At 43.8% G+C, this 144179-nt stretch overlaps 1 protein-coding gene across 2 annotated transcripts; it reads right to left on the bottom strand.

Annotated features, from left to right (window-relative positions):
- Nucleotides 1-30666: 30666 nt before the first annotated feature.
- RIMS4 (regulating synaptic membrane exocytosis 4) lies at nt 30667-143468 on the bottom strand. Of its 2 annotated transcripts, none has more exons than XM_033915052.1 (7): nt 142979-143468; nt 80206-80347; nt 72793-72888; nt 57130-57257; nt 43442-43543; nt 35401-35540; nt 30667-32252 (listed from the first exon to the last, which is right to left on the bottom strand). In XM_033915052.1, exons 1-7 carry the CDS (start codon nt 143073-143075, stop codon nt 32034-32036), a joined length of 924 nt encoding a protein of 307 aa, XP_033770943.1. In that variant the 5' UTR covers nt 143076-143468; the 3' UTR covers nt 30667-32033. The 2 variants fall into 2 exon arrangements, with proteins under 2 accessions (XP_033770943.1, XP_033770944.1); XM_033915053.1 differs by having other exon boundaries at nt 57130-57242; nt 142979-143464.
- Between the last annotated feature and the right edge of the window lie 711 nt (nt 143469-144179).

Here is a 144179-nt window from a genome sequence, read left to right as displayed (position 1 = left end):
CGCGGCTTCGTAAAAGGAGCCCTAAAAGTGGGCTCGATGGAAATTGACGGGTTGGTTCAACTGTTCTTAGTTGTATATTTCGTTCTTGTATTCTGTATAAAGAATTTTTTTGTGAAAATTACAATAGAAATAATTTTAAAAAAAGAATATAATGGACGTGCGTGCACTAAATCGGACCCCATAATTAGGTACTATCCCTTTGAGCTACATGATTTAATTCACATACTCCTCCCCCTGCAGTCCATTGGAGAGATCAATCTGCCTGATTTTAAATATCAGCAGCAGTGGAGATCAACTGCTTTTACACCTAAGCAGCAACGAGACCAGCCACAACCACTGAGAGCACACAGACCCGATCCTACCAAGAGTGTGAACTCTTCCCCCCATGCAATCCGCTAAGAAGATCGACTGTCGGCTCCGGGCGGCTTTCCCACAGAGGAGAGAATCCTGCATTCACCGTGGGCCTCATCTGGGGCAGCCTCCTTGGAGCGGCTGGGGCACGGGCAGTGTGTCTGGGAGGGAATGCATGGATGGGAGAACATCGCAGGGAAGGAGACATAGGCATCCTGGGACTGTCGGCCAAGTCTCTTCCCTGAAGAAGCCCTTTCTGGAAACGTCAATCGCTCCTCCTAAACTTACTTGCTCCACTTCATCACTGACGCTGAAACCGTGGATTGAAGACAAAGTTTTATTTTATTTTTCTTTCCAGCTTATGATTTATCTTTAATCTTATCTATTGTTTTGCCTTTTGTCTTTGTTTTGTTCTATTTCTATCATTTAAATTTCTCCAGAATTCTACTGTTCAACGGCTCCCCCTTCTGCTTCTATTCCTTTCTCTCCTCTCTTCTACCTTCCAAAGTATTTAGATCAATGCTGTCTTGTTAAAATGTTTATTTTATTTTTATTTTTCCTCTAACTCTACTTTTCACTTCTCTATTACCCTCCAGGTACTTTAGTTAGATTGTGAGCCTTCGGGACAGTAAGGGGATTTTTCAAGTACCTTTCTTATTTCTAATCTTAATGTATATTTTCTGTAAACCGCTTAGAACCTAACGGATGTAGCGGTATATAAGAAATAAATTACATTACATTACATTACATTACATTATATGCTTTCGAATCAGGCAGCTATTTGGGATAAGGATTTTAAGCGGTTGTTCAAAGTTTCATTTTCTTATTTAAAAGTCAGGAGACACTGGAAAGCTTATTTTACTAAGCTGCGCTAACGGTTTTAGCACACGCTTAGCACACGCTGCATTGCTGCGCGCACTAGACGCTACCGCCAGCATTGAGCTGGCATTAGTTCTTGGCACGTAGCGTGGGGTTAGCGCATGCGGCAATGCAGCGTGCGCTAAAAAACACTAGCGTACCTTAGTAAAAAGAGGCCTAAGTTGTGGGGTAATTAACTTTCATCTTAATTTCCTATTTGCTATATTTTATGTTACTCGTTTGTAAACTGCATGGAACGGCAAGGTGATGCGGTCTAGGAATCAATTTTATGGTCGCTTTATATTATGTAATTTAGAAAGCGTTTTTTGCTGACGTAAATTAAACCACTTGGCTATACACCTTGGCGCTATCCAGCTAATGAGCTGAAAATCGACAGATAGGGAACTCATCTGCATACGAGTGTGGCTGCTGCCATCTGGATAGACGAGACCCGCAAATTTTGCTTGTTACATTTCAAAAAAGCGATTGCCCAGGTCCTCCCATCAGAACATTACCATAAACAAACAGTAAAAGCCGGTCCATTTAAAAATGTTGGGTTTTGCTTACAGTAACGGCAATTTCTCTTCCCACATGCATGTTGCTATGGCAACATCCCTGTAGCTCCACATCGACAGCAGAGAGGAAGACGAGAGAGGGAAGGGGGCACGGTGCATCCAGAAAGGTTTGGGAGATGTTAAGAGGATGAAAAATGCAGACATACATGGCTGAATAGAATTATGGTTCTCATCAGTTCTTTATGTTATTGTATAGAAACAGAAAATGAAGGCAGATCGGCCATATTGTTTTTATCTAGTCTGCTTAACCATGCCATCTACTATTCCCTCTTCTCCCTTAGAGATCCAACAAGCCTGTCCCAAGATTTCTTGAGTTCAGATACTCTTTATGTCACTACCAGGATGCCATTCCATGTATTCACTACCCTTTCTATAACAAAGTATTTCCTGAGGTCACTTCTCAATCTTACCTTCATCCTATGGCCCCACATTCCAGAGTTTCCTCTCAATTGAAAGAGACTCACCAAATTATGCCATGTAGGTATTTAAACATCTTCCTTCTCTCACATTTCCTCCAAAGTATACATATTAAAATCTTTAAGTCTATCTCCATATGCCTTATGACATCAACCACCAGCCATTTTAGTCCTCTGGAGCATCCTATTTATATCTTCTTGAAACTGCAGTCTCCAAAAAGCGCACAGTATTTTACATGAGGTCTCACCAGTCAATACCTCCTTTTTCCTACTGGCCATACCGCTCCCTATGTCCCCTGGCATCCTTCTAGCTTTAGCCATAGCCTTTACAACCTGTGTGGCCTTCCTAGGTAAGGGTCCAGGAAGTGATGTCAGAGGAAGAGCCAACACTGGTGCGAGCAGCAGGTTGGGGTTGCTGCTCACGTCAGGAATGTTAAAGAGATATGGAGAGGAAGGGAAGGGGCACATGGTAGTGGGGGGGTGGATGGAGAGGAGGACAAGTGCCGACACCCCCTCCCCAAGACAGAAGCCTGGGCAGACTGTCCCCTGCCCACCCCTTACTACGCCACTGATGCAATCTGTGCATGCCAAGACTGGCAGCATAAGAGAGTACCAAAACGGCTACATAAGGCACAACAGGATGTTAACAAAAACTCTTTTTGATGGTCAACTATAGATGAAAAGTGCTGTCTTTGAGCCTTCCACCACCAGCTCGTACTTACATTACATTAGGGACTTCTATTCCGCCTATACCTTGCAGTTCAAGGCGGATTACAAAAGAGCTAACTGGACATTTCCAGTGAAGTTACAACAGCTTTGGGTTTGGTTTTTTTTTTTTTTTTTGGTTACAAGGGAGGAGAGGTACCTGGATTAATTCTGGAAGAACTTGCAAATTGGATATTAAATTGACTTCTCGCGGGCCTCCCGCGTGCCCACCTCACGCCTCTTCAATCCATTCAAAATGATGCTGCGTCACTCATATTCCATGAGAGCCGCTTTTCTCACATTACCCCTCTCCTCAAGTCGCTTTATTGGCTCTCCGTCTGTCTCTGAATACAGTTTAAACTCCTCCTGCTGACTTACAAGTGCATTCGATCTGAAGCCCCCCCCCCATCTCTCTTTAGTTATCTCTCCCTATGCTCCTCCCCGAGATCTCCGTTCATTGGGCAAGCCCCTCTTATCTGTACCCTTCTCTTCCACTGCCAACTCCAGACTCTGTCCCTTCTTTCTTGCGGCACCATATGCCTGGAACAGGCTGCCTGAATCAATACGCCATGCTCCGTCCCTGGCAGCGTTCAAATCCAAGCTAAAGGCCAACTTCTTTGAATCTGTTTTCAACTCCTAACTCCCACTCACGGCTGTCAGATACCTAGACCCAGTATAATTTCCCCGACCCTGAAATGTCCTGTCTAAATTAGATTGTTAAGGTCTTCTGAGCAGGGACTATCTATTGTATGTTAAAATGTACAGTGCCTAAATATAGAAATACCTCTAATGGCTATACATGAAAACCGGAATTACTTCATAGGATATATATCAAAAAACATCCGGTTAATATGATCTTCACACACTCATAAATAGGTGTTCATAAAGGAAATACTTTGATACTCAATCCTCAGAGGGTTATTCTCCCGTTGGTTCCAGTGGACAAAGCCCACCGAACCCGATCTTCATAGGATCTCATAGGATCAAAATATAACGTATTTTTTTTATTTAATCTTTTTTTTAATTCAATAATTTTCATATAAATAGTGAATATAAAACTTTCACTTAGCTTGTGAATTTTATTTTAAAGAGGGGAGCGCCTCCACCAACATGTCCATGTTTCACACGCTTTCCTCAGGGTCGAGGCTCCCTTAATATATTGTGTTACTCCGTTTGTCGTGCTATCATGCTGATTTTGTCCACTGGAACCAACGGGAGAATAACCCTCTGAGGATCGAGTATCAAAGTATTTCCTTTATGAACACCTATTTATGAGTGTGTGAAGATCATATTAACCGGATGTTTTTTGATATATATCCTAAAATGTACAGTGCTGCATATGTCTTTCAGCGCTTTAGAAATAATAAATAGTAGTAGTAGTAATTTTTCCCAGCGGTAAGAGTTGGGTTTGTTTGTGCACTGTTCTCTGAAAATTGGGAAGGCATGGCAAACGATGTCAATGACATAGATTTGACTACCTTTAAGTACAATTTGCGGTCATCACTGCTCTGCTTGTTGCTCCCACGCCAAAGCCCTCTCAGCATTCAGTTGGCAATGGGTTTGGAGAAACGGCTTGTGGGATATGAAGAAATGTGTCGTTTTTTTATTTTATTTTAAATATATTTTATGGAGACAGGGACTGTGTCTGATTTCAAGAAAGCCTGGGATAGGCATGCGGGATCTCTTGGAGAGAGCAAGAGATAATGGCTGCTGCGGTTGGGCAGACTGGATGGGCCTTTATCTGCCATCATGTTTCTATGGTTTAATGTTATATTTTGATGTTCTGTGAACTGCCTTGAATAGCTTTAGAACAGAAGGGACAGTCTATAAGAATTTATAAATAAATAAAATAAATGTATAACAGAGCTGTCTGGCAGCAGTTAATTAATGCAGTCAAAAATGAGTGGGTAAGTCATCTTTTCATTCTTTCTGTTGTGTTTCTAAACCCAAGAAGCTGGTGCCATCTAGTGGACAAAATGTTAAAATACTGATCCAAAATGGTGTCTGTATTGTCTGTATATCAAAAGTAACCCAAAATAGGTCTTGGGAGCATCCTTGGTCCCTTTGCTTTTCAGGATATTTTATTTATTGGGATTTATCAACTGCCTTTTCACTCAAACCTGGAGTACTGTGTCCAGCACTGGTCACCGTACATGAAGAAGGACACAGTACTACTCGAAAGGGTCCAGAGAAGAGCAACTAAAATGGTTAAGGGGCTGGAGCAGTTGCCGTACAGCAAGAGATTAGAGAAACTGGGCCTCTTCTCCCTTGAAAAGAGGAGACTGAGAGGGGACATGATCGAAACATTCAAGATACTGAAGGGAATAGACTTAGTAGATAAAGATAGGTTGCTCACCCTCTCCAAGGTAGAGAGAACGAGAGGGCACTCTCTAAAACTGAAATGGGATAGATTCCGTACAAACGTAAGGAAGTTCTTCTTCACCCAGAGAGTGGTGGAAAACTGGAACGCTCTTCCGGAGGCTGTTATAGAGGAAAACACCCTCCAGGGATTCAATGTAAGGAAGTTCTTCTTCACCCAGAGAGTGGTATAAAACTGGAACGCTCTTCCGGAGGCTGTTATAGGGGAAAACACCCTTCAGGGATTCAAGACAAAGTTAGACAAGTTCCTGCTGAACTGGAACGTACGCAGGTGAGGCTGGACTCATTTAGAGCTCTGGTCTTTGACCTGGGGGGGGCCGCTGTGTGAGCGGACTGCTGGGCTCGATGGACCACTGGTCTGACCCAGCAGCGGCAATGCTTATGTTCTTATGAATACTAAGCAGGTACTCTTAAGAATTTTCCCAAACTGTCCTGGCAAGCTCACAATTTAGCTGTGGTTTCTGGGGCAATGAAGGGTTAAATGACTTGCCAAGAGTCACAGGGAACAGGCAGGGGACCCTGCTTTTGAGTTTTGAGCTGTTTTACGAGTCCTACATGCATAGGGTTGCCACATGGCTTCAGAAAAAGGAGGACGGATTGAGATATCTAGGTTTTACTTCCATTGCTTTCACATTTGTTCTCTTTTCAGGGGTAGGCGAATAACATGGACAAATGTGTCCCCCATCCCCATGGGATCTCAGTATCCCCGTCCCTGAGAGTTATGTTTCTATCTCATTCCTGTAAGCTCTGCCTCCAACACTTATGATTTTAAAGTGCTTGAGCAGATGAGGACGGAGCTTAGGCACTGGTGGAATGAGGCATTATGACATCACAGTCTGAGCTCTAGAATGTTGCTACTTATGAGATGAGGATGGAGCTTAGGCATTGGTGAAATGAGGCATTATGACATCACAATCTGAGCTCTAGAATGTTGCTACTTATGAGATGAGGATGGAGCTTAGGCATTGGTGAAATGAGGCATTATGACATCACAATCTGAGCTCTAGAATGTTGCTACTTATGATTTTAAAGCGTTTGAGGCTTGTGCAGATGAGGACGGAGCTTAGACATTGGTGGAATGAGGCATTATGACATCACAATCTGAGCTCTAGAATGTTGCTACTTATGAGATGAGGATGGAGCTTAGGCATTGGTGAAATGAGGCATTATGACATCACAATCTGAGCTCTAGAATGTTGCTACTTAAAATTTTCAAGTGTTTGAGGCTTGGGCAGATGAGGATGGAGCTTGCAGGAATGGGGCAGGGACAGGAAAAGAACTCACGGGGAGAGGATGGGAAAATGAGTTCCCATATGGAAAAATTTGTCCCCGTGTCATTCTCTATTCCGCACAGTTGAGGGTCTCTCAAGAACTGCCTACCTCTTCAAATGGCCAATACGACTTCCTCTCTTTTCTAAGGCTCAGAGCAGAGGCAACATCCATTTAGAACTCTTTTTTTCTTTAATAGGTACATCTCATAACTGTACTAATATTCAAAAGTGTATGGGACTGCTTAATATCATTTAAAGACTCAACTGTGATAAAAATTTAGCTAATCTCCCCCCACCCTACAATAGAAACAATATTTGAACAATGCTTAACCTCTTACGCAGTGATGTAGCGAAGGCAATTGGCCTAGGGTGAAGGCGCCCCTCCCTGCCCTCTTCTCCGACCCCTCCTGCCACACGTGCGCCCCCTTCCCTTTCTCTGCACCTTTTTAAATTTTCCAAGCAAGAGCAGCAGCACGAACCTGCTGCCCGCGTCGTGACGGCTATCCCTCCGACGCCACTTCCTGGGCAAGGAGCCCGGAAGTGGTGTCCGAGGGAGGAGGCACCAACGCGGGCAGCATGTTTGTAATGCTGCTCACCCAGGAAAAATTAAAGAGGTACAGAGGAAAGGGGGGGGGGGGCGTAGAGGACGGGTTCCTGTACCAATCCCTAATCTTAAGCACCTTGGATTATTGCAACATCATATATTTGGGTTCCTACAAGAAAACCATTAAACGTCTTAGACTTATTCAGAACACCACCGTCCGCCTCATCTATGGCCTCAAAAAGTCTGACCATGTTAGCCCCTTCTACAGAAAACTTCATTGGCTTCCAATTGAAGCAAGGGTCATCTTCAAATTCGCCTGCCTCTGCTTTAAAACCTTGACTGGATCATCCCCGATATACCTGTCACGTCACTTTGTGTTCCCAGGCTCTAACCGAACACGCAATGCCCACCTGTTTGCCTTCCCCTCGCCAAAGGGATGTATTTACAAAAGATTCCTGGACAAAACCCTCTCTTTCCAAGCTGGCAAATGGAATGATTGCCTTACCACCCTCATTTATCTTGTCCCATCCTACCTATCCTTCAGATAATCTCTCAAAGCTTACCTCTTTGATAAATTTCTCTAACCCCATCCTTCCTTCCTTTCCTCTCCTTCCTTCCTTCCCCGGATCTTACTATCCTCATCCTGCACTCCCTTGTAACTGTATATATTCCTTTCTCTCCTCTCTTCATCCTTCCAAAGTATTTTTAGATCAATGTAGTCTTGTTAGAATGTTTATTTCTTATTTTTCCTCTATCTCTATTTTTCACTTCTTTGTTATTCTTCAGGTACTTTAGTTAGATGTGAGCCTTCGGGACAGTAAGGGAATTTCTAAGTACCTATCTTACTTTTTAATTTTAATTGTTATTGTTACTGGTTACTTTACCCTGGTTAATCTGACTCTGCATCTTCGCTGTAAATGTACAGTCTCTTCTCCTGTAAACCGCTCTGAACTGTTTTGTGGTATTGCGATATACAAAAATAAAGTTATTATTATTATTACCCTTTACAAAGACCAAGCCCTGAGCAGAATGCCCCCCCCCCACCCCTTACTATGCCAGTGCTCTTAAGTAGCTCTTTAGTCTATTTCACTTAAAGTTTACCTGTGGAACACTGTGGGGTGGAGTGGGTAGAGCTACAGCCTCAGCACCCTGAGGTTGTGGGTTCAAATCCCATGCTGCTCCCTGTGACGCTGGGCAAGTCATTTAATCTTCCCGTTGCCCCAGGTACATTAGACAGAGCATGAGCCCACCAGGACAGACAGGGAAAAATGCTTGAGTACCTGAATATAAACCACTTAGACCATAAGTGGTATATAAATACTTTAACATATGGATCTGGAATGGCCAAGTTGTTGCCCCCTCATATCTCGACAGACCATCCCCAACCCCCCGAACTACAACACCCCTCATTGTGTCCCACTTACTCCCTTATATCCTCAGCAATAATATCTATGATAAATAAAACACAGACACTTTATTGATGGTAATAATCAAGCCGCAGCTTTGTTTATTGGGAAACCAAGAAGCAATGAACAATTGCTTCACCCCGAGCTACAAGACATTGTAATTACAAAATTCACAATTGTATTCCCCGGACCCTGCCATCTCAGCAAGAGCCTAGGGGGTGGCATGGATCTCCATGCCCCTATTCTGTGCCAGGCCTCAAGACATATTTGCTCACTTGAGCTCGCTTCCCCTTAACGCTCATCCCCCGATGAGCCTAGGGGGTTAGGCATGGATCCCCATGCCCCCCTTTTACAGGGTCACCTGACCCGCGGCATCACCACTCAACTGAGCTGACTGCCAAATACTCGCTCATCTTCTGATGAGCCAAAACCCGTCACAGACTGCTACCACAAACAACAGCCGGCCACACCGAAAAGAGGCCTAGACCCCTGCCCCATGACACAGTATGGCATTCGGCAATCCACGAGCACCACAGTAATGCTACCCCGCAGCAGAACAAACCACCATAGCATCCAGCCGGAACACGACTCCCACCATAACTCCACGCTGCAACACCAAGGCCATCCCGAGACCACCCACCAACGTCGCCATACAACCATCACCAACCCTCTACAAGCCAACCGGGGAGAAGCAGCTTTCAGAAACAGCAACCCAGCTACCCGCGGGCCCCCCTCCCCAGACCCACCAAAATACCTCCAGACCGAGCCAGCCAACAAGGAAGAAAACAAAATGGGGAGGGGAGAAGGGAGCTGCCACCCACAGCGCCAGTACCGCAACCACACAGCCCCGTTCCCCACTAGTGCTGACCCCCCACCCCCCAGAACCACCAATGTACTGCAAGACTAAGCCAGCCAACCGGACGAAGAGGGAGGGAAGGGAGCTGCTACCCGGGGTGCCATCACAGCAACCGCACAGCCCCCGCCCACCTCAGACAGGCCCCCCCACAGACCCACCAAAATACCACCAGATCAAAACCAGCCAACAGAAATGGGGGGGGGGAAGGGGCTGCAACCCATACACCCGCACAGCAACCCCAAAGTCTGCTCTGCCTCCCCCTGTTCCCCACCCCCATGAAACAGCCAAAGGCACCGCCGCAGCGCAGCCACCTGTTCTGCAACAGGCCAAGAATTGGAGGGGGGAGGCCGCCGACCGGTGTCGCCCTGTCAGCAACCACACAGCCGGCGAAACCCACCCTCGGGCTCCCCGGCACCGCCGGAACCCGCCCCTACAATCAGTAAATGGTCCCCAACCCCACCGTAAAAGCAAGGGTCCAGGCTAGAACCAGGAAGTGGCCCCCGACCCGCCATGCTAGCAAGGGTCCGAGGGTTGGCATGTCTCCACATGCCCCATTGTCCAAGGACTGCCATCCCACCAGGCGCAGCTGGCCACCAGCCCATCGCTCATCCCTGACGAGCCCAGCAGGCAGTATATCCAGGACCAACCGGCCCTGTCCACGACCACCGCCGCAGAACAACCACCAGCAAAGGTGGGGGGGGGGGGGGGGGGGCGGGCGCAGACCAGTGGAGCCCTAACAGCAGCCACACGGCTCGCTCCAGCCACCAGTGTGCATCCCACACAGCCGGGTCCCCGCCCGAGAAAACCAGCAGAACCACCCAGTCCTGCTCCAGCAGCCACTTTTTCCAGTCGTAGAACTGCTTCCAGCTCCGCGATCTGCTGGCAAAGGGCAAGCTGTTGACCAGTGGTGCCATAGAAGCAGACACCAAACCCCTTCCAGACCAAGAATGCAGTGGAAATGGCGCCCTCCGCAGCAACCAATCTGTCTCCCAGCTGCCTCCAACTCCGGGCCCAATGCCCCGACCACCTCCGACACTGAAGCACTCTGGGACAGTCCTCAGAACCCACCAGCAACTGCTGCTGCAGGCACCCATCCTGAAAAGAAAGAAAAGAAAACAGCAGCAACAAGCAAACAGGGACCCCTGTAGCAGCCCTCTACTGAAATCACCCCCAGGACCTACCCAGCATCACCGGCCATCGTCCGACCTCGGACAATACGAAGGACTCAAATGCGCCCCCAGGGAAACTGACCCGGAAGGCCTCCCAGGACCCCGCCTGGAACATCCCTCACCTGGGTGCCACAACAGCAAGGAGAGGGTCGCCCCGAGGGCCAGATGTACCATCCGCCACGCAACTGTGTTTCCCATTGAAGGCTCCTGAACACCCCCATCCCTACCCAGGGAGAACCGGGCACCCACTATGAGTACCGCTCCAAGAGCAAGCTGGGATAACACCCAGTCCCCGAGTGCCTACACCAGGGGAACCCTACGCAACCCGCACCACCCCTGGTAAAGTGGGCACATAGGAGAGGGGGAGCCCTCCAACACTATGCACCCCCAGCTGGGAACGCCTACCACCCGGTACACCACAGAAACCACACCCCATCGCCACCCCCCAAATACTAGACCCCACAAGCAGCTATGTAGGAAGCTAGGCATCCCTAAACCGAGACTGCAGGCAAGCAACCGGGAAAGCGGAAAGAGCTGAACAGCAAAGGGGGGCGGATGGGCCTGAGAAACCAACCACCATCAACACCCCAATCGCCCCAGACAAAGATGCAGTGCAGAGGGCCACAGGCCCTGGGGCCCCTCTACTCCCGCTCCCCCGGGCTAATGTGAACAACCCAAGCGAATGACCCCACCCCTGGGAAGCGAGTCATGCCGCACCAAGGGGCCATTCCCAGAAGTTCATGCAGCTAAAGATAGGTCACGTATTTGACGCTCTGAGGTATAGATAGGGCGTACGTGCAATCACGAGGTAGGGAACTAAAAGCAGTGATGAGGAACATCCCCCACTGGGGCCCAGGCCGCCACAGGAGCTGCACTGCCAAGGCCCTTTCCCCATGAGAGGCCACCCATAACTGCCGGCAAAGCACAGACCAGTGAGTACCGCCTAGCGCCAGAGTCGCCAGCGAAGCGCCCAAGGTAGCAGACCTGCCCCCCTCCCACTGGCAGCACAGCCCAATACAGAGTACGATGGCAACTCCTATACTCTCGCCAAGCACTCCGGGACCCACCGTGAAAGGGGGAAAGAAAAGAGGGGAAGGAGGGAAAGGCAGGCACCACACCATAGCAGCCCGCCCCCGCGTGAACCCCACATGCACTCAGGGCAACACCTGCAGCCAGGAGCAACTAGCACGCCCGACACGCAGCCACTCCCAACCCTGTCCAGGCAGTGGGGAAGAGAGCATTAAGTGTAGTGGAGCCTCACCAACATCGCCCCGAAGGGTCTCAAGGGGGGGTGTGAAGAAAACCCAAAGCCCCCTACCTAGAGGAACCATCTGGGCCTAGCCAGCTGACAGAACCGGTGGCAGAGACACACACGGCAGAGAATAGGAGGCAGGGCCAGCCGGCTCTCGCACTGCACATGCATACAGCATGGAGACCCAGTGTGAGGGGGCCTGCATAAGTGACCAGACTACCGCCGGCTCAGAGACCATATCCTCGCCACCCGAGCCTTACGTCCGACGCTCACCCCAGCTCCTAACACCCACGCGCCCGATACATGCTAGGCCCCCCCCTCCCACAAACAAATCAGCGCCAACAGCGCTGCTCCGCAGGCCCTGCCGACGCAGCCACATATGCTAAACTCGCCACACCCGAAGGCCTTCCCCCCCACCGCCGAGCAGCCGTGCGCCTCACCCACGTGGGCGAACACAATCAATGCTGCCAAAGCCCTACCCAAAGCCGGCTCCGCGCACCACCCGAAGCCCGAGCTATGTGGAAGAGCAGCCATCCAACCACCGCAGTCAGGAAGCCCATACGCGCCACCGCACACCCAGCCAAATCTCCAACGAACACCACCCAACAAGCCACGAGCCCCCAGGCGGGACCAACAACGTGGTACGGCAAGGTAATCAAACCCGACACAAAAATACCTTTGGTACACATCCATCCCAGATGGGACTCGAACCCACAAACCCAGACTGAGAAATCCAGCACCCTACCCATTAAGCCCCTGGAGTCACCTGAATGTTACCTCCGAGGGACCGGGATGCACACTGTCCCTCGGAGGGATGTCCAATAAACCCCTTGCCAACATTCCCAGCTTCCTTTGTCAGCCAATCCTTTCCCGGCCTCCCGGCGGGAATATACGCCCCTCCTTCCACCTCCCCAAGACCCTAACAAACCGTCTCAACATGGGCGACTACTTAGGCCATCGTTATAGTCGCCCATCGAGACAAGCTCTTGGGCTCTTTTTAAATAAATAAGCAAGCAATTAATCCACAAATGTTCCGATATACGAGTTGCTGTGCTCTAAAATTGTTATAGCTAGAATAGATGATACTCAGTTTAGAGCATGCTTTGGTGACATGAAAATTGTAATGCCGGGGGGGGGGGGGGAGGGGACGATGACACAGGAGATCTATTAATAAAGAGGCCCAAGTCTTGTGAACGAATTACTTGTCCCGAGACACTCAATGTGTTAGCTCTTTTCTCACATGCCACGCTGAAGACCACTGCAGGGCAGCAGCGACGTGGAAGCAATGTGGCTCTCGGAGGGATTTGCAGGCATCAACATCAACATTTCTAAATTCCGAACAGTGATGCGAGATGCTGACATGTCATCAGCTGGTTGCTAAGCAACTGAGAACTTTAACACCGTGTCACCTAGCAACTTGGTATGGACTTTTGGATAAGACCCAGGAGCAGCTGTAACAGTAGTTACGGCAGCGATAACCAGGGGCTGGATCTTTTTGTCTTTTTTTTTGGGGGGGGGGTTTGCATGGCAAAAATAAGAACCTGAGAACCCAAGAATTGTATTATAAACCAGAATCCCCTCAAAATACACTGCTACCAAACATTAGAAACGGAGCCTTGGAACACACTCAAGATCTCACTAAATAAATCAAAGCGTGGATATAACCCACAAATTATCCTGTGGCAAATCACTTGCAAGGATCACACAATTCACATCAGATGAGGAGGAAAAAGACTTGGAGCCTTGCCACTACCACCCCCCCCCCCCCCCCCAAGAGATAGGATAGTGTGTGTACAGGGTCAATGCGACATCATCAGGATTTAAAAAAAACCCTCCTGTCTTCATATATTAAAATGTGTATTTTTGAACCTTATGCAATGCAAAAAATGCAATTAAAGAGCTTTTGTTAATTTCGAGCACTTCTGTTGGCATTGAGACCTTTCATATACAGATATTAACATATATTATGTACACCAGGCTTTAACCCCGTTACATTAACAGGTGCTAGAATAGATGTGTCTGTCTTCCTTTCTGTCTGTCTCTCTCCCTGGCCCCCTGCCTGCCTTCTCTCTCTGTTGTGCCATGCCTGCCTGTCTCTCCATGGCCCCCCTTCTGTCTCTCCCCTCCCAAGCAAACCAAGATTGCTGCCTGCCTCCCAGCATACCCTTCCTCCCAAAGCAGCCCCTTTTCTCTTTCCCCCTCCACTTCCCTGTATGCCTTTCTGTCTCTCTCTCCCTGACCCCCTGCCTGCCTATCTCTCTCTGTTGCGCCATGCCTGCCTGTCTCTCCGTGGCCCCCTTCTGTCTCCCCCCGAGCAAACCAAGATTGCTGCCTGCCCCCAGCACACCCCTCCCCCCAAAGCAGCCCCCTTTCGCTCTCCCCGTCCACTGCCCTGTGCAGCAGTAGCAGCCAGACGTCCGCTTCATCCAGGCCACACGTGACGCAAATTGAACACGGCCACGGAAGCACACAGCATGGCGGCAGAGATCACGGCCTCCTAAGTGCGCATGCGCACTCAGGGTTTTATTATAGAGAATATATATGTATACAGAGAGGGTGGTTGATGCCTGGAATGTGCTCCTGAGGGAGGTGATGGAGAGGAAAACTAGTGACAAAGTTAAAAAAAGCATGGACTCTCTAATCCTATATAATAAAACGCTAGCCATGCATGCGCACTCAGACCTGCGTGATCTGTAATCCCTGATCCATAGGTCCGTGGCCAGAGTACGTATGCGGCGGCCAGATCGGGAAAGCACAGCACAGCCGGCGACTACCCCCTCCCGCCCTCACTCACTGCCAAAACCACCACCTCCTCCTTCTCGCCAGCTCACCTGCGTTTAAATGGAGAGAAAAGCGCCGCACCGCTGTTTTCCTTCTGATTTGGTTTCCTTGCTGACTCGGACTGCTGCTTCTTCACGTCATCACCAGTGTTGCTGTCACTATCACTGTCCTGCCCTTTTTTCCATCTGTTCTCCGGAACTGCCACACGTGCCATAAACTGCCACAGGCTCCACCACTGTACGCATTGCAGAAGCAGCATTGAGAGAAAAGCGCTGCACCGCGCTACCGCCGGCTTTGGCGTCTTCTATCCACTGCGGCCAACCCTAGCGGAAACAGGAAGTAATCAGAGAGGGCGGGCCGCAGTGGATTTGATTCCTAAGTTGGAGGGAGACTTACATTTTTTGAGAAAAGCCAGGTTTTCAGATGTTTGCGGAAAACTTGGAGAGAGCTCAAGTTCCGAAGAGGGGAGGTAAGGTTGTTCCAGAGCTCAGTGATTTTGAAGTGGAGGGAGGTCCCTAGCTTTCCTGTGTGGGAAATGCCTTTTAGCGAGGGGAAGGATAGTTTTAATTTGTGGGAGGATCTGGTGGTATTAGGGTTTGAGGAATTCCAAGAAAGAGGGATAAAGGGAGGGAGGATACCATATAGGATTTTGAAAGTTAAACAGGCGCATTTATAGTGGACCCTGGCGATTATCGGAAGCCAGTGGAGCTTGGCCAGGAGCGGGGAGACATGGTCAAATTTACTTTTAGCGAAGATGAGCTTGGCCGCGGCATTACATTACATTACATTACATTAGGGATTTCTATTCCGCCATTACCTTGCGGTTCAAGGCGGATTACAAAAGGTTAATTTAAAAAAGACAGAATTACAATGATTAGCTAGAGAGGTAAGTTGTAGATCTTAAGAGCATTTAGAGGTCGTGTTGTTATTGGAGTCTGTGGAGGTTTTTCTTAGTTAGGCTTAAGTAGATAGAGTTGCAATAGTCCAATCTGGAGAGGATGATGGATTGGACAAGGAGGGTAAAATGTTTTTGATGGAAGCAGGATCTAACTTTCCTCAGCATGTGAAGGCTGAAAAAGCATTTTTTTACCAAGGATTGGAGGTGGTCATTGAAGGACAATGTGGAATCAATGATGATGCCCAAGACCTTGCTCGAGAACTCAAGCTGCAGAGAGGAGCCAGAGGGTAGTGGGATGGAGGTGGGTAGGTGATCTAGTTTTGGACCGAGCCAAAGAAGTCTTGTTTTGGATTCATTCAATTTCATTTGCACAGTGTAGGCCCAGGATTGTAGGTTCATTATACAAGAGGATATGTTCTTAGACAGGTCGGTGAGATTCGAATCAGTCTCGAGGAGGACGAGGATGTCGTCTGCATAAGTGTAAATTGTTTCAAGGGGGGATAGGAGTTTTAGGGAGGACATATAGATGTTGAAAAGGATAGGGGATAGTGGAGAGCCTTGCGGGACTCCACAATTCGGTTTCCAGGGGGAGGATGAGGTGCCATTCATGTTAACAATGTAAGAACGAGAGCGGAGGAATTTAGAGAACCAACCTAGGACTGTGGAGTTGATACCTATCTCAGAGAGTTGGTAAACAAGAATATCATGGAGAACAACGTTGAAAGCAGCGGAAAGGTAAAATTGTAGGAGGACGGCGAACTTGTTTCGAGAGTGAAGTTGTTGAACCCTTGAAATCAGGGAAGACAGTAGGGATTCGGTGCTGAAGTTAAGACGAAAGCCATATTGATAGGGTAAAAGAATAGAGAATCTCTCTAAGTATGATGAGAGTTGGGAAGAAATGATGGATTCTAGCATCTTGGTTAGGAGAGGGATATTTGCAATTGGGCGATAGCTGGATGGTATGGAAGGGTCAAGGTCAGATTTTTTCAGAAATTTAAGAAAAAATTAAAAATAAAAAATTTAAATATATGAAGACAGGAGGTTTTTTTTTTTAATGCCGATGATGTCGCATTGATACTGTACACACATTATGCAATCTCTGGAGGGTAGTGGCGGAGCTCCGAGGCTTTTTCCTTCTGATCTGATGTGAATTGTTGAGCCGCGCAAGTGATTAGGAATATTTACCGTATTTTCACGCATTTAACGTGCGCGTTATACACGATTTTACAAACTGTGCGCGTTATACGTGTGAGCGCATTTTACAACCTTTTTTTTCAATCCGATCCGGCATCCCCCCTGCGAACCGGCATCCTCCCCCCCGCTCACGTCACCCCCCCTCCCCCACGATCCTACATCCCCCCCAGCACCGCAAAACATCTCTTACCCGATTGAGCACCGGCACCAGCACCAGCACCAATGCACAGGATGTGCCAGTGCCCGAAGATCCTCCCTCGTTGGGTTGGGCTGGGCTGGGCTGGGCGGTGCGGTACGAGAGAGATCCTCCTTCTTCCTGCGCCGGGCTGGACTAGGATTTGAGCATTTGCGCATGCTCAAAGCCTAGTCCAGCCCGGCGCAGGAAGAAGGAGGATCTCTCTCGCACCGCACCGCCCAGCCCAGCCCAACCCAACGAGGGAGGATCTTTGGGTACTGGCACTGGCACATCCTGTGCATTGGTGCTGGTGCCCAATCGGGTAAGAGATGTTTTGCGGTGCTGGGGGGGATGTAGGATCGCGGGGGAGGGGGGGAGACGCGAGCGGGAGGGGTATGGATGCCGGTTCGCAGGGGGAATGCCGGATTCGAATGAAAAAAAAAATGCTCTCTCAGGTACGCGAGCGGGGGGGAGGATGCCGGTTCGGAGTAGGCGGGAGGAGGTTTTAGCATGCGCAGTATACGCGTGTGCGCACTATATTAAATTTTTTTACATAAATTTGTGTTTCCCCTGCGCTATACCCGTGTGCGCATTTTACACGGGTGCGCGATATATGGGTGAAAATACAGTACTCATTTGCCAATAGAGTAATTTGCGGGTTATAGCTACACTTTTTATTTATTTAGTGAGATCTTAAAGTGTGTTACAAGGCACCATTTCTAATGTTTGGTAGCTGTGTTTTTTTTGCGGGGGGGGGGGGGGGGAAGAACCTACACAGACACTTTCTGTTCCCAAGATTCGGGCTATTCTCCTTTGTAACGATCCTATTTCCTGCCCAATTTCTTCATTCAAAACCATGTGCCAATTGAACATAATGCCCTGCAATTCCTGGGGCCTCTGAAACATTTGAGTCAGGACGTAAGATGTAGGTAGCCTGAATGACTTATTCAGCTTTTCCCAATATTGCTGACATGTAGTTGGCCCGCAGCCTTGCAACTAACCGCAGGGGCTGCACGGAACTGTTCTATTATAATCATAAATTTTCACTGGCATGCACTTAAAAGTTCATCATCCCCTGCAGCTCGGTCCATTTTTCTTTGTCTCCATTTACAGAAATAGGTTTTCGGTTGCAAATTATGCTTTGAAAACCACAGTAAAGCAGTAAAACTCCTTGCCCTTATATGCCTGGAGCACTGTTTGAAACAATAATTGTTCTCAACCTGCTGGTCAGAAACCTACAGCCATCACAGACAGCTTCCTACTCGATGTGGACTGCAAAGCACTTCTGAAATATACTTGAGTAGCTAAAAAAATGCTACGTCTCATCGAGGAAGAAGCTTAGAGCACCTGGAATTTAGAGTTGTTAAATGGTCTGGCTGAATTTACCCTTTTCCTTTGCAAGGTTATTAAAAGGGGAAGTAACAAGAGGTCAGCTGGACAGCACCGAAGGTGAATAGGATCAGAGGAAGCGGTGCCAACCTAAAGCGGAAGGTCCAATAGGGCAAATAGGCCTTTATGAGTTGAGCATCTCGTGTTTAAACGTATAAAGGGCCTGTTGGCAAATGCCTGTTATCAGAGAAATGACAGTCACTGAGGAAAAATAGTGAAACAGGAAGTAGCCTGAGCACCTGGGTTCAATTCCCACTGCATCTCCTTGTGACCCTGGGCAAGTCACTTAACTCTTCAGTGTCCCAGGTACAACCCTGACCCCCAATATTTAGCTGGTGGTTTTTTGTTTTAAATGCTTATCATCATCTAATTTTGCCCTCAATATTCAGCCCTGGGCCATGTCCAGGCACCAACACTGAAAATTGGAGGCTAAGTCTCGGCGGCCAGGATGCCTAGAGCTAATGCAGGCCCAGTCAATATTCAGCCAGTTATGCTGTCCTAAATTCACTCGCTTATCATATGCGGGACCAGCTGCACATCACTGGTGCCCATAGAAGCCCCGGCTCTTCCCCAGCACTTGCCCTCATCTGGCCCACTTTTTGGGGGGGCTGGTCAGAGCCGATATTCAGCATCACTGCCCGAGTTAATGCTGTTTAATATCAGTATTTGGCTGCCGATCGGCAATGTAAGCCGGCCAGGACTTCTCTGGCCCGCTTAAATTGCTCTGAATATCTGCCCCACAATAAGTAGCTTTGATTGCATTTCGGTATATGACATCAGCCAAAATCTTGGACAACGAAGTGAAAATTGCAAGAAGAGATGAACGTAATGATTTTATCCTTCCCCGATACAGGTGTTCGCAAAAATGCGACCACAACGGGGTCCTTTACACGAGCTGTTCTATATATAAAGCCTATTTTTTATTTTTTAAATCAATAAAGGCCACTAAAAGGGCCTGAGACTTTGATGAGACCAAAACATACCTGTCTCTTTCTACACAACATAGGCCAGATTTTATATGTGACGTCGGAAAAATCAGCACAGAAAAGAAGCGTGCTAGTCAATAAACCACACCTAAAGTTAGAAGCGGTTTACAGAATATGCATAGTGGCCGGCTCCATGACTAAAATCTAAGCGTGAACATTTACCTCAACAAAAACCCATATAAATACCCGCATTTAAAGTGTGTTCTGATTGGGCATACTCTATAACAGTGTGCGTAATTTACAGAAATGTACGGAGGAATCCTACAAAGTGGTACCTATAGATAGATGCTATTTAAATAGCATCTAAGATGTCAGCAAATTGATAGGTGCCTATGGCAGACCTAACTGCGGGGGGGGGGGTTTCCATATGGGTGGAGCATGAACATGGGCGTGTCTCTTGGTTGGAATGTTACCCCCCCCTCAATATTCACAGCAATTTAACAAACCTCGAGAGGCTCCTGGACATTTAAATTGCTTGTTCTAGCTCAGGGGTAGGCAATTCCGGTCCTCGAGAGCCACAGGCAGGCCAGGTTTTCAGGATATCCACAATAAATATGCATGAAATGGAGTTGCATCTCAAAGAGGCAGTGCATGCACATCCATCTCATACATAGCCATTGGTGTTCATCTGTTTAAAGATCCACTGAGATTTCTTGTTAGATCAAGCAGAACAGGAATTAGAATGAATGAATAAATAAATAGCAGGAAGACACAAAGATGAGATAAGCCTTCTAGTTGCTAAATACTGTTGCATTCTGTGCTACTTACCGGACATACGATCATGGCTGATGTACAACCGTTCACTGCTTTCCAAAGAATTTTTCCGAGAGTGGAAGATCAATAATAGCTATTGCAAACCTTGCAGGCAGTGGGGTAGGAAGGGGAGTGGGGGAGGCTGCCCATCCCGGGCGCCATGTTGGTAGAGATGCCAGCACCCCTTCTTCCTCTCACCCCTCCCCACGCATGCACCCTCTTCTCTTCCACCTTACCTCCAGTTGAAGTTGATGCTCGTGGCTGTCAACCATGTGCTCCTTGCAACCCTATTGGCTCTCCCACTGACATCACTTCCGGGTGCCATGCATAGGAGATGACATCAACGGGAGAGCCGAAGGGGTCACGAGGAGCACATATTTGACTGCCACGAGCAACAACTTCCACTAGAGGAATGGAGAAGGGAAGGAGCGCGGGAGGGGGTCTCGATAAGGGCAGGGGTGCCACCGCAATGAGAACCTCTCACCCTCACTACGCCACTGCTTGCAGAACAGGAATTATTTCCCACAGTAACAAAGAAGTGATTAAAACAAATGAGTGTGTTGTTTTTCAACTTCAAGGTAGGAAACGGCTTATTGCCCATCTCTACAGCGGATTACGATGTGAAACAAACAGTCACCGAAGTATAAATTGAAAACCGCAAGCACCGCATAGGAAAAAAAAAATCTTTATTTGAACTAGTATGAATATTATCTCAACATTGACACTGAATTGGTCATCAACCATCATACAGTTTCTGAATACAACCTACCGACAGTAAAACAGCATTGTACAACTCCTCTTTGAATACAAATTACAGCATTCAACTAAATGCGCCGAATACTGCAAATTATGTTACATTTCACCTACTGCAGTGTCAGTATGTACAGTACAACCTTATCTCAACGCTGCAAAGCCAAAGGACCACGCATCTCAGAACACTGACCAGCGGAAGTGTACTAAAACCTGAAAATGCCACTTCTGCACTTCCAAGATACACAAAAGAGGCAAAATAGTCTAAGGATTCAATGAGTGTAAAATGCTAGCCAATCCCTTCATTAGGAACATAAGAACATAAGAAATGCCTGCACCGGATCAGACCTGGGGTCCATCCAGTCCGGTGGTCCGCACACGCGGAGGTTCAGCCAGGCGTACCTGGGCGAATACCTTAATCATTTGTATCCCTCAATGTGTCCCGCAAGAAGATGTGCGTCCAATTTTACCTTAAATCCTAAAATGGTGGTTTCCTCCACCACATCCTCTGGGAGAGAGTTCCAGGCGTTCACCACCCGCTGTATGAAGCAGAACTTTCTGACATTTGTCATGGCCTTGACCCTTCTTAGCTTCAGTCCATGACCTCTTGTCCGAGTCACATTAGACAAAGTGAATAACGCTGTTTCTTGCTTTCCATCCTTTCCCCTTGTCAGTGAGTGAGCTTGCTCCATTTTGTCGATTCCTTTTAATATTTTAAAAGTCTCTATTAGATCCCCTCTGTCTTCTCTTCTCAAGGGTGAATAATCCCAGATTTCTGAGGCGTTCTTGGTAGCTCAAGTTCTCCATACCTTTTACTAGCTTCGTCGCTCGCCTCTGTACCCTCTCCAGCAATGTTATATCCTTCTTCAGGTACGGAGACCAGTGTTGGACACAGTATTCCAAGTGTGGTCTGACCATTGCTCTATAAAGCGGCATTATGACCTCTTTCGATCTACTCGTGATTCCCTTCTTTATCATGCCCAACATCCTGTTAGCCTTCTTCGCCGCCGCCACACACTGAGCCAACGGCTTCAGATTCCTGTCTATCAGTACCCCCAGGTCCTTTTCCTGTTCGCTCTTCCCCAATGTTATACTCATGCTCCTTGTTTTTCCTGCCCAGGTGCATCACTTTGCATTTTTCTACATTAAAACTCATCTGCCAATTTTCTGCCCATCTCTCAAGTTGGTTCAAATCTCTCTGGAGTTCCTCGTTGTCGTTTTGTGATCTGATTGCCCGGCAAAGCTTTGTGTCATCTGCAAACTTGGTGATGAGGCTGGTCGTTTCTTCATCCAGGTCATTTACGAAGATATTGAATAAGATAGGCCCAAGAACCGAGCCCTGAGGCACGCCGCCGCTAGTTACTTGCTTCCAGTCCGAGTACTCCCCATTTATGCCTACTCTTTGTTTTCTGTATTACAGCCAATTTCCTATCCATCTTAGTATATCCCCTTCTATTCCATGACTTTGTAGTTTTCTGAGAAGTCTCTCGTGTGGTACTTTGTCGAACGCTTTCTGGAAGTCCAAGTATATTATGTCCACCGGTTCTCCGCTATCGACATGTTTGTTCACCGTTTCAAAAAATTGAAGTAGGTTCATCAAGCATGACTTCCCTTTCCTGAATCCATGCTGGCTACCTCTCAACAGGTCATGGGTATCCAGATGCTGGACTATGCTATCTTTATTCAAAGTCTCGATCATTTTCCCAGGGACCGATGTGAGACTCACAGGTGTATAGTTTCCCGGTTCTCCTCTTGATCCTTTTTTGAAGATTGGGATGAGTTGGAGCCGGCTGGAGGAGGGCTGGAGGAGCCAGCTCCAACTCATCTCAACGTTCCTGATGAAGGGATTTTTCCTCCCGAAACCGGGCTTGGTTGAACTGGATAGTATGTCTGTTTCTTCCATTCTTCAGGCTCATTCAAGCTAAGTCAGCGGTGGCCTTTTTGTATCTTGGGGAGTAGGCTGGGGAGGATTCTTTGAGTGTTTTTTGCTATTTTTTCACTCGTTGTGACACTTTATGGTTTGTGTTTGATATTCACTTGCATTTGATTTTGCACACGTGGGGCTATCCATGATGGTGTGCAGGCGGAGGTGACTCACCTCTGTCTCTTGAGTGTAAGCGCTGGAGTTTGTTCTCCCGTCGCTGAATCTTCACACTGAGATTGCTCCTTACTTTAAACACATTTAAATTTAATTTAATTCGGTTCATCTCATTTGTTTTGGGTGATTGGCTAGCATTTTACACTCATTGAATCCTTAGACTATTTTGCCTCTTTTGTGTATCTTGTTAAGTATCTTTTGGCAACTTTTTTGAGGAGTTATCTTGTACTTCTGCACTTCCGCCATGCCTCTTTCTACGAGGAGTTGGTTGGGATATGGAGATTTTATTGTGTCATAACCAGCAAAGCAGGATTCGATCAAATAAGTCTCAAGCATTGTTGTGGTCCAATGCGTAGAGCAATCAGCATTGCAAGAAGGAATTAAGAGTAAGCTGGGATAAAACACAGACATCTAGCCGTAGCCATCCAGGACTGATGTCCAATACAAATTGAAGTATGGTTTTTATTTTCAAGAATACTGCTTTTGAATAGTTTCACAGCAGAAATACACTTAAAATCAATGATGTTTAAGTTTTGGAGAAACATGGGCAGATGGGAATTTTAAGAAAAGCAAGGCATAGATTTCCCCTTGGGCAAAGAATGGACGGCAACCCTTCATACATCAGACCCAGTGTTCTTGAAGGATTTATGACGATTTCTAAAATGAATCTGTAAAGAGTTTCCATTTCCTTCCTAACGTTTTAGAATAATATTTTGATTAGCACAGTATTAGGTCCTGGGGAATTATTCTGGCTATATAAAACCATAAAATTTTTTTTTTTTTTAGCCTGAAGCTCATCCTAGGGTTTAATGATAATGAACAGCAAACAACTTGACTCTTCCAACTCTAGGCAAGTCTGGGAATATTTTAGACTGTTCTGTGTTAGTTGATACTAACCTGCTATTTGCCTTTAACCACCCAATCAATTCAGTATTGAAAACATACTGTTTTCTATAGCCTTTGTTCATTTGCCGTGAAAGGAAATTTTTGACAGAAAAGACATTGTTCATCCAAGTGAAATATTTTAACTTTGCCTAAAGATGTCTCTAATACTCAGCATAATGTTCCTTCTGTCAATTATGACAGCCATTTTGAAAGCAGCAAAAAGGCAGTAATGTCAGCTCATTCCTATGACCTTATAGGAAATGGAGGACCAGCTGAAACTGCAAGTGGTGATGACCAATTATTAACAAAGGTACAGAATATGTAACATACTGAATGAGTCCTTGTGATTTTCAGTAGAGGTACGGTATACTGTAGCTGACCAATACACTACAGTAGAAAGACATTGAAACATTAAATATTTTAATTAATGCAAATAGAGACGGCAATGTTCCGGAAATTTACATGTACATATTTTGTTCAACTTAACTACAGGCTCATTTTGTTTTATACAAACTTCTATAATTTGTTTTTCATTTGTATCTAAAACACCCTATTTTTAGATTTATATTGACAGGCCTGTTCACAGAAATACATTTACAAGATTTTGTACAACGTTTGATATCATTTTAACAATGACAGGCCTCATTCAGTAAGGTTTTATTTCCTCTTTTGCACCTCTGGCAAAACACTTTACAAGGAAGTACCAGCATGAATTCTAGTACTCAACTGGCTTTGTGTTATCTGAACTCCCACTGGATCAATACCTTGATAAATGAATGCTCTTCCTAGACCCTGTTTTTTTAATCTTGACTACAGTCTAGAACAGAGCTTTTTCCTGAAAGAGTAAATCAAATTCATCTTCCTTTTTTTTTTGCTTTTTTAAACTAGTTACCATCACCAGGAAGGTCTTTAAAAAAAACCAGCCTGTACACAGAATTGGATGGATTATTGCTTTCCAGCCTATCAGGGCTTTCTGTAGTTTTTATAGAAGAACTGTACAGAGTTTCAAAGAACTGGTTGAGCCATCTCTATTCTGTGAATTCGATCACCTTTGGTTCAATAGGGCCTTTGACACTGGCTAAATTCTTATCACCCTAAGTACTTCCTACTCCTTATTGAAACAGCAGCTAAGTAGCTACTTTAATAGGAAATCTTCTGTCTGACTCGTGAAATAATGGTGTGTGAATTTTTTCCCCAAAAGTGGTCTATTTTAATGGCACATAGGAGTGTACATGGAAAAAAAGCTTTCATTTCTTTTCCTTGATGTTTTAAATTTTATTTTTGAAGTAGTTTTAATGCAATCTAAAATGATTGTGTGCTAACACAATTTAGTACATATTTAAACAAAAAAATATTTTATTGATTTTTTTTTCTTTCATTTCAGTTGGGAAATGACCCTTGATGAAACAGATAATATTGATTTAGTGTCAATTTTTTTTTTAAAAAAAGTACTTCTCTAACAACAATTAACACAACAAGCTATGAATAAGCTTCATATAGCCCGAGGACAATCCTGCAATGGCTATGTTGAAAAGCATATGCTCATTTTGTTAAAGCTCTCTTCTGTCTCACAATATTCATATTGTGAAAGAAAATGTAGGCCGATTTTCTTTAAAAAAAACCAAAAACCAACAAACCCCCCAAAACACACCCTTATTTTGTCTACATAGCATAGCAAGCCAAAGCCAATGATTTGTTAACAGACGCAAAACTAGGATGGGCAACTTGGCATTTCATTAACAAACCTCTGAAACTCATCATTAAGGGGCCCTTGTATTAACATGTACTAAGAAATGGTGCTTTTTAATACAGGACCTTCCTGCATCTCTAGCACATCCTTAAAATAGGGGGGGAGGGGGGGGGTTTCAGATCCCAAACTAATTTTTCTATTAATATATGAGATCTGCCAAATTATTAAAAAAGGGACCTATTATGAAGGTTCTAAGGGCTCCCAAATTAACTCTGTCTAAGCCAATTGTAGCATGTTACAATACTTCCACACCAATGCCCTGCCCATGACATACCACCTTCCCCCATAACCCCCCCACCAAACACATAATTACCACATTCTTACAGGCAAGTTATCATAAAACGCTTTAATGCATTTTGCAGTAAATCTCTTTTCTCACATGAAGCATGCATTAGAACTTAATGCAGTTTAATAAAATGACCTCTAAATCCTTAGAACCCAACATTATATATTGGCGGTAGGAGCTGTATAGGTGAATATATATAAGCATTCCAAAATTTTCCTGCAAACCCTCACCCATATGTCAACTCCTCTGGTGCTGTTCTATATCTATCTAATGTTTATTAGAGTTGGTTATTAGTTATGTTTCCATTGATTTACCCATGTATGCCATTTTGTTTTTTGTAGAGAATGACAGGGACACAAATTTTTCTCCGTCCTTGGTGAACTCATTTTCCCATTCCATCCCCACGAATTCTTTTCCTGCCCCTGCCCCATTCCTGCAAGCTCCGTCCTCATCTGCACAAGCCCCAAACCGTTGAAAATCATAAGCAGCAACATTCTAGAGCTCAGATTGTGATGTCATAATGCCTCATTCCACCAATGCCTAAGCTCCGTCCTCATCTGCACAAGCCTCAAACCCTTTAAAATCATAAGCAGCAACATTCTAGAGCTCAGATTGTGATGTCATAATGCCTCATTCCACCAATGCCTAAGCTCTGTCCTCATCTGCACAAGTCTCAAACACTTTAAAATCATAAGTAGCAACATTCTAGAGCTCAGATTGTGATGTCATAATGCCTCATTCCACCAATGCCTAAGCTTCGTCCTCAACTGCACAAGCCTCAAACGCTTTTAAATCATAAGTGTTCGAGGCTTGTGCGGTTAAGGGGTAGAATAGGTACAGTGACAGTGACAAAACTCACGGGGACGGGAAAATTGAGTTCCCGTGGGGACAGGGTCAAATTTGTCCCCGTGTCATTCTCTAGTTTTTAGTTTATTATTAACCAAAGCAGTAAAGAAATGGCAAAACAGGATACAGGAAATTTCCACTTTGACTTGTTACATGTTAAAATGTGCAATTGATCCGGCCTCTTGTCTAATAACACAGGCTAGCAAAAATACATTTTTTTCTTGGTGCCTTGGATTTTTTGACCTGTTCCTGAGGTTATTTGGGGCGCTGATTCAGAAAATTTGCACTGGATAGACCGCATCAGCTCTAAGTTTCTTAGATATGGTTGAATTTATTAATTTTTTTTTTAACCGCTATTTAAAAGATTTCTTCTGCAGAATCGGGAGGTCATAACAAGCTTTCTTTTTTGAATGGGAAAGTTATGTATTTAAATTACCCACATTTATTTTTTGTACAACTATTCGCCTACTTCCTTTCCTATAATGCACACTGACATAAAAATGTCAAGCTCAGATGACAAAATCGCCTTGATTCTGTTATATTACATAATTATGTGCATGAAATTTAGATGGAGAGGAACAGCGTTTGATTTAACCTTTGGTGGGAGACGTCCCTGAGTTTGCCGCGGATGAAGGATACGAAACGGGGCTCTGTAGGGCGATCAGTTGGCACTCCCGGACAACAGACCCTCTTATTAGATGGGTGTTGGCAGCTTCTGAGATAAGTCCTTGTAAATGATAGTTTAAGTTCATTGGACATATGTGATTTCCTGCTTTCACAAGGCTCATCAAGTAGTGATTTTTGCACTTTTCTGTGCTTTTTGAAATTCTGGAACGTTGCGATTTTGCACTTGACACTTTGGGCACTTTATTATGACTATTATCAATTTTTGCACTTCTGAATTCATATTTATTAGATTTATATATATATATATATATATATATACACACAAAAAAAAGCTTATTGAGCTAGAGGATGGCGTTATATGTTTGTGGGTAACCTTGCAGGCACTCTAGGGTGCTGTATGCTTGACTAACCCTGGTGAACATCTGACTTTTTATCAAAAAGTTCCCATGAGCTGATTGCCTCCCTCTGCTATTTATTAAATTTTCAGAACCCCTTGGTGTTTCTAACTAGTATTAATTAAGTAGTGCAAACTTGAAAGCCCTTAGGTTCAAGACAGTTCCAAGAATTGAGAGTAGGCCTCTTTCTTCCAGTTCCTTAGACTACATACATTTCTATTTCAAAGGTTTCTCAACCTGATTTGTTTAAAACAATCGCACATAGATTTAAATGCTAATAGGTTTTTCAATTTTGTCTTCTGGTTTGTGTTTTTGCGTACAAGTTAGCAGATGTAGTGAGAGTGTTTCCAACTGTAGTTTTACATCCAAAACACTGGATTGTAAAAGGTAAGTAACTTACCTGTATAATAGTTATGTTCATATAGGAGCTTCTTGTGTGTCGAATGACTGGAAAGTTTGTATCATAAACTTGTCCTTTTGGTATGAAATAAATAGATTTTCATGTTATACACTTTTCTTTTCTTTTCATTTTTAATGTCTCCTTCATTAAAATATCCTGATTTTTCAATGGGCGAGCAGAGTGTAGAGTGGTATATGGCACATGTTCTGTATCTCAAAAACTAGAGCCGATAGGAGAAAACTTGTGCCATTTTTGGAATCAGCAGGTCAAATAAACCTAGAAACAGGTTGAACATTTGAGGTACCAAAATGAGTATTGGCCAGTGTTGGATCGTATATAGGGAGACCATATGACTTCTGTGTGGCTGGTTGTGATAGTAAGAGTTGAAGTCGCTCACCCTCACTCTTTGAATGTGATGCTTAAGCAAAAAGAAAAGGGTATATTTTCAAAAGGCACAAGTGCCTTTTATGCACGTAAAACAGAGTATGGGGTATGGGGAGCATGTTCTTGATTTGGCTGCACAGAAGAGATGTGTTCTGGATGAGAGGAATTGCAAGCTCTGGAACCTATTTACTAAATCTGTAATGCATATCTCAAGTCAGCAAACAGACCTCTATGAATTTCCCCAAAAGGACTATGTTGTAGATGCTGTCAAAGCATCCGACTTGCATCATGCTTCTGAAATATATAAAGGTGTGCAGTTACCTTGAATTTGAAAACTAGCTACATTCGTGTGTGCACAAAGCTATATGCATACCTATTGAAAATACACTTGTATGTGCCCCATCATTCCTAAGTTAAAGGAAACCTAGAAGCAGGGTCTCTAGAATGCTTATCATGCATTAAATTACATTTAAACTAGAACTTTCAAAAATTCTGTAAATAACCCGAACATTAGGCATAGGAATCTACACCTGCCGTGCTGTATTCATATAAGCTTAGCCAAAATTTGCAACAAAAGACGGACATCTTTTGAATGCGAGATCTCTCTAGGGAACCAGAAAAAAATTAAGACATCTGTGCAAAAGTAGAGGAGGGCTTCACCCAGACACCACCTTATGGGTCTTTGCTTGCTTATGTATTTTGTACTTTTAAGTTAAAAAAAAACCAAAACTTTGGAAAAATTAAACAGGAATTCCACTTGATCCAAACAGACAGCCATTTTCCAATTCAGATTTTCACTTTGTTTTGTGACCCTACCATCACTATAATGCGCCTCTATTTTTCTACTTTAACTTTTTCTAAGTAGAATTAATAAAAGATCCAATACTAGAAACCACTAACCAACCTAATCTAATCCATATAGGTGTGGCACGATATATACTAAGAATAAAAGGTACTGAGAAAATTACAGTAAATGTGCTTTTTTAAAAAAATAAAAAAGGACTCAACTATATGCAGCCACATGCAATAAACTTTTCTCAGATAATATATATATATATAAATTGGATACTAAATTATAAAATATGTATACATTGAGGACAGAGGTAATTTTACAAGAAAACCGAGTGAAAACCTTTACTTTGCTTAAAATTTTGTGTTTGATATGAATGATGAACAGAGGTAAGGTGTTTCTTCTATCGTCATCGAAAGAATAGCCGCGTTTGTGAGGTATCCACTCTTAATGCTCTTTAGGTGACATCATTTAATACTAATACAAAGTAATTATGCTACGTCATCAATTTCTCTAAGAGTTTGATGTCTGGTTACCAACCAAAAAGATCACATCAGACGACCACATGCTAAGGCGTTTCTTCTATCATCATCGATACAACAGCCACTCCTAATGCTCTTTAGGTGACATCATTTAATTCTACACTTCCCCCTCCGTATTCCGTATCTACGGATTCGCTTATTTGCTATTTTAAACAAAAAAAATTACTTTCATTTTCCTCGCTCACGAAGGAAATGGCTCGAGAGACTATGGGAGCTCAAGGCAGCCATTTCCTGTGAGCGATCTGCATGGGGCAGGAAAGTGGGAAGATCGCTCCTGCCTGAAAACCCGCTAGACAACCAGGTAAGGCTTAAGGGGGGGCTCACAGGGCTAAAAATAGCCGGGGGATAAGGGAAGAACTGGCCCGAATATTATTCGCGGTTTTTCCATATTCGTGTGCCGGCTCTGCCCCTAACCCCTGCGAATACGGAGGGGGAAGTGTAATACAAAGCAATTATGCTGTCATCAATTTCTCTATGGTACAATCCCCAAATTTTTTTTAGAGTTTGATGTCCGGTTACCAACCATCAAGATCACTGCGCTCTGAAAACTCAGCACTGTTGAAAACAAAGGCCAATCTCAAGTATGTGGAAACGAATGTCATGACCTTTCATGTGTAGGAGTAAAACTGTGGAATGGCCTTGTTGGCCCAATTTGAAAACGTGGGGATAAGAGTTCATTCAGGAAACTGCTGAAAACGCAATTATTTGTTGATGCATTTCTTTGAGCATTTGACCTATTGTAAAGATTGAATCTTTCTGCTTTTGTTCTTATCTGTTCTGACCTGTTTCAATATTTTATGTATGTAATTTTATTGTAAACCATTTTGGAATAAAACGGTATAGAAATTTTTAAAACAAATAAATAAATACCAACATATAAAAACTCAGTAAAATCCTAATTCATAAAATATATAATACTCAGAGCGTGGAAAGAATTCAAGTATTTTCTACTGTATGTGACTAATCTAGACCAGTAGATTATTTATTCATTATATTAAATTAAGTTATGAGTAGAAATCTCCAGGTATAAATTCACATCATTTAAATTACCTACTTACAGAGTGGACTATTCCTCTATTATATAGCAAATTTGAATTATTCTTATATAAAGACATGATTTGGGGAGCTTCTTTAACAACCCAATTGTCTTTCAGTAGGTTTACTCATTGTTCTTTCTGAAATCTGAAGTAAAAAGACATTTTTTTGTTATTTTTTAAAAACTTTTTTTAACGTACAAAAAGGATACATGCTCCTATGTTCTTATTCTGACGCTAACTTGTCAGCTATGTCGCACATCGTTTCAATTTCATACCATCCTAAATTTAGAAAAAGCAATTCGTTTTAGCAGCTTCCCATCTCTCCCCACCCTAAGGAAAACAAACGCTTGTCTTATCAAAAGCCCTTTCAAGAGATTTCCCCTTATAATTTCCCGTGTTCTTTCATTAACAATCCAAATTAGACCCTATGTCGGGTCATCTGAATGAAGTATTTGAAAGAAAAGTGATTCTACTAAAAAGCACAGAAGTTGAACGATATGTGATGAAAACAGGCAGCAAGCATAGTCCTGTGGAGCTGCGGAAGGAGTGACCAGACCATGTGCTGAAAAACAATGGTTCATCTCGTGCATGTTTTTTGTCATCTGACTTTTTCATTCCAGTGCTTCCCCGATTAAGATAAAGTTAAGCAGTGAACTATGTATGCTACTCTGTTACAATTACCTATTCTAATCAAATATATTTATTTTCACATCAAAAATGCTTTAACACCAACATTGGCCAAGCAGTAAAGACACTTTCTGGTCATTTGGCACAGTTTAAAACACAGTAAGTAAATTTTTGCTGTCCCTAACTAAACACTCCTAACTCGAAAAGTTGCAGTTTATTTTTGGGGAAGAATTTGTTTTTAAGGAAACATGAAAATTACTGTGCGCTTTAAATATACTCTCTTAATTCATTTTCCTGATCAATAGAGTCAGAAATTTGCCTACAATTACCTCTTTAAACAGAAAATGTTTCCCTTTTTTAAGGGAAGGGCCTGGAGTTTGCAGGTGAAAGATGCTGCTTAGCTCTACATATGATACAGATGTGAAGAGAAATTAGAGGTAATACATATGGTTTCACAATTAGAACTTGTGTCTTAGGCCACCGCCAACGTCATACTTGGTTGGGAGGGGGAATGGCCTCCCCTTTTCTTCTGTCATCAGATCACCTCTGCTTCAGAATCCAAAGGAACTGATCAAACATGCAGTATGCTCGAGGTCAGAGATCCAGCAGACAAAACCTTGACAAGGTAGTATAAAAGCAGCAGTCATTCTCTTGCTCATTAAGATTTGTCGCAAGTAGGTCCAACTGTGCTCTCCAAGGAAAGCTGCGACGACTGGCGCAGAAGAGGGCCGGTGGATGGATCCACCATCGAGGATGTTGGGAACAGCTTGTACCAGCCAATCACCAAACTTGACAAATCCAGTTCTTCCAAAAGAATTCTGGCAACCCCCATGAAATGTTTACGCTCCATTCGTCCATAATTTCCCCAGACCATCACCTAAGACAAATATTTTTAATGTTATTCTTCATAATAAATAAGATAGGCATTAGGTGCACAATGAAAGCTAATATTTACAACATTCTGCCTGTGATAATGAAAATGGAAAAGTTCCCCCAGTGGTCAACAAAGGAGTAATTTTATGACTGTGCACATGGGTAAAAATGTGCAATACTTTTCTCTATGTAGTTTTGCCAGACTTTGACAAAGTACTAGAATATGCATTTTGATGGCAGGGCAAGAGCGACAAGGGATCACTCCTGGACTGACTAGACTCTAGACCACCAGGAACTATAAGGGAGGCCTGCGGGTGGGCCTAGGGGGGCAGAGTTCCTGTTTAGTAGAGGAGAGATAACACAGAGCACTGATGGACAGTATGGGTACAGCACAGAATTTCAGTTTTGATGACCAAAACTGAAACAAAACCAAATTCGAATTTCAGGCCAGTTTCAGCATCAAACCCAAAATTCGGTTGGCTTCTATATGTTTGTAAATGCAACTTTTGCCATAACCCTACACCCAAGAACACCTGCTGGAAAACGTGTTCCTATATTAAGGATAGCCAATTTCATAGAAACCCATTTCCTTGAGTAAAGACAATTTTGCCTGTGGCAATAGATTTGAAAATTACCTTCCTTATCTTTATAATTATGCCAGCAAGCTCAAGTTGGCAAAAGAGTGAACAGTCCAAATGACAATGGATGCTACACAGATTGAGTTAAATATATAACTCCTCTGGAATTCATTGCTGGAGAATATGGTGAAATCAGTTAGCTTAGCGGGGTTTAAAAAAAGGTTTGGATAATTTCCTAAAAGAGAAGTGCGTAGGCCATTATTGAGATGGCTTGTGGAAATCCAGTGCTTATTCCTAGGATAAGCAGAAAAAAAAAATCTGTTTTACTACTTGGGATCTAACTAGGTACTTGGGACCTGGGTTGGCCACTGTTGAAAACAGGATACTGGGCTTGATGGACCTTCGGTCTGTCCCAGTATGGCAATTTTTATGTTCTAACAACAAAGACCAATTAAAGCATGATCTTTAGAGATTGAGTCTACTACAAATATAAGAGGCTGATTATTGATTTAAAAAAATTATAGATTCCTAAGGAAATGAACTTCAAAGCAGAAGCTGAACTTGGAGTAGCAAGATGCTACAGGATAATTCTTTTAATGACCTGGAATTCATACTAAGCACCCACTTCCTGTTTCTCTTCTATCGGCACCACAGGCAACAGGAAGTAAATTCCCTAAGATGGCAGAGCTATGATCAACGGTAACCTATAAATGACTCAGATTTAATTATTCATTTTTCCAAACACATAGTCAAAGTGAGCTCAGGTCTCTTCCCCAGAGGTTTGCAATCCAAGTTGGTAATTAGGGCAAAGAAAGAAGTTTGAATCATGTATTCCCTGGGTTTTATCCTGAATCATTGGGCTACTCCATCTGACCAGCAGTCACAACTTTCTGTAATGAGATAGTTTAATTTGACTTTAAACTACCCAGTGTACAAAGTGAACATAAACCTTAGAACATCACTGGTCCTATGTCTGTTCTCTACTGAAATTATAGAATACGTAAGAACCACAGAAAATGACAGCAGATAATGCCCATATGGCCCATCAGGTCTGCTCACCTATGCAGTCCACTATCCCTTCCTCTCTCTTAGAGATTCTGTGTACCTGTCCCAAACTTTCTTGAACTCAGATACAGTCTTCAATTCCAACACCGCCTCCATGGGGAGACTGTTTATCAAGTTTATTTTGAAAATTTTTTATACCGCTCAATCAGGCTTCTGAGGGGTGTACAATAAAAAGTACAGTTTTCAACAGATAAAACTTGACAATTAAAAAAAAAAAAAATGACAAGGGAGTTTAGAAGGATGAAAAACTCGGACAAAAATGAAAGGAAACATGTGGAAAAAGGGAAAGAACTACAATAATTTGAGAAAAGAGAACAAATAAGGGAAGAACGATAGGGGTAGGGTAGGGGGTTTGCCTACAGCAGTCAGCAAGTGTTTGGTCCTTACAAGGGTGAATCCCCATCAGCTGAGCCATCAGGAATCCCCAAAAACAGCTCAGCTGATGGGGATTCCTCTGCTGCAATCAGACAAGGTAGTTTGTGGGTACGTCTATAAAACTTTTACTAAGTACATATACAAGTGTAATAAATCTGAAGGCTGTAATTGATATTTAGATAGGGTTACCATATATTACAAAGGAAAACCCCAGACACATAGCCTTGCCCCATTCTGCCTCCAGCCCCATCCCCGCCCAGTTCTGTCCCCAGCAAGCTTCCTCTTTTTTGCAATGAGCTCCTGTCACATCTGGAAGGCCTGGAACATGTGTGGTGTGTGTGACATTGTCCGCGCATGCTCAGAGGCCCTCCATATGCGGTGGGAGTTTGTCAGGGCTTTCCAAAACCAGGACAAATGCTGGATTTTGAAAAGCCCGTCCGGGTTTTCCTGGACGTCTGGTAACCTTATATTTAGAGGCTTGACAAATTCTAAGGCAAGGTTGTCAATGTTCAGCCCTCACAATTTGCAACAGGCTAGGTCTTCAGGAAATGCTTAATGAATATGCATGAGAACAACTTCTCACGCATATTCATTAGGGATATCTTGAAAACCTGGTGTGCTTGTAGCCTTTGAGGAGTGAACTTGGGCAAGCCTGCTCTACAAGTATTGAGAGGGAGGAGACAAAGGAAAGTGGGGAGGAGTTTGGGGGTGCTTAATGTTATGTCTGATGGAGAGGGGAACATTGCATTGTGACTATTTGTTTGAAGAGTTTACTGATGTTTGCAAACACGTTCGTATCTGTTATAATTACATTAGTGACTTTTATTCTGCCATTACCTTGCGGTTCAAGGCAGATTACATGAGAGGTTATCTGGACAATCTCAGAAGAGTTATATAGTTGAGTGAATTATTTTGGGAGATTGAAATGCTTCCTGTGGAGTTAGTTTGTCTTGATGGATTTCTTGAATAGCAGGGTTTTTATTTTTTTCTGAAAGGTTTTGTAGTCTGGTGTTGTGATCAGTAGATTGGATAGTTGGTGGTCAATTAAAAAAAACAAACAAAAACCCACCAGTAAATTTAAAAGAAAAAAAAAAGGGAAAGTCACCTCTCCCTCACCTCCCATGTTGCTCTTACCTGCAAAACTTTGCCTTGTGGGCTTTCCGTGAACACCAGCACTTGATTATAGAGGGGATCTAAGGATCTGCGGGCTATCTTCGTCTTCTTCTTTGCAATGCACACTCCATTTTCTAGCAAATAAAGCTTGATGTAGGCAGCTGTAAAGCAAAGACATAAGCATTTAGTGGAAGTTGTGCCTTTGCAAAATGTGATTGTCTTGCAGCCAAACTTCTTTAAGCATGAACCTCCACAGGGTTTAAGTGTTCGGGGATGTTACGCTACAAGTCAAAGTCAGAGGAACAAAAGAACTTACGTGTTTTGGGGACAGATTTCTTTCCTTAAAAAAAATAAATAAATAAATACATGCGGCCTTTGTACTAATTTTCAGAGTAAAACTGCGCATGCATGTTTTCAGTTTGAGACTTGCAAGAGAAAGTCCTCTTAGAGATTCACAAAATAATATAGACATGGGTTTGTTATTGTAATCCCTACCTTATCCTGCCCCTGGAAAATGCCTCCACTGAATGCAGATAACCACATACTTGTGTCACACATATGGTGGACAATTTTCAAATAACCTCTTCACTTAAGTAAATAGCCATTTGCATGGGTAGAGGGAGTGCCTTATTACGCAGTATGCCTCTCTCAGGTCAGTGAGAAATATGGATTATAAAACCCTTGATTAGTTCTTAAGATAGTTTTACCTAAAAGCAACCAAAGATCACTTAGATCGATGAACTGAATTAATAACGTAAGTTATTTTCCCCTTAATGAGCTTTAAATGGCAACCAATGATAATTTTAGTTACTGCAGGATACATAACAATAAGATGCTAAGCAAGCAAAACACTTATTATATGAATTCAATAACGCAGCTTGCGATGAACATCTTTTATTAGCAGGAGATAAAGCATGACTGTCCAGGCTTTTGTTCCCTTTGTCCTGCATCCCTTTATTTCCAATTAGCTATCTTTTCCCGGCCCTCACCATAGTCATCCAGCCCCCATCCCCCTGCCAGTCAGTTTTCCCCAGGCATCCAGTCTGTCCCCTGCAACTAACGACTCTCACATCTCACCCAAAACTGCTGATGATTCCTGGAAATGAACAGCCATTCATTTATTTATTCAATTTTTCTACACCATTCTCCCAGGTGAGCTCAGAACACCTGTTACATGAACTTATTGAGGTACTCAAGCATTTTTCCCTCTCTGTCCTGAGGCAATGGGGGGATTAAGTGACTTGTCCAGGGTCACAAGGAGCAGTGTGGGTTTGAACCCACAACCTCAGGGTGACAAGGCTGTAGCTTTAACCACTGTGCTACACTCTCCCCATTCTCTTCTTGGTTGGGCTGAGAACTTTCAGCAGCCCCTCGCATTGTGATGTCATAATGCCTCATTCCACCAATGCCTAAGAGCCAACCTCATCGGTGATGTCACAATGGCTTGGTTTCCCTATACTTGTGCCCATTTATTAGATGCATTTGTCTCATTGAAATGAAAAATGTCAAGAAAAGTGTGGAATAACTGGTAAGTTTCATGGCTCCACATCATATTTATTCAATTTTCTATACTGTTCCCCCCGGGGAGCTCAGATTAGTTTACATGAATTTATTCAGGTACTCAACCATTTTCCCCTATCTTTCTTGGAAGGCTCAGAATCTATCTAATATACCTGGGGTAATGGGGGGAATAAGTGACTTGTCTAGGGTCACAAGGAGCAATGTGGTTTGAACTCACCACCTTAGGGTGCTGAGGCTGGAGCTTTAACCACTGCAAAACAAACCACAGTGGATATATGCAGTAGTGTTGCAAAGTGTTGGTATGTAATTTATTCAATAGCCATAAAAAATCTATGCGATGGCTCGACACGCACGTTTTTCAGCCAATATGGCCTGCCTCAGGAGTGTCCACCAACTTCGGGAGGTGTAGGCTGGAGGGAGAACCCCGATCGGTTGCCTGCAGAGGCTGACTATGCTCGGCAGCATGCAGGGGCTCCGGGAGAGAATTCTCTGCAAGGCCGGGTGCAGATGGGGGGAGTAGTTGGGCCATGGCATCCTGGAGGCTTCTTACCGCTGTAGTCTGCGTCTCCCCCACTACTGCCTTCTGATGAGGATGGTTGCTGGGAGGAAGATTCTCGGGCCTCACTTCTCTTGACGAAGTCTCTTAGTGCCCTCTTCCTTAGCTTGCGTGCTCGCATAGACATGCGCGCACATAGCAAGCAACACTGGTTCTTGTGCACCGGACCCAAGCAGTGGACACACAGTTCATGAGGATCCAGTGTACTCATCCTCTTCCTGTATCCTGGACATTTCTTCGATGTATCTGGCATCTTCAAAGTGGTAAGTAGAAAGCTTGTAAAGGTCGAAAAAAGTGGAGAGCTGTAGAAATCCAACCAATGGGAATGGGCGGAGACTAAAGACTGGGGATTAGGGGGAGGCAGGGGGTAATGGGTAGTGCTCGGACATGCCCAGTGGGGCCCGGGCACTGTAAGTGCTCAGAGAGGAAAAAAAAAAAAAATCTCTCTGAGCTATTGGAGAGCTTATCAGCAAATTGGGAGCTGTTGGGACAACACCCATATGTGGCTGACTCATCCTGCTTGTCCTAGGAGAAACTCTACTACTTGAGTGGTGTAGCCTATAATGAATGAAACACCTCATCGAAGTGTTATGGATTCTAATGTAATGACCAGGAAGTGACTTCAGAAGGAGAGCAGAGGCCAACACAAGCAACAGGGTGGAGGTGTAACTCGCTGCCTGTCAAGATGTCAAGAGGTGGGTAGGCAGATGTGCCACTGGTGGTGCCACTGCCCACACGGTGCCCCCCCTTATTATGGCACTGTACTCGGAGAATAGTTAAGCTCTGGAACATGGTGCCAGAGGATGTGGTATCAGCAGTTAATGTAGCTGGTTTTAAAAAAGGTTTTTAACAAGTTCCTGGAGGAAATGCCTATAGTCTGCTATTACAACAGACACGGGGGAAGCCACTGCTTGCTCTAGGATTGGTAGCATGGAATGTTGCTACTATTTGGGATTCTGGAATCTTGCTATTCTTTGGGATTCCAGAATCCTGATATTCTTTGGGATTCTGTATAAAATGTTGCTACTATTTGGGTTTCTGACAGGTACTTATGACCTGGATTGGCCACTGTGGAAACAGGATACAGGGCTAGATGGACCATTATTCTGACCCAATAATTTCATCGTATTTAATTACATCTTGTTCCTATAAGCTCTTGGATCTCTCCTAGACTGTGGATTAGAGATAAGTTAAAATATTAAGGATTCTTTGAGTCGGGATTTAACGTTTTTTTTTCTATTTTTCAATCAATTTCTGTAAAGTAGATTCCTATAATTTAGGTTTAAAAATCGCAAAAAATAAAAATAAAAAGAGAGAGAGAATCTCCAAGCCACCAGTGAGCCCTAAAAAGTCTCAGCTATATGAATGGGGCTTCCATATAAGTCCATATAAGCTTGATGGCCAGAATCAAACTCTAGTCTCCTTTAAATTCAGCAATCTTTATAATTAAAAAAAAAATAAAAATTAACAACCTGTTTGTTTTAATCCTTGAAGGGTACACACAGCAGTGCAAAACTAGCCTCTGGAGACGTCAGCATAGCTCTTTGAGCGCGCCACACTGCAAAGACCTCTAATTTCTTAAAAAAAAAAAAAAAATTTCAAAACAGCCTGGTAACCTAGCAACTTTATTTGGCTGCTATATAAAATCAACCGTGGCTAAAAATAATTCATTATGGAGGAGTGTGTGGCGCAGTGGTTGGATCTACCGTCTCAGCACCCTGTGGTTGTGGGTTCAAACCCCGTGCTGCTCCTTGTGACCCTGGGCAAGTCACTCAGTCCTTCATAGCCCCAGGTACATTAGCTAGATTGTGAGCCCACCAGGACAGAGAGGGAAAATGCTTGAATACCTGATTGTAAAACCGCTTAGATAACCTTGATAGGCGGTATATAAAATCTTTTTTTTTTAATTTTTTTTTTTTTTAATTTTAATTTTTTTTTTATTTTTTAAAATACTGTACACAATGTGTTCCACAAGAAAACTGTTTATGTTTTGAAGTGGGTACTAATTAGTTACACTTCTACAATTTACTCTTTTTAGGTGTTTTACATGCTATCACTTAATTGAAATATATAATTTAGCAACCCCCCCTCCTTTTTTTTTTTTTTTTTTTTGCAAAACTGTAGTGCGGTTTTTAGTGCTGGCCGCGGTGGTAACAGCTCAGACACTCATAGGAATTCTATGAGCATCAGAGATGTTACTACCGTGGCCAGCAGTAAAAACCACGCTACGATTTTTTAAAAAAGGGGGGAGGGGAGTTTGTAACTTTGCACATATAAGTTACGCACCCAAAATTTTGCATCCAGGAGACGGCATTTCTGGAGCAGTAACACTTATCATACAACTTGCATATTCAAATGAATGAACATAAGACTTGCCATACTGGGACAGACTGAAGGTCCATCAAGTCTACTATCCTGTCTCCAACAGTGGCCAACCCAGGTCCCAAGTAATAAAACAGATTTCATGTTGCTTATCCAGGATATAAGCAGTGGATTTCCCCAAGCCATCTCAATAACGGCCTAAGGACTTCTCTTTTAGGAAATTATCCAAGCCTTTTTTAATCCCCGCTAAGCTAACTGATTTCACCACATTCTCTGGCAATGAATGCCAGAGTTTAATTACATGTTGTGTAAAGAAATATTTCCCTCTGGTTGTTTTAAATCTATTACTTAGTAGCTTCATTGCATGTCCTAGTATTTTTGGAAAGCGTGAATAAGTGGATTCTACAAGGGTTTATTCATAAGTCGTGGCAACTATTTTTTCCCCTCTCAAAAATGCTCCAACCCTGGAAATCTAATATATACATTTGAAAGTGTATGACATGTACTTCTTAATATTATCACCAGATGAGGGCAGGCATCTCTGGTAGGAGAGAAGCAAAAAAAAAAAAAAAACAAAAAAAAAACATGACATTAAAATGTCACTACTGCTTGCAATATCTAACTTAAATATTTGGATGCATTAATACATCCAAATCTCATATTAATACACTAGTATTTTAGCCCGTTACATTAACAGGTGCTAGAATACATGTCTGTCTGTCTATTTCTGTCTCTCTCTTTCCCTCCCGCTGTCTTTCTTTCTGTCTGTCTCTCTCCCTGCCCCCCTTTGTCTGTCTGTCTTTCTGAGTCTCTCCCTGCCCCTGTGTCTTTCTGTATCCCTTCCTCCCGCTGTCTTTCTTTCTATCTATCTGTCTCTCTCCCTGCCTCCTATGCAGCATCATTTCTCTCCCCCTAGTTCCCTGTGCAGCAGCCACAGCAGTATTCCTTCCCCCTCCATTTCCCTGTGCAGCAGCCACAGCAGCAGCAGCATTCCCTACACCTCAATTTCCCTCCCCCCACACCACTTCCCTGTGCAGCAGCAGCAGCGTTTCCCCTACCTTCCCTTTCTCTTCCTGCGGTCTGATCGGCTCCCTTACTGCCCACCCCCTGCCCTTCCTGCGGTCCCGACAAACCTCTACACACGCTGCTTCGGGGCCTTCTACTGCCCTGATTTACTCTTGCACGTCCCTGATGACATCATCAGAAACGCGGCAGAGCAAATCAGAAGGCCCCGATGCAGCGTGTGTAGAGTGCTGCACACACTGCTGGAATCGTCAGGTTTGTAGTCGGGACCGCGGGAAGGGAAGGGGGCAGTAAGGGAGCCATGTCTCTGTCTCGCAGCGGGCTTGCCGGCTCCGGCCAGCCAAAGTTCATTTTTTAGTTCAAAGCCGACGCTGCGTCTCCTCTCTCAATCCCCGCCTCAATTTTCTCCGACTCTGGTGAGGTTCGATAGAGGAGCCGCGGCGGGGGCTTTGAACAAAAAAATGAACTTTGTCTGGCCGGAGCCGGCAAGCCCGCTGCGAGACAGAGAGATGCATGGTAAGCGCGCATGTGCACTTTGCCGGCCACGGAACTTCAGATCAGGCAACACGGCATTAAGAGTGCGCATGCACGCTTAGTGTTTTATTATTATAGACTCATTGTGTGGCTGAATATTGCCCTCAAACTTCTTAGGTTTGAAAAGCTATGCACCCCATTGCCAGCTCTGGCCTAACCTACACTGGGAATATCTTTATGAAAATGTGGGTACAGTTAGCAAATTTTCAGATAGTCCTTTTACCCATGTGAGCAGCCATTTATACTGTATAGGTAAATACTCGTATCTTTTGAAAACTGCCCTTCCAATTAATAGCACTGCTTCAGCAAACGAGCAACAGATATTGCATCAATTATATGTTCAATAAATGATTATTCATAAAGAGCAATGTCTACTTTAAATACATTCCAATACAGGTTTTGGTGATGTGTCATATTTCTCCAGTGAGACCAACAACAATGAAAAAAGAAGAAGAAATTTGTGGGGAAACCAAGGATTCTTGGTCAGTCTTTATTTTGGTTTCTCAAAGAGCTCATGGAAAGCTCTCAATCTTACTCGCGACACTGCCGTGTTTCAGCTGGCTCTCTTAAGTGATGTCATACATGAACTTTACCATATGCAGTTTGCACTGCATACAAAAAAGGTTAATAAATTTCTCCCTCCGTATTCGCTGTGATAGGGGATTAACAGACCCACGAATACAGAAAAACCGCAAATAACTTTTTCATATGTTATTCGCGGTTTTCTATCAAAAACCATCATGAATATGGTGAAACCGCGGGAGACCTGGCCTGTTCCCGAAGGAGAGGAAAAACATGGTGAAGAAAAGTGCTGGGAATCAGTTATTTTCTCTGTAAACGCTTGGAATCACCGATTTCTCTATGCAAGCTGATGTAATTTGGGGGGAGGAGCCAGCAAGCTAAAAACTGCAAATAATCGAAACCACAATTGCTGAAACCGCGAATACGGAGGGAGAAGTGTATTTCTCTTGGTGAAGGCTGACCTGTCGAAACACAGCCGTGTTGAGTAAGAGTGAAGGCCTTTGAGAGATTTCCATGAGCTCTTTGAGAATCCAAAATAAAAAACTGAGCAAGAATTCTTGGTTTCCACACGACCTTCTTATTTTTGACTGAACATTCTTTAGCAATTCATTTATATATAGTACTGAAAGCCAAAATTCTGGAGGGTGGGGGGGGGGGGCAGGACAATTTTCAAAACAGCCTATGAAATTGCAAAATACAGAAGTGCATGTACTTGTGTTAAGTTTTGAAGACAAGCTAGACAGGTAGATGGTTTTTGAATATTGCCCTAACTTTTGCATGCTAAAAGCCCCGGCATATTTTGCACCCGTGGCTGGCTGAGGAGGGTAATTTAATGTGTGTACTTTTGAAAATGCTGTGTACACAGTGTCTGGGACAAAACAGGAGCCACTAACATAGTATCAAAATACTTTGCAATTGTTTAAACATTTAACAAGACCTTTGAAAATACATTAAGTCCATACCTGTATTAGGAAACTCCCTTAGCAAATGCTTTGCACCTTAAGCCTTATTTTGTCACAAAACATTTATCGCAACTTCATCATCTTTGCTAAATGCCATTTTGGTAAAACAGATCTTAATGGCCACTTCTTGAATGTCATTTTGAAAACAGGGATTGTTCAGCTTTTACAGTATCTTGCAGTAACACCTGTCAGTAATAGTGATACATTTTTAATAAAAGCACATTTATTTTAAGGTTATTAGGAAAATGTTGGAGGTCCCGTTTTTTCCAGACACTGTGTACCCACCTTTACCCTTGGAAACGCTTTTCGTGGTTCACCTAAATGTACATGGCTTGCAGAAGCTCCCTTAACCTTGTAGCCAGGTGGAGTACAATTTTCAGTCAGGGAAATCTAGGCACATTAATCCACTTTAACACCGATTCAATTGAAACTGTGCAGAACAAAGTCTGGCCAGTAACTATTTTGGTATGGAGACTCCAAGTTATCATATTGGTCCTGGAGAAAACTGGATTCTTTCTAAGTTCCAAGAGCCATCTAGAGGCAAGATCTAGTTCTTATGCTTTACAGCCATCTTCTCTTTCAAAAAAAAAAAAGAGATTCTGCTGCCTTCAATTTTCAGCACCTGGAGGGCTTCTGGAGCCAGCCCTTGCCGTCAATCCCCGGGCTTGAATGATCTCCACTTCCAGCTGTCCGCTCCTCTCCAGCAAACCAACCTCAACATCGCCTGAAAATGGGGGGAAAAAAAATGAATGTTTAGAGTAGGAAGAGCTGAAAATAAGGACCACGCTAAAAGTCCATATCCTAATAGGCTTCCTTATTTGAGATCAAGATTTAAAATTTGTGATAAAATTAATCAGAATTGCTTTAAAAGTTGCATGCTACCATCAGAATTAAAACAGTATATTCTAAGATATTTATATACAATACTAGTGTTTAAGCCCGTTAGATTAACGGGTGCTAGAATATATGTGAAAATTACTGAAAACTTAATGTGAGAGCTTTAATATCCATCGTATGGTTGATTTATTTAAAGTTTTTATATTTTTCCTATTTGTTGCATACTTTGTGCTTAATAAATTGTTTTTTTGTCCATTTTTTCGGCAAATCTGTATAAGTCTGAGTGTCTGTGTGTCTCTCTCCTTGTCCAGTGTTTCTTGTGTTTTTTTTTTCAATGTCTCTTTAGATCCCTGTCCAGAAATTCTGAGTGTCTTTGTCTCTCTCTCTCCTTGTCCACTGTATTTTTTTATTTTTTTTTTTTCAATCTGTCTCTTTAGCCCCCTGTCCTTCTGTGAGTGTCTGTGTGTGTCTCTCTGTCCTTGTCCAGTGTTCCTGTCCTTCTGTGAGTGTCTAACGTACATACCTCTTTACTTCCATTCAGGTTAGGTTGAGCTGCCACATTTGTTCTGGGAACATCACAAAGCTGTCTGCCTGTATTTTTCCCCAGCCAATTTCCCTCCCTCTCAAGTCCCTGTGCACCACTTGCCAGGGCGCATCCTCCCACGACCCCGGTCTGCATGTTTAGGTGTGGCTGTGAGTTCAGGCTCTTCAAATGAGCTGACAATTAGGTGTGTGTGTGAGTTCAGGAGGAGCTGGCGTTTAGTTGTGCCTGTGCATCCATGGTTTCTGCCACCGCTGCCACTCCTATTTAAAGCGGCCTGCTGAGGTTCGCGGCCGGCTGTAGCGAACCTCGCAGGCCGCTGTCCACCTCAGTAGCATGTTCGTGCTACCATGTGGAGTGCAGCCTGAGAGGTTCGCTACAGCCGGCCGCGAACCTCAGCAGGTCGCTTTGAACATGAGCGGTAGTGGCTGTTGCGGGAGGATGGGGGGGGGGGGAGAGTTGTTGACGTGCAAGCCGCTGTGAACAGGAGCGGCGGCAGGACCATGAGGCGGGAGTGAGCTGTTCGGCTTCCCCTATCTGGGGAAACCGCCGTGCCGAGGAGAGCTGGGAGTGAGTTTTTCCGACTTCCCCTATTTGGGGAAACCGCCGTGCCGAAGTCAGCTGCGCGTCGGGAGTGAGATGTTCGACTTCCCCTATCTGGGGAAAGCGCCGTGCCGAACTCAGCTGCGCGTGGGGCCGTAGTAAGCGCGGGGCATGCTGCACTCTTGGCGGCCACGGACATACGGATCATGGAAGCACGCCGATAAGAATGCGCATGCGCCGCCTACGGTTTTATTATATAGATGGCAGGAATCCCTGAAAACTATACAATCATAGCCACATGGAGGGGACGTTATCAAGGTGCAAGGAAAAGGTGAGCTTTTACTCATACCTTGATTTACCATGGCATTCACCAACCTGTGGTATATAACAGATAAATAATACCACTTGGAGCTACCCCACGGCTCAATGTTCCTGGGGTTGTAGGTTCAAACCCACACTGCTCCTTGTGACCCTGGGCAAGCCACTTTATCCCCCCACTGCCCCAGGTACATTAGATGGATTGTGAGCCCACCAGGACAGGCAAGGAAAAATACTTGAATGTAAACCATTCTGAGCTCCCCAAGGAGAACGGTATAGAAAATTGAATGAAAAACTGTAGACATTAAAGAAATTAACAAACAGCCCTCAATCCAGCCACCAGTGCAGGAAGAACGCAAAATCTATTTTGCAGCAATTGAGAATTTTACTTTTTCTAAAAAAAAATTACTCAGCGAAGGGGAACCAATCAAAAATATTACTCACTGAAACAAACAGAAGCAGACTGGAAAGTAATACATAGTGCCAATTGGCAAACCAAATTATTATTATTTTCTTGACTAATGCTGTTTCCCCCAGGCAACCTGTCAAACTACGGCAAATTCTACCATCTGCATTTGTTCATGCCTGGAATATGTCCAGTCCTTGATTTAAGGCAAGTCCATATTCCTTAAATTTCATTCACTATATCAAAACGTTTTAAAGTAGCAGCTGCGCCAGACTGATCTAATAAAGATGATAGAGTCAGGGGGCATCTTATAGGCCACCAGTTCTCAACCCAGGCCTCATGACACATCTAGCCAATCGGCTTTTCAGGATACTCAAAATGAATATGCATGAGTTAAATTTGATTACAGTACCTTCACAGTATGCAGATCTCTCTCACGCACATTCATCGTGGGTATCCTGGAAACCTTACTGGCTAGTTTTTTTTTCCAAGGACTGGATTGAAAACCTCTGTTTAGACTGAGCAATTTATCGAGGCGTGAGCTTTCGAGGACCAGAGTCCACTCCATCAGATGCACAAAGCAAAGTTCAGGAGGTGGGCAAATACACATGAAGAAACATGGGGAGTGGGTGGGATACAGAGTAAAGAGAAAGTATTGAATAGTGCATGGTAGGATGTGGAAAGAGTGATAACAGCAGGATAGTATAAAATACTGAGAAAGGGTAGATGTGAATCGCTTGTTCGCTCTTTCCAGAAAATATTTCTTCATACAACGTGGAATTAAACTCTGGAATTCGTTGACAGAGAATGTGGTGAAATCAGTTAGCTTAGCAGAGTTTAAAAAAAAGGCTTGGATAATTTCCTAAAAAAGAAGTCCTTAGGCCATTATTGAATAAGCAGCATAAAATCTGTTTTACTACTTGGGATTTGGGTTGGCCACTGTTGGAAACAGGATAGTGGGCTTGATAGACAATCTATCCTAGTATGGCAATTCTTATGTTCTTATAGTTCAGACATTTGAAATGGCAACACTCAAAAAACAGTAGAACATGTCAACCTTACAGGACACTCACATAAAAGCTTAAGCCATATAATGTTAAAGGTGAAATGGATACCCCAGTGAAGGAGGGCTCGCTACCATAATCCTAAAAAGAACTTCAAAAGATACCCACACCTGAAACTGCCAAACTGGAACTCATCAGAAATCTTATCATCAGTACCTTAAAGCCTGATTAGGGATAATGATTTATGGCTTATTACAGGCGTAAAAGGCCCTAATACTTCCGAGATCATCCTGTCTTTGTTCTCTCTCGCACAATGATAATAGCAGCATAGTTCAGTTAACTCATTCCACACTTTGCCCTGTATCAATATCTTCTCTTTAATCTGTATCTCACCCCTCCCCACGCATTTTCACGTACATTCACCAATCTTCTGAACTTCACTTCATGCATTCTTAAGAATTGAACTATGATCCTCAGAAACTTATGACTCACTAACAAAAAGCGCCTCCATGACCCCATAGTCAATATGGCTGCCATAAGTTTAAAAAAAAATAAAATAAAAAGATAGATACTATATTTAGAATCTAGAGTTGCTATAAAGCATTCATTTTTTTAAAAAAGATATCAGTATTTTGTCTATATAACTATGATAATCTCTTATGAAATTATATATTTCTGTTCCTACATACACAACAAACATACAGATACACATACATTACATTACATTAGTGATTTTTATTCCGCCATTACCTTGCGGTTCAAGGCAGATTACAAAAGAGGATTTCAGAATTACAGAAGGGGATTTCTGGACATGTCTAGAGGTGTTACAGAGTAGAGCGGGTTGCTTCAGAGGACTGAAATGTTTCATAAGGTGTTAGTCTGTCTTCATGGATTTCTTGAATAGCAGGGTTTTTATTTTATTTCTGAAAGTTTTGTAGTCTGGGGTCGCGATTAGTCGATTGGAGATTTGGTGGTCTAGTTTTGCTGCCTGTGTGGCTAGTAGGCCATCGTACAGTTTTTTCCGTTTGATGTCTCTGATTGGAGGGTATGTGAATGGTGTCTGGGTTCTCCTGTGTCTGGTTGTCGTAGTTAGGATTAGGCGGTTGTTCAAGTAGGCTGGATTTAAATAATAGACAGTAGAATTTAAATAGTATTCTTGTTTGAATTGGAAGCCAGTGTGAGGTGAGGTATGCCTCGGTGACGTGTACATACATATATGGCCAGTGGTCACCAATTAATCATGATAAACTGGCTACCTAGTTCATTTTGAAATATTTATAAAGGAAAAAAGATATCTAGATCAACAATTTCATAGAAGATCACAGCAGTTATATGGCAATAGCAAATAAAAATATTCATATTAAAAGACTGAAGATGTTAAATAAATTCACATGTTACAACGAAAATAAATGACAGCCACCATTCTACAAAGAAAGCGGGGTGCCAGGCATAATAATACAACATAGCAATCATTTCAGCAAATGCTCGTATAATACTACATGAAAGTAGATTATAATGTTAAAGGCGAAATGGATACCCCAGTGAAGGAGGGCTCGCTACGCCGACTTCCTGAAGCAATACTGGCATCTCTGTAAAACTGTGCAGTGCAAACCCTATTCCTGTAGAGATCTCTGGTGTGGACAGGTAGATCTGGGTGTCATCAGCCTAGAGGAGATACTGAAAACCACTGGAGGAGATCAGTGCGCCAAGGGAGCAAAGGAGAGGTCCCAGAACAGAGCCTTGGGGTACACTGATTGATGGTGGGATAGCACTGAAGGTGTGGTGGGAGAGATAGGAAGAGAACCAGGTGAGAACGAAACCCTGGAATCCCGGCGAGGACAGCGTATCAAGGAGTGAGTGGTGATCAGCCGTGTCAAAAGCAGCAGATAGATCGAGAATCTGGCTGAGAACAGGTGGTTGCCTGGTTTCAGCGCCCAAATCTGGGGTGCTAAAGTTAACACAATGCCGTTCTATAACGGGCTCTCATCATTGAGTGGCCATTATAGAGTAGCGTTGAGTGCCGATTTCTTTTGAACGCCATTTACTGAATCTGGCGCTATATCTACGTTACTTCAAGAGATTAAAAAATGCTACATACCAGCACGTAGAAAACAGAAGCATCTTAATTAGAACTATGCCTCCCAATGCACTGCTATCACTATTCATCAAAAAAGGCTGCTTTTGTTTAGCATATAGGCCCCGATTCTATAAAAAAATTTTTAAAAAAGCATCCAATGTCGGGCGTCTAGATCAACATGCCTAGCCAATCCAGGCACCTAACTAAGGCCCCCTTTTATCAAGCATTTTAGCGCAGGGCCGGCACGGTAAATGCTCCGACGCTCATAGGAACTGAACGAACTTCGGAGCATTTCACGCGGAAGCAGCACTGCCACAGCTTGATAAAAGGGGGGGGGGACCTTAATTTTTTAATTGGTTCAAACAGCGCTATGAATTGAACAGCGCCATTAAAAATACGATTAAAAAATTAATTTTCAGGTAGGCATCTAGCTTGGTAGGCACGGTATTGGATTGGATTTGATATACCGCTTGTAGGTAAGTATTAAGCAGTTTACAAAACTAACCCCCCTCTTTTACAAAACTGCGTTAGCTGTTTCCAGCGTGGGGGGAGCCGCGCTGAATGGCAAGCGTCTCATAGGAACCTCAATGGGCCATTCAGCGCGGCTCCCCACGCTAGAAACTGCTATCACAGTTTTGTAAAAAGAGGCCTAGTACACTAGGCACAGTGAACTTCCCCCTCTGTCCCAAATGGGTTCACACTATTGCCAGATTCCACACTACTATGTAGATTTAGCTACTCCAGAAAGAAGTGACAAACCCTCGGAAACTCCAACTCAAGTCTCCAGCCAGATTCCTCGCAGTTGCTGTGGGAGGCAGCTCCAGGCAAGACCAATGGATGAATGCCCGCTCACCCGGCGAACAGCGACAACAGCATCGATCTTCAACAGCGTCGCCACAGCATCGGTCCCTCTGTCTCCAGATCAACAGGCCCGCCGCTGGGGCAACAAGATCCCAAAGCTCCACCCCAGCGGGAAGGGCAGGGCCTGATGCTGCGTCGCCAAACAAAACAGCCGCCTGCAGCAGCGGAGGGGAAGCCGTGGGACGCAACGCAGGCTAGCACCTCCCGTTGCGTCGTTGGACACCACTAGGTGTGATTCTATAAAAAGGCGCCTAACTTAGAATGATATTCGGAAGGTGCAGTTTTCAACAGCGCCTACCGATGTAGATGCTGTTTATAGAATCAAGCCCATATTGCAAATAATAATAATTCCAGAAAAATAAATAGGGCCCCCATTTACAAAGCCGCAGGCTCCGACGCTCATTCAATTCCTATGGGCATCGGAGCATTTACAGCGCCGGCCTGCACTTCTGGCTGCTGTAAAAGAGGGGGCAGGATTGCTGGAATGGCCTTCTTAATCTCCTCCCTGCCTGCCTCCCCCCCCCCCCCCCCCCCCGGAAAAAAAAGGAAACCTAGGAAAATATTCTGCCATGGTACATTTCAAAGTTTGTGTCCCTCCGTTATGATTCATTGTACGATATTGTTAATGTAATTCACTCAAGGTCAGTGCTCAGTCAACAGATAGTTAAATCAGTGTTAACATTTGTGCTCTAGTAAACATTTTTTTAATGGTATAAGCACATTCTATTAGTTCTGGATATCAGAGGTTAGAGAAGCAATTTAAAATGTTTAATCTGGTCAGGTCTTGAGGGACATTAGTAATACGGAATCTATGAGAAAGATTAATTTCTCCATTCTTTCAAAAGACAACCTAGAGAGCTCTCTTTTTGTCTTTCCATAGGTATCAGTTTAAATTTCTCCTAACATAAACAAATGCCCTAAATTGTCACACCTCTTTCGGCCTTTAAGAAAGAACTAAAAATCCATCCGTTCCAGCTCATCTTCCGGTAAACGATGGCACATGAAGACCAGCATTGCCCATTAAAGTGACTGGGACTGCAACTGGTGCTCCATACCAATGGGGAGTAGAAGGAACAACAAAACAACCTAATCTAATCTAATACACAATTTATTAATCACACTATACCCAAAAGGTTCATTCAAAGAGGCCTTACAATCTATGGGAAAATACAAAAGCAATTAATAATTAAAATATCATAATAACATGAATATTACAAGTCATATAAAAAAAAGTTTTCAAATTTTTACGAAGTCTTAAATAACAATATGGAAAATATAAATCCAAAAAAAATAACATGCTATATTAATTTAGGTCTGATGATAACACAGTCCTCACCTCATCAATCCACTTGAAACAGATTCATTATCAACAAGCAACTTTTCTGTGTAGGGTCAAAGAAAATAATTAACAGTCAATGTTCTGAGGTTGAATTCAACTCTTTCAGGGAAACTTCAAAAAGAAAAGACACTCCTATCACAAATGCCTGACTCTTCAACTGGAGAACTAATTTCCAACACAACTGCGTTACCCTGGACACATCAGGAAATATTGGATCCTATGACCAAAAAACACCATTTCTTCCTTCTTAAAGTAAAATTTTAAAATATTCAATTTATCTTGTTCGGAGAACAAGAAAATAAAAAGTGTAGACATTGAGGGTAATATCTTGTGAAGTCTCCAAAAATCAAAGGAATCAAAGTCTTGCATCACAAAGACCCCTTCCTCCTGTTCCTCATAAACACCTTTCCTAGGCAAGTCACAGCCAGGGCCGCCATCAGGGCAGTACTACCAGTCCTGCATTCAGGGGCCCGGAGCTGACAGGGGGCCCGGGCTCCCCCAGGGTCCTAGGCCACAGTGGCGTACCTAGGGGGGGCGGTCCGCCCCAAGTGCACAGGAGAGAGCTGGACGGGGGACCCGCGGAGTTCAATACGTCTCGAGCCGTGAGGCTCGTCTTCTGTTCCTACCTGCCCTGTAGCTCACATATAGCCGATCGGAAGTGTTCCCCGATGTCAGCGCTGACGTCGGAGGGAGGGCTTAAGCAAAGCCTGCCCTCCGACGTCAGTGCTGACTTCGGAGAATACTTCCGGTCGGCTATTTGTGCGCAGCGGGGCAGGCAGGAAACAGGAGACAAGCCTCTCGGGTTCGAGCTCCGTTTTGCTGAGAAAGTTGGAACACAAAAGGGGGGAGGGAGTGCATTTTGGACACAAGGCATGAACTTGGGAGAGAGGAAGGGAGGAAAAGAGATGCTGAGGTGGGGGAGGGAATGAGTTTTTGGACACAGAAGGCATGGACTTGGGAGAGAGGAAGGGAGGGAAAGAGATGCTGAGGTGGAGGAGGGAATGGGTTTTTGGACACAGAAGGCATGGATTTGGGAGAGAGGAAGGAAGGGAAAGAGATGCTGAAGTGGGAGAGGGAATGTGTTTTTGGACACAGAAGGCATGGACTTGAGAGTTGGGAGAGAGGAAGGGAGGGAAAGAGATGCTGAGGTGGGGGAGGGAATGGATTTTTGGACACAGAAGGCATGGACTTGGAGAGAGGAAGGGAGGGAAAGAGATGGTTGTGTACACGGGAAATAGAAGAAAGGAGAATTTTTGGTCATAGGGAGGGAGTGAGGTACAGATAGTGGCATACCAAGGTGGGGGAGGGGGGAGGGGCGGTCCACCCCGCCCCGGGTTTACGTCCCAAAGGGGTGCACAGCTGGCCACCCTCCAGTGTTCTCCCTAGGCCGGCAAGCTGCGGCTCTTTAGCCACTTGAGTGCCACCGCCGCCATTGGGAACAGGCCGGCGCCAAGTTCTCCCTGCTTTTCCCTGTGGGGTCGACCAACTCTCACCACTCGCATCAATTCTGACGTCGGAGAGGACGTTCTGGGCCAGCCAATTGCTGCCTGGCTGGCCTAGAACGTCCTCTCTGACGTTAGAATTGACATCGGGGGGGCGAGAGTTGGTTGGCCCCGCGGGGAAGAGAAGCAGGGTGAACTCGGCGCTGGCCTGTTCCCGATGGCGACAGTGGCAGCCTATTTCCCAGTGGCGGTGGCAGCATTTTCCCAATGGTGGTGGCATAGGGGAGGGCAGGGAGAAAGAAAGAAAGGGGGGGACAGGAAGCCAGAAAGAAAGAAAGGGGGCAGAGTGAAACAAAGAAATATGGGGCACGGAGAGAGAGAGAAAGACAGACAAACAGAACGAAAGAGGGTGTGGCGAGAGAAAGAAAGAAGGGGGCAGGGTGAGAGAGAGAGAAAACCAGACATACAGAAAGAAAGGGGGTATGGAGAGAGAGAAAAAGAAAGAAGGGGCAGGGTGAAACAAAGAAAAGGTTTGGGGAGGGAATGAGGTCTGGAGAAGAGGAAGCATACAGGAGGTTGAAAAAAGGGAAGAAATATTTGAATGCACAGTCAGAAGAATAAAGTGCAACCAGAGACTGATGAAATTACCAAAGGTAGGAAAAATGATTTTATTTTCAATTTAGTGATCAAAATGTGTCTGCTTTGAGAATTTATATATGCTGTCTATATTTTGCACTATGGCCCCCTTTTACTAAACCGCAATAGTGTTTTTTAGCGCAGGGAGCCTATGAGCGTTGAGAGCAGCGTGGGGCATTCAGCGCAGCTCCCTGCGCTAAAAACCGCTATCGCGTTTTAGTAAAAAGGGAGGGGGAATATTTGTCTATTTTTGTATAGTTGTTACTGAGGTGATATTGCATAAAGTCATCTGCCTTGACCTCTTTGAAAACCCGCGGAATATGTAATGTAATGTAATGTAATTTATTTCTTATATACCGCTACATCCGTTATAAATGATAATTAACATTTTCTCTGCGTACAACGTGCTTTGTGTTTTTAAAATTTTATTGTTGGTAGATCATTTTGACTTAGCCTCAAAGGTAAAGGGGGAGGGGGGGAGGGGAGCTGCTGAAAGACATCTAGTAATCCTTGCAGGCTTGACTGTGCAGGGAATTATTTTTGTAAAATCATGTTTTGTTATGTGATTGGCATTATTTAGACTTTAATTTCTATGAATGAATAGAATGAAAATGATATAAATTACTTGCTTGTTTTTACGTGCGTGCGCTGAAGGAAAGTGGAGAGAGAGTGGGCTGAGGACGCTGAAGGGAAATGGGGAAGAGAGAGTGGGGAGAAGACGCTGATTTATAAATTGACAATTGTACTGAATATTGTTTCTTTTTTATATTCATCCATAGCTGCATGTTGTGCTCATATGCACTTATTTTGCACATAGCTGCATGTTGTGCTCATATGCACTTATTTTTCATCATAACATATACATCATCATTAACATGCAGCTGTGGATGTGTAAGGACAGGCTGAGGAGGATGGATGGGAAGGAAGGAAGGTGCACATATCAACATATTGTACATTTTTAACATGCATGATGCAGCTATAGGCAAGCTGAGGAGGATGGGATCATACAGATGTGTATGTTCAGATATGCACTCAGATGTGTAGTTTTTTCTGATATATTTATTAAGCTTACAGTATTTATAAAAACACATTTAATACTTGTTAAAAAAAAATATTGTGCAATTGTGATCTACTTCTGGCCTACAAAGGTCAAAAGAAATCCTTAACTGAGATTTTACATTCAAAAGTGAATTATAGCTACTAGCACTATTATTTATTAGTTATTTATTATGCAGATGTATGTTAGTTTGTTATTAGTTCAGTATTAGACATATGTTAGTTTAGAATAGAAAGGTATAGATTAGTTTAGTTTAGGTAAGGTTAGGGCCCTGCTGAAAGAGTCTACTTTGACGTGGTTGAAGGCTTACAAATCTTTTGGTCAAAGAGTGCGGCGACAGAGAAAAGTATGTGTGTATTTGGCCCATGGAAGAAGGGGAGGGGATCTGGGGGGGGGGGAAGGGGTGCGTGGGGGGCCCAATAGGATTGCTCAGTAAGGGGCCCAGAAATTTCTGATGGCGGCCCTGGTCACAGCAATTCAAAATACAAATTTCTTCTGGATCTGGTAATAAAAACACTTTCTTAAAATATTTTCTCAACAAGGTTTTTTGGAGCTAAGAGACAACACAAAAGAAAATTTAAAACAAAATGTCTTTGCTTTAACCAATACGCCAAAAACTCTACTTTCCTGTGCAGTATTAAACTTTCTTTAAATCCAGAAGCACTTTTGCTCATAGGAGTATTAACTGAAAGTTCAGCATTAAGCATACAAGGAAAAGGCCACAAGATCAGTATTTCACAGTGTTCAACTGAGAACTTTCCTACTTTGGCCAATCTTTTGATTCTTCGCCCATAACCCATGGAAGCCTACCATGAATGGGGTGTTCCTTCTTGCTCTGGGCTTTTGTCTTGTTCCTGCTCTGGGTTTTCACTTTCCCTCGACTCGGCTATGCCCATCTAGCTAAGCAGTCTAGAGCTATGTATTTTTTAAATACATGGCACAGAGACGACGTGTACTTAAGGAGAACTAGGTTTATTCTTCACACTCTCTCACAACATCCAATAGACACTTGTTATGATAAGTCAGTGGCCTATGAAACAGTATATGGAGAAGAAATAGCCTTGGGTATAGGAACCTTGCTTGAAACTGAAGATATAAAGAGCTTGACTGTGGAGAACACACCAAGGAGGGAAAACCTTCTAGTGAGCCTCATCCCCCGTAAAGGAAGTTAAGCAAGGTTCAAGTGGAAGAGGGAATAGTTAGGACAACCTCCAGAGCTCATAGAGGCTCCAGAGCTAGTAGAGTTTAAAAGGCATTGCCAAAGCATTTTTTACCCACTACCGTGTTTTGCAATGGCATCTGATGCCCCTCTTACTCTTGCCTTTCCACAACAAAAAAATACTTCAAGGATACTCTCCAGGCTCCAAAGGACAGAGTGCGCCCTTTTGGGTATATGCCTCAAAAGGGTGCGATTTTGTAGTCTTCTGGCAGTCCTGCCAGATGACATCAGTAGGGTTACCACACTGCCAAAGACCTCACCATCTCCAGACTCTCCTTCTCTCTTCCTCCTGATGGTGGATTTCACTCGCACATTTATTTTAATAAAAAAATGTTTAGCACATTGCCATGTGCTTACCCCCTGAAGTCTGTATAGGGTTCCTAAAGTTGTGTGCGCACATCAGTGCGTGTAGCCAATGTACGCGCACAACTTAATTCATTGGCCTAATCGGTGCTGATAATTGGTAATTGACAACTCATAATTGACGATATTTGGCTTTAATTAAAATTTACACGCACGAGTCGGAAAGCACGATTCTGTAAAATGTACGCACCAGTTGAAATGCGTGAATTTGAAAAGGAGACCTTCCTGAAAGTTAGTGCATTGTTACAGAATATACCCGATGCGTGCATAACTTAGGTGCTGGCATTTAGGCCTGTTTTTAGCTGGTCTAAATGCATGCACCTAAGTTATGTGTCACACTCCTGCGCTAAGCGTGATTGCATACAAGGTGTATGCGTCTTGTAGAATCGTACTGAGCACCATTCTAGTCTGTGCTGATTTTTTAAACTACCACATATAGCAATTTATATATATATATATATATATATATATATATATATATATATATATATACACACACACACACACACACACATACCATATGTATATGTACCATATGTAAACTATATGTACCATATGTCAAACAAAACAAAGTTTCCAGCATTGAGCTGGCGTTAGTTCTAGCTGCATAGCACGGATTTAGTGCGAGCTAAAAACGCTATTGCAGCTTAGTAAAAGGAGCCCTTAGTCCAGGGTTTCGAAGGCCGACATTTTTGGCGCCTGTGTTTGACATGAATTGCATCTACTTAGGTGCCTAAGGTTATTCTGGCGTTAACCACATTTATGTCGACCTTAGGCGCCAATAGGCACCTCTGCAAACAAGATTCCGGCGCCTTTCTTTTTTTTTTTTTAATGTGATTTCAATTGCTTTTAAATGACGCAGTCAATTACTGTGCCACTTAAAGGCAATTAAACCAATTAAATTAGGGGTCAATAGGGCACCTACCACTGCCTATCTTCTGTCATTGTTTCCAGAATCAGGTCCTTTATGTGAACTAACAAATTGACATCCCTTCTAATAGCTGAGAGGCAGCAGAGAGACACAAGATAAGAGGAACTTTATATCTTAAGTCAATTGTTTCCCTAGTCGCTGTTAAACCATTTGGAAGGTGCAGGGAGAATCGTGCTTCTCTATAAGACACCTGGCTGCACCTCTTCCTAGAACCCTGAAAAGGGAATCATTTGTTTTCATTTGTGATAATCGGTTTATTCCTGGACCTTTGCACGAAGGGGAACTGCACATTTGCAAACACTCAGAGAGAGAGCTGGGCTTTTGGTTTTGAGGTGTTTTCTATGTTATATTTTTTACTCGGTGAACTCTTCTCCGTTGCTCCTCCCTGGAGTGGAAGAGGAGCCTAATGGTCAGTGCAGTGGCCCGAGAACCAGCAAGACTGGGTTCAATTCCCACTGCAGCCCCCAGGTACAAAATAAGTAACTGTATATAATATATAAACCACTTTGATTGTAACTACAGGAAGGCATTATACCAAAATCTTATCCCCTTTCTCTCTCTCCTGTGTCAGCAACAGTTTTTTTTTTTTTTTAAATGCATATGCCCAGATAGGGCTTTGTGAGTAATCAGAGCCTGTGGTCTTCACAGGATGCCCACTATCTGACTAGAGGGAAACCTTTTTCATTCTTTAAACTGTATATTCATTTTATGCTTGCAGATATATTGTACTACTCACCCATTGATGTGGTGGCGAGAGTCTGACGGCCAACAAACTGTGCAGGACCCATGCCAGAGAGGAAGTCACTGAACTGTCCATCAGAGGCCAAACACATTCCACTGTAGTTCAAGCTACGGAAAAACACACTGGTAAACTTTAGTTGCAAATTAACAGTTACTACCACACCAGTGGTTTCCAAACATGTCCTGGAAAATCCCCAGTCAGTCAAGTCTTCAGGATATCCCACTACGAATATTCATGAAATAGATTTACATGCACTGCCTTCCTGGCATGCAAATTACTTTCATGTATACTACACTTGTGGTGGAGAATGTGAGCCCACCAAAACATCTGCAGGCATAAGGGCTATTCGGGTGGTGTACAGTTGGGTCCAGTAGGTTTTGGGAAGATTTTGGAGGATTCACCATACACTATAAGGGGGGTTAAGGTGAGATGTAGACCTGGGACCTTTGAAGTGACGTTTACTGCAGTGCCCCACTGCTCTGCTGGGAGGCCTTTGTGGCCAGGCTACTAAAAATGTTGGCCCTCTCCTACATCCCAAATGGCTTGTTTGGTGTGTTTTTCATTTGGCTGTTTTCTGTTTCAAAAATGATCAAAAAAGATAAGGCGCACCAAGGGCAAACGTGTGTCACATCTGTGCATGCTCACAGGCCTTCCAGAAGTGGCACCGAGCTCAGGGAAGGAGAGGAGATGAGGTTTGTGTGTGGGTGGGGCAGAGGCAGAATGGGGCGGAGCCGTGTGTCCTCTGGGTTGTTGTTTTTTTTTTTTAACTTAACCAAATATAGTAACCCTAAAAATACCAAAAAGGGAGTCTCCAGGGGGGCCTCAACGATGAGACAATCAAGGCACAACAAAGGAGTCGTGAGGATGAGATGTCAGTAACTCAGCCACGGGTGTAAAGTTCAAAGTTCACTTTATTGATAGCAGCACCGCGAGGGCTCGAAGACTCGACGCCGACAGTGTTTCGGCATCTAGGCCTTTGTCAAGTGTCTCAACGGCTGGTAGTTCTATCGCATAAATAGAGCATTCAATGCAGGTCAAATAGGAAAATATCTGGTGTCCAAAGCATGGATGCCGAAACACCGTCAGCGTCGCGTATTCAAGTCCTCGCAGTGCTACTATCAATAAAGTGAACTTTGCACCCGTGGCTGAATTATTGACATTTCATTCTCACAACTCCTTTGTTGAACCCTAAAAATACTGCATGACCATTATAAATCAGAAACTCTCTAAACCTGGAAATTATTGCAGAGCTGTAGTAACAACAACAACAAAAAAAAAAATATCCCAATCTGAATTTATTATTATGGCAACCAACCTTAAACTATATTCATACACAGAAGGAACATCCATCCCTTAAAGCCAGTTACTGCAAATGACAAAGCTCAAAATGCTGCCAAATAAACGTTCCTAAATTTTTTTTAAAAAAAGTCAAAAGGTATCAGTGCAAAAATAGCATTTTAGTGCAAGATGAACATACATTTAATCAGCAAAATGCTGTTATTATTGCTTTCAATTCATATCTCTCTCATAAGAATAATTTGACATTTCTGCCTGTGTTTGTCTGGCATTAATTGTGCTCCCAGCATCTCAGCAGGAAGACACATATAATGGCATCAATATGCTTCATTATATTTTGAACTTTAGTTTCTAATGGGTTGAATACTCATTAATAGCCAATCCTGAAACAGCAAAGATCTTGCAAAGCTGCAGGAAATCCTATAGAACACATTTTAATAAAACATCTGCCTCTTGCTTTTTATTTATTCACATTTATTGATTCACCTAGAATCTCAGAAAGTCAGCATAGCTCTATGCGGTGTTAAAGTGATGAGTAGAACACATTTCTAAGAACATTAAGAATATAAGAATGGCCAGACTGGGACAGACCGAAGGTCCATCAAGCTCAGCGTCCTATTCCCAACAGTGGCCAACCCGGGTCCCAAGTACCTGGCAGAAACCCAGAGTAGCAACATTCCAGAGCTGAGATTGTGACATCATAACTGCTCATTCCACCAATGCCTAAGAGCCAAACTCATCAGTGAGGTCACAATGGCTTGATTGTCCTATATTTGGCTCACATAAGAACATAAGATCATAAGCGTTGCCATATTGGGACAGATCGAAGGTTCATCAAGCCCAGATCCCAAGTATCTAGCTAGATCCTAAGTAGGAAAAGAGATTTTATGTTACCATTCTACTCCCCAAGTAATTTATAAATCAGTGGCATGAGACAGGAATCCTGAAGATGACCAGATGAGGAGCAGATGCCTCCATACCGTAAATCAGTTGGAATACAGCTCTTCATCATTTTGGTTGAAGGGGGCAAACAAATACGTTTCTGTCCTGCCTCAATGTCTTTAGTTGCTGATGCTTGTTGGGGCTATTGCCCCAGTGCCCAGCCCATTCTGCTGCCTAAGAGTTAGCTGTTGCCACAGTGAGGTTCAGTCAGCTAAGATTTATATTTTGATTTGACTGTGTGAATGGGAAATACATCACAGACATAGGTCCTGTAGCATTAGAAAATATAGGTGTCATTTTATTAGCTGCAGTAAGCGCTAGAGCAAGCTTACCAAACATAGGACCCCTTTTACAGAACCACTGTGGTGATTCTCCTGCAGCAAATGCATTTGCGCGTGGGGGGGAAGGGGGAGAGAATTGCTACCACGGCTTTGTAAAAGGAGCTCTTTATGGCTTATCAAGGGATGTGTTTAGGTGTCTTGCGATAATTTACAAATCTGCACACGGTAACTGCATGCTAAAGAACAATTTCATTTTTCTTGGAGGAAGCATGTTGGGGGGGCAGTGTGGAGAATGAGCATTTCTGTGTATTAACTGGGATTACCACAGTATTAGCACATAGAAACATAGAATATGACGGCAGAAAAGGGCCAACGGCCCAACAAGTCTGCCCACTCAAGAACCCTCCCTCCCAACTAGTCTGCCTACTCAAGAAGCCTTCTTCCCTGGAGTATCTATCGTTTCAGCATAACTCTGTAGTACTCCCACCTGTTTGTCCCATCGACTCTTGAAGTCGAGCACGCTACTGGCCTCAACCACTTGGCGGGGAAAATCATTCCATCGATCAATCACTCGTTCGGTGAAGAAGTATTTCCTGAAGTCGCCATGAAGTCTTCCTCCCTTAAGTTTTAGTGGATGCCCTCTTGTCGCCGTGGGACATAAGTCCTTAAGAACAGCCATATTGGGTCAGACCAATGGACCTTCTAGCCCAGCATCCTGTTTTCACAGTGGCCAATCCAGGTCACTAGGACCTGGCAAAAACCCAAATAGTAGCAACATTCCATGCTACCAATCCCAAATATTTGTCTCAATAGCAGGCAATGGACTTTTTCCTCCAGTAACTTGTCCAAACTTTTATTAAAACCAGCTATGTTAATCGCTGTTACCACGTCTTCTGGCAACGCGTTCCAGAACTTAACTCCTCTGAGTGAAAAAATATTTCCTCCTATTGGTTTTAAAAGTATTTCCCTGTAACTTCATCAAGTGTCCTTTAGTCATAATTTTTGATAGAGTAAAAAAATTGATCCGCTTGTACCCGTTCCACTCCACTCAGGATCTTGTAGTCTTTAATCATATCTCCCCCTCAGCCGTCTCTTTTCCAAGCTGAAGAGCCCTAATCTCTTTAGTCTTTACTCATACGAGAGGAGTTCCATACCCTTTATCATTTTGGTTGCTCTTCTTTGAAGCTTTTCTAGTGCCGTTATATATATATATATTTTTAGATAAGGAGAAAGAACTGAACGTAATACCATAAAGCGATACATAGGTGTTATAAAATTCTTAGTCTTATATACCATTTCTTTTCTAATAATTCCTAGCATCTTGTTTGTTTTTTTGGCCATCTCCGCACATTGGGCCTTCTTAATAGGTGTTAGTTATATGCTCCTGTGATAATTCTTTTTAATGGCCATGCGCTAATGACAACATTAGCGCTTGACCATTTTCCAGCTGTATTTAAAAAATGACCTTAGCAAGCAGAAAACCACAGCTTAGTAAAAGGACTCCATAATCCCCAAATTGTAAACCCTGTAATGCAATAAATAATGAGATTACTTTACTGAAATTTAATGGCATCCAAATGCATGAATACAGTTAATTATTACTACCATTGCTTAACATTTCTGCAGGAATGCGGTGCTGTATAATACAGGCAGTCCCTGAGTTACAGACACCCGATTTAAGTACGACTTGTACTTAAGAACGCAGTTGTGGCTTCATTTGATTTCACTAAGCAGTATTTCCAGTGGCATAGACTCCTACATTTCTCCTGTAGCAGATTCAGGAATGACGCAGGGAATACCGGTAGGGACAGTTGGCCCTTTTGTCAGCTGGAAGCAGAGGTAAGCAGCATGAATCTTAAAATCCTCAAGTTCTGAGTTACATACAAATCCAGCTTAAGAACAGCTTTAAAAACGTAACTCGTTCTTAACCCAGGGACTGCCTCTACACGTTAGGCTTACAGGCTAGTTGAGAAAAGAAAAAAAATAATGTGAAATCTACGTGGATATACAGATCGCTCCCTGCATGCATAAACACATTTGCACAACAGAATGAAAACATGGGGCAATCTCATTCAAAGGCTTCCATTACATGCATATAAATTGTTGCACGCAATGCTGCCTTTCGTTTGGTCAATTTTATACCAGTCCAAAAATGCTGCTCGAAGTTCACTGGACCTGGCTTTGAGTTCATATTTAGCCCCCTACCGCGGGGCATTATGTGGAGCTCAGAAGATCTGGCCTATTTTAACTACTGCTGGTAACACTGGAGTAAGCCCTTCTCTTATTTAGAGTCAGCACAGCAGACCTTGGCTAATTTGTTATGCATGAGCCATAATTGGTCAGAGCTTGCTCAAGCATTCCTCATTGTATTTCTGGTATGCTTTTCTCATTCGATTGTAAACCACTTTGATACCTGAGGGGATGTGCACAATACAGGAAAATGGCACACATGCAGCCTTCCGAGAAAAGAACACTAAAAACTTGTTGACAAACCACTTCAGTTCTGTACTCAAAAGGTTTTCCCCGAGTTAAACACTCAAATGGGGATTTGAAAAACAAGCTCGGCTTTAAACATATACCCCTCACTTTTCCAGTCAACCCACCAGGACTCAATAAAAAACCAAAAAGGTTGGGGGAGGGGATCCAAATCTCTGAATCTGTCTGACAATCTACTAGACCAGTGGTTCCCAACCCTGTCCTGGAGGACCACCAGGCCAATCGGGTTTTCAGGCTAGCCCTAATGAATATGCATGGAGCAGATTTGCATGCCTGTCACTTCCATTATATGCAAATCTCTCTCATGCATATTCATTAGGGCTAGCCTGAAAACCCGATTGGCCTGGTGGTCCTCCAGGACAGGGTTGGGAACCACTGTACTAGACTATCTAATCACATCACTCAACTCAAATCACTTAAGGGGCCAAAATCTAAATCACAGGCTAAGTCGCAGGCCAAATTTATTTTTATTAAGATACTTAGGACTCCTTTTACTAAGCAGTGCTAGACGCTAACGCCTCCTTTGAGCTGGCGTTGGTTTCTCTGCGTAGTGTTGGGGTTAGCGTTTGCTAAAAACGCTACCGCAGCTTAGTAAAAGGAACCCTTAGTCTTAGAAGTATAGGGACACAACCTCTCCAATCCCACGCCGACTCTGTGGTATAAAAATAAATCAATAAAAGACTTTTCCTCTCTCTTTTAGGGCCTAGTTCACGCTTGCTGTCTAACACCAGCTCTGACAGGATACACACTTCAAATCTGGCATATTGTAAACACAAAATAGAAAATCAAATTATTTTTTCTACCTTTTGGTGTCTGGTCATTTTGCTTTTCCATCTTCTTGGTCCTAGTTTCTCTTTCTGCTTTTTGTCTATCTTCTACTAATTTTCTTTCCAGTGGCTGCTGTCCATTTTTTCTCCTCTTCTCTCTTATTCCATTCCCTCCTTATGCCTGTCTCCAACATATTGATTTTTCCCATTCAGCTTTAACTTTTTCTTTTCTTTTTTGCCTCTGTCCACTCAAATCTTGCCCTCTTTCTCACCCTTCTTTTTAAATATTCAGCTACATCTCTATTCTCCATCTCCTCTCAGTCCCTAGCTCTCCCATTTCCTATCTCGCTCCTTTCCCAGCCTCCTATTTCCTTCTATATATTCCCCATTACCACATCTCTCCTCCTCTCTCCCCTTGGTCTAACATTTTGCTCCCTCTCTTTTCTGTTCTTCCCTCCCCTCTTGATGCTGAACAATGAGATGGAAGAAAAAAAAAAATGCTGCATCTCTCTCTTTCCCTTGCACACCCAGGCCTAACATTTCACCCTCCCTTCCATCCCCAGATCCAGCTTCTCTCTCTTTCTCTTCCCAACTGCACCATCCCATCTCTTCCCCTGTCTGCCTGCCTGCCTGCCTCCCTCCCTCCCCTCAGGTCCATCATTTCTCCCTCTCTCTTCCCAACAGTTCTCTCTCACGTATCTCTTTCCCTCTTCCTCCACACCACCCCAGGTCCAACCTCTCTTCTCTCTTCACAGCCCAGCATGTCTTCCCTCCTGCACCGGTCTCTCTCCTCATAGCCCAGCATGTGTTCTCTCCCACCACGGTCTGATGTCGCCTTCACGCTGAAAAATCTGCCGGCTTGGCAGTGATTCAGCAACGTTGTCTGCAACTCCCCTTCCTGCTTTCCATCTGCCGCGGTCTGTCTCCAATCACGCGCAACTTCCTGTTTTCGCCCAGGTGGACCAAGGCAGATGGAAAGCAGGAAGGGGAGCCACGGACAACATTGTGAGAAGGGGAAGTTTGAAAGCATTGGAGCGAGCCACTAAAAATGGCCAGGCAGGCCAGATTCTGCCCACGGGCCTTGTGTTTGACACAAGTGATTTAGAATAAGGATAGACATGCAAAAATTTTTTTTTTTATTTGGTTCAAGTTCAATAATTTACCTACCTCAGTAGGAAAGAAAAGAGTTTTCAAAAATTTTTTTATTTTTCAATATAGCTCCCTGATAACGCCATACACATCATCCACTTTTCCTGCAATAACTTTAACCCTTTTGAAAAGAAAAAGAAACATGACGGCAGATAAAGGCCAAATGGCCCGTCTAGTTTGCCCATCCACAGTAACCATTATCTCTTTCTCTCTCTGAGAGATCCCACGTGCCTATACCAGGCCCTCTTGAATTCAGACACAGTCTCTGTTTCCACCACCTCTTCGGGGAGACTCTTCTGTTTGACTTTCAAACCTGGAGGTCACAGCTTCCTTGACATCTTCATCACTTGAAAACTGTTGTCCATGGAGAGATTTCTTCAAAACTCTGAACAGGAAATAATCCGAGGAAGCCAGGTCAGGACTGTAGGGTGGATGGTTCAGTTGCTGAAACCCACATTCTCGGATGGCAGCTTGCGATTGTCGTGAAGAAGCAGCACGCCTGCTGTGAGTTTTCCTCATCTTTTCTCCTTGTTCCCACCACCTCCACAAAGAGGCTGTTCCATGAATTCACCACACCTTCCACAAAGAAGTATTTCCTCGGGGTACTCCTGGATTTGTCCCCTTTTACCTTCATCCTATGCCAGGGGTGTCAAAGTCCCTCCTCGAAGGCCGCAATCCAGTCGGGTTTTCAGGATTTCCCCAATGAATATGCATGAGATCTATTTGCATGCCCTGCTTCCATTGTATGCTAATAGATCTCATGCATATTCATGGGGGAAATCCTGAAAACCCAACTGGATTGCGGCCCTCGAGGAGGGACTTTAACACCCCTGTCCTATGCCCTCTTATTCCAGAGCAGACATGGCCAACTCCGGTCCTCGAGGGCCGGAATCCAACAGGGTTTTCAGGATTTCCCCAATGAACATCCCTGACATCTATTTGCATGCATTGCTTTCAGTGCATATTCATTGGGGAAATCCTGAAAACCCGACTGGATTGCGGCCCTCGAGGAGGGACTTTGACACCCCTGTCCTATGCCCTCTTATTCCAGAGCAGACATGGCCAACTCCGGTCCTCGAGGGCCGGAATCCAACAGGGTTTTCAGGATTTCCCCAATGAACATCCCTGACATCTATTTGCATGCAATGCTTTCAGTGCATATTCATGGGGGAAATCCTGAAAACCCGATTGGATTCCGGCCCTTGAGGACCGGCGTTGCCGATGTTTGTTCCCAAGCCTCCTTTCAATTTAAGAGACTCGTCTCCCGCCTTTCTTCCCACTTGTCTGTCAACTTCACTTAGCTTTTCCAGATACAGTTGCTTATCTTCTTCTTTCTGCAATCTCTTGTCGTTTATCTCGCTAACTTCTTTGCTTTATCTTTTCAGCTTCTTCTTTTGAGAATCATAGTAGCCACTTTATCCTCTTATTTCCTTTCCCAACAGAAAGGTTTGCAGCCTTTAAAACACTTCCTTTCAGTTTTGCCTACTGCTTTTCTGCTTCGTCCAGATGCTTTCCATTCAGCTAACAATGCCTCAAAGTAGCCTTTTTAAGCCAATTTAAAGCATACAAAAAAAAAGCATGTTCAGAATCTGAGGGGAGCAAGAACCTACTTTGTCAACAGAACTCTGTGATTAGAGGCCACAGGAATGTAGAGCAATCAAACCAAATTACAAATGTGCATTAAAGAGAAGCGAGAGGGATTGGGACTTGTATACCGCCTTTTTGTAGCTTTACAACCACACTCAAAGTGGTTTACATACAGGCACTTCAAGCATTTTCCCTAGTGGGCTCACAATCTATCTAATGTATCTGGGGTAGTGAAGGATGAAGTGACGTACCCAGGGTCACAAAGAGCTGCGTGGAGTTTGAACCCACAACCTGAGGGTGCCGAGGCCATAGCGCTAACCTCTGTGCCACACTCTCCTCCAATACAATATCAGAAGTGAGCCAAGTATAGAACAATGAAGCCATTGTGACATCACTGATGAGGTTGACTTTTATTGGTGGAATAAGGCATTATGACATCAGGGAAAGGGATTGGGACTTGTACACCACCACACACAAAGCGGTTTACATACAGGTACTTCAAGCATTTTCCCTATCTGTCCTGGTGGGCTCACAATATATCTAATGTACCTGGGGCAGTGAAGGATTAAGTGGCATGTCCAGGGTCACAAGGAGCGGTGTGGGGTATTTTTCACCTATTGTTGACCTTTTAACCATTCTCTGAGAAAAGAGGAAAAGAATGCCTTATAGGTTGTATGGCCATCTGTGACCTATTGTTTACAGTACTATCAATTGCAGACAGCAGCAAATGGATTTAGATGAAGCAGCATATTTATCATTCATGCACAAATGTCAGCAAATGTCAGCAGTGGCGTAGTAAGGGTATGTGGTGCCCACCCCCACCCCCTCCTTTCCGCATCCCCCCACCCCTCTCCCTTCCCCTCCGTACCTCTAAATTTTCGACAGTGTGAGTGGCTTTTTCTCCAGCATGCTCCTCACGCCAGCTTTGGATTTTCCTCTGATGTTACTTCCTGTCCTCTTGATCCAGAAGTGATTCAGAGGGGAACAAGGCTGGCGCAAGCAACAGGCAGGAGAAGTTGCTCACGCTAGTGAAGATCTATAGAGGTATGGCGTGACACCCCCACTGACACGGCACACGGGGCGGTCCTCCCTCCCTCCCCCTTACTACGCCACTGAATGCCAGTTTACAACTACTGTAGAGGATGACCGAAAACAAGGCACTTCTATCTCAATTGAAACCAAATCTGTAGCCAACATTCACTGTTTGGTTTTGGCTGAAATTAAAGTCAAAACTGGCTTGGCCATGCCCTCTGAAGAACAAGAAATATGCTGCAATTTCAACAGGGATCAAACTCATTGTGCAAGGTTAGGTTAACCAAAATCTGGTTGACTAATCTCAAGAGGTATTGCCTACAATGTTGATTTCTAGAAGTGGCCTGTTTTGATTTTTGTGCTTTTGTTGTTTTGACTTTATTTGATTGTTCCATTTTTAATTTCATACTATGGCTTAAAATTTCAAAGACTACTGATCATTGGTGATATTAATCTCCACCTTGACGATACCATTAGCAAGGACACGATCAAATTTAACAACTTCCTTACCTCTCTAGGTTTCCCCCCACCTACCTCCTCTCCAACCCACGAAAAGGGGCACACACTAGACTTCACCACTTTCCTTGATCTTACCGCTTTCAAAACTTCAACCGACGACACTCGTTGGGAACAAGTCCCTTGGTCTGATCACTTCTTAGGGGCTACCTGTCTCCCCATCTTCATGTCTCACCTTGAATCCCCATCCCGCTCCTCCCATTCCATAACCTTCCGCAAAAAAACTTCGAGTGATCTATTCTGGTCGAAATTCCTCAATCAACTCTCCTCCAATCCTAAGCCTACAGATTCCGAATCCTACTGGCGCAACTGGATCTCCCTCTCCGAATCCACCTACCACTCCCTTGCTTCAATATCCACTAAAACCATCTCCTACCCACAAAAGGCCCCCTGGTACCTCCCGCTTCATAGAGAACTGAAACAGAAATGTCGCGCTTTGGAGCACAAATGGAAAAAATCTAAATTCCCTTCAGATAGACAGACCTGGAGGGTCAATATTAAACTTTACAATTCTACACTAAAAAAAGCCAGGAAGAACTTCTTCGGAGACAAGATCTGCAGATCCAACAACCAGATTAGTACGTTGTTTAACATTTGGCGCTCCTTAACTACAAAAAAGGACCCATCCTTGCTCCCCTCGTCTCTGTCAGCCGATGCCCTAGCAAAATTCTTCAATGAAAAGGTTACCACCCTAAGATGCTCCTTTCCGCCTACAGTTTCCTATAACTCCCTGGCTTCTACTGACCTCAACCCTACCCTACCTGTTTCCAATCCCATTCCAGCTGACAGATCCTGGACTGTCTTTGAGCTTGTTTCCGAATCGCAAGTCTCCAAACTCTGCCTCAAACTAAAAACTTGCAAGTGCACCTCCTACCTATTTGAGAATATCTCTACACAGGCCATCGCTTCCCTCACCAATCTTATAAACTATGCCCTAACATCGGGCCTTTTCGCCTCCGAAATGGGACATATTGCTCTGACCCCTCTACTGAAAAAGACCAACCTTGACCCCTCCATACCATCCAAATACCGTCCAATAGCAAATATCCCTCTCCTAACCAAGATGTTAGAATCTATCATATCCACTCAACTCTCATCCTATCTAGAAAGATTCTCTATTCTCCTACCCCACCAATTCGGCTTCAGACCAAATTTCAGCACCAAATCCCTATTGGCCTCACTAATCTCTAAGTTGCAACATCTCCATTCTTGCAACAAATTTGCTATTCTTCTACAATTCGACCTCTCCGCAGCTTTCGACGTCGTCCATCATGATATCCTAATCTTCCAACTCTCCGAAATAGGCATAAGCTCCACAGTCCTAGATTGGTTCTTGAAATTCCTACGCTTCCGCTCCTACAACGTTAACATAAACGGTACCTCTTCCTCCCCCTGGAAGCCGATATGTGGAGTCCCGCAAGGCTCACCCCTCTCTCCTATCCTTTTCAACATCTACATGTTCTCTCTGAAACTCATCCACCTATCCCCCCTAGAAACTTTCTACACCTATGCCGACGACATCCTCATCCTCCTCGAGACCTCACTAACTTCGCTGAGAACATATCCGCATGTATAATGAACCTCCAATCCTGGGCCCAATCTGTACAAATGAAACTGAATGAGTCCAAAACAAAATTACTTTGGCTCGGCCCAATATTAGATCATTTACCCACCTCCATCCCATTATCTTCCGGCCCCACTCTTCAGCTTGAGTTTTCAAGCAAAATCCTGGGCATCAATGACCACCTCAACTCCTTGGTAAAAAAATGCTTCTTTAGCCTTCATATGCTGAGGAAAGTGAGATCCTGCTTTCATCATTTTCACTTTGCCATCCTTGTTCAATCCACCATCCTCTCTAGACTGGATTATTGCAACTCCATCTATATAAGCCTAACTAAGAAAAAACCTCCATAGACTCCAGCTAATTCAGAATGCCGCGGCTAAGCTTATTTTCGCAAAAGGCAAGTTCGACCATGTCTCTCCACTCCTGTCCAAGCTTCACTGGCTTCCAGTACACTCCAGAGTCCTCTTTAAATGTGCCTGCTTAGCCTTCAAGATCCTGCACGGCATCCTTCCTCCCGTTATTCCACTCTTTTGGAACTCCTCAAACCCTAACTCCACCAGATCCTCCCAAAAATTGAAACTATCATTCCCTTCTACAAAAGTTATATCCCGCGCAGGAAAACTAGGAACATCCCTCCCCTTCAGAACCACAGAACTCTGGAACAACCTCACATCCCCACTCAGAAATTCAAGCTCCCTCCAATTCTTCCGCAAACACCTGAAAACTTGGTTCTTTTCAAAAATCTAACACCTCCCGCTCTCTGGTACCCTGGCCCCCTCTCTATCCTCTCAGTTCCTTTCCTATAACCCTTCATTGGATTTCCTTTTTATCCTAACCCTGTAAACCGTGCTGAGCTCTACGCTTGCGGAAATGGCGCGGTATACAAAACTAAGGTTTAGTTTAGTTTACTATAACCGGGTCAGAATTTTACTGTGGCATAAATTCTGGAAGGCAGAAGCGAATATACCTGAGGTGAAATGGAGGGGTGGGGGATGAAATGTGAAGGAGCAAAAGATATGGAGATGATGGGCAGCAGGGGCAAAATGTAGGGGGCGAAACTTCCACATCCTGAAGAGCACCTACTTTTTCCCCTTGTGACTAGAGCCCCCCCTCCCCAACCTCCATCCCTACCTTAAATCCTGATAAACAAGTGGGCTAACTGGAGCAGAAGTCTCCACTATCAAAATGGCTGCCATGATCTTCAGTGGAAGCCATTTTGAAATTGGATCTGGCATATGCAGGTGATTCAGTCACTCCTGCCTATGCTAGCTCCAATCTCAAAATGGCTGCTGTAACCTTCAGCAGTCAAAGCAGCCTCACAAGACTACCACTGCAGATATGAGCAGCCATTTAGATGGTACAGACAGCTAGGGCAGGAGCACTTGATATACTGACTTTCTGTGGAACAACCAAAGCAGTTTACATGTTTTATACAGGTATAAGTCCTTCCTCTGTTAGGCCACTAGATCTCCAGAGTTTAAGGTAGGATGGGAGGGAAGGGCTCACAGATGAGTCCAGGAGGGGAGAGAGATAGCTCTCCATGTTCAGGGAAGAAGAGAAAGATGGAAGGAGCGAGGGAAATGATGCAAAGTTTCGGTTTTAGCCAAAAACGTACTGACAATTTGAGCCATAACTGAAATGCGGCCAAATATTGATTTGGGCCAGTTTTGATGCTGAAACTGATCCCAAAATTTGGTCAGCCTCTTATTTGCAGTTATCTTTGGCTGGCCCATTGCCTCTTATTTTGCTCTGTATTGTCAACTGGAAGGTCCCTGATTAAATCTCTGGATTTAGGCAACTGTTCCCCAGGTTACCTGGAACTAGGGATCCTGCAGAGGCAAAACTCACAGTTCCCAGTACAAAGGGAATCACAGCCATTGCTCAAGGGTAGTATCTAGTGCAGCAGTTCTCAACCTGTGGGTCACGACCTCTTTGGGGGTCGAACAACCCATTCACAGGGGTCGCCTAAGACCATCGGAAAACACATATTTCCGATGGCTTTAGGCAATGTTCTTCAACCGCTGGTCCATGGACCGGTGCCAGTCCGCAGAAATTTTCTGCCGGCCCTCGGCATGTCCATCGGGCCCAAGACAGCATTCTTCAGCTGCTGGTCCACAGTGCAATCAACGCGGCATCTTCGGGCTGGCTCCCTGAGTGATGCAGTGCACAAAGCCATGGGAAAAGGCTCCTATGCGCGGCCTGTGCCTGAACTGGAAGCCTTCTCTCCGACATCGCAATGTCAGAGGGAAAGCTTCCAGATGAGGCGAGGGACGCGTGCGAGGAGCCGCTGCCCACAGCTTTGTGTAATGCAGCACTCAGGGAGCCGGCCCAAAGGTGCTGCGTTGATCGCACAGTGGACCAGCTCAAACATAACACCGGGGGGAAGGCCAGAAGGCAAGGTACATGGAAGGAGAGAGACAACAACGGTAGGGGAAATGCTTTTTATTTTTTTTAATTTAGTGATTTATTTGTCTGTTCAGGAAGAAATGCATTTGTTTCTTTTCCTCTGGGGTTGTACTGCTTGCAGAGTCTTGCATCTTAGGGTTTGTTTGTATATATTAATACTTTTAGTTTTTGGTCCCGTATTTGCATGGGGTTATCTGTGTTCTGGTAGGAATGAATGTTAAAAAGCATACAGTGTGCTTTGTGTATTTTAATTTTGTGGTTAATCATTAAGTGTTAATAGAATTATATTGTGTGTATATATGAAAAATGGTATTACAATTAGTACTATTAGGGGGGCGGGGTCTGAGGCGGAGATTGGCATGACTCAGCCCAGTGTTCTTCAACTGCCGGTCCGTGGACCAATGTTGGTCCACAAAATAATTATTATATTTCTGCCGATCCATAGGTGTCAAAAGGTTGAAGAACACTGGTCTTAGGAACCGAGACACTGCTCCTCTATCCGTCTCCAGGTGGGTCCGCCCACATGCAGATATGTCCACATACATTTATTTGTAATTAGAAATAAATATTTCACAATATATAATTACATATTGCTTTTGTGATTAATCACTGTGCTTTAATCATGTTCAATTTGTAACAATGAAAATACATCCTGCATATCAGATATTTACATTATGATTCATAACAGTAGCAAAATGACAGTTATGAACTAGTAACAAAAATAATTTTATGGCTGGGGGGTCACCACGACATGAGGTGTATTAAAGGGTCACGGTAGTAGGAATGTTGAGAACCACTGCTCTAGTGGATGATTCTAGGGATCCAGCCCTAGCCTGTTCTGATATTGTAAAGACTGGACCAAACCTAAGTTGGGAGGGGTATAAAACCCCTCTTTAAATATCTGCCAGCGTGAGCAGCTTCTCCAGGCACCAGCGTTGGCTTTCCTTCCGATATCACTTCCTGGGCAGGGTTCCCAGACGTCCGGATTCCCCCTGACATGTCCTCCTTTTGAGGACGTGCCCGGGAGTCCGGACAGCTTTCCAAAACCTGGCACTCTGTCCGGGTTTTGAAAAGCTTGGACCAAATCACAGTCAGGCTGCAGCGCATCCGCGCATGCGCAAATGCCATCTGATGATGTCATCGCGTTGCATCTGCACGCGCACGGATGTGCTCCTGCCCGGTGAGAGCAGGCAGCGGGGGCGGAGCTATGGTGGAACTGGGGCTTAACGGGGTGGGGATGAGTGGAACTGGGCGGGCCTGGGGGGTGGGTCTAGGGGGGGTCCGGATTTTCCAAATGGAAAATCTGGTAACCCTAAGCCTGTGTTGCCAGCATCTCTGTATGGCTCAAGCAGAGCACTGCTAGTAGTCATTAGTAAGCAGTAATCTCATCACATTGTCAGTGACAAGGGTGGTGGGGTTACGTACAGGGGGGAAAAAAAAAGAGGAATGAGGACAGAGTTAACCCTACATCCTTCAAAAGAACACCTTTCCATTTTTTAAAAAAAATCCTATTCAGGAGCAGGTAATTTTCTTCATTTTGTATAGAATTACTTTTTTCTTACACTTAAATTACCAATATGGGCAACTGATCCGCACTGAGATGCCAAGAAAGTCCACTTACTGGTCAACGAGGCCATTTTTAGGGCTGGCTGGCTGGTAACCATCAGTTTCCATAGCTGTCACTCCAAGAAGAGGCGGGTCAAATGAATCCTTGCTTCTGAAAAAATAAAAATTTAAATTCAATTCAATTAACTAATTAAATTAAATAAAAATGGCTGAATCTTGCATAAAAAGCCGGTGATGATATGAAACGGCACCGAGATGGAAGTGCTCTCCCAGATCTCAGAACTTCAAGTTTATTTAAGTCTTGATAAACCACACATCAAATATCTGAGCGGTTTACACTTATTAAATAAATAATACATTTTTTAAAAAAAATCAACTTACAGAGATCGCTAGACAAACTATCAAAAAAGGCAATCAATAAGGTACAGAAGGAACAAGTAATTTTTTAAAAAATGGCTACATGATGATAGCTTCCCAAAGCAAAACGGAGGTAAATCAAAAAATGTAAAACCAGGCGTATACTGCTATAAATAGATCAAATAAATACACTCTAGGCATATACCAAAACATTCACAGCATTCACTAAGGGCTTTAACACACGGAATAGCGCGCGCGCTGCATTGCCATGCGTGCTAGACCTTAACGCCAGCATTTAGCTGGCGTTAAGTTCTAGACATGTAGCGCGTGGTAATTTCCTGCGTGCGCTAAAAACGCTAGCGCACCTTAATAAAAGGAACCCTAAGTCACACTTATATTGTGCTCAGAGAACCGTTACAAGGTAAAAACACCCTGTCAGTGAGCTAGGAAGCCCACCTTTGGAAACGGCTCAAGTTCACAATCATTGCACAACAGCGAGTATATAAAGGCCTTTTTTTGAAAATTACTTCATATATTTAATGGAAAGACAAAAGGTCAATTCACCACATCAAAAAGTAAACCATTCAAACTTAGCTGCATGTGAACGTGTGAGTAAGTACAAATGGGTCTTGGGTCCTGACGCGTTTCGCAATCAGCTGCTTCAGAAGACCCTGATTGATACAGGCAAAGTAGCTCACATTTCTTTCTCTTTCTGTTCTTCCACTTTTCTTGAATGTCATTCTGGTCACTCTAGAATGTTGTCCAATTAAGACCTGGGCGTCAGTGTCTCCGTCTTTTGTTTTTCAATTTTTAGTTTTATTTTGCTGGTTTTAACTTTATTTTGTTTCTTTCATATACTTTATTTATGGTTTTATGTGGTTCTGTCCATTTTACTTTTAATTTTACTCTGGCCGAGTCAGAAAATCACTAACATCTTTGAATGTAGGAGTTTGACCGTTAGAGAACCTAAAGGCCTTGAATGGTTCATCTTTACCCAAGGCCTTTCCTACCTGCGTTTGGTGACTGAGGATCATTGCAGGATCGCAGCTCTTCTTTTCTCTCTTTTGGATGCCGAGGTTATGACTGTGAGTGGAGCAGCTGCTGTGCTTGGTCCCAGTTCTGCCCTGCGCGCTCTCTTCTCGTCTTCTGCTTATTGGCTGCGCTGTGGATGCCGCTGCTTTGCTTTGGGCACTGAGTTGGAGCGGTTCTTGGGGACCGCAGCTTCCCTTTTGTGCTGGCGGGATTGCGTTGTTGGCTCCTTCCTTCTGGCGCCAAAGATTGCTGTGCACCACTTTTCTGGCAGGCCGGGACCAAGGACAGTTGATGGAGGCTGTGTTGTTGGCTTGCATTGGTGGGCCCTGCCTGGATGGTGTGCAGTGGTTTGGTGACAGCATCGGATGATCTTTTGTGGCCTGCCTCTTCTTCCTGATTTATTTGCCTTCTGCTCTTGGGCCCAGATTGCAGCCGTTGATTCCTTCACCTCTGGCAGGGATGGCCCCACAGCCCACCACCACTTCTCTGTGTCGATCCATCCTTGCAGATGTGGAGCTCTATTGGACCGGATTGATGATTGGACTTGGCACCAGATTGGAATTTATTTTGCTCAATCTCCAATCTCTTAAACTTATTTGAATATTTTAATTTTGTTCTTTTTATTTCTTTTATCTTTTTTTATTATTTGAATCGCACCTTTCCCTCACAATTCTTAGAATTTTGGTATATCTTTTCTATTTTAATAATTGTTTACTCAGGTACTTTAGCTAGATTGTGAACCTTCAGGACAGATAGGGAAGTTCTGTATTTTACTGTAAACCACTTAGATCTGTAATATGCTTAAGCAGTGTATCAAATGTTAATAAAACAAACATAAACAAAAGCGAATATCACTATGAAAAAAGCTATTCAATGTTAAAACTCGTAGCTCATCTGCAGAATGAACACATGCATTGCCCCGATACCCCTCCCACAGAAATGGTTCCTAGTCTTGACCGTTGAAGGGCTACCTGGTTTGTGAGAGGCTAAAGGATGCAGTTTCTATCCACAGAAATGTATCTTTTACTAATAAATATTATATCTAGTTTTAATAGAAGTTGATGTGTGTTGTTCTATTCTCTTTATAGAAATCGGTGGGTTGTCAAAAGTTTTGCACTGGCCTGTCATACGGTACGACCAGGCAGAACAGTTGGTGGTAGGGCACCTACTGCTACCTAGCTTATCGAGAATGTTATGCCATGGTAAAAATGGACTTATCGTTTGGGACTAGCCCAAGTTAAGGGTATGCTAGGGCTTTTTGTCACCATAGCTTTGTAAAAGAACCCTAAAAAAGTGATTTAAAATAACTAAACTGTTTCAGTGTGGTCTACTAATTTGTTGTTGGATTGGACCACTAGCAGAGAACTTACATGCTACCTCGAACTCCGCTTTGGAGGATTTAGCAGGATATAAGTTCACATATAACATGTTTATATAACACTGCGACTGTATACATCTTCATTAAACAGAGAATCATCCCAATGAAATTTCACGAGATGAGGGATAAAGAGAAACAAAATATACATGAGAATAAAGAACATGCCTTAGAGCAGATGGGAGAGGATAATTAAACTGTGAACCTAACGTATAATTCCTTTTCCTTCCAACTTGCACGCTGCAGAATCTGGTACAAAATCATAATTGAAACACAAGGACCAGCCTGGTGGCTTGGATGCCATTATCAACTCACCTGCTGGCATGAAAAAATCTATCAAGAGTAGTTTGCTGTTCTACAAGAGAATTTGGCTACAATTTTCAAACTGTTTACTTAAGTAAATAGCTTTTTACGTGGGAAACTGGCTTCTCTAATAGCTATCTTTCTCTGACAAACTACAAGTATATTAAGGCTTCTGAAGCCTGCAGGTTTCAGAGCACCTCTTCAATCTTTCAGATCCTTGGGGAAGGTGAAGAAAACAGGGCTAAGAGCCCCTTAAATCTCCTCAAGGAGAGTGGATTTTGTGTGTCTAGGTTTGAGTGTGTTCTTAGGGGAAATGAGATACTATGTGTTATTGCACAGCACAGATGGTGCTCTGTTACTATGGGGGAGAAGGTCTTGCTAGCGTGGAAGTGTTGTAAGTCTAAGGGAGAAGAAATATATTGGGCAACGGAAAGCCATTCCAGGAGAACAGGAGAGGAGGATTGGGTTACAGAAATCAGCAGGAACATTATTTTGCTACTACTCTCAAAAACAGTTAACTATACTTCTTGAGGTACAAGTGTTGCGTATGCAACCAGTGTTCCCGCTAAGCTGCGTTGGCCTGCGCTCACGCACAAAATATTATATCGCAGCGCACAAGTTTCTCTTCACAGCGCACACACGCGTCGCAAAGGTAAGGGGAGGCTATAACAGCTCCTGCAGCTCTGCACTTCCCCACAATTGCCATGCTTCGGTTCCTCTTCTTCCTTCCTTCCTCCCCCCCCCCCCCCCCCCCCCGCGGGACCCTGCGGCACCATCAACTCTTACTCCCTCTAATGTCGGCCCTGCAGCTCCAGACTTCCTCGCACCTTCTCCCCTCCCCCTTTGGATCGCTATTATTTTAAATGTTATAGCCGCAGAGCTGTATCCATCAGTGGAGATGTCTAACCTCGGCCTGCCCCGGAACTCTTACTGCAACAGTGACTTCCTGTTCCTGCCTAGACGGGCGGCTGCTGCAGTAAGAGTTCCGGGGCAGGCCGAGGTTAGACATCTCCACTGATGGATACAGCTCTGCGGCTATAACATTTAAAATAATAGCGATCCAAAGGGGGAGGGGAGAAGGTGCGAGGAAGTCTGGAGCTGCAGGGCCGACATTAGAGGGAGTAAGAGTTGATGGTGCCGCAGGGTCCCGCGGGGGGGGGGGGGAGGAGGAAGGAAGGAAGAAGAGGAACCGAAGCATGGCAATTGTGGGGAAGTGCAGAGCTGCAGGGAAGAGTGTTGCGGTACCCAGCTGGAGGGAGAAGGAAGATGAGGGAGGGAATTAAAGGAGATGCCAGGGCTTGGAGCATAGGAGGAAGGTATGCCAGTCTAAGGGAAAAGGAAGGGGGAGATGTGAGAGCATGGAGGGGGAACGAAAGATGGAAGAAAAGGAAAGGAGAGAGATGCCAGAGAATCAGGGAAGGGGAGATACCAGACTATGAGGAGAGGTGTGGGAGAGGGAAGGCGAGGAGAGAGATGCCAGACCAATGGGGTGAAAGGAGAGATGGAAGGGGGAGGCATACAGTTTCTGGAAGGGGCATAGAAGGAGAGAAGATGCCATATAGGGGAAGAGAGACGGCAGACAGTGGATGGAAGGAAGAGAGTTACAAGAAGATGAGGAAAGGAGAAACCACAGAAGACAAAGGTAGAAAAAAATTTCTATTTATTTATTGCTTTAGGAGACATGTGTCACTGTTTCTGTGAAGCATTGTATGCAGAGTCCAGCTTCTTGCTGGTTCAATTTAACCTTTGTCTATGTATTTTTATTTTATCCCCCCTTTTACAAAACTGTGAAGCGTTTTTAGCACCAGCCTTGGTGGTAGCAGCTCTGATGCTCAGAATTTTATGAGCATCAGAGCTGTTACCTCCGTAGCTAAAATCCACACTACAGTTTTGTAAAAGAGGGAGGGGTTAGTTTGTGATTACATATTCCTTACTAGGCGAAGGTGTTTTCTGTGTTCTGTGTGTTTTCTGTTAGGATTGACGGTGTAGGATTGATCTGTGCTGGTCTGGCTTGTTTAGTTTTACAATGGGTGTATTGATGTACTGCTCACTGCAATATGTAAGATGCTGCCTTTTCCTAGGTACTCATGTGTGACGTGTGGTTTGTTACTAAAAATCATGTTTTTCTTACAGATGGGGGGGGTGCCAAAAAATGATGGGCCCCGGATGTTACATATGCTAGGTACGCCACTGTATGTAAAGATACCAGAAAGCTGGCGTAGCAAAAACTTCTAAGTTTTGAGTATTTAACCCTCCCACAATCTCACGGGCACTCGTTTCAAGTTTATTGAGATTTTGATTTAAACGCAATATCAAATATTTTCAATGCGTATAACAAAAATAAATTTGGGGAAATAAATAAAACCATTTGAACCAGTGTTCCCGCTAAGCTGCGCTGGCGCACAAAATATTACATCGCAGCGCACACGTTTCTCGTCACAGCGCACAATCGGAAGAGGCGTACGGCAGATGGCAGGGCGGCGAGAGGAGAATCGGGCGAGTTGGCTCATAACTTGCTGGCGCCCGATATTTTTGGCTCACGGTGAAAAAAGTTTGCTCACAACACCCGCCCGCTTAGAGGGAACACTGTATGCAACCCCTGTAAGAGTCGTACTGCATTCTCCCTCCTGCCCGCTACGTACAGTCTGGCATTCTTCCCTTCCCAGCCACGCAAAGTTCTGCAATTCCTACCCCACTCCCATCTGTGCCTTACAATCACCTCCAGTCTTCACCTGGGGAGTGGCAATGGGCCTCACAGACTGCCCGTAGCCTGCATCGGGACCTTCTCTCTGAACCGTCCCACCCTTCACAAAACAGGAAGTTGCGTCAGAAGGGGGCAAGGCGGTTCAGAGAAAAAGTCCTAGTGCAGGCCACAAGCAGCTTAAGAGTGCCACTGCTGCTACCCAGGCAAAGACTGGAGTTGATTATAAGGTATAGGGGGGGAATGAGAAACACACACCCTATTAAAAATTCCTTGCAATACTATTCAGGTTTCTTTTTTTTTAATTAGCATAAAGTGTACAGCTTAATGCAATTACTGTACTGCCTAAATTTGCATGCTCTTCTTAAATACAGTGCAACTAAACTGAATTAGCATGTTCCTACTATTAATATGCGTTTAAAATTTGTTCCAACAAATATGAAAATAGGATGTCCAAAACTGAACCAAAAAAAAAAAAAAAAAAAGAACTGAACATATTTTTTTCATGTGTGTCCATACTTAGCTTGACATTATGCCCTTTATTTTAGCTGTTCTATTCAAGTTTTGAATATCTAAATTCGACATTTAGACATCCATGGAGCACGGACATTGAAATCCTGATTTTATAAAGCCAGGATATGGATATCTAAAACTATAGTATGCCATTATGGCAAGAGGGTGTGAGGAATAGAGAAGGGCCAAAATAGACATTCAACTCCAGTTTGAGAAGAGGAACGGGCGCTATGTCCCAAAAGATGCACATTGATATTCAGACCTGGTACCGAGCACATCCGTGTTACAGAAAGTGTTCCGATAGAGCAGTTCTCCACTGGAGGAATTAAGGGAAATCACCCTTCAGTCCCCTGGCGATTGCTGCTCACTCGAAATGTGAAACTGAGAAGGGATCCTGGACTCTGTTACAGCCTCAGAAACTATGGACATTCATGTTGTAAACGGTCACACATGAGTAGCCCACTGGTCACAGCAGCAAGTTGAAACTATGGTTGAGACTATGGTTCAAATCCTACTGCAGTTCTTTGTTGGGGGGGGGGGGGGTTGTTTGTTTATTGTGAGCTTTCTAGGGACAGAAAAATACCCACTACACCTGAAAACAGAGCTTCACTCGCCTTCAGGCTTGTAGGTTTCTTATATATTTTTACTTTAGTAAAATCTGAACCCCCTAGACCTACCCCCAGGCCTGCCTACCCATCCCTGCACCATTACATCTCAGTCCTGCCCCCCCCTCCCCCCGCTGCCTGCTCTCATCGCGGATGCCCTCCTGCCCCGACACGATTTCGAGCAAGCTTTTCAAAACCCGGACAAAATACCAGGTTTTGTAAAGCTGTCCGGTGCCCCAAACATGGCCTCGAAAACCTCTGGTAACCCTATATACGAGGCCAAAGGCTATTGAAGGTACAGTAGACATTTTTCTGACCATGGAGGGCTTGCAATTAAAAAAAAAAAAAAAATCATAAAACTGCAGCAGATTTGGACCAGGATCTCCTGGCTTTCAGCTTACTGCTCTAACCAATAGGCTACATGCATGGATGTTTATATGTCTCTTGTTTTTTTCCCCCTTCATACTTTGGGCATTTCAGTTTGCGAAATGGGTATTTGGGGGTATCCAAATGCAGTCCTGTGCCACATTTTAACACACATGCTTAACAGTACACAGCGTAGAACGACACAACCTGACTTACTTTCCTTCAGAGCCACAGCTGTTCATGCTGTCCTCGATGGATTCGTGGCTCGCTTGACGCACGGTCCGACTCGGCATCTCAACCGCCAGACCCGTCTCTGTGCTGCGCTGAATAACCCCTTTGCCTCGTCTGCCATCACCTTCTACGACAGAAAAAAAAACCAGGATTTGAGGTTGAGGTTTTTTCTTTGGGAAGGGGGGCTGTTTGTTATTTCTGTTTTGATTTGTTTTTAGTGTCATTCATTTATATTTAAAATGTATAAATGGCTTATTTCTAAGCCGTGTACATATATTACACATACACAAACGATAAAAACAAAAATATCATAACAAAAAAATACACACATAAACCGAATAGTGAACGAATCATCATAAAATACTATACTGAATTCAAATCATTCTGTTTTGATCTTCCCTTAAAATTAAAGCCACTCAAACCTGGAACCATCAAAACCCTACTGAACTTAGAGAAAGGCATCTACAAATAATACTGGAATAACTTCTGGAATGGACGTATAATCCTTACATATGGCTCCTTTTACTAAGCTGCGAAAGCGGTTTCAGTGCGCGCTTAGCGCGCGCAGAATTACCGCACACGATAGACGCTAACGCCAGTATTGAGCTGGCGTTAGTTCTAGCCGCGTAGCGCGGGTTTAGCGCGCGGGGAAATTCTGCGTGCGCTAAAAACGCTATCGTAGCTTAATAAAAGGAGCCCATAATCTCATCACTCCCAGAATGGAATTCCAAAGATTTTTTCCCAGCAATGGAGAAAATAGCTATTCTAGATTTCACATAGTAAATCCCATCTTCTTTTAAACTACATAATAACTTCTCCCCCCCCCGGGGATTGCAAATTTCTCGCTGGTCGATAAATTTCCCACAAATTAAGAAAACAAGAGGGAGCAGAAGAATACAATATTTGGTGAACTGACAACATTTTATAACATATCCACTGCTGTACAGGTAGCCAGGGTAAAGATTTTAGAACTGGAGCGCTATGTCTTTGGGTGGGTTTATTTTGTTTTTTTTTTAAACCTATGTTATTCCGCGCTCCTATAATCGTATATAATTACCAAAGCAATGTCAAGGTAGTTAAAAGAGAAGCCTTGGCATGACAGGGGTCTAGACAATCTCAATGTTCAATTCCATCTAGAACTATGAAGCTGATAATGGTCACAAACTATGTGCCTCCTGAGATTTCAGGTGTGCCCCGGCACACTGGGGAGGAGGGGAGGCACCAGCACTAGTCGACTGCCACCAGGACGTGCCTCTCGCAGCAAGAGGCACGTTCTGTAGGCAATCAGCTGGCGCCTCTCCTTCTCTCCGGCCCTCTTCTCTGCTGGCCCCCCCCGCCCTACTGGCGTCTCAGGGCCTTTACACATGTTGACATGATGATGTCACACATGTATGTGATGTCATCACAGCAACGGTCGTGCACTTCCGGATGCCTCGAGCCGTGGCCTGCGTTTAGTGTGCCGTGGCTCGAGAAAGTTTGCGAGACACTGGTCTAAGGCATATGCATTGTAGATTATATAGGGGCAAACCGTAACGACCACTGCAGTTCTATTAGTGCATTATCTTTTCTGGCATTTTAGAGCAGTGGTTCCCAACCCTGTCCTGGAGGACCACCGGGCCAGTCAGGTTTTGGGGACAGCCCTAATGAATATGCTTGGGGCAGATTTGCATGCCTGTCACCTACATTATATGAAAATTTCTCTTATGCATATTCATTAGGGCTATCCCAAAAACCTGACTGGCCTGGTGGTCCTCCAGGACAGGGTTGGGAACCACTGTTTTAGACTGTTGCTTTCATATTCTGACCCAATTTGATCTTCTTGCTCCATTAAGATTAAGCGTTCGGTTGTTAAATGGGGCATTTAAGATTTATTTCTTTATTTAAAAATTTATATACCACATAAATACTATACGGTTTATTAAATTGCATGCATATATATTAAAAATACTAAAACATGCTTCGACAGAACAAACACAATAAAACATTAACATTCGCGTTATTAAAACCTTTTTTCATATTCATCCAACAAGATAGAAAGACAAATCCTATAAAAACATTTACAGGACGGTAAGCTTCAGCAGCAAAAAGAATTAGCACATGAAGGCATTAACAAATAATTGTTTTCTCAACATTTTCTTAAAATTCAGTCTCCCATCACAAAATCACAGAATACCAGGCAGCGAATTCCAAAGCTTAGCACCTGCTATAGACAGTATTTTTGCACCAATCTTAACATGAGAGAATAACATCTTACCCTTCAAATTCAACTTCATGCTATTTTCAGATCTCAAAACATTTTCTGGGTTGATAGATTTCAAAAATACTCCTTTAGTGCAGTCAGATAGAACTGTGGTATGATAAAGATGCACATTCAAATTTAACCACACCGGAACTTTATTTTTTTCCTTAAATATACTTTGGCCATTCAAAGTACCACCACGCGGGATCAGACTTTGCCATTTGTTCAGTGCGAAATATAAATTATATTATATTATGTTTGTGTTTATGGATCGCTAATATGCCCCAGAAGGAGTTCAAAGCAATTTAGAATTTAGAAAAGTCTGGCGGTATCCAGGGACTACATTATTTCATTAGGTGATCATGACACAGATGATTTGGTTTGTGTTCATGTAGGTGTATGGTTATGGCATATGGTTCAGAGAGAAGATATATCTGACCTTTCATATTTTTCGCTCCATAAGACACACTTTTTCCACCCCTAAAAAGGGGGTGGAAATGTAAGTGCGTCTTATGAAGTGAAGACACAAATTAAGCCCGCTGCCACCGCAACTTTTAAATCCCCCTGCAGCCGCTGCATCTTTTAAACCCCCCCCAACGCATATTTTTAAACACCCCCTGCCGCATTTTTTTTTTTTTTTAAACCTTGCCACTGCTGCATCTTTAAAACCCGCCGTCCGCTTGCTGCCATTGTACCTGGTGGTCCAGTGTATTTCCTGGACAGCGGCGCACAGGTCAGAAGCGCAGGGATCAGGAGCCTCCGCGCTCCTGCCTTGGCCCGCGCCAATCTCTGAATGTTTGCAGTCAGCTCTCGCGGGACTCGCAAAAACTGACTGCAGCCATTCGGAGATCAGTGCGGGCCCAGACAGGAGTGTGGAGGGCTTGCTTCTGATCTCTGCGCTTCTGGCCTGTGCGCCTGCTGGCTAGGAAAAATGAGAGCCATCTAAGCAGGAAGGAATTTAAAAAGGTACCGAAGGGATATGAATAAAGGTACGGGGGGAATGATTAAAAAAGGTACTGGGGTGGTATGTGGGGGAATGATTTAAGATATGGGAGGCATGTGGTTGTATGGGGGGATAATTTAAGGTACTGGGGGGCACATGGAGGTATGGGGATGATTTAAGGTACTGGGGGGTACGTGAGGGGTATGTGGCCTGCCTGCCTGCCACTAGGCCTGCCTGCCTGCCACTAGGTCTGCCTGCCTGTCTGCCTGCCACTAGGCCACTATACCTGCCTGCTCTGTGCCCTGTCTTGGCCAACCACTAGACCACCAGAGGGGGGGGGGACAAGGTGCAAGCCTGGCAGAGAGAATTTGAGTCAGAATGATTTTTTTCTCGTTTTCCTCCTCTAAATCTAGGGTGCGTCTTATGGTCAGGTGCGTCTTATGGAGTGGAAAAAATATGGTATTCGTTTTAAAATTTATGCAAAAAAAATACATAAACAGTGAAATGTATATCAAACAAAAGATCAAAATATACAGCAATTAATCTAAGGAATTATAAGCATCTGTACATACTTTTGAGTCCTGTGCAAAAACGGATCTGCTATAGATGCATATTTGTTATCCTCGGCTACACTATTTTTAATATTGATCAATCAAGCAACTCTATCCAGTTGAGTTGTAATATAAAAACATTTAGGCCCTCTTTTACAAAGGTGTGCTAAGCATTTTAGCATGCGCTAAATCAACGCTAATGCGTTCAAAGGATAACATGCACGCATTAGTGTTTAGCGCATGTTTGGTGCACGCTAAAAAGCATAGCGCACCTTTATAAAAGAGAGGGTTAATAACATAATGCATCTTTGCCTATATTATTCCTAGATCTGAGTAGTAACTAGGGATTATTCATTGACCTATGTGGACAGATTCAGTGGATTGACCTTCTTTCCTTCTCTTTATTCTTAAGAACCTAAGAGCTGCCTTACTGGGACAGACCAAAGGCCTATCGTCCACTGTCCTATTTCTAAGAATGGCGAATCCTGGTAAGATTCCCCCCCCCAAGAAAAAAAAAGAGAGTAAAATACATATGCTGCTTATCCTAGAAATAAGCAATGGATTTTCCCAAGTCTATCATAACAGCTTATGGAATTTTCTTGCAATGAATGCCAGAGTTTAATTATACGTTCAGTTACACTGTACTTTTTGTGCAAGGAACCCCACCCATTCCTTCATCCTCTATATCAGTGGTTCCCAAACCTGTCCTGGGGGACCCCCAGCCAGTCAGGTTTTCAAGATATCCCTAATGATTATGCATGAGAGAGATTTACATACCTGTCACTTCCATTATATGCAAATCTCTCTCATGCATATTCATTAGGGATATCTTGAAAACCTGACTGGCTGGGGGTCCCCCAGGACAGGTTTGGGAACCACTGCTCTATATCAATGGTTCTTCATGTAGGCTGAAAACTCACCTTTTTGAGATAGCCTTCAACTCATAACCCTACTCTCCACTGCCCTCTGTTCTGCCCACTGCCCTCTGCCCTAGCCAGTGGTTTAACCATCTCCGCTAACTGTAACCCCTACCCTGCCTTCATGTTTGTCTGTCTTAATTAGGTTGTGAGCTCATTTGAGAAGGGACCATCTTCTTCGTGGCTCTGTGCATCACTGCATATGTCTGGCAGCGCTCTAGAAATATTTAATAGTAGTAGTAATAGTAATAATAGAATACTGTTAAGCTATATGCCTTATTTTGGGTATTATCATAGTAACATAGCCAATGACAGCCTAAAGTCTAGGCAGTTTACAAAACAACATACAAAAGAAATAAGAAAAATACAACAGACTCATATGGCTCCTTTTACTAAGCTGCGCTAGCGGTTTTAGTGCGCGCGCTAGACGCTAAAACCACCATTGAGCTGGCGTTAGTTTTTACACGTAGCGCGGGGGTTAGCGCGCACTAAAAACGCTAAGAAAGGAGCCCTTAGACTCTCCTACATCCTCCACTACAAACATCCTCCTTTCGTTCACATAAATGCATTGCCCTATAACTACATCTTCATGAGTTTTTAAAAGTTATCACAGAAATACTTACTAATCCCCCTGTTTTACTAAGGTGTGCTAAGTGTTTCAGCGCACTAACGCGTCCATAGACTAAAATGCACGTGTTAGCGTTAACGCATGGTTAGCGGGCGCTAATAAGCATAGCGCACATTAGTAAAAAGTGCCCTAAATCTTCATGAGTTTCTAAAAGTATCATAGAAATACTCTAACTCTCTGTTTTACTAAGGTGCGCTAAGCATTTTAGCGCACGCTAAATCTATACGCGCTAACCGCTAATGCTAAATCTTCATGAGTTTCTAAAAGTATCATAGAAATACTCTAACTCCCTGTTTTACTAAGGTGCGCTAAGCATTTTAGCGCACATTTGGCGCACGCTAAATCTATACGCGCTAACTGCTAATGCTAAATCTTCATGAGTTTTTAAAAGTATCACTGTGTCTTCAAAAGTTTCTTAAAAGTATCCCTGGGTTTACATAACCATAACTGACCTGTCAATGAGTTCCAAAAAACCAATCTATCCAGTTGAGAGTCTTCCTCTGGTATTCCACCACCTTACATAGTTAAGCATAAAAATTCTCATAGGGTTCTGGAAGCCTGACTGGCTGGAGGTCCCCCAGGACAGGGTTTAAGAAATATACTAGTATCCTATTATGATGCTGGGTGCAACAGACAGCACTAACGATGTGAACATAGAAAGGGAACAGGCAAAGAGCACCTTGTCTTAGGGTATAGGCAGTCAAGCAAAAAGGCAAGGGAGGAGTCTTTCTACCCAGTAATGAAGACCTATTTAGGGTCTGATTTAGGGTTTGATTTAGAAACAGTGGTCCCAACAGGGATCCCAGTTTTGGCGTATAAAAACGCATAACATGTAGGCAACATAAAAATGTCTCTTACATGGTTTATTTGAATCTATGCTGTATAAATTGAATGCTAGTCCATTGGTTTTGATGGTTTTATGATTGTGTTTTTATGCTTTAATGTTTTGATGATTTTATGTTTTTATGATTGTTTTCTTTGATTTTATATTTTTCTAGCATTTTGTAAAAATAATGGGGTCTTTTTACTAAGGTGCATTAGCCGTTTTAGCGCTAACGTTAACGCATCCAATATATCCTATATGCTACACTGCATATTTACATATACATATATATATATTTTTTTTTTTTTAATCTTATGTTACCATTTTATGTTATTTACATGTTGTATGTTTTTACAGTGTCCCTTGTTCAACGTAGAAAGGGACACCTACAAACCATGCAGCTGAACAGAGAAACAATTTTTTTGTATTTCACCCGGGGTGAGAGCCACAACCCAGTCAGATTTTCAAGATTTCAACCATGAATATGCACGAGATCTATTTGCATACAATGAAAGCAGTAAATCAAACTCATGCATATTCATGTGGAAATCTTGAAAAATCCAGCTGGGTTGTGGCCTTCGCAAAACAGCTGCAAGCATTTGGGTTTGTTTGTTTTTTCTCTTACTGTAAACACCACCATCTTTATTTTACTACGATGCATCAGACGCTTCATTTAGGGGCCAACTGTACTCTGAATATAGTGGAGCTGGCTTCTAAATATGCCCATATTTCCTCCCTCTCCCCCTCGTTCTCACTTACCCATCTGGAAAGAAACTGTTTTAATTTTCATTCAGCCAAAAATAAAATTGCCGAAACATTAACGTCTGAAAGATGAAAAGATTTCCAAACAGCCTAAGCCCTCCTGCAGTTTCAACACAGTGGGTTACTATGCTAAGTGACAAGAGACTGCAGAAAACTGGAAACGCAGGACAGATGGTGGACAGCCGAGAATAAAATTTGTTTTGGGGGGGGGGGAGGTACTTTGGTGGAAATAGCAATGACAGTGCCGGCCCAGATAGGAATCTTGTCGTACGAGTTGTGATTGCAGACACTAAGGGGGTCCTTTTACTAGGCTGCGACAAAAAGTGACCTTGTTGTACCCTTGCGCAGATTTTGCCCAGCACACTAAGGCCATTTTTACTGCAATTGTAAAATAACTGATTTTCTTTCTTTTCTTTATTATTAATGACCATGTGCTCATGTTGCCTTTAGCATTAAAAAAAAAAATTAATAAATTACCGCAACAGTCCATACCAACACCCACTTTGTAGGCAGAAGGGGACCCGATTCTATAAATGGTGCCTAATGACACCTAAGTTCTAGACACCAGTTGGCACAGTTGTCAATCAACCAACCGCTAGGCACCACTTAACAGAATCAGGCTTAGCAGTGCCAAGGCATGCTTAGGCATCGTTAGGCATTCATATGGTAGGCATGGGGGGGGGAGGGGAGGGAAAGTGTGGTACAGTGATTAAAAGCTACAGTCTCAGCATCCTAACGCTGTGGGTTCAAACCCACACTGCTCTTGTGACCCTGGGTAAGTCACCTAATCCTCACCCCCCCCCCCCCATTGCCCCAGGTACATTAGATAGATTGTGAATCCAGCAGGACAGACAGGGAAAAATGATCGATTCATGCAAACTGTTCCGAGCTCCCCTGGGACAACAGTTTAGAAAATTGAATAAATAAATATGACGTGGAGCCTTGAAACTTACAAGTTATTCCACACTTTTCTTGACATTTTTCATGTGAATGAGGCAAATGCATCTAGTAAATGGGCACAAGTAGAGGGAAACAAAGCCATTGTGACATCACTGATAAGGTTGGCTCTTAGGCATTGGTGGAATGAGGCATTATGACATCACAATACGAGGGACCGCTGAAAGGTTCTCAGTCCAACCATGAAAAGGACAGGGAGCGTGTGGTGCAGTGGTTAAAGCTACAGCCTCAGCACCCCGAGGTTGTGGGTTCAAATCCCAACTACTCTTTGTGACCCTGGGCAAGTCACTTAATCCCCCCATTGCCCCAGGTACATTAGATAGATTGCGAGTCCATTGGGACAAACAGAAAAAAAAATGCTTGAGTACATTCATGTAAACCATTCTGAGCTTCTCTGGGCGAACAGTATAGATAACTGAATAAATAAATAAGCTAGGTTTTACATAGCTTAATTTACCAGTGCCCACCACCACTTACTTTTCTGATAGGCATCATTAGGCGTTGGAGGGCACTTCGACTTAGGTGTTGTTAGGTGTCGCACAGATTTCCATGCGCAACCTAAATTATCAATTTTTTTTTTAAAAAATCAATTACCAGGCCATTTAATCCATTAAAAAAGAATTAAGTTGCAAGCAAATTTTAGATAGGCTGGAGAGAGTGCAGAGGCAAGCAACGAAGCTGATAAAAGGTATGGAGAACTTGAGCTACAAAGATCGCCTCAGAAAACTGGGATTATTCACCCTTGAGAAGAGAAGACTGAGAGGGGATCTGATAGAGACTTTTAAATTACTAAAAGGAATCAACAAAATGGAGCAAGCTCATTCACCAGCAGGGGGAAAGGATGGTGAGCAAGAAACAGCTTTATTCACATTGGCAAATGTGACTCGGACCAGAGGTCATGGACTGAAGCTGAGAGGGGACACGGCCAGGACAAATGTCAGAAAGTTCTGCTTCACACAGCGAGTAGGGAACACCTGGAACTCTCTCCCGGAAGAGGTGGTGGAGGAAACCACCATTCTAGGATTTAAGGAAAAATTGGACGCACATCTTCTTGCAGGACACATTGAGGGATATGAGTGACTAAGGTATTCGCCGGGGTACGCCTGGCTGAGCCTCCGCGTGTGCGGATCACCGGACTAGATGGACCCCAGGTCTGATTCGGTGCAGGCATTTCTTAAGTTCTTAGGTGTTTGTGATTAGGGCAGAAATCAGGCCCAAAGGGCTCACGTGGAAATCATACGCTAACCAGCTAATGTGGATTAGCGAACACTAAATTTTAGTCATCGTAGGACACTTGAGCCATTTTATGCTGCATTATGCATCAGCGTCTAATGCCGCTTACTAAAACTATCAATTTGGACTGCCGTTAAGACGGCTTATTTTTACCGTAAGTCACGTTAAAACAAGGCCTCATTGCATAAAATGAGCCCCCCCCATGCTAAAACAGCACAAAATATCAACTACCTGGGTCATTGTATTCTGAAAAAAAAAAAAAAATTAAGGCACAGTGCAACAAATATGAAGAAACTTATGGGGTACACGTTCTGTCTAAGAATTCTGCACTCGCTTAGCTGGCGAGTCATAACAATTCCCAGTGCAGCTCAGCAGCCGAGATGATACTGTAGTGAGGTTTCAACGCTGCCTGGGCCTTGAAGTAATCATTTGTGACTCTATCCATTATTGCCACAATAACTAATAGCTGGGAATGAAGTATTATTCCCAATCCAGGCAGAAAATCCCCCCACAGGTATTCTTTAATCTGCAAACATTTTCTGCAGAGCCTTAGGAAAAGGTAGACAATTAAGCAGTCACATATGTGCCTACTGTAAAAACTCTAAGCCAAGATAAAGTTACATAAGAGGTCATTCTAAAGGGTTACCTGAAATATGCACTTGCAAATTGCCATGTGCATGTAAGTAATAATAGCTTTATTTGTTTATTTTTATTTTTTCTATCCCGTGTATATTCATGGCAAACACGGTTTTGAATAGGGCATGTTCCGGGTCTAGCTAGGACGGGCCTGAAACCTATCCATTTCTTATTTTACAATAGCAAAACGCACCTGACAAAAAACGCACATGACAAAAAGAAATTCTCTCGGCAACACTGAAACCTGCTCCCAAGTCTTGCGTAAATGTGGACTAACTGTTCATCTGAGCCTGGGCTTCAAAGAAATGTTTGAGGGGCACAGTGGCGCAGCAAGGGAGGCTGGCGCCCGGCATCACCGTACACCTACCTACTGTTTCCCACTGTCGTACACCCTCCCACACCCACATACCTCTTAAAATATCTGCCAGCACAAGTAGCATCTTCCACCTGCTGTTCACACCAGCCTCGTCTCCCTTCTAATGACATCACTTCTTATGACATCACATCCTGGTCCTGTGACCAGGAAGTGATGTCAAAAGGGTGCTGAGGCCGGAAGATGCTGCTCGCGCCGACGAACATTTCAAGAGGGGGGTGGAGAAGAGAAGAGGCCTCCCCAACCCCCCTTCTACACCTCTGGAGGGTTAAATGTGTTTACCTCTTAGAAATCCAGTTTTATGAAAATCCAGCACTTATTTACACATGGTAAGGCCCAGCATTTACAAGTACAGAGTGCTGGATGATGCCCTCTCCTTTGAGCATTTCTTTTCGTAAAATGGCTGTTTCCTCTGTACACGTTGAAGGGGGAAGACTGCCAAATACAATATGCTTTTCTCTAGTTGGGAAAGGAGATATAACGGAGACGTTAAGAGACCTCTGTTAGGCGAGTTTCTTTCAACTGAAAGGAAACTCTGGAATGAGGGGGGGGGGGGGGCGTAGGATGAAGGTGAAAGGGTCAGACTCAGGAGTAGCCCAAGGAAATACTTCTTCTTGGCAAGGGTGATAAATTTGTGGAACAGCCTCCGGTGTTTCTGTGTCCGTATAGGTGTTTAAGAAAAACAAGCTGAAACCAGAACTAAGGGCTCCTTTTATCAAGCTGCGCTAGCGGGGTTAACGCGCATGACTTTTCATCATGCGTTAATCCCCACGCTGGCCTAATAACTACCGTCTGCTTAAGAGGAGGCGGTAGCGGCTAGCGCGGCCGGCGGTTTAGCGTGTGGTTATTATGCGCATTAAACTGCTACCGCGCCTTTGTAAACGGAGCCCTAAGGCTCTTTCGGTAGCTGGGGTGAAATTTGGGAACTATGTGTAGTTGGACAGGATATAAGTTTATTACATTATTAAATAAAGGTTCTTTAAATAAAGGTTCTGCATTCCCTGTGCATTTTTATATACCTTTTGTTCCCTAGAGGAGTTGCAAAAAAAAATCAGGTTAGATTTAAGTGTCTGAAATAAACAGATACAATTTTTTTTTTTTTTTTTCAAATATCTTTATTGATTTTATTTCACATAAGAGAAACAATAACAACAGTTGAACATTCTAATAGATGTTGAATTGGACCCTAAATAAACATGCTACACAGTAGGTTTAAGAATAACAGAAATATATCATTAGGCAGTCCTCAGACATTAGCGCAATAACCCCCCCCCTTTTTTTTTTTTAATTGAACCGTGATAGCGGTTATTAGCACAGGGAGCCATGCTGAATGCTCCGCGCGGCTCCCGAAGTTCATAGGAACTCTATAAAACATAGGGAGCCGCACGGAGCATTCTGCGCAGCTCCCTGCGCTAATAACCGCTATTGCGATTTAGAAAAAGGGGGGCAGGGATAATGGTGCCAGGTTTTATGAAAAAAAAAAAAACCCAAAAAACAGTCTAATAGCAGACTTGTATAACACCTGATGATATGGCAATGGAACCTATACTTGATTCTAATCTGTCAGCAATTACAATAGAGAGCATATATTCTATATCAAAAAGTTCTATTATCCTTCCCCATCTATAAGAGATTAGTTTCCAAGTTTGGTTAAAGATGGGCTGGGGAGGGCTTTAATGGCTGGGAGGGTGTAGATGGGCTGGAGTAAGTCTTAACAGAGATTTCAGCAGTTGGAACCCAAGCACAGTACCAGGTAAAGCTTTGGATTCTTGCCCAGAAATAGCTAAGAAAAAAAAAAACAAAAATTAAATTGAATCAGGTTGGGCAGACTGGATGGACCATTCGGGTCTTTATCTGCCGTCATCTACTATGTTACTAAGTTTCCAAGCTTATTACAATTTTACTACCTGTCGCCTTGGGGAGATAAAATGATCTCAAAAGAATTCTCAAGCTGGTGTATTAAAGATGTGTCTTATGCGCACTTGTTGTTGAAAGCCAAAGCTTGCACCTTCCCTTCATTCAATAGCACTGGCACACCTATGATTGGCACAACGATGTAGCATACATTGTACTCCAATACACACTTATACTGCTCTTGGGCCTGCACGAATATCCTAGTTTACTTGGCACACATGTATAACACACACACAAGTTTTAACTCTGCCCACAGGCCCTCATAGATATGCCTGCCTCCGGTGTAACTTTTCCTGGCACATGTACACCTCTTACCATATGATTCATCTTGCCAGTGATTCATCTCATGCAAATCTGGCGACCCTCCGCAAACCTCATTTGTGTCTGCGGTTTTTCAAGAATGTCTCGTCTTTTTGAAATTGTTAAATTTACGGTCACGATAGCAGCCCGTCTGATTTTACTGCCAATATTAGAGAATCTTCCTCCGAGTGAACGCAGTTTTAAAATTCTTGTTCAATCCATACGTTTGCCACAATTGAATTATTATATAGATTGATTTCACTTAAGCTGCTGGGTTTTTGGCCAAGTACTAGTGACCTGGATTGGCCACCCTGAGAATGGGCTACAGGGCTTCATGCACCATTGATTGGTCTGACCCAGTAAGGCTATTCTTATGTTCTTATGTTTACAAAATAGCCACTAGTGGAGAGAGATACCAAATCGTAGGTGGGAAGGAAAGAAATGGAGGAAGAGATACTGGATGGGCAGGAAGGGGAGTGGAGGCACTGAAGCAAAAGTTGGTTCAGGGCACCACAATTCCTTGAGCTGGCCCTGGTGCACCCTTATAAAATTACCCTCTTACCATTCTTCTCATTGTCATTACTCACCTTCCCATTATGGCGGTCTCTCTCAAACTGTGTGCCTTGGCACAGTGGTGTGCCCCGAAGAGATTCCAGGCGTGTCACGAGAGATTCCAGAATTTTACTTTATTTGTAAGAATTCCCTTCCTATGTATACACAAGAATAGATGACATGTACGTTGCTTACTGTGACAGGGAAGCTCCTGTCCCAGCGAAAAGAACTACTAAACCCAGCAGGCACACAGCCCTGGTCCCTGCAAAACCTGGCATGAAGCCAGGAGTGAGAGAGAAAAGGCAGGTCACAGCACAGCCCAAGGGCCAGATAGGGAGGGCACTGAAAACTAATTATTCCCCCTATTACTCCTTTCCTCAAGCTCTGAAACATAAAACCAACCCAGGAGGGGGTGAGGTTAGCACTCGTGGTGTGCAGGTAAGACAGCCTCAAATATGAAACAGGCAGGGTCAGCAGGGAAGCTCAGCTGGTTCTAATCAAGAGCAGCCAGCAACCAGCAGGGACTGCAGGTTCCAAGGTTTTCCTGTTCCCCAGCCCAGAACGCTATCCAGAGGTCAGCCCAGCAGGAGGGAGATTGTAATTAGAGAATGACACGGGGAAAAAAATCTGTCCCCGTCACCGCCCCATCCCCGGCCCACCATCCTCTGCACCGCCTTGTCACCACCTTTCCCTTCACCGCCCCATCACCGCCATCCCTTTCACTGCCCCATCACCGCCACTGCCATCCCATTCACCGTCCCGTCACCGTCCCCGCTGCATCCATATAAGTCTTAGTACTGTAATATTTAGCTTATTCCTTTCTTATAAATCAAAGTTCCTGCTGCTGAACTAGAGAAAGAGATGGTCAGCTGGCAGGGCTTTGTTTATAAATTTTTATCAACACAACTAATATACTACTTTATCCTAAAGCAAAAAATAAATAAATAAATAGAATTTTTTTTTCTACCTTTGTTGTCTGGTTTCTGCTTTCCACATCTTCTCATTCAATTCCTTCCATCCACTGTGTGTCTTCTCTCTGCGTCTTCCATTTGCTGTTACTGTGCCTCTCCCTTCACCCCCCCCCCAATTGGTCTAGCACCCATCTTCTTCCCTCCGCTCCCCCATAGTCTGGCATCTGTCTTCTTCCCACTCTGTCTTCCACATTTCCCTTCAGGGTCTGTTCCTCTCCACCCTCCTTCAATATCTGTCCTATTCCTTTCCACCACCACCACCCTTCCCTCCCTCCTTTACCATCTGTTCCTTTCTACCACCCTTCAGCTCCTCTCGCGTGGCCTATCTATCTATCTACCTTCCTCCCTCTTATTTTCATGGCACGTTACAATGTAATTTGTGCAAGCCACTGGAGCCTGCGAGTTCGGTCCCTGTCCCATCCCCACAAACCATCTCGCTTCTGTGCTCCTATTTTCCCCATTTCTAATATCTCCCCTATGTATCTGCCATTGCCCCCCCCCACCCTGTGTCCATATACCATCCCCATGGCATGTCCCCTTTATGTCTCTGTCCCTATGCCCCATGCACATAATTTCCCCTCTTTCTGTTACCTTCCTGTGTCCAGATTTCCCCTATCTTCCTCTTCCATACCAGTGTGTCTCTTCTTTTCAACCCCATCTAGCTTTTTTTCCCTCTTTCTTCCCCCCCCCTGCTTCTAGCATCTGACTCACCTGCCTGTCCTTCCCTTTCTTTCCTGCTGTGGGTTTTTCTTTCTGTCTTCATCCCCTTGGCCCAGAATCCTTTTCCCTTTCACTCCCTCCTTCCAGTTTGAGCCGGGAACATGGGCGATCGCACGGTCCCCACAGCCCCCACCCGCCTGCCCAATCGATCCTAGTGTTTAGCCAGCTCTCTCCCTTCTCCTCACCTTAGTTTGCAGGCTTTCTTTTTCGGCAACCTGCACGCGCGGCTGCTCAGTGTTCAATCTTCTGCTCTGCTGCAACTTCCTGTTTCCGGTTGCGTCAGAGCAGAAGATTGAAACTGAGCAGCAGCGGGTGCGCGGCTCTTTGATAGCGTGCGGGTCGCCGAAAAAGAAAACCTACAAACTAAGGTGAGGAGAAGGGAGAGAGCTGGCTAAACACTAGGATCGACTGGGCAGGCGGGTGTGGGCTGCAGGGACCGCGCGATCCTTCATGCCTCACTGCGGGGACAAGACCATTCACCGCTCCACGGGGCGGTGAATGGCCTTGTCCCCATCCCCACAGCGACTGCTAGTTTTCGTTCCCCGTTTCGGCGGGTTACCTGCGGCTAAACGCGGTGGCCGCGGGTAAACCGCCACCGTATCATTTTCTAATTGCAATCCCTGGAAGGTATCTTGCCTTGCCCGACAAACCCTGGGGGGGGGGGATCCAGGAGATTTGCATTGGAGAGGAAAAGTTAGCAGAGAGCTAACACGCAGGCAAGGAGGGGGATTGGGGGAACAGCCTGAGGTCAACGGGTGGAGAAACAACCGTGGCTACGGGGCTAATGACTGGGAAATGAGCAGCCTTCCCGATGAGAGTGAACCTGGAGAGGACATGGATATAGGAGGGAGTGAGATATGAGAGGTCCTGCCAGTCCTCACAGAAATCCAGTCCGGGTTAATTGGAACCCCGAACTAAAGCAGGGTTTGGAGCAGGGCAGAAGCAGCTCTGCCTAATTAAGAAAAGATATTGTGAGAAGTTTTGAGTTGCCATACTTCTGGGGGGACTTATGAAAGAAAAGTAAATGATTTTGTTTTCCTCTTGGACTGATTCAATTGTATGAGGAATCTGAAAGCTAGCACAGGTTGTGCCTGGCTGCACCAAGTAACTAAGGACACACTGTGAAATTATTGGTTTAGAACCAAACCTTTTTGTGTTAACCCGCACTGTTTAGTTTGACCAGGAAGCTCCAGGCAGGTCACGGGGACTTGAGCACATGTTTTGCCTTAGAGAATGTGAACAACTAATTACATGTTCCAACATGTTTGTTTGTTTTTTTTTGAAAACTTTAATAAACCTGAGTGCAGTTTCTAGAAAATCCGTCTTCCGGGTTTTCATTCATCCAGCCACATAAAAGGCGCTACATTAAATCTACCTGTGGTCCGAGCCTGGCTTCCCACCTACTCAGTAACCGGCCCGGCCACAGTACGCAAGAGTCTGTCAATGTTATGAGCGTCTGCGTGCATAAGGATGCAACCGCCCAGACAAGCATCATTCTTTGATGGGATTAGTCTTAGAAAACTAACAGCAAGTAATTTTATTTTTATTTTTTTATGCAGTAGTTATCCTAACTTGAGCAACAAAACCATCAAGGCTTTGTCACCATTTGGATCTTCTTATCTTTACGAACTTGGATTTTCTGCTCCAATACTTTGCTGTTGTACCAGTTCCGTGGTCATATGCCTGACCACTGTTGTGTGTATTGACTGCTTTTTCAATAAAAATTATATACAAAAAAAAAAACGAGCGAGAGAGAGAAAACAAATGCAGATAGTGGATGATGAAATGTGTGTGTTTGTTGACAATTGTGATGCATTGTGAGTTAATTTGCACTCAAAAACAAGCACATCCATCGCATTGATTAGCAATTCAATCTACTTTAGTTTCACCGTTGTTACAATTACCCATACATAGCTTAAAGAACTTTAAATAAATAACTCTCAATTATAATGTACCACAAAAGCATTTGATTCATTTAGCATGCTGGAGCTAAAAAAAAAACAGTTTGAGACGCGCTGCATTACGGACTCTGCTCATATTTTCATTTGGCTGGAAAAGGCAAAAATTAGATTTTAATGTGAGTGAAAAAGATGAGAACAAAAGTCTTTCCCCTCAGTACCTTTACTTTTTTGTACAGCAAGGAATAACTTACACTCCCCTATGTAGAATGTTTTGCTCCGATGCATACCAGTATTGTACCTTTTAAATTAATTGAAATTGATTCAAGAGAAGCTGATATCGACTGAACTTAAATAGATTCATTTTCTCCAAATGAAATATACAGACGTCGGTTTGAAGCACGGCATGTGTTAATACCAGTGATTCATGTTCTTCATAAGGGGGGAAAAAACCCCACCGTCTCACATCCTAATGGAAACAATTTTTTGTTTACACTCAATTAATATACCCAGGTGCAGCATTTCTAAAGGGCATGGCATTTTCCTGGTCACCTTCTGTGTCACAAAATAATTCCTTCCCCTCCCCCTCTGCTATGTCTGTGGTGATGACAACGCCAGCTTTGCAAACTCATTTTGACACGATGCTGCCAAGAAACAAAGGCGTGCACACACGAGAAATGGGAAATAAAAAGGCACCCTTCTGCTTTATTTCCCTATCTACGGTAGCTCCAATTGGAATTCCCACTTTTTAATATTACATTACATTAAAGATTTCTATTCTGCCATTGCCTTGCGGTTCAAGGCGGATTACAAAAGAACTACAAAAAAGGTATTGCATGAAGAAGATATCTGGTAATTTCTAGGGGAGATACGGAGTAGATGAGGTTGCTTTGGGGAATCGGGATGGTATTAGGGAGGGGAAGTGGGAAGGCGCTAGCGGTATTAAGTCGTTTGCAGGAATATACAATACAGTAGAATCTCAGTTATGTGGCACCCACAGGGATTGGTGGATACCTCAGTGTTTGTCTCTTGCCTTTACTCCGCACCCATTATTTTTACACTCTACATCTTTGCTCCTTAGGGTCTGCCCTGCGACCTTCTTTCTTTTAATGTCACCTTCCCTTTTGCCCATTCCCTTTTTGTCTTATTTTCTTTAAATATTGTATTTCTTTCCCTCTTCCCTCACTATGCGTAAGTCTTATTTGTGGATAGATGTGGCATGTTTTGTCCCCCTGAAAGTTGTATGGATTTTAGTTATGTGCATCGCTTTGAAGTTTGATTAAGCGATCCATCAAATCTTAAATAAACTTGGAAACTTTGCTGGGTGGGTTGTTCCATGCATCTTCCGCCTGTCTGCACAAATATATATTGCTATATTACGCATCACACCAGTCTCGGAGCACGACTCCGTAGTTGCTAACAAGGCACAAAGAAGTTTAAAAAAAACAAACAAAAAAAACCCAATTGTAATTCAATACATGTGGAGAGGAATAATCAAAAAGCGCCCCAAGTCTGAGGTTGGAGATTTTGTGCAAAACGTCCACAAACCCAGCAGGAAAAACGTCCATTTTCAAAGCTGCCAAATATCTATCTTTTATTTTTGAAAATGAGCCAGGTATAAGGTTTTGGTCCTTAGCATATCTATCTATTTTGCCCATTTTCAAAAATAAAAATATCCATGCGAAAAACATACAAAAGCAAGTTTTGCAGATGTACCTACCAACTACCTTGTCTGATCGCGGCAGAAGGAATCCCCATCAACTGAGCCAGTTTTGGGGGGAATTTCTGGCAGCTAAGCTGATGGGGATTCCCCCTGCCAGGATCAGCTGAGCCACGGAGCCCTACACCCTTCCCCCTGACATCCCCCAAATCCCCTGATATCCCATATCTTACCCCCACATTCTGGGATGCACCAGAATGGAATCTAAGGCTCTGATTAACCCAAACATCTAAGGCCCCACCCATAGGCGGTGCCTTAAACAACCTGGGCCAATCAGAGCCTCAGGCATCTTCCCCGTGCATCCCAGGATGCACCGGGGAGGGGAAGGCTCACCATTTTGAAGAGACGGACCAACGTAGCCGGAGGGAGTAGGCATCCCTCCGGCCAACCATCTAAGTAAGGTAAGGGGAAGAGGGTGGAGGTCATCGGAGTGGGCATCTCTCCCGCTGCCGAGGGGGTGTTAGGAGAGGTGGGAGGCAGGAGAGATACTGAGGAACTGCAGAATGAGTGCACTTGCAGGTCAATAAGAGGAGTTTGAACTGTAACAGGGAAGCAGATAGGGAGCCAATAGAGAAACTTGGAGAGTTTGACATGAGCATAGTGACAGTGGCAGAGTATAAAGTGTGCAGCAGAAATTTGAACATATTGAAGGAGAGAGAGATGGTTTCGTGAAAGACCTGCGAGAAGCAGGTTGCAGTAATCTAGGCAAGAAGTGATGAGAGTGCAGATAAGGGTTTTTGTAGTGTAATCAGACAGGAAAGGTTGGATTTTGGTGATATTCTAGAGAAAGAAATTACAGGCTTTAGTGTCTGTTGGATTTGTGCAGAGGAGAGAGATGAGTCAAAAATGACGCTGGCGTTGTGAGCTGAGGAGACAGGGAGGATAAGAGTATTATCCACAGGAATAAAGAACGGGAGACGAAGAGAGGAAACATAAGAAGCTCAGTCTTATCCATGTTTAGTTTTAAATGGCAAAAAGACATCTAGGCAGCAATGCTGGACTAGCAGGCTGAGACTCGGGCCTGGAGTCATGTAGAAATGTCAGGTATAGAGATGGAAGTCGATGAGTCATCAGCATAGAGATGATACAGAAAAGAAAACTTTCTTTCTCCAGCATCGTCGCAATTCCTGCTTCTGGCTGGCTTCTGTGCTTGCTCAAGGCCTGCAGGCTCCTGCCCGCTCTGAGAATCCCCAGAGGAGGGGAGGGAATTCTTCTTTCTCCGTTACGGCTACCCGCCCTTTGGAATTCCTTACCCTACCACCTCCATGTCAAAAAATCTCTTGCGACTTTTAAGGCGCAATTGAAGTCACACTATTTTTCTTTGGCTTTCCGCCCTGGACCTTTTTTCCCTTACTTTACTCGTGTTATGGATCACCCTTTCTTCTTGACTTCTTAGCTTATAGCATTAATTGCTTGAGCAGAATTTCACTGTGACTTCCCTTCCCATTTGTTGCACTCCTTCCCTTCCCCAGCTTTTTTTAATTTTTATTGTAACTTCCCCTTTCTTCATCCCCCTTGTGCCCATTTCTGTTTTTGCTTATTGCCTCCCTTATGTCTTTTTAATTTTTTTTGTTCTTAATATATTATTATTGTAAACCACTTAGACTAACTGTGGTTGCATTTGCGGTACAGAACTCCCGCGAATGCGTTTTTGAGTCTGTAAAAAAGCAGGAGAGGGCAGCTGGGGCGCCAACGGGTGCAATAAATTATACCCAGTATGCACCGGGAGGGAGAGGAGGAGGAATCGGCTGTGCAGAAGGCTGATTGGCTAATCGGGGGGGGGGGGGGAAGAGGAGGAGGAATCGGCTGTGCAGAAGGCTGATTGGCTGATCAGGTGGGGGGGAGAGGAGGAGAAACTGGCTGAGAAGAAGGCTGATTCGCAGACTCATTCCCTATATTTTCTGACTGGAAGAGGCAGTCAGAAAATACCGAAAATAACTGAGTCCGCGAATCGCAAATTCAGGGTGGGAACGCTGTATATCAAACGAATAGAATCTTGAAACTTGGTGATGAAGGTTGAGAAATGGTAATGGTGGTTGATAGGGGTGAAAAGCGAGAGAGAAATATTGTCCTTTTATCATAAATGTGGATTTTGTATTTTAAAAGGATTTGTTGAATAAAATCAGCGTCAAGAACATCTTTGTTTGGACGGCCAATGACTGCCTATGACCAATGGATTACAGAGAAATGTACATTGGCACTAGATCCCAATATGTGTCACATTAGGATATAAACTGCTAAGGATAACTATGGCAAATCGTAACCTGGAAACTCTTTATTTGTTGGTACTAGACCAGTGGTCTCAAACTTGCGGCCCACCAGATACTATTTTGAGGCCTCGGTATGTTTATCATAATCACAAAAGTAAAATAAAACAGTTTCTTGATCATTTGTCTCTCTTTAGCTATAAATTATAATATTATTATTAAGACTTAGCCAAAAGGAAAGATTTATAAACTATGAAGAGTTTTACCTCATGCAAAACTGTCATTTTTTTAATAAGACATGAACTATTTTGAGGCCCTCCAAGTACCTACAAAGCCAAAATGTGGCCCTGCAAAGGGTTTGAGTTTGAGACCACTGTACTAGACCCTTAGTTCGAATTAAGTTAGGATACAACCTTTTATTGTAAACTTGTACTGTAAATGTCAAATTGTAACCTGTTAAGTATGTAATAAGCATGCACCAGTTCTAAGCTCTTTGGGGCAATGGGATAGAAAACGAATTAAATACATAAATACATTTCTGTAGCTACAATCAAAGCAGTTTACAAATTATATACAGGTACTTATATTGCACCTGAGCAAGGGAGGGTTAAGTGGCTTGCCCAGAGTCATAAGTACTTGAATGGGTTTACAGGGTCAGGCAGTACACACAAAATAAGCATGGTTATACTTGGGACTTTTTTCTTTTTTTAAATATACAGTAGAATCTATGACGATAAGGCAGGGCTAGGCCGCTATGAGATATATTGAGGTGTCGCTGAGATCCTGAAGATAATATAGAAAATGTAAGAGTTTATATTTTTATAAGAGTTATATAGAACACTTGAAATACTGAGTCATACTTGGGCAGGACATGTGATATTTCAAGTATAAAAGTAATAAATTCAAACATTTTGGGTGGATTCTGTAGTGTTAGGCATCAGAAAGGAAAGCCTCCAGTTTAAAAAATAAAAATTTTAATCATGTTTAAATAGCTGTTACCACTTAAGTTAGGCACCTGACTTAAGGCACCATTTATAGAATATGGGTCTTTATGTCTACTTTTCTTTCCTTCTCATTTCCTTTTTTTTTTAGATGAGAATCATCTCCTGTGCCAAAAGTCCTGGTTTTTCCTTCCTTTCTTCCCTGCCATCATGCATCCTCTTACTCAAGTTTTCCTCCTTCCCTAATACTCATAAAAGGAGTGCAAAACCCTGGAATTCCTACTAACAACATTATCTTGGCTTATGACATCTAAGACTGACCTCTGCTTGATTAAATCATTGCAGTACCTTTCTCTGGCATATGGGTGGGCAACCTCAGTCCTCAAAGATCTAATAAATATGAATTGGATCTATTTACGAGAGCACTGCCTCCATTGTGTGCAAATATTCTCACGAATATTCATTGGGGAAATTCTGAACACCTGACTGGGTTGCAGCCTTCGAGGAGCGAGGTTGCCAAGCCCTGCCCAGCAAAATATTTGACTTTCTCCACAATAAAATAACCAATATAAGTTCTATTATCCCAGGGCAGGGGTAGGCAATTCCAGTCCTCGAGAGCTGGAGCCAGGTCAGATTTTCAGGATAGCCACAATAAATATGCATGAGATAGATTTGCATCTCAAGGAGATTTGCTCTCGAGGACCGGAATTGCCTACCCCTGTCCCAGGGTATTCCTTCTGGTCACCAGTAACAGGATAATTGATTATGCTTACTTGATCATTCTACAGACCCTAAAATTGTAAGTTCTTAGAGATCTGGGGGATGGGGGTGGGAAGATTTAGGGAAAGGGATTGGGACTTGTATACCACCTTTTTGTAGTTATACAACCACATTCAAAAGTGATTTACAAGCATTTTCCTTATCTGTCCTGGTGTGCTCACAATCTATCTAATGTACTCAGGGTAGTAGAGAATTAAGCGACTTTGTGGCTAGGATTACTGGACGTCTAAGAAAACCCAGACATGTCCTCTTTTTAGAGGACTATCTGGGTGCCCAGGCGGACTTTCCAAAACCTGGTACTTTGTCTGGGTTTTGGAAAGCCTCGTCCATGTCTGGAGGGCCCCTGAGCTTGCGCGGATGACATCACATGCTGCTGCGCATGCTCAGAGGTCCTACAGATGTGGTCCATAGGTCAGAAAAGAAAGATGAGGTTTTGTGGGGGCAGGGCTGGAGGCAGAATGGGGCGGAGCCATGTGTCCGGGTTTTTCTGTGGAAAAATCTGGTAACCCTATTCTGTGGCCCCTCAATGACTTTCTCCAGATAATCCCGTGATAACTTCATAAGAACATAAGAAGTCGCCTCTGCTGTGTCAGACCATCGCGCCTAGCAGTCCGCATCCGCAGCAGCCCATCGGGTTCATGACCTATATGTGATCCCTTAAATTTCATCTTGATACCTTTTCTATATCCTATCTTTACCCTTATCTGTATCCCTCAATTCCTTTATCTGTCAGGAATTTATCCAATCCTTCTTTAAAACCCCGTAGTGTGCTCTGTCCTATCACAACCTCCGGCAGCGCATTCAAGGTGTCCACCACCCTCTGAGTGAAAAAGAACTTCCTGGCATTGGTTCTAAACCGGTCCCCCTTCAGTTTCTCCGAGTGCCCCCTTGTTCTTGTGGTTCCCGATAGGTTGAAGAATCTGTCCCTCCCCACCTTCTCTATGCCCTTTATGATCTTGTAAGTCTCTATCATGTCTCCTCCGAGTCTCCGTCTCTCCAGGGAGAAGAGCCCCAGCCTCTCCAACCTGTCTGCGTATGAAATGTTTTCCATACCTTTTATCATTTTCGTCACTCTTCTCTGGACCCTTTCAAGTATCGCCATGTCCTTTTTGAGATACGGTGACCAATACTGGACACAGTACTCCAGGTGCGGGCGCACCATTGCACGATACAGCGGCATGATGACTTCCTTCATCCTGGTTGTAATGCTCTTCTTAATAATTCCCAACATTCTATTGGCTTTCTTGGAGGCTGCTGCGCATTGTGCCGTTGGCTTCATTTTGTGTCCACCAGAACACCCAAGTCCTTTTCAAGATTACTGTCCCCCAGCACTGAACCCCCCATTTTGTAGCTGAACCTTGGGTTCTTTCTCCCAATATGCATGACCTTGCATTTCTCTATATTAAATTGCATTTGCCATTTATTTGCCCACTCTTCTAGTTTGCTTAGGTCCTTTTGTAGGTCTTCGCATTCCTCCGCGGTTCTAACCCTGCTGCAGAGTTTGGTATCATCTGCAAACTTTATAACTTCACACTTCATCCCTGATTCTAGGTCATTTATAAATACATTAAACAGCAGCGGTCCGAGCACCAACCCCTGTGGAACACTGCTCATGACTCCCCGCCAGTCCGAATATTGGCCCTTCACTGCAACCCTTTGTTTTCTTCCTGCCAACCAGTGCTTAATCCATCTGTATACGTCCCCTTCCACCCCATGGTTCCACAGTTTCCTAAGTAGCCGCTCATGGGGTACTTTGTCGAAGGCCTTTTGGAAGTCGAGGTAAATGATGTCTATGGGTTCCCCTTTGTCCATCTGGCTGGTTATTCCTTCAAAGAAGTGCAGTAAGTTCGTCAGGCACGATCTTCCCTTGCAGAAGCCATGCTGGCTCGCTTTCAGTTGTCCGTTTGATTCTATGTGGTTACAGATGCTGTCCTTTATCAGTGCTTCCATCATCTTGCCCGGAACAGAAGTAAAGCTTACTGGCCTGTAGTTCCCGGGGTCCCCCCTCGATCCCTTTTTAAAGATAGGTGTGACGTTTGCTATTTTCCAGTCCTCCGGGATCTCCCCAGTTGTCAAAGACAGGTTACAAATTTGTCGTAGTGTTTCTGCTATTTCGTTTCTTAGCTCTTTTAGGACCCTTGGGTGGATTCTGTCCGGGCCCGGTGATTTGTCGCTTTTTAATCTATCTATCTATTGGAGGACATCCTCGTGGCTTATCTCAATATGTGCCAGTTTTTCTTCTTGATCCCCACTTATGACCTCTTCGGGTTCTGGTACATTGGATGTGTCCTCGCTCTTGAAGACCGACGAGAAGAACTCGTTTAACCTATCAGCTACCTCTTTTTCCTCCTTTACCACTCCCTTTCTGTCTCCATCATCCAACAGTCCTACTTCCTCCCTCGCCGGTTGCTTCCCTTTGATGTATCTGAAGAACGTTTTTAAATTTCTTGCTTCCCCGGCCAGCCTTTCTTCGTACTCTCTTTTTGCCTTCCTAACCACTCGGTGACAGTCTTTGTGTTCATTCCGGTTTTCCTCGGTTTGGTCCTTTTTCCATTTTCGGAACGATTTTTTCTTGTCACCTTCTTGCCTTCATTTGTTATCCATACCGGGTCTTTTGATCAAATTTTTTTGCACCCTTTCCTAAACCTGGGGATGTATAGGTTTTGTGCTTCTAGCACCGTGTCCCTGAATAAGCACCAGACTTTCTCTACTGTCTCCATCTGTTTTGGGCAGTTTTTGAGCTTCTTTCTCACCCTTGTTCTCATAGCTTCGTAGTTCCCTTTCTTGAAATTTAGTGTCGTCGCAGTAGTTCTCTTCATCTTGGATGTTCCCACTTCTAATTTGTACCAGATCATGTTGTGTTCGCTGTTTCCTAGTGGCCCTACTACTGCCACTTCCTTTGCAGGTCCCCCTAGCCCGTTGAGGATTAGGTCGAGGGTGGCATCTCCTCACGTTGATTCTTTGACAAGCTGCTCCATGAAGCAGTCTCTCACCGTCTCCAGGAATTCTGTTTCCCTTGCACAGCTTGAGCTTCCAATGCTCCAGTCTATCCCGGGGTGGTTAAAATCCCCCATTACCATCACACTTCCGCTATTGCATTCTCGCCTCAATTCTGCTTCAAGTTCTTTGTCGGTTGCTTCCGTTTGCCCAGGTGGGCGATAGTACAGTCCTACTTTTATGTCTGCTCCATTTCTTCCTGGTAACTTAACCCACAAGGATTCCAGTTCTACCACCCTCGTCGCCGTATCCATTCTGGTCGAGTGAATGGTGTCCTTTATATAAAGTGCTATACCTCCTCCCTTCTTGTAGGTCCTGTCTCTCCTATAAAGTTTGTACCCTGGCAGTACTATGTCCCATTTGTTGTCCTTGGTACACCATGTTTCTGTGATTCCAATAATGTCAAGGTCCTCGTTTTTGGCCAGTTCTCCCATTTTGGTCCTTAGGCTCCTCGCATTTGGGTATAAGCAGTTTAAGTCCTGATTTTTCCTCTTCCCTGCTGCTCTATCCTGTGGGTTGTTCCTCTTGCCGTCCCTCTCGCGGGCTGCCAGCTCCTGAATTTCATTTTGTTCTTCCTCCTCCTGTGGCGCATTTTCTTTGTCCTCAGCCTGTCTCCCCATTTCCACCTGTTCCTCTATCTCTTGCTGATCGCTCTTCTTTTTGGTCTCTATTTCCACATGACCCTTGGACCCCTGCAGTTTCTCATTTGTTTCCTCCCAGCAGTTTTCCCACTCAGTATCTTCGGTGGATACTTTTGTCTGAAACGTTGACGTCTGGTCGATTGTCGGCTTTCCCCTCTTTCTCAGTTTAAAGCCTTCTCTATTACCCTCTCGATGTTGTTCTCCAGCAATCTTGTTCCCGCCGTGCTCAGGTGTAGTCCATCCCTCCTGTAGAGCTTGTTCTTTCCCCAAAAAGTTGTCCAGTTCTTCACGAAGTGGAAGCCTTCCTCCTCACACCATCTCCTCTGCCATGCGTTTACTGCTTGTAGTTCAGTCTGCCTCTTCACGTCTGCCCTCGGTACTGGCAGGATCTCTGAGAATGCTACATTCTGTGTCCTCAGCTTCAGTTTCTTTCCCAGGATCTCGAACTGCTCAGTTAGTGTGGACCTGCTGTAATTCCTTCTGTTGACATCATTTGTCACTGCTGTCTCAGCTCCTTCCAGGATCCTCTCGATTCTGTCTGTGATGTCCTTCGTTTTCGCCTCCGGGAGACATGTCACCAGCCGGTCCTCTCTTCCTCCTGCTACGTGACTGTCCACTTCTCTCAGGATTGAGTCTCCCACTACGATTGCAGATTTCCCCTTCCTCAACTTCCTCTTAGGTCTCAAGTCTGTATCCTTAGTGGGGTTCGATACTGCTCCCTCAGGGTTCTGATGAATCTTCGCCTCCTCAGGTTGCTGGATGGTTTCATAAGGTCCTTCTCCCCTGGCCTCCTCTGATTGCTCGATGTTTTCATAAGGTCCTCCTCCCCTGGTGTCTGGTGGCTCCTGTCCTCCATCTGCTGGTACCTGTCCGCGTTGCTGGTGTTCCTGTTCCTTTACCCTCCTGTAGGCCTCCTCGATGAATCTCTCGAGCTCCCTCACTTGATCCTCGATGTGGCTCTCTCTTGAGGGGTCCTCGGCTGCCCAGCACGGTTCTTCTGAGATGCGGAGTCCCAAATCCTGGACCCTGTCCTGTAGCCTACCGACCTCATCCTTCAGGCATTCCAGCTCCCGACACCGACCGCATATGTATGCCTGCCTTCCCGAGGGGAGATAGTCATACATACGGCACTCCGTGCAGTACACTGGGAAGCACCTCTGGGTTCCTTCTGCCTCCATCTCTCTTTCTCTTAGTTGCCTCCTGGTATGAGGTGTGTGAAGGTGGTCCCTGCTGTGCAGTTATCTGAAAGAGTAGAGAAGAAAAAGAAGGAATGAGAGAAGAAAAGAGAAAGTGCTTGTGGTTTACGCTCTAGGTGTGCCTGCTGGGCGGCCTGGTCTCCTGGCTCCTTCTTTAGGCTCCTTCGCAAAGGCGCTCGCGCTAAGGCGAGCGCCTTTGCCGCACACCGAACGGCTGTGTGCCGTTGGCTCCCTGCTCTTAAAGGGGAGCCCGGGCACCGATATGACCTCTGACGCGGTGGGGGTGGGCGGAGCTTCCTCTCGCCTCGACCCCGATCAGGCTTCCGCCCCTCTGCCTCTCCTCCCGATCAGGCTGTCTCCCCTCTGCCTCTCCTGCTGATCAGGCTGCTCTGCTAACAAAAACAAAAACGCCGCCGAGTCTCCAAAGTTCATGACCTATGAAAAACTGTGACCTTCCCTTCCCCCCCCAGCCTTGTCAAGCACACAATTTTTTTAACCCTTTAAATGCTGGGGTTCTTTTACTAAGGCGCGCTAAACACCAATGCATCTATAGACTATAATGGACGTGTTAGCATATTAGCGTATGCTAAAGTGGTTAGCGCGCCTTCGTAAAAAGGACCCCATAATGCAGAACTAATACAAGTCTCCAAAGTTCATAGGTTCATAAACTGAGACATAAATACTAAAGTTTAATGCAATGATTCTTCAGTTAATCTCAGCCCAGCTCTAAACATGTTTTGTTTTTAATAGCTATAACACTACTCTGTGACTAATGTGTTGATGGCTTTTTTGGAGCGCACACCATGACGACTGCAGTATTTTCGAGCAGTACACACGAGACATAAAACCAGAACGTATGCAAAAAAAAAAAACACCTGGCAACGCCTCCAATTTCTTTCCTGCAGATCGACCACGTTAGATTGCGTAAAGCCTGTTTCTCACAACAGATGCCCAAAGCATTACTCTAGGTTTTGAATATTTATCATTGGCTACGATGTTGAGAAGCTTTTGAATTGTCAATGAGAAATGTTTCATTATTTAGACAAATGAAGACCTAATTAAACCCGTCTCGGGTACTTCTAGAAATTAAACTCATTATGGAATTCAGGCACTAAAACGTGCACCGAAACGCTTTTTTAACAATGCGCAACAATAAAACTTTAAGCATGTGCACAAAGGGCTCCTTTTACAAAGGTGCGCTAAGCGTTTTTGCGCACGCTAACCACGCGCATGTTAGCCTACGGACACGTTAGCGGTTAGCGCACACATATGTTTAGCGTGCGCTAAAACGCATAGTGCGCCTTGGTAAAGCAGGGGGGGGGTAAAATACTTTTAGAAAATGAGCGATGCACAAAACTTCAGGCCGACACTAAGGGCTCCTTTTACGAAGGTGCGTTAGGGCATTAACGCGCGAAATAGTGCACGCTAGCCGCTACCGTCTCCTTCTTCGTAAAAGGAGCCCTAAAAATAAGCCTCCATACAATTTACATAATGCTAGCATGTGTGTTAACAGAAAACACTTAGCTAAAGCTCAGTGGCGTAGTAAGGGGGGATGACAAGGGATGCCCCTCCTCCTCTCCGCCTACCACCTCTTCCCATTCCTCCTCTCCACGCGCGCCCCTTCCCTTCCCCCATACCTCTAGTTGAAGTTATTGTTCGTGGCCGTCAATAACGTGCTCTTCACGACCCCGTCAGCTCTCCCTCTGATGTCAACTTTCAGGTGCCGTGAGCAACAACTTCAACTGGAGGTACAAGGGAAGGGAGGGAGGCATGTGCGCAAGTGGGATCGAGGAAGGAGCGGGGGGGAGCGCATGCGGTAGACGGGATTTGGGGAAGGGGCGCCACCGCCCCGGAAGCTTCTCATCCTCTCTATGCCACTGCTAAAGCTGTAATAACAAATGTTTAGCATCTACATTTTAATTCTTCTACAAACAGAAGCGATGAAGCCACTTCTGGGCCCTTGTGGGCAGGGGGGGGGGTTCACTCAAAAGTGGTGCACCCTTGCTGCAGCTGGTTGGGATCCCCAAACCCCAAAAGCTGAAGACCTCCTCTGAAGGTGCCCAGATCTCCCCTGCTGCCAAGCTTGGCCGTCAGCGATAGCATTCCTGAGCCGCCAACGCTGGCACCCCACAAATGCTGAGTTCCCAAGCAGGCGAGTTCCGAGTACCTCTGGGCAGTGGCATAGTAAGGGATGGTGCGAGGACGGTGGTCTTGGTGAGGGTGCAGGCACCCGTCCTCCTCTCTGCCCCTCCCCCACAGCCGTGCATGCACACCGCTTCCCTTCCCCCATACATCACTAATGTTCCTGGCATGAGCGGCAACCCCCAACCTGCTGTCGCTCCACCTTCGGCTGTTCCTCTGATATCACTTCCTGGACCCATGCCTAGGAAGTGATGTCAGATGAAGAGCAGATGCTGGCCTGACAGCAGGTTGGGGTTACTGCTCGCGCCTGGAACGTTACAGAGGTACGGGGGAAGGGAAGCAAGCATGTGCGGCAGGAGGGGGGGGGGAGAAGAGGATGGGGGAGGGGCACGTCTCACCCTCACTACGCCAGGGCTTCTGGAGGAAATCTTCAGCTGGCCAGCTCAGTATTTATAGTGTAAGTTGAAATGGGGAGGGGTACTAGGGAGGTGGGAAGGGGCAGAATGAAAGACCAGGCTGGAAGAAGGTCAAGAGGAATTTGAAGTGGATGAAGTCAGCATGAGTGTGCAAGTTGAGTCAAAGATGTTCAACAGATCTGGCACATGAATATACGTAGCAGATTTTAGGGCTCAGCCAGAGCTGGGGTTAGGATGTGGAATGGGGGGGGGGGAGCAAGGGTGTCTAGAACAGAGGAGAGAGAATGGTATTATAGGAGGATGCAGCCTCATTAAACAGACTTGTGTAGTATAGTGGTTGTGAGAAGGGGGTGAAACAGTGGTGGAGAAAGCGCAGGGGTCAATAGTCCGGAGATTCCTAAATAGGGGGGTAACGAGTCACGAAAGTTATCAGCTGATGGTCGGAGAGGGGAAAATCCTCAGTGGAGAAATCTGTGATGGAGCAGTTGGAGAAGAGGAGAACGCATAAGATGGAAAAAAAAAGGACATAGAGAGGAAATTGGGAGAGACAAAGCAATTCTCTAGCAAGACTTGCACGACAGGCTTTGCTTTTGCTATGCCTGGCCTCTGAAGCCCACTTTTTAAAAGACTTCATACAATCATTGTTGTTTAACTGGCTTCAATGAATACCTTGCCACAATAATTTTCCTTCCATTCCCCAATTCGGGTAATCAAAGCTCTTTCTTTTCAGCAAAATCAGTGCTAATCGTCAAAAACAAACAGTAGCAGTTCGCTTTCCACAGCTTTCTTACAAAATAAAAAGGGTTTTGAAAAACATCTTTCTTTACCTAAATAAGAGCTTTAGTACATTGTGGCTTTCAGTGGACTAGACAATAAACTGAAATGACAATAACACAGCTGGGGGTGGATGAATTATTGAGCGGAAAATGATTTGCTAGTCAGTCTAGGAATTATAAGCAGGAAGCTACTTAATGTATAACCTGATTTCCCTAGAGATGAACGTATTGATGTGTTGTTATCTCACAATAAGGAAAACAGGCCGAGCTAACTTCAAATGCTTTCATTGAATTAAAATAGATTAAATAATTAGGTACTATACATTTTAAAAATGTATTTCTTGTACACAGGTGCAGTTTAGCTGAGCTCAGAAAATGATCCTAAATATCGTGGAGGTGGGACTTCCATGTCTATTCTTTGTTGAAAATAAACTCCCATTGTGCATTAATATACGTTAAATCATATATCAGTTACCAAAATACTATCTAGAGCAGGGATGTCAAAGTACCCCCTTGAGGACCACAATCCAGTCGGGTTTTTAGGATTTCCCCAACGAATATGCACAAGATCTATTTGCATGCACTGCTTTCATTGTACGGACTTTGACACTCCTTATCTACAGCCTGATTCATCAATGTTCTCTCTCATTAACATACAATGAGAGACAGTAGAGACCACCCCTTCAATACCATGGCAATTAAATCAAGTGTATGCTGGACCACCAGGCCTGAATGCCAAATGGGCTCTAGACTGAGTAGAGAACCTGTTTTTTTTGGGGGGTGTGGGGAGAGATTGACCAATCTTGGTCATAGCCCTTGGGAGAGAATGCCTCCAGAAATCTTTAGAATTCTCGGAGGTGGGGGGGACACCGACTCCTCCTACGTCCTGGCCCTTATCTGGACTATTTCAGCCAACACATGAGTCCTAGAGCATGGAACACGTCAACTGTACATCGCTAGAAGCGGCAGTAAGAAAAGTGAAATCAAGATTCCACCCCCACCCCAAATGAACAAAATTACCCCACTGGCCTCTAGTATTTCCCTTTCATCCAAATCAATTAGGCAAATTTATCCCCCCGCCCCACCCAACTAACACTGCACAGGAGGAGAAGTTCTTCAGTTTTGGCTAGGATGAAACCCCTGAGCTTGCAAGACCTTAGAGCTACTCCAATCTAATACCAGCCAGAGGAAGAAGGGAGCATTACATAATCAGAAACTCTCTCCCCCAATATTCCTGTTAAAAGCCTTGGTTCACCAACTGGACGCTCGCTGTCCTATTTTTAGATAGGCTCTAATAGTATAGGCTACACTTCTCCCTCTGGATTCGCGGGGGATAGGGGCAGAGCCAGACCGCGAATGGTGAAATACCGTGAATATCTTCTGGTCCGGCTCTGACCCACCCCCGCCTCCCACCTGCCTTCCCGGCCTTACCTGGTGGTCTAGCGGGCTTTCGGGGCAGGAGCAATCTTCCTACGCTCCTGCCCCATGCAAATCGCCAATACGAAATGGCTGCCATGAGTTCCCGTAGTCTACCGAAACTACGACGGGAACTCCCCACAGCCATTTCCTATTGGCGATCTACACGGGGCAGGAGTGTAGGAAGATCGCTCCTGCCCCGAAAGCCCGCTAGACCACCAGGTAAGGCCGGGATGCCGGGGGGGAAGGCTAAACTGTGTGGGGGGGGTCTTTTTTCCCCCTCCCCCCAAAATCACAAATATGTGAAATCGCGATTGCTGAAACCGCGAATGGGGAGGGGGAAGTGTATTTTATCTTGCATATATTTTGAACTAGGGGCCAGGCTTAGGACAGACCTGGGTAAGAGGGGAAGACAAACCAAGGGGGTCTTTTACAAAGGCGCGCTAGCCGATTTAGTGCACGCAAAATGCTAACGCGCCCATTATATTCTAGGGAAGCGTTAGCATTTAGCACATGCTAAATCAGCAAGCATGCTTTAGTAAAAGACCCCACAAGTCTATTTTATGATCAATATAATGGCAGAAACACCCCACTTTCAAAGCAGTTCGCAGACAACAGTTAAAAGAAAAGCCAACCAGAGTAAACATAATTTAACATAATAAAACCTGATAGATTATAAACTACAATTACAAATAGAAATTACAATTATTATATTATCTTTACAAGGACCAAGTGATAACTCTTCACCCCCCCCCCCTCACACACACACACACACATATATACAATAATGACAAATGAGGAAAAAAAATGCTTTACAAGATACTAAGGAAGTCCTACTATTACCTGTCTCCCTCAGTTACTACTTAAGATCAATTTTTCTATTCTTTCTTTAAATATTTTTTTTAATCTGTATCCCGAGTACCAACATATGCTACCAGGGTTTTTCCTCCATGCCTTCACGCTCTCCATACATTAGGAATCCGGAGCCTCCAAAGAGAAATGGCCTCTTTCCAACAGAAAATCCAACCACTGCACCGAGGACAACAGAAAGGGGATTTCTCCTTCCTTTTCCGCCAACCCGAACTCTGCCCCGTGACCTCACCGAGCCCAAGAAACAGAGATTCCCCTCGCCACCCTTGCTTCACTGTTCTCCCCAGAGCCCTGGCTGTACCAAAACTCCTGTCAGGCTCCCACATCAAATCTTTTGGGGTTTTCTATTTTTGCTGATTTTTTTTTTTTTTTTTAACACTTGATCGTCGTTATCTTTTGCGTTCTTCACAACATTGGTTTTTGGGGGGGGTTTTTTGCAACTTCTATCTCTTCAGGTTATTAAACTTACATCTCAGTCCCTTCTCTATGGAATCCCTTGACCCTCTAATGTTCATGATTTTTCTGCTTATTCTGTATTTCACAAGTTTCTAAAAAGAAAAACTTGGATTTTTTTTTTTTTTTTTAAATAAGCTTTTACTGGAATATAAACTTCCTGAGTTTAGAAATTATTTTACTGATGTTGCTGTTTTTGGGTTTCATTTTAAAATATGCTGCTCTGTTAAAAAAATCTTCTTTTGTTTAATTAAATTTACATTCTATGATTGGAACTCCTGAGAATGTATATAAAAGATATTCAATACTCGGGTGAATGATTTTACACCTGATAATCTTTATTATATTCCTAGGAGGTCCAAGGGTATTGCTGAAGAAGGAGGAATAGACTAATTAGTATCTCCTGATAGTATGAATGTCTCTCAATTCCTAGAATCATCAGGATTATATAACTAAAGGAGCAACATTGTTAGTTACATTTAAATCTGAACTGGAAAAACAAGCTATTCCTAAACTTTATTTTTGTAAGAAGGCAACAATTAAGGGCTCCTTTTACAAAGGCATTTTTTAGCACGCGCACGCTAGCCGAAAAATTACCGGCTAAAACCGCTAGCGCACCTTTGAAAAAGGAGCCCTAAATGTTTTTCCAGACGTTTCCAGTTTCTACAACTTAAGACTAGGGTCTTGGCTGTGGGAGCTACTTTTTTTTTTTTCGTTAAATTGCCATGCAAATTGTTTAATATCTTATGGAAATAATAAGTTTGTATTTGTTGATCCATCTCAATTGGAAACTTTTCTTCAAGATAAGCCTTTACTTGTAACAGCGGGATCTGGATAGGCCCTGCTGTCTGCCTATATACTCACATCCCCATCCTTTTACCCTCATGACCTTCCCCCAATCCTCTTTTACCACAAGCGCACTACAGTCTTTTGATGGTGAAAATTAGCTGCAGCTCAGTTTATTAATCCAAAACACATTAACATATCGTAACTGCAATTAGCATCATAACCAAAAGAGCTCCTTCCGAGCTACCAAAATACATAGTTCAGTGCCCTCGACCCCGCCACCTCAGCAAGGGTCTGCATGCTCCTTTTATCTGGGTCACCTGACCCATCAGACACAGCTCCCCGCCGGCCCACCCCTCATTACCTGATCAGCCGTGACCCAGTAGCTCGGGAGATCCGCACCCCCGAGCTACAATTACCTGCCAAAACAACAGGCTGGTGGGTGGGAAAAAGCTGCCCTGGAGGACCCCGGAAGGAGCCAAGTCCTCCAGGGTCCCGGCTTTAAAACCTTGCCCCTGTCCGCTTCCCTGCCTCCCACCAATCAATTTAAAAATTGCTTACATTGATGGGCCCACCACCCAATCCTCGCTTATTTACTCCCCCCCACCCCAACTAACCTACCAAACCCCGGCCGATCGGCAACATGAGGGCCAACCAGCCCTGTGTTACATCAACAAGGTGGTCTCGGGCTCCCAAATAATGTTTCAGAAACTAACACACAGAAATGTGGAATGATATTCCCCTAAGGTTAAGAGAATTAGGTTTATTTCAACTTTTTCGCAAAAACTTGAAAACGTGGTTATTCTCTAAATTGTGGACTTTTGTTTGTTTTTAGCTTTTATTTTTTAATTGATGTAAACCGAGTTGAGCTTTATTATATGAAGATGACCCGGTCTATAAATTTAAGTTTTAGTTTATAGTTAGTTTGTTGAACTAAAATTTGTTTCTTTTCTCTAAAGCCTTCTATGGAACTAATGTGGACTAGAATAGATTTGGTTTATATTAAAAAAAAAAAAAAATTCCCTGTACCTCTTTTATGATTTTGCTTGAACTTGTTATGAGTTTTTACAACTAAAAATTTTTTTTTTACATTCTCTGTTTTGTAAAATTTAGGTCCCCTTTTACTAAGCCACGATAGAGGTTTCTATTGCAGCCCAGGGAGTTAAAGGATCTGACGCTCACAGGAATTCTATGAGCGTTGGAGCATTTATATCCCTTTCCCAAGGCGGGTCACAATAGAGTACAAACACAAACAGAATCACATACAGTACAGCAAATCGAACATGATCCTAAAATTGCAAAGAGGCTACCTCCGCCTCACATCAAAAAACTATACATCAAGTCCCATATTTCATCGCACAGAAAAGGTGTTTTTTTCAACATTTTCTTAAAATGACTCAAACATGTTTGCTGTCGTAAATATCCCAGAAGCTTATTCCACTTCCGAGGACCCACACACGAAAATATGCTGGCTCTAGACACGGCTAGCCGCAGCTGTTTCACTGTCAGAATATGTAGGTCATCGTGAGTCGCCGAGGGCAACATGCACTGTGGTTCGTATGGCAGAATGCTATCCATCAAATGTTTTGGTGCCTTATTGTGTATACAAAGATGCACCATGACTAGTAATTTATAAAGGATTCGATGTTCTAATTTTAAGCAATGCAAAGATATATAGCATTCTGTCACATGATCACTCTTTCATAATCGAAACAGAGTTCAAACAATCGCATTCCGGGCTACCTGCAGCGCACTCAGTGTATTAAGTGTATTAATGTATCAAGTAATTATTTCAAAGCAAATCAATACATGTATTCTCTCCCCTCCATTTAATATTAAGTTTTCAGGGGAAAACACCTAAATTTGAGTGGAGAACCTGAGGGGAGCTAGAAGGAAGGGGAACCAAGGAGGGGGAAGGCCCCTGGAGTCCAGGGACATTAGGCATCCACAGAAAACTCATTCTCTGCTGTTGCTCAGATATCATCCATAAACAGATGCTTAACACCCAACATTTCTGTTGGTCAAAGCCTTGCAGGATCGAACCCAGCTCCAGCCTAAGAAGTCAAGGTCCATAGATTGAAGTTGGGGGCCTGGAGGGACCCACCCTCCTAATTCATCTAGGCAAAGATCTGTGGATTGATGCCAGAGATCTCACCCAAGAGACTCACCAACGACTACAGGTCACAGCCTGAATCACTGGGAGACAGACCCAGTAACAAACCATTCTGCTGTCCCAGACTATCTGCCACCATCTGCTGGAGGCATAAAAATACTGGCAGACTAGAGAACTGCATCACTCTTTATTCAGGTGGCGACATCACTTACGGATCAGTGTGTCTCTGCCTCCTTCTGTTGGTTGAGTGTTATAACCACTCATTTGGAATGGTCTAGCAGGATAAGGAAACAATAACAAATTTTACTTAGCCCAACCACTGCAATGACAACCTGTGGCTGGGGATCACGCACCAAGTTTCATAAGAACATAAGAATAGCCTTACTAGATCAGACCAATGGTCCATCAAGCCAAGTAGCCCGTTCTCACGGTGGCCAATCCAAGTCCCTAGTCCCTGGCCAAAACCCAAAGAGTAGCGACATTCCATTATCGCAGAGTAAGCAAGATTCCGGAACCCCCAAATAGAAGCAACATTCTATACAGAATCCCTGAAGAGTAGCAAGATTCTAGAATCCCAGAGTGGCTTGGATCAGTAGCAAGGAATGTTGCTACTCCTTGGGTCTTGGCCAGGGACTAGGGACCTGGATTGGTCACCTTGAAAACAGGCTACTGGGCTTGATGGACCACTGGTCTGACCCAGTAAGGCCATTACCATTTGAAACTCAGCATATCATCAGTTTAAATGCAATCGGTAGCATTGCTTTTGTGCTCAGCTGCTCCAGACCTAGTCAAACTCAGGAATGAAGTAGTTGAGATGGAATGAGCTCTGATCCCTCTGCACGGCAATGTGTAGCACCGCCATTAAGCTACCAGGCCAGCCCTTCTATGCCTTCTTAACTTAAATGAAGATTAATTGTTTCACATCGGATAACTGATTATCCCTTCATTTGATGTAGCACCAGAGCTGCTTATACAGTATCAGGAAGCTGCAGTATTTAAATCTAGCTCTATCTCCCGACAATAAACAGTGCTCAATCATGCCAGCCTCAATTTACCTAGTGCTATTTTTTTACTGGCCACACAAAGAGAAAACCCATGATAATACAAGCACCATGGCCCTGATTCTATTAAAAAAAGAAAAAAAGAATTTGCGGGAGCTAGTCAAGAAGCTGTTCAGCGCCGAGCAGGAGCACCAAAGCACTGTACAGGTGCATAAGTATTTTTTTTCTTATAAACTGTTTTAAAAAAAGGGGGTGCATCCTATATGCCGGCAAATACGGTATTCTGCAGTGTGTTTGAAACTGCATTTTAACTATGTTGTATTAATCTGTTTATTAGATGTAATGTATATGAGATTGCATTTTTTAATTGAAATGTTTATTCTCTCTGTTGTGAACCACCTAGAACTGCTGATAGGGTGGTATATAAGAAAATAAATTATTATTATTATTTGCATACAATGGAAACAGTATATGCAAATCAATCTCAAGTATATTTGTTGTTGAGATCTTAAAAAACAAACAAACACTGACTGGGTTATAGACCTCGAGGATTGTGGTTACCCACCCCTGTTCTGGAGAATGTGTAGAGATAGGGAAGATCCTTAAATACCAACCAATGCAACCAACAACCACAAAAGAATATAAAGCCAAATAAATAAACAAATAGGTTGTGGAAAGATACAGAAGTCCCTGTTGTCTTGAGTACCCTGAGCTTGATTAAAACAAACTTCAAAGAGCACTAGGACAGGGGTAGGCAATTCCGGTCCTCGAGAACCAGAGCCAGGTCAGGTTTTCAGGATATCCACAATGAATATGCATGAGATAGATTTGCATCTCAAGAAGGTAGTGCATGCAAATCCATTTCATACAAATTCATTGTGGATATCCTGAAAACCTGACCTGGCTCCAGCTCTCGAGGACCGGAATTGCCTACCACTGCAATAGGATATCTTTCCTTAGTATGTTGGTTAGGCACCATCGACTCGTGTTTTGAGTACTAGCGACTAGAGGAATTAAAGAAATCAGTTTTGTGCTAGTCCAGTAAGGTCCTCCAGCGTCATCTCCATGGTTGTTTTCTACGTGTCCAGTATGTCACAGACTTCATTTTTCCCCCATTTACAAGGCCACGATAGGAGGTTTCTACCACGGGCCAGCAAGGTAAATGCTCCGATGGTCATAGGAATTCAATGAGCGTCGGCATATTTACCGCACTGGCCCATGCTAAAAACCTCTAGCGCAGCTCAATAAAAGGAGGGGAGTTTTGTTAAAATAAAAAATTAATTAACAAGCTATGAATCTTCAGGAAATGCAGAGCGAAATAGAATAGCCTAGATCAAGCAATAAAAATATAAAAAAAATCATAGCACAGAAGTCTGATAAGATTTTGATTGACTATAAATTTTTTTTTTTTAAATTCAACAGACCCCAAGTTTTAAACTTCCATTACTTGTTATTTTATTTCCTCACGCAAACATTTCCTGGGGTGCAACTATTTAAATTTTTGTATTTTTGGGGCACTCATCATAAAAACTTGCCATGAAACATGGTTGCAGCTATTAGAGCTAATAATATATTATGACGTCAGTTTGGGAACAAATCACACTCGCAACCAAGGTGTAGGTGTTCTGCTCTAGTTGTCATATCGAAATAGCACAGGCTTAAATATAGTCCAGATCTGTCCCAGATTGCTTGCAACTGCCGGACTGCCATGATACAGCCTAAAATAAAGAGGCAGAGCCAAGACAATTCATCCGTTTTGCAGGCCTCTGTGTTAAGAATAGCCAATGCAAACTCCACCTACGATTGAGTTTTCAAGCTCTGGAACAGATTTTTAAAATATTTTAGGGGACCTTTTACTAAAAGGCGATATAATCTGGGCTTAACGTAGGATTTTCCCAGATTTAATGTTGCACTTTGTAAAGCTTTTTCTTTTAGATCGTACAATAATGTTCTTATTAACGCATGCTACCTGCAAAAAGTTAAAGTGGGATCACTAACATAAGAACATAAGAAGTTGCCTCCGGTGAGGCAGACCAGAGGTCCATCTCGTCCAGTGGTCCGCTCGTGCGGCGGTCCATTGCCTGAGCCGTGGTCCCTGACTAGCTCTATAACCTATCTCTACTCCTATTCCTGTAACTTACCTCTATACTCCTATCCCTACAACCCATATCTACACCTATCTATACCCCTCAATCCCTTTGTCCTCTAGGAACCTATCCAAACCTCCTCCTATTTACAAGGCGCTAAGGGCCAGATTATTGAAAGAATGTCAAATTTAGGCGTTTTTTTTTTTTTAAGATATCCAGCAGCAGAATGCTGAGGGAGATTCTATGGGCTCCTTTTACGAAGGCGCGTTAGGGCCTTAACGCGTGGAATAGCGCGTGCTAAATTGCCCCTAAACTAGCCGCTACCGCCTTCTTTTGAGCAGGCAGCAGATTTTCAGCTAGCGTGCGCTAAAACGCTTAGCGCACCTTCATAAAAGGAGCCCTATAATGCATAGATGCACTATAGAGAATTGCGCTCAGCAGTGTTGAGCAAATCTAAGCGCGTCTATATTGTTAGACGTCCTTTACAGATTGGCTTTTAGGCGTTAACATAGATGTCCAAATAACATCTATAACGTTATCATGTGTTAGCATCATGACATCATTAAAATGGCAATTTTATGCTGGGTTTTTTTACATTAAAATTGTATGCTGTAAAAAGGCTGGCACCACTATTATATATGTTTAAATTTATATTTTAATTATTTATATACCACTTATATCCTATGTGGTATTTTCATTTGGCTCCTTTATCAAATTTCTCTTCTGTTCCACTTGACCAGGGTCACAAGGAGCAGTGGGGGGATTTGGACCAACAACGTCAGGGTGATGAGGCTGTAGCTCTAACCGTTGCACCACACACACTCAGATAGTAAACTACATGTCAATTCAAAAGCCAATAGGCCATTATTGAGATGGATTGGGGAAATCCGCTGCTTATTGCCAGGATAAGCAGCAAAAAAATCTGTTTTACTACTTGGGATCTAGTAGGTACTTGTGACCTGGGTTGGCCACTGTTGGAAAACAGGATACTGGGTTTGATGGAACTTCAGTCTAGTTCTAGTATGGCAATTCTTAGGTTCTTATGTAAGCCGAGTATAGGACAATCAAGTCTTTTGTGACTTCACTGATGAGTTTGGCTCTTAGGCATTGGTAGAATGAGGCATTATGACATCACGATCTCAGCTCTGGAATGTTGCTACTCTTTTGAGATCTTGCCAGGTACCTGTGACCTGGGTTGGCCACTGTTAAAAAAACAGGGTACTGGGCTTGATGGACATCAGGTCTGTCCCATTATGGCAATCCTTATGTTCTAGTAAAGCCATGCTGCACTGGGTCCTATAATTCATTACATCTGGATATACGAGGGTTCTTCAAAAAGCTTCTGCACTTTCATATTTTTGCAGAAAAGGGTTGGGGGCGGGAGAAGTAATAAGAGGGTGTGTCATGTGACTAGTCAGTCAGGCAATCCGGCTCACCTTGCAGGTAGTGATTTAATTTGCTTTTGACCTCACCGAACACAAAACTTTAATCAGCGACACTCGCTGGGACCCCGTCCCTTGGTCCGACCACTTCCTAGGGGCTTTCTGCCTCCCCATTTTCATGTCCCACCTCGAACCCCCTTCCCGTTCCCCCAATACTATCACCTTCCGAAAGAAAATTGCGAGCGACCTGTTCTGGGCCAAACTTCTCAACCTACTCACCACTACCCCCAACCCTTCAAGCCCTGAATCCAACTGGCACAATTGGATCACCCTCTCTGAGACCACCTACCACTCCCTCGCTCCCCTATCCACAAAAACTGTCTCCTACTCCCGCAAGGCCCCCTGGTACCTTCCCTACCACAGACAACTAAAGCAGCAATGTCGATCACTGGAACGAAAATGGAAAAAATCCAATTCCCCCACGGACAGACAATCCTGGAGGGCCTCCATTAGGTTCTATAACACCGAATTAAAAAAATCAAGGAAGAACTACTACGGCAACAAAATCTCATGCTCCAACAACCAAAGCAACACTCTGTTCAACATCTGGCGTTCCATATCCTCCAAACACGATTCCTCCCCACTCCCCTCTTCTCCATCCGCGAACGATCTAGCAAAATTTTTCAATGAGAAAGTGTCTACCTTACGAAGCTCCTTCCCCCCTACACCCGATTACAACTCTCTGATGCCCACTACCTCCAACCCCAATTTAACCGAGGTGAACCATATCCCAGCCGACAGATCCTGGACCGCCTTCGAGCCTGTTTCCGACTCTCAGGTCTCTAAGCTCTGCCTCAAGTTAAAAGCCTGCAACTGCTCCTTGGATCCTTTCCCCTCCTACCTATATGAGAACATTCCAGCACAGGCCATCTCATCTCTCACCAAAATCTTAAACTCCGCCCTGCTCTCAGGCCTGTTTTCTACAGAAATGGGACACATTTCCCTGTCCCCACTTCTGAAAAAAGCTGATCTCGACCCCTCCATCCCTTCCAGCTATCGCCCAATAGCTAATATCCCTCTCCTGACCAAAATGCTGGAATCCATCATAGCCACCCAACTCTCATCCTATCTCGAGAGATTCTCCATTCTCCTACCCTACCAACATGGATTTAGACCCAACTACAGCACTGAATCCCTTCTAGCCTCTTTAATCTCAAAGGTCCAACAACTTCACTCCTGCAACAAATTTGCTGTCCTTCTCCAATTTGACCTCTCCGCAGCTTTCGACATTGTCCACCATGACATACTAATCCTCCAACTTTCTGAAATTGGCATAAATTCCACGGTCTTAGATTGGTTCTCAAAATTCTTACGGTCCCGTTCCTACCTCGTTAACATGAAGGGTTCCTCATCCTCCCCTTGGAAACCGATCTGCGGAGTCCCGCAGGGTTCACCTCTATCCCCGATTCTTTTCAATGTCTATATGTCCTCCCTGAAACTCCTCCAACTTTCCACCTCGGAGACACTTTACACCTACGCCGACGACATCCTCGTCCTTATTGAGACCGACTCTAACCTCACCAACCTCTCGGTTAACATCTCATCCTGTATAACAAGTCTACAATCCTGGGCCCTCACTGTTCAAATGAAACTAAATGAGGCCAAAACAAAACTACTTTGGCTCGGCCCGAAACTGGATCAGCTACCCTCCCACATCCCACTTTCCTCTGGCACCAATCTGCAGCTTGAGCACTCTAGCAAAGTTCTGGGAATCATCATTGACTCTACACTGTCCTTTAACGACCACATCAACTCCCTAGTAAAAAAATGCTTTTTCAATCTCCATATGCTAAGAAAAGTTAGATCCTGCTTCCACCAACAACATTTCGCCGTCCTTGTCCAATCCATCATTCTATCCCGACTCGATTACTGTAACTCCATCTTTCTAAGCCTAACAAAGAAACATCTTCTCAGACTTCAGCGGATTCAGAACACCGCAGCTAAACTAATCTTCGCAAAAGGCAAATTTGACCACGTCTCCCCGCTTCTGTCTAAGCTTCACTGGCTCCCAGTCTTCCTCAGGGTTCGCTACAAATGCGCTTGTCTTACCTTCAAATCTCTTCACGGCATCCTTCCTCCCCTCTTCCCACTATCTTGGCTCTCGAGCACTCACTCCACCAGATCCACTCAGAAATTCAAACTATCCTTCCCTTCTCTAATTGGCATCTCCCATACAGGAAAACATGGTACATCCCTCCTCTTCAGGATCACTGAGCTGTGGAACAGCTTTACGGCCCATCTTCGGAGTTCGACCTCCCTCCAACATTTCAGAAAACATCTGAAAACCTGGCTTTTCACCAAAATGTAACTACTCCCTCCCTCTCCATTATTCTATGTACCTCTTCCGTCCTTGTTCACCTTACCTCTCTCTCCTTCCATTGTAGTTCCTCCTCTTTATTTTTAATCCCTGTAAACCGTGTCGAGCTCCACTTCCGTGGAGATGACGCGGTATATAAACTTAAGGTTTAGTTTAGTTTAGTTTAGAAATTTAATAGTGTTTAAAACAATAAAAGTGCAGACACTCATATGTTCACCTCCACTTAAAAATCTTAATAGACAGCACAGAGTGTAATTGCATTGTGTTGCCTTTGTACATTACATCATAATGTGTACCATTATATGAATATTTATTGCTGTAATTGTCTATTCTCTATGTTCAGCTTATTCATGTTGTATATTGCCTTGGATTCATTTCTTCAAAAAGGTAATAAAATAAAATCTTTAAAAAGTCATCATTTTTTGTTCTCTAGAAGAAAATTTGTGCCAGATTTAGAACAGGGTAAATTCAAAATGAAATCTCATGACAGGAATTCAAGGAATTTATTCATGCACACACTGACCACCCATCGAGAGCTCTTAGCACTGGGAAAGTTGTAATCAACGAGAAATATTTTTGCAAATATGTTCTCATTAAAGCTATTTTCAATAGAGCTGAATCATTTTAAACAGTGAATCTGCTTCCAAACTGTGAACTCATTTATTCCCATAATTAAAATCTCGCATACAGGCGTATTTTGGGCTGTCTCCAGACTATGTTCTAGAAACAGGGCCTACAAAAGAACCTAGGGATGCGTATGCCTCTTGGCTTCACTTCTTCACTTAGAATGAAGCCGACTATTCCCAGAGAGACCATTCTTGGAAACTTTTCCTCCTCTGACTCCGACATGTGTCAGCGCTTGGCGGAGCTTTATTCACCCAAACTCAACAGTACCTTTGACAGAGTACTTCCACAGACCTGAATTTCTCAGAAATTAATTTCTCACTACTATTCATTTTGGTGTCAGGTCAAAAGCGCGCCAGGACAAAGGCACGTGCAGACAATTGAGCGCAGCGTGGAGGCGCACGCCGCAGAAAATTACTGTTTTTATGGCTCTGACGGGGGGGATGGGAGGGAACCCCCCCCCCACTTTACTTAATAGAGATCACGCCGCGTTGTAACCCCCCACATTTTACTGAAAACTTCACTTTTTCCCTGTTTTTAGGGAAAAAGTTAAGTTTACAGTAAAATGTGGAGGGTTACAACCCCCCAAACCCCCCCCACAACGCCGGCGCGATCTCTATTAAGTAAACTGGGGGGGGCTCCCCAACAAACCCCCCCGGAGCCCCTAAAAACTAATTTTCTTCGGCGCGCGCCTCCGTCTTGCGCTCAGTTGTCGGCGTGCGCCTTTGTCTTTCGCGGGGTTGTCTATGAACCATTCATTTTAGATGTGAAATCTATCAAATTGGAGTATTCATTCCACTTTCCTCTTTCTGACCAACTCATATTAATAAGCAAATTAAGGGGTCCTTTTATTAAGGCGTGCTAATTAGCGCATGCTAAATGCTAAGACGCCCATTTAGCGCACTAATATTTAGCGCACGCTAAATCGGTTAGCGCGTCTTAATAAAAGGATCCCTAAGGGCTCCTTTTACTAAGCTGCGATAGCAGTTTTAGCGCGTGCTTAACACACGCAGAATTGCCACGCATGCTAGATGCTAACGCCAGCATTGAGCTGGCGTCACTTCTAGCTGCGTAGCGTGGGTTTAGCGCGCACTAAAATTCTGCACGCGCTAAAAACACTATCGCAGCTTAGTAAAAGGAGCCCTAAGTATCTCTTGACAGCTTCACAAATCATCATTACATTACGTTTCATGTCTAGACCTCACGGATCGATGCGGTTCACAAAGAGTCAGAAACTAGACAACCCAGCGACCAACAGAGTAATCATAAAGCCCTTTTTAGTTTTCTAAAAATCGTACAAATATAGGCATGCTAGGTTCTGTTCATAAACCAAGCCATTGCAACCAGAACTGTTATGGACTTTTATGATACACAAGATACTAAATGGTAGACCACACCTGTTCAACACATGACAAATCAGCTGTTCTTAGTAGAGCTGTGTGGCAGAATTGAATTTGTATTTCAGCTAATTTCGGCTTGGCTAGATTTGGCAAATTTGGATTTACCTCAGATTTTCTGCCGAGATCACTGAAAATTTTCACAGTACATCTAACAGACATCCAAACAGAACCGAGGTGCATTTGTCACAAATTGTTAATTCGATTATCAAAAACCCTGCAAATCAAGTAGATTTGTTTGAACCTGGATGCAGATTCACCAGTTTCATGTAAATGCATCGGGTTTTATTTTATTTATTTAATAAATCTTTATTGATTTTCAAATGTTAACAGTGCCATACAATGAATTTAAACAAACACTACACAGAATGCACTTTAAATACACAAATAATTAAAAAACAATCATTTCCTCCCCCCTTCTCCCCATAATTAATAGAAGTACATATTTAATTTCAATAATATAGATAATTAAGTATAGCAAACAATAATACATTCCCCACCCACCATCCCTGGATGTGTAAGGAAGTCAAATAAAAGGAAAGTTCTTGTAACTCAATAAATGAAGTCAATGGGCTCCACACCATTTTGAATGCATTACTATATCCCAAACATTCCGCGTTCACTCTTTCATACTTGTAACTGGAACATAGGTTTGCCCACCAGAAAGTGTAATACAGTCGATCATAACTCTTCCAGTTACGTGTAATCATCTGGATGGCTATTCCTGTCATTATCAAGAAAAGCCGGCTTTTATGTCGATCCAAAGAAGGTTTAATATGAAAATAGAGTACAACAAATTATGGCTTCATAAGTCATTGGTATCGATGACCCAAGTACAACATTGATTTGTCCCCAAGCTGACTTCCAAAACTTAAGTGACAATGGACAATAGAACAACAGATGATCCAAGTTTCACCAGATTCACCAGTTTCATGTAAATGCATCGGGTTTTAATAGAAAAATGTTTTATCTACAAAGAGGCCAATGTACTAAATTGATTTATTTCAAAAACATGAGCCAAAGCAACTGAACATGCAAAAACACACTGACATGCGAGTACGGTACCTTCCAGCATTACAGAAATAAATTATACTGCTTAATTTTTCAAGGTATCCATATACATTTTGAAAACCTTGACCCTATTACTACCTTTTATTATTTCTATAGTGCTAAAAGATGCACGCAGCACTGTACATGAAACACACAAGAGACGGCCCCTGCCCGAAAGAGCTTACAATCTAATTATGAAAGACCACTGGACAAAAATGGTGAATCAATATATGCTGCTCATGTGGAGAATACATAGGGAGAGAGGACAGGAGGCTACAAAGGGAATGACAAACAAATGTGGTGCTTTACAAATTGGTAGGGTCAAGACTTAAAACGCAGTTTTGAAAAAGTGGGTCTTCAGCCTGGATTTGAATATCGCCAGAAATGGAGCCCGATGTATCGAGTAAGGCAGGTTGTTCCAGGCATACAGCACAGCAAGGCAGAAGAGATGGAGTCGAGAGTTGGCTGTAGAGAAGGGTACAAACAAGAGACACTTACCTACCCAATGAACAGAGTTTCTAGGGAGAGATAAGAGAGGAGAGATATTGAGTGAATACACTTGTAGGTCAGTGAGAGGAGTTTGAACTGTATGCGGAAGCGGATAGGACGCCAATGAAGCAAACTGAGGAGTGGGTAACATGAGCATAACAGCCTTGGCAGAATACGAGGTGTGAAGCATAATTCTGAACCGATTGAAGGCTTAAGAGGAAGACCTGTGACAAGAACATCGCAGTAATCTAGGCAAGAGGTGACAAGAGCATGGATGAAGGTCTTGGCAGTGTGTTAAGAAAGGAAAATCCGGATTTTAGGAATGTTTTTTTATTAAGTTTTTTTATTAGGATTTGATATACCGCTTATCAAGGTTATCTAAGCAGTTTTACAATCAGGTACTCAAGCATTTTCCCTATCTGTCCTGGTGGGCTCACAATCTATCTAACGTACCTGGGGCTATGGAGGACTGAGTGACTTGCCCAGGGTCACAAGGAGCAGCACGGGGTTTGAACCCACAACCCCAGGGTGCTGAGGCTGTAGATCCAACCACTGCGCCACACACTCCTCCGAAAGAAGCGACAAGTTTGGTGGTCTGTTGGATATATGAAGAGAAGAAGAGAGACGAGTCAAAGATGACCCTGAAGTTGTGAGCTGACAAGACAGGAAGGATGAGAATGTGTTATCTACTGAAATAGAGAATGAAGGAAGGGGAGAGGCAGGTTTAGGAGGAAAGAAGAAGGGGAGTTCATTTTTGGCCATGTTTAATTTTAGATGGTGGCGAGACATCCAGATAGCAATGTCAGACAGGCAGGCTGAGACTTGGCTCCGGATTCCCGTAGAGATTTCAGGCATAGGGAGGTAGATTTGCAAGTCATCAGCATACAGATGGTGCTGGAAGCTGTGGGAGGAGATCAGAGTGCCAAGGGAGGACATGTAGATGGAGAAAGGAGGTCCCAGGACTGAGCCTCCAAGTTTCCCAATATCTTACAAGCACTTGAACTAAAACCATTTTGTGCTTCTTTCACTTGATAACTGCAGAGTAGATGATAAAGGCTCGGAAGATTAAGTGGAAGTCTAGATTAGCCAGTCTTCATCTCTCATTTTCTGCTATGTGCATTTGAAGCTACAGGCTACAGTGATTGAGGTGGAAAGACATAGATTAGAGCATTCACTTGCACTTTTGAAATATCATCTTTTCTTTTCACATCATTATCAATGATTAAAAATGGCACTTCTTATTAATCTTGAGATCCTCATCTTCCAACCATGCTTTCCCTCGCTCCTCTTGCGCTCCCTCACAGACAAGCTAATCAATCATGAGATTTCCCACCCAGACAAAAAAATAATGGATATAAAGCCAGTTAAAAATCAGAGACAGCAGCACAAATAGTAGACCTGTATTTAGATCAAATAAAGTTATTGTTCAAATCCCACCTTTCAGAATTTCAAAACAGGAATAGGTAGACAGAAGAAAAAAAAAAAAATAAACAATATAAGGAAAACTAAATGATAAAAAAAAAAAAAAAATCTGGAAGGTCTAATACATATAATGCTAGGAGTTTGTTTGTTTTTGTAACATGCATGCTTTTGCAGAACATCTAAATGAGCCACTTGCAGCAGTTTCCCTTGATGTAGGAAAAAAAGCATTCAAACATACTAGATGGCGATTGTTTCAGTTATCCGGGTCTCGTCGCGTCTGGGTAGGCAGAACCAAAGTTTCAGCCACCATGTTGCAGCTTTCTTCAGGGTAAAGCTGTGAGGTCTGCAGTTTGTCTTTATATATAGTGAGACCTCTAACCTGACTGGCTGGGGTTTGAGGTGACTGAGACAGGAATGTCCGCTAGTCATGAATCTGAATTCTGGCGGTAGAGTCTGTTGGACACAGTTTTTTAAATTCTGTCAGGAAAGTCTATTAGTCACATTTTTAAATTCTGTCTGAAAAAAAGAGGCTGAAAACTTTGAGATGGAGGGATGATAGCTGAAACGTCAGTTCTACTTACCCAGACACGGCAAGACCCAGACAATTGCATCAATCATGACGCCAGCCGCAGAAGCCTAAGAGAACATACTGGATGGTGTTATAGCTTCCAAATACTTGCTCAATATAGCTTTGACCCTAATTACATGGGCACGGTGCAATTACTTTGCACCATTCATATAGCCAGTTCTTAAATTGGGGTAGGGACCGGAGCCCAAATTGGGAGAAGGGCACAAAACTTTGCCCTGTCCCCCACCCCCTTTCTCTGTGCAAGTATCTCAGCTAGCAGGGAACCCCAAGTCCAGCCACCAGAGGGTCCTCTACTGACAGTCTGGAAGTCATCAGCTCTTTCCAAGAGCCACCATCGTGCCACCCCCATCCCCCAACACACACACACACACACACACACACACACACACAATGTGCACGCACAAAAACTGACTGTGTGTGGTGTGGGCTGCATCAAGGTGGTAGCCGTCCATGGAGATAGCTACTGACTGCCAGGATGCCAGTGGAGGACCTCTGCTGGCAGGGTTGTGGATCCCTGCCAGACAGCAGCAGACAGTGCCAAAATTTGGGGGGAGGGCCCTGATCCCAAAGTGGAGAGGGTCTAAGTCCCTCAAAGCTATGCCACTGATTTACATCTTACTCATTATCGTGGTATGACATCTCAGCTTCTGCTGTTACATAGAGGATCCAGACCGTTTTCACCACTTTTGTTCAACCCAGTCTTAGAACCTCTGGCTACAGCTATCAGCTGTAATAAAGATATACAAGGAGTGGAGACAGGAGGAAATTCCCTGCAAGCTTTCAATCAGCAGCATACCTGGCTTGTGCGACACCCGGGGCCCATCATTTTTTGGCACACACCCCCTCCCCATCAAACATGATTTTTAGTAACAAGCCACACATGAATACCTAGGAAAAGGCAGCATCTTACATACTGCAGTGAGAAATACAACATCAATACACCCATTATAAAACTAAACAAGCCAGACTAGTACAGATCAATCCTGTAATCAATCCTAACAAAAAACCATGTCTTTCGAACACACAGAACACAGAAAACACCTTCACCTAGTATGGAATGACATCACAAACTTACCCCTCCCCCTTTTACAAAACCGTAGTGTGGATTTTAGCCACGGTGGTAACAACTCTGACGCTCATGGAATTCTGAGCATCAGAGCTGCTACCACCATGGCTGGTGCTGAAAAACGCTCCACAGTTTTGTAAAAAGGAGGGGGGGGGGGGATAAAATAGAAATACATAGACAAAGGTTAAATTGAACCAGCAAGAAGCTGGACTCTGCATACAATGCAACACCACAGAAACAGAGACACATGTCTCCTAAAGCAATAAATAAAAAGAAAATGTTTGTTCTACCTTTGTCTTCTCTGGTTTCTGCTTTCCTCATCTTCTTGTTACTCTCTTCCTTCCATCCACTGTCTGCCATCTCTCTGTCCCTATATGGCATCTTCTCTCCTTCTATGCCCCTTCCAGAAACTGTATGCCTCCCCCTTCCATCTCTCCTTTCACCCCCATTGGTCTGGTATCTGTCTCCTCTCCTTCCCCCCTGCTCTGGCATCTCTCTCTCTCTCCGCTCCCTTCCACCTGTTCTTCCCTGGTCTTCCTTCTCAATTTATTTTCTGCCTCTGTCTAAATTCTTTTTTACTATTCAGTCCTCAATTTCCCTCTTTCACTGTGACTACCTATAGCTTGCCACCTCTTTCCCTCACCCCTTCCGTAACTATCCTCTTCCCTCAATCCTGCATGTGCCCTTTTTTTCTTTCTCCTCCCCACTTTCTTCCAGCATCTACTCCCCCTTTCCCTCACACTTCCATTCAGCAGCTGTCCAACCTCTCCCCCACACTTCCATTCAGTGTCTGTTTCCCTCTCTCTACCCCTTCCATCTACTGTTCACCCTCTATCTCGCCCCTTCCATTCACTGCCCTCTGTGCTCCCTCTCTCTCTCTTCCATATGCCATGTTCCCTCTTTCTATGCTCCTTGCATAAACTATCTATCCCTTGCCCCTTCTCTCCTTTGTACATGATTGATTTCAACTCTATCACCTCTCTGGTTTTCTCTCTGTCACCACCCCCTCCCCTATGCTCTGGCATCTCTCTCTTCTCCTTTCTTTCCTTCCCACCTCACGGTCTGGCATCATCCCTTCCCTGATTCCCAGCATCTCTCTCCTTTCCTTTACTTCCATCTCTCCCTCCCCCTCCATGCTCTGACATCTCCTCCTTCCTTTTCCCTTGATCTGGCATACCTTCCTCCTTCCCTCCAAGCTCTGGCATCTCCTTTCATTCCCTCTAGTTGGGTACAGCCACACTCTCCCCAATTCTCTCCCCCTCTGCTCCCTTTCCTCCTTCTGTCACCCAAGGCCTGATGTCCTGAACTTCATCGGGCAGCAGCAGCATTCACAATTCACTGCTGTTGCCCGCTTCAGGCCTTCCTCTCTGTCGGGTCCTGTCTTCATGAAAACAGGAAGTAGGCAGGACCCGGTAGAGAGGAAGGGCTGAAGCCGGCAACAGCAGCGAATTGTAAAAGCTGGTGCTGCCCGAAGAAGGTAATGGAGCACCGAGGCAGACCACTTCTCCCCCCTCCCAACCGAACCCATGCTGACCCTCCTATCTCTCCCCCCCAGTGAACCTTTCCGACCCTCCCACCGAGAGCAGCAAACCTCCTTCCAGTAGCGTCGGCTGCTTCGTGGCTTTCTCCTGCCGGTGAAGCGTCACTGATGATGTCATCAGTGAGGCGGCAGAGGGAGGAGAAAGCTGCGAAGCAGCCAACACTACTGGAGGGAGGTTTGCTGCTCTCGCTGGGAGGGTGGGAGCGCGATAGGGACCGGGCTGGCTGTGCACCCCCTCTAAGGCTGCACCCGGGGTGGATCGCCCCCCCCCCCTCGTCCCCCGTCCCCCCTTGGTACACCACTGCTTTCAATATATGTGGATGATATTATGTTTCCTCTCCAAGAAGAAACAAACCCTTCATCCAGACCAACATTATTGCTCAAAGCTCCAGCAAACTAACAAAAAAATACTGGATTGAGAGCGAGTTTTCTTTAGCGGGTAATGCTCAGCACAAATAGCATGCAAATCAAATGCATGCTATTCATGCAGAGTAGCCTGGTAAAAGGCAATAGGCACAGCTCTTCTGAGCAGGTCCGGTGGTCCCCAAGCTCCCCTGTCCGCTGCCAACTTTGCTTGCTGCCACCATAGTTCCAAACTTCTTCTGGCTTCTTCCTTTCTGATTGCTGGCAGTGCTACTGTTCTCCCCCCCTGCATGCGATCAGCCGAGCCGGCACCAGAGCTGTGGTCGACCGAACCGACAGTGGGGAGAGCAGTACCGGTGCCAGCTCAGCTGATCGTGGCTCCGCTCTCCCCCTACTAGCTCAACTGATTGCACTTGCGCTTTTTTTTTAACACTGGATATGAGTGCAACTGTTGTGTGTGTGTGTGTTCCATAGGCATAGAACATACTTAAAAAAAAAAAATTTATATTCCGTATATCCTACAATTCTATGCAGATTACCAATTATTTAGGTACTCATGCATTATTCCCTAACTGTCCTGGTGGGCTCCCACTCTATCTAATGTACCTGGGGCAATGGGGATTAAGTGACTTGCCCAGGGTCACAAGGAACAGTGCAAGATTTGAACCCACAACCTCAGGGTGCCAAGGCTGTAGCTCCAACCACTGCACCACACACTCGCATAATACTTTCCACAAATAGCTACCAGCAGCTTCAGACCTGCCAGTAAATTTATCTCGCTAAAAGGTAGGCATTCCCTTTTGAGCATTACAAGGAAAGCTCATTTAAATACTAATGAGCTCCTTGTAATACATTTGCATAAGGTTCTCAGTGGCTGCTACAGCAAAATTGGTTAAAATAAAAAAAAATTAAAAAAAAAAGAGAGAGAACCCTTTTGAGCATCGGAGGCCGAGCTGCCATGCAAGTAAGACTGGCTATATTATAACCAGTCTTATGTGCATAACAGACTTTGGTGCATTGAGGTCCAAGATACCTAGGATCAACTATGCTTGTACCCCGAGACTATGGAGTGATCAAATATATTTTGGATATAAAACAATGGTTGATTATCCAATGACCCCCCATCTTTCTTTATCCTGGTGGGGCCAAGAAAATACAGTACAAATCATATACTCAAAATATAATTTATTTTGGGGACTCTTTCCAGTAACCTTCTCAAGATGGGTTTATAGGAAAGTGGAAAGGATGTTGCTCAGTTTTCTGTGGATGGGAAAGAATACTAGCCAAATTTTAAAAAGTCCAAATCTAAGACGAAAGGAACGTTAATTTTCCAGATTTTGGCAGTATCAATTAGCCTTTATTCCGAGTTTAGTTTTGGGACTGGTCCCATTTATAAAAACCAATCTGGCTACAGAGGAAGCTATGTGCACACCCTATCCTTTATCGCTAGCCCCAGGGATGAAAGAAATCATTGGGATAAGATAGATTTTCCATCATCAGCTCTATTCTAGGGGCATTTAAGATCTCGGCTGTATCATGCCATTCCAGTTTAGAGATTTTGCTTCATCATCAGTGTGGAATAATATAAGATGCACAAAATTTTATTTGTATACCATGATACACCGTAAGGTTCGATGCGATTAACAAAAATTATTGCACAGAAATAGCTAAGAAGAAAAAATTAAAATTGAATCAGGTTGGGCAGACTGGATGGACAATTCGGGTCTTTATCTGCCATCATCTACTATGTTACTATGTAAAAGCAATAACAAATGCTAAAATTTAAAAAATAAATTAAAAAAGCAAGGAGAAGGTGATGCTACTTCTACTATTCAAGCTATAATGCACACAAACAATAGTCACAAAAAGAGCCCATGGCAAAAGTCAAGACAAGAACTTGTTGCGTTGTCATTGTGTATCAGAACAGAGCACAAAGCTGTGCAGGTTTGTGATCTCTCAGCCAACTGGGTTTTCTGGATAACCACAATGAATATGGCCGAGATAAGTTTGCATATAACAAGTCTCCAAAATATGCATTAGATAAATTTTGCATACTTATTGTGGATATCCAGAAATGCAACTAGCTGCTGTAACAATACAGAAAGACAAAATGTTTTGACGTCAGAGGAGGGGGGTGAGGCCGCAGCAGAGGAAACAGCTCAAAGCACTGCAGTGCAAAGAGCTGTAACCGCGATCTTCGGCTGAAGCTGTAAGGTAAACGGTTCGGGGAGGCCAGGGAGAACACGGAGGCCTTCCTCGGGGGGTGGGGCGCAGTCTTTCGGGGGGGCAGTCCTTCAGGAGGCCAGTCCTTCAGGAGGTGGGACAGGCCTTCAGGGATGGTGGTACAGGCCTTCAGGGGGGGCCCTGGTGTAGAAGTACATGGAGGGAGGGAAGGGGGGTTCAAAGATGTGCATATGCCAGACTTTGGGGGGAAGAAATAATGGGTCTAAAAATAGAGGAGAGGGAGAGAGATGATGGACAATGGGATTTAGGGAGGGAAGGAACAGAAAGGGAGAGAAGTTGGACACAAGGGATGGTGTGGAGGGGGGATAGAGATACTGGATAGGATGGTAGTTGGGAAAAGAAAGGGAGAGATGATAGACCCTGGGGTGGTGGGGAAGGAGGGAGAGATGCTGGATGAAAGGGTAGTTAAGAAAAGGTGGATCTGTGGATGGAGACGAAAAAAAAAAGAAAGATGCCAGACCTCCAGAGGAGGGAAGGGAAAGAGAAGGGGAGGACAGAGATGGATGGTTAGCAAGGAGAAAGAAGAAAGAAGGAGACCCTGGCAAGCAAGTTATCAGAAGACAACCAGAGCCTGGGACCAACAAGATTTGAAAAATGACCAGACAACAAAAGGTAGAAAAATTAATTTTATTTTCCATTTTGTAATTACAATATGTCAGATTTGAAACGTGTATCCTGCCAGAGCTGGTATTAGATTGCAAACGTGAGCTAGGATTTAACAGAGAGAGAAAAAGTCTTTTTTGTTTGTTTATTTTGTTTACACCACAGCACCAGTGTGGGTAGGAGAGGGCAAAGGGGGTGAAGAAGCTGTAAAAGGGGTGAAGAAGCTATAAAATAAACCCACCAGGATGTTTGGGGAAAAAAAAAAAAAAAACACACCCAATTGGGCAGGAAAATCAAATCGAATCGAAAAACCAATTCAGTAAGCTGAATCGAATCGAAATTTTTTCCCCGAATCGGGCAGCACTAGTGCAGACAATTCTAGTCCAAATACTGTAATCTAATGCAGGTTTTCCGTTAAATCAAATTCAAGTGCAGACTTTCTCACATTGACCAAGGGAAGAAAGACTAGCTATGCCACCACCCTCAGCAGAACAAAAGACCAAAGCGCTGTCAACAGCCCACTGACATTAAATTAGTGTTTCCTTATTTCTCACAATAAGAACAACAATCAAATTCTACAAATTTGGTTGCAGTCTTTCCTTCTTGAGGGGCAGGCAAATTCCTCCTGAGGGAAAATTCCTGTTGCAAACACCAGTCTGTCCCTTGAGGAAAAACCTCATATTTGTAAATGTTCTTAATGAGCTAGCTCCACCCATATATTACTCTTTCTAGGCTTACTCCATGGTCTCATGGGAGATGTAGTCCCTCCTGGTAGCCATATTTGTTCACAGTCCCCTTACTGAAGTTTTAAGGAGTAAGTATGTCAGGTTCCGATTCAGTTAAGGTGGGGTTTTCCCCAACATTTCTTCTGTTTTGTTTATTTATGTATTCAATTTTCTATACTGTTCTCCCAGGGGAGCTCAGAATGGTTTAAATGAATTTATTCAGGTACTGAAGCATTTTTCCTTGTCTGTCCCAACAGGTTTACAATCTATCTATATGTAATGTATGTGGGGCAAAGGGGGGGGGATTAAGTGACTTGCCCAGAGTCACAGAGACAAGAATTAGTTTGAAACCACAACCTCAGGGTGCTGAGGCTAAAGCTTTAACTACTGCGCCACACACTTCCCCATAACATCATAATCAATATTTTGGGAGTTAAGCCCTGGCTACTCACGACAATAAATAAAAATATTACTTTGTATACGTTTCCCTTAACCCTTTCAGGACCATAAGGATCTTAGGCCAATTTTTGTGGTTTTGACGACATTTTTATGGTAAAAAGGGCTTGCAGATGCCAAAAAATTGATTTTTTTTGTGAAATATCATTTTTTTTTTTTTTTAAATCACACTTCTGGCTTATGGACAGTGTGGCAAGTGAATCTTCTCGTCAATCTGGCAACGACGCTAATGAATGAATGTCGGAACCAGTTTGTTTACATAAAGGCAGTATCATATGGAATCCGTACATATCAAATTTAGAACTGTAGACTATCCCAATCAAAATTTATAGGATTTTAAAGTTATGGGACAAATATGTCCCTTGGTCCTGAAAGGGTTAACCTGAAGCATGGATACAATATATAAATCCTTCAAAGAGACATTTGCAGAAATTGCACATAAATCATTTCAATGAACAACATAAAAAAAAAAAAATACAGATTGATTTCATTCTAGGCATCCTCTCACATACACATTTTTCCTCTCTCTAGTTTGAGGGTTCTCAGTTCTCAGGACACAGCTAGCCAGTTGAGTTTTCATGATATTCACAACAGGTATGCTATGCATGAGAGAGTGTTATAGAATGGAAATAATGCATGAAAATTCACCTCATGCCTTCTCATTGTGGATATCTTGAAAATCTGGAGTGGTTGGCTGTATCCTGAACTCAGGGTTGAAAATCACTGTTCAGATCTGATGGATCCATTAAATTGATTCCTCTCATCTGTGTCAGGCAACCTTATAATGCCCCTGTATCACTCCATGGTGCGACCTCATCTGGAGTATTGCGTTCAATTCTGGTCTCCTTATCTCAAGAAAGATATAGTGGCGCCAGAAAAGATTCAAAGAAGAGTGAACAAGATGACAAAAGGGATGGAACTCCTCTCGTATGAGGAAAGCCTAAAACGGTTAGGGCTTGTTAACTTGGAAAACAGATGGCTGAGGGAAGATATGAATGAAGTCTACAAAATCTTGAGTGGAGTAGAACGGGTACACGTGGATCAATTTTTCGCTCCATCAAAAATTGCAAAGATGAGGGAACACTTAAAGTTACAGGGAAATACTTTAAAAAAAAATTTTCACTCAGAAAATAGTTAAGTTCTGGAACAGGTTACCAGAGGATGTGGTAAGAGTGGATAGCATAGCTGGTTTTAAGAAACGTTTAGACAAGTTCCTGGAGGAAAAGTCCATAGTCTTATTATTGAGAAAGACATGGGAGAAGCCACTGCTTGCCCTGTATCGGTAGCATGAAATATTGCTACTCCTTGGGTTTTGGCCAGGTACTAGTGACCTGGATTGTCCACCGTGAGAACGGGCTACTGGGCTTGATGGACCATTGGTCTGACCCAATAAGGCTATTCTTATGTTCTCAGGAGACAGGTTTTAAGGTTTACTCCACAAAGAACTTGGATATTTGGGAAACCCATAAATCATGTGCACAGAGGTGCATTTTCATGCAATGGAAGAAGTAATAATATACAGATGCATTTAATGCAGATACAGTGTGGATATCTTGAAAAATCCAACTGGTTCATGACCTATAAGGACCAAAGTTGCCTAATACTGGTTTACTTACTAGAGCCCACTAGTACTATTAATATTCATGCAATCACTTGTCGATTTCTTTCTCAGCTGGTTTACCCCATGATTAATTGCTATAATGACTGAAGAAGAAGAGCACAGATTGGAACATTCACTTGCACTTTTGAAATATCACCTTTTCTTCTAACATCATAATCAAGATTTTATAAATGGCATTTCTTACTACTTCAGAAGACGGGGATCTCATGATAAGGACAAATCAATAATATAGAATCAGAGAAAGATGCTCTTATGCTATCTCTTTCCCATTCCAAGAAAATCTTAGGGTACCTGGGATATTTTCCATTTCCTACATAGCATAGGGTCACCATATCGCTCCAGAAAAAAAAGGAGGACAGATTGAGACATCTGGGTTTTATTTCCCTTGAAAGCAATGGAACTAAAACCCGTCCTTTTTCTGGAGCCATATGGTAACCCTATACATAGGCTACTCTGTTGAGTAAGTAAAGCTGCTTTACTTTATTTTGTGGCTGATCCATACATTTTTCTTACCTATTTAAAATTATATCTAACCTACCATTATCACACGATTCACGGTGGCCAACATCAAAACACAAAAACAAGTGACAGATTTTTTTTTTTTACACATTTTTGCACAAAGAAATAAACCACAAGGAGTTAGCTATGATTATTTTAAATATCTATTGCCAAAAAAAAATAATAATAATTATAGTAACTGGGCACAACATGAGCATGCATTTTAATCATAAAATTTATGAACCTTGAGATTCCTTCCACTGCTTGTAAATCCAGCTACTGATGAGATCATGCTAATAGCATCAGACAATGGAAAAGAACCTTGCAGGCTGAGACAATCTCTGCTTTTCCTTTGTGACAAAGGTAGGAAGACATTCCAAGCTTTGTGTCTTGATTACAGAAACAGCTAAGAGACAACCCCACTTTAATTCAACATTTCAGATTCATGAGTACAAGAATTACATCAGAGAAAATAAGTGATCTGACGGATAATCCAAGCATTCATAATGAAGAGTTGGCCGCAGTGTTAGCCCACTTAATTAACCTTATTTTCATGCACTATAATATCATGTTATTGGATTAAATACAAATGTTGACCACCTCTCTTAAATAGCTTTCAAAAGCAAGTGTCAGCATCCAAAAAGTAGTCAAGAAGGGCCAGATTCTCTAAAAGACGTCGATCTTGGTGGCTGCCTATGAAGCAGTCACACAGATTGTGCGTCAATTGGCGTCCTTTAGTGAATCACATCTAGTTTTCCTAACAGACGCCTTAAATGTAGACCAGCATTTAAGGCAGGGGTGTCAAAGTCCCTCCTCAAGGGCCGCAATCCAGTCAGGTTTTCAGGATTTCCCCAATGAATATGCATGAGATCTATTAGCATGCAAATAGATCTCATGCATATTCATTGGGGAAATCCTGAAAACCCAATTGGATTGCAGCCCTCAAAGAGGGACTTTGACACCCCTGGTTTAAGGTGTCTGTCTCACACCTAAGGAGACACATAGGGATGTTTATCAATGCACAAGAGCACTTCGGGTGGAGCCATGCCCACGCCGGCCTTGAGCATCGGTAGGCATGTCTGAACACTTCTGTAGGCATGAGTAAAACGCCTATTTTGTAGACGTCCTTCCCGGCATGAATTTTTTTTCAAAAATATGCATCCCAATTGGCTTCTGAGATGGGATGCCGTTTGGAGAATCACGTAATATATGAAGTTAGTCCAGAAAAAAAAAATAATAATAATAATAACAGTTTATATACCGCAATACCGTTAAGTTCTATGTGGTTTACAGAAGATTAGTGGGGTACAAGTTGAGTTGACGTACAAGTTGAGTTAATTTAATATCATGATAATTATGTTTTTGTACTTCCTAACCTTTCTTAATATATAGAAGAACTGATTAGTGAGAATTAAGCCCATGCTCAATTTCATAAACTTATTTTCACTGTAGATACAGTGGGGGGGGGGAACCCATAGTAAATTCAGGCCCTGTTATTACTCATATGTAACAATGCTACTAGAAACATAAGTATGTCACTAAGGGTCCCTCTTTACTAAAACTTTGTTCGTACCAAGAGGTCCATTCTGCATCTATGAGCTTCTTAGCATTTAGGGAAGAATTATATACGTGGCACTCAGGAACCAGAAAAGTGCGCCCCTTATAGAATATTTAGTGCTGATGCTTCGGGCACCAGACTTACACCTGCTGAAACCTGGCGTAAATTCTGGTGTCCAAGTTGCACGCAGTGTTAAAGAATAATGGGTCAGCATGTCCAACATTTTTGAACGCCCCAGACCAAACCATGCCTCTCCCTTGGCCATGCCTCCTTTTCAGTTATGTGCTACGGGATTTAAGTGTCCAGCATTACAGAATCTGGGGGTTAATGCGTGCTAAGCAGAAAATGACATCCTGAGTCATTCTTTAGTGTGTCCATCAACCTCAGACCTTCTTCACCAGCATTCTTCAATGCAAGGCTTGAGGTCAATGACTGTGCCCATTCCTACTCCGATTCTTCCTTCTCTCCTTAAAGAATGACATGGAAATGGTTTCTCGCAATTAACCGCAGGGATGGGGACAGAGCTAAGGTTTAGTAAAGGGGCCTCTAGATCTACAAATTTGCTAAGTTCTGCCTTGTCTTTAAATTTATTTATTTTAAAAACTTACATTCCACTTAAAATCTAAGCGAATCACAGCAACAATATACACCATCAATGTATAACGATGCCATCACAAAACTGTAAAACAAACACAGCCATCTCTTTCACAAACATGATCCCAAGTTGCCTCACAGTCTAAGAGCTCCTGGTAAGGTGCTCCACAAATGTGGACCAGCAACAGAAATCAGAGAGGACCTGAGTAGCCATATGCTTCACTTCCCTCTGTATCTCAACAGATAACCTCATAGCAGATTCAGATCGTAAACAGCTACATGGTACATATTTGGTCAACATTTGAATCAAATACCAAGAGGGTTGACCATACACAACTTGATGAACAATTGATAAGATCTTGTTTGTTGTTGCTTACGTATGTTTATATAGACACCGTCTAGGTATAGATCAGGGGTCTCAAAGTCCCTCCTTGAGGTCCGCAATCCAGTCGGGTTTTCAGGATTTCCCCAATGAATATGCATTGAAAGCCGTGCATGCACATAGATCTCATGCATATTCATTGGGGAAATCCTGAAAACCTGACTGGATTACAGCCCTCAAGGAGGGACTTTAAGACCCCTGGTATAAATGGTACATAAATTAAAAAAATAATTAAATATTCAATTCTACATATTACACGCGGCCAACGCAATTGTTTCAACAAAGGTTGTACATGTTCAAAACATAATGCCCCTCAATCATCCTAGCAGCTGTATTCTGTATCACTTGCAATTTCTGGTCAATAAGTATCTAGAGCCGGTGTCCTAATGTCCTGTGGACAAAGAGTAGTCTACTGATTTTCTCATTGCTCCAACCCAATGTCCTAGTTACTAGACCTGCACACATTGGGATCGGCCATCTAGAAGCCCATACTTTGATTTCCACATGTTGTTAATCTTTGTCGATACTGTAGAAACAAAAAAAAAAGCCATTTCATCCAGAGTCAGCATATTTCAGTGACGCCTAAATATTTTTTAGTTTTTGATATAAATCCCACTGTAATTAATTCTGTACTGTATGTAGTCATTTCAGTCCAGTGGTCAGCATGCATTACAATTTAATATAAGAATAAATTATGCCTCTAAATCCCTATCAGGTTCAAATTATTATACATTATTTAAATACGCCAAGTCAAACATATTTGTGATGTTATATTTATGATGAATAATCCAAATGCTATTAAGTGCTGCAACTACAGTGTAATGGAAAATATCATTCATGTTTTCAGTTTAAAGTATATTTATTACAACTGCATCCATTGTTCTCTTTGCAAAAATGTTGATCTTACAAAGAAGTTATAGGATCGAGAGTTGGTTGATGTGTAATCAGAGACAAGGGCTACGACTTTTAAAATACCGATTCCTACATTAACTACCACAGACAAATCTGCAAGCATTTCTTGGATTCAAAAAACATGCCCATAAAGCTAGAAATCATCATTCTCAGGTGTGCAAAGGAACAGTATTGCTTGAAAGGATATGCCTCATTTATAATGATCTCGTGCTATATGAGACAAAAGGATCAAATAGGTATTTGTTTTCACCGCTGTCACTTTATCGACTACAAGAATTTCATTTAGTGATTTAAATGTCTGCATTTCTGATCGAATAAGCAGAAGGGCAGTTTTTTGTTTTGTTTCCGATACATTTTTGCCATCGAAGCATCACATTTACTTCAGGAGGACAGAAATACGATGCCTTTCTGCATCAACTCTGTCCTTTAGTAAAGAAATAGTGGATAAAAATGTGACTCCTTCTTAAAAACTGATGTATAAAGTGCTGTCGACTGCTTTAGAGAGCAGGTGGCTCTTAGCATCATAGCCCAACAGCTGATTTACTGCCACCCTCAAGCAAGGCTAAAAGTCTACAGTGGGATAGTATTAAACGGATTAACTACTGCACATTTCAGCTCCTTTTCTCTTCCGCCCCTCCCACCTCCCATTGGAAGAGCTACATAAGAACATAAGAATACACCCTTACTGGTACCAGTATTATCCCCTCCCATCCCCATCAGAAGAGCTATGTCAGAATACAGCCTTACTGGGTCAGACCAATGGTCCAGTGGCCAACCCAGTTCCCAGGTACCTGGCAAAACCCAATATTAACCAATACACTGTACTAGTGTTATCCCCTCCCATCCCCCATCAGAAGAGCTACATAAGAATACACCCTTACTGGTACCAGTATTATCCCCTCCCATTCCCCATCAGAAGAGCTACATAAGAATACACCCTTACTGGTACCAGTATTATCCCCTCCCATCCCCCATCGGAAGAGCTACATAAGAACATGAGAATACAGCCTTACTGGGTCAGACCAATGGTCCAGCGGCCATTCCAGTTCCCAGGTACCTGACAAAGCCCAATATTAACCAATATACTGTACTAATGCTATCTCCTCCCATCCCCCCATCAGAAGAGCTACGTCAGAATACAGCCTTACTGGATCAGACCAAAGGTCCAGTGGCCAACCCAGTTCTCAGGAACCTGGCAAAACCCAATATACTGTACCAGTATTATCCCCTCCCATCCCCCATCAGAAGAGCTACATGAGAATACAGTCTTACTGGCCAACCCAGTTCCCAGGTACCTGGCAAAACCCAATATTAACCAATATACTCTACCAGTATTATCCCCTCCCATCCCCCATCAGAAGAGCTACATAAGAACATGAGAATACAGCCTTACTGGATCAGACCAAAGGTCCAGTGGCCAACCCAGTTCACAGGTACCTGGCAAAACCCAATATTAACCAATATACTCTACCAGTATTATCCCCTCCCATCCTCCATCGGAAGAGCTATGTCAGAATACAGCCTTAATGGGTCAGACCAATGGTCCAGTGGCCAACCCAGTTCCCAGGTACCTGACAAAGCCCAATATACTGTACCAGTATTATCCCCTCCCATCCCCCATCAGAAGAGCTACATGAGAATACAGTCTTACTGGCCAACCCAGTTCCCAGGTACCTGGCAAAACCCAATATTAACCAATATACTCTACCAGTATTATCCCCTCCCATCCCCCATCAGAAGAGCTACGTCAGAATACAGCCTTACTGGGTCAGACCAATGGTCCAGTGGCCAACCCAGTTCCCAGGTACCTGGCAAAACCCACTAACGCTCGTTCTTTTCGGTCCAGGTGGCAATGTTGGAGAGCTCCATTGCAAGGCACAAGCCCCGCGCCCGGTTCCGTCACTTACCCCCGTCATCCTCGTCGAAAGAGTTCATGCAGGGGAAGTAGATGGCGAGAGCCTCGAAGGACGCCGACAGGCTGATCCGGCTCTGGGACCGCTCCATGAAGAGGCCGCCGGGGGCGCTCCCGGGCTCCGCCGACGGCTTAGCCAGTTTCGCCGCCGCATTTTTCACTCGAAGCACGGCGCGCGGCGTCTTGGCGGGATGGCGGGGCCCTCGCGACGAAGAGGAAAGCGCGCGGTTTCTGCTCGCCCAGCTCTTCCGGCGAGTCAGAGGCGCCGAGGCATGTCCCACTTTCCCGGGTCTCGGCAATGCACCGGCGGCGGGAGATGCAACCGTCGGACAATTGCAAATAACACCCCAAAAGCCCCGCTGCAGGTCCAGCAAGAGTCAGGCGCGCGAGCACCGCTACTCCCTCCGCGCGCCGCTTCTGCTCGGCACCTTCATTCACAGCCCGCCGCCGTGACGTGTATGCGCGGGCGGGGGCGATGTCGTCACGGTCGGGAAGCGAGTCCTCCAATGGGGCGAGGGGGGCGGTGCCTGCCGGCAGGGGTGGCAGAAAAGCCGCCGGCAAAACAGTTTAAAGGGGCGGCGGAGATTTTTAACCCCTGCCTTTGCCTCCAGAGACTTCGCTAGGGCGAGGCGGGAGTTTCAGGCGGGCTGACGGGGCTCAGGAACAGAGACGTGAAATGCACGACCAGCGATGGCTTCCTTCATTTGTATTTCTTTAAAGCACAGGTGTCAAAGTCGGTCCTCGAGGGCCGGAATCCAGTCGGGTTTTCAGGATTTCCCCAATGAATATGCATGAGATCTATGTGCATGCACTGCTTTCAATGCATATTCATTGGGGAAATCCTGAAAACCCGACTGGATTACGGCCCTCGAGGAGGGACTTTGACACCCCTGCTTTAAAGAGTAAGCTTGAATTGCTTTCGTTACCCTGAATTGCTTTCGTTCTCTGCTTTCGTTGCCAACCTGGCCAACTTGATAGTGAGCAATTCTAATGATTACAAATCCTCCTTAGCAGACGAGGGAATCAAAATGGCAAAGTAAAATCACTTGAAACTCAAATGTCTGTTCTCACTAAATAGCTTTGAGCAGGGGTGCCCACACTTTTTGGGCTTGCGAGCTACTTTTTAAATGACCAAGTCAAAATGATCTACCAACAATAAAATAAAAAAAACCCACAAGCACACTGTATGCATAGAA

This window comes from Geotrypetes seraphini, chromosome 11, assembly GCF_902459505.1.
Source record: "Geotrypetes seraphini chromosome 11, aGeoSer1.1, whole genome shotgun sequence".
NCBI classification, from domain to species: Eukaryota; Metazoa; Chordata; class Amphibia; order Gymnophiona; family Dermophiidae; genus Geotrypetes; species Geotrypetes seraphini.
This window is presented reverse-complemented; position numbering and strand designations above follow the sequence as displayed.

What these genes read in the sequence shown, in the direction of transcription:
- RIMS4 (XM_033915052.1), bottom strand. Translation starts at nt 143,075, where the DNA reads ATGGAGCGGTCCCAGAGCCGGATCAGCCTGTCGGCGTCCTTCGAGGCT. An exon ending in TCTCGCCACCACATCAATGG is followed by an intron (nt 43,544 to 57,129) that starts GTGAGTAGTACA and finishes CCCCATTTTCAG; the next exon opens with GCGATGTTGAGGTTGGTTTG. An exon ending in TGGCTCCAGAAGCCCTCCAG is followed by an intron (nt 35,541 to 43,441) that starts GTGCTGAAAATT and finishes TTTGCTTTACAG; the next exon opens with CTGCCTACATCAAGCTTTAT.